Genomic DNA, 122,382 nt, shown 5'->3' on the forward strand with positions numbered 1-122,382 from the left:
CCACCTTAAATGGTGCTGCTGCAGCATCGGACATGAACTAGCGCCAGAATGTAGCTGCTGCTTTATTTAAGGTGGAAGGTAAAATTAAAATAAGAAACCATCTAATAAGGAGTCAACTTTAGCTTCGTACGCTAAGTAGTAGTTATTCATGACCAATGCTGGACCTGTACAGATTGAGTTGCTGACCAGGTTACACTACAAGATTGCACTCAGAAAATTGAACATTTGATATTCTCCGACTGGTCCGAAATGCGATTGGAGGCCAATAATTGGAGTCTCTCACACACTACTGGATTCCCTCTCCAACTGTGGACTCCAACTGACTGGAGCCAGCCAGCACAGACTCAGCCAGACTGAGAATCGGCCCTAAAAATCTGAGTAAAAACTGTGTGGTGTAACCTTAAAGGACTCATAGGACTTACAGGATCTGCTGCTAATGTCTTGGTGCCAGATTCCACGAGACATCTTCAGAGGTCTTGTGGAGTCCATGCCTCAATGGGTTAGGGCTGTTTTGATGTCACAAGGAGGACATCAAAATATTGCTAATTTTAATTTCATGGTTGATCAGGGTAGATCACACTGTATAAGTGCTACAAACCATTAGCTAATGCCCTACAAAGCTTAGGATTTAATAGGAGCAGTCAGCAGCATTTCAGAGACAGCCTTTGTCAGTGCCAGAAAGCACAATTTGCATAAGAATGAAAGCATTTACTGAAAATGTGCGACCATGAATCTTTGATTAAATCTCTAATCACGAAGCCATCCAGAATGCTACTGCCATTCATTTACTACTTTCTCTCCAACCACACTTCCTCAGTGCCAGAACCTTGGCATGTATTAGGCCTTTGCAGGCACTAGGAAAGATAATACTTTAGAGACCCCTAATATTTTTGAACTCCACAGGGCTGATTCTAGGACTATATAAATGTGTTGTAAATGGGTTTGTCAATAAACCAAAGAAATGATCCAAAAATATGGCCCAAAACTAATCCAGAGAAAAGACTAAACTCCATTCCAATTCCAATTTATTCCTTTTTTTATGTGAACACAAATGACAACATTGGGCAGCCATTCGGATTTTAAGGGGTAGATAGTGCCACCCTAGTCGCAATCTTAGTATTTGTTCACATAATCCAATGAAAACCTTTGTCTTTTAGGAATAAATGTAAACATCTTGGGAGATGGAGGTGATATAACTAAACATGTACAACTGAAGGAATGTCTTTACACATACGTTGTAAAATGTAATGAATAGAAATGCAGTTTTCTCATGAGGAAAAAGTTAGAACACCCCACATTTCTAAAGAATCAAGAGCAGCACATCATCTGCAGATGATAAGAACATGGTTAGAGAGGATTCTGGAGGAGCCTTATTGAAACCTCAGACATTTAACCAGGTTTGCTTTCAATGGTTGAAGTGAGTGGTAAAGATCACCATGGCCAGATCCAGGGAGCTCTCTGAGGCCTTCAGAAAGAAGGTTGTAGATGCAGATGAATCTGTCAACATGGCCAGCAAGTCCAGCCCAAAATCAGACTCAAGATATGTAAAGTCTCAGACAATCCTAATATTTCATCGGGGGACCTACAGGTAGCTTCTGCTTTGATCACAGTTCATCAAAGTGCAGCAGCCTTAGCATCTACCATTAGAAAGAGACTGCACAAGATGCCAAAACTGTTTTGACAGTCTTGACTCATTGTATTTACATCCTCAAAATGTACACTCACTCAGCCACTACAGAAAGGCTTTCGAGGATGTTTGTAAGTGTTTAGGTAACCTGACAAAGAGAAGTCTACTCACTAATCAGATTTCACACTAAATACTCAATGTTACCTGTAGACTTGCCCCAATTGTATTTTTAACATGAATTTGCATTACTGGCAAACATTTATTTGAATGTTTGTATGGCTCTATACTGCAGTTGTTTGTCACCATTTCATGCTTATGAAAATGCTCTGAAATGCGTTTTTGACTGTTTGCTCTTTTCCCAGAAAGCTTGTCTTTATCTGGTTCTGTTTCAGTGTGTCTGAACATAAGTAGAAAAATGAAAAAAAAAAAAAAAAAAAAACAGATTACAGCATCCATGCTGTGAAGAAGGATATTACTCAGCTAAAATGCACAATACCTTATCAGATTTTCTTAAATTGGAAAACAACTTTAACCCCAATTCATCTTAATTTGAGAATAATTATATTATTAGTGAGCATGTTGGTATGCTTGCAAGCCATGCATTACATGCTTACATTTTCTCCAATCCAAATTAAATTTCTCTGGTTGTAGATTAAGATTGAACTCATCTCATCTCAGCAGTCATACACACTACATCCACATTTATACCTTTACCGTATGCCAATAATAATTAGCATTACAACAAGAAACACTTGAGTCCTGTCAGAGTGTGAAACGGGCAGCTAATGTGTGGTCAAAAAGTTGCTAGAGTTTTCAATCACCATGTTTGAGTAAAAAAAAAAAAAAATCCCAAAAGGTGGTGAAGTGAGTGGGTGCTAGCTGAGTTCTAGGCTAAAAGCTAACTCTGCTAGACCTTGCTACAATCTCTTTAGCTAGCTAACCCCACAGCATGCTAAGAGGACATAGAGAGCACAGCAACACTATTTAGTAAGACACAGGATAATAAAAACAAAAAGAAAATTTTATATATCAATTTATATATCAATATCAAAGTTATTACAGGTCTAAAAAATGCTAGGGTAAACTAAGCTAGTGTATGGGGATGTGAGTTGTCACTGGCATAATCCAGCCAATACAAGCAGAGCTCATCACATATTTTTTTCACAATTCCACCATAAAAGCAAATACAGCATGCTTTCCAATCCACATTTCCATTATTTACTACGATGAGTGAAAGTAGCTAGTCTGTGTCTCAGAATGTAGCACCTGTGTTTAAAATCTCTACAATTACAGCAGGCTCAGCAAAACCCTAAATTGCCCCCCATGCTTAGAAAGCAAGCACTGCAACAATTCACAGAAATTATGTTGCCTTTGGAAACTTTTAAGAACCACTGTTAGGTTTTCCCTAGAAATCAAACCAAGAACCAAGAAACCTTTATTTTTAAGTGTTCACTGAGCAGCATACTGACCACAACGAAGCCATCCGAATGTGCCATTGACTCCTCCTGCTGAGCCAGAAAGCCTCACTTACTGGCGCCACTCGCCCTCCTGATGAGACTGAAAGCTTAAACTGGATGTCATGGAGACTCTAGTGAATAGTTTATCGTCACTTGCCCTTGGACTCCTGCTAGGGTCTAGGTTCGAGCTGGAAATAGCTAATCCCTGCACAGAATCTAAACTCTCCCTCCCACAGACACTTTTATACAGGCATTTAATGATTCAATTACATTCAGTGGGTGATGTTTAAGTGTGAACACTAGGGATGCAAGCAAATCTGAATACATGAGAATTAGAAACCCACTTTTACAGCCGATGCACAGCAGTACAGCAAAGAAGGTCTGATTTCGGCCTCCACACTGAGGTAGTGAGCACACACACACTAGCACTAGTGAATTAGATTGATCAGAAGTGCTGCTACCAGGAGACATTAGTACTAATTGAATGTGAAAAAAGCCAGCCTTAACTAGACCTACTCAGTTCTTCACCGTATACACCTCCCTCACATTAGGTTGAGTTCTTACCTGTTCATACACCTCTGATAGGCGTCTACTCATTTGTTTTCATTGGCTAATCTGAATACTCCTGTCTGCTGGCTCTAATTATTCAACCACAAGCCAACTTTCCAAGGGACGGGGATGTTTTGATCAGATAACACAGAGAAGATCTATACGTTCTATCCATGCAGACTTATTCACTCACTGTTTTTCCCTCACCGTTTTTCAAAGCTAGTTGAAGACCTAGCTCTTTCAATAACTCATTGTGCACTTATTGATTATTAAGGCTTTTAGTTGCTAAAATGGTAAAATATATTTGTCTACTTATTAGATATTAGTTGTGTCCCAATTTAGGGGCTGCGCTAAATGAAGGCATAGGCCGGACTGAAAAGTGTCCACCCTATGGCAGATTCCCTTACCATTGCATCACGAAATGCCGCCCCTGTCACCAAGAAACCTTGATGCTATAGTTGGCATACAATGAGCTTGAGATATGCTGGCTGGCAAAGGATCCACCCATTGTATCCTTCATTACCATGGAAAAAAGTCAGCTTTTGTGGCTCATACGAAGGTATTTGAATGCAGCTCCTGGGATCAGCACTGCCTTTTTCTGGCAATATCTAAGCTCAGGGGTGTCATGGATCTTTACATTTATATAATAGAATGTAAAGTTTATTCAAGTTTATTTTCTTTTTTTAGAACAGCTTATTACACAGCTGACTGTTGTGTGTCCAGCTGTGGTCAGTGCTGGGACACCTTTTCCTGCTGTGGTGTCCACTTTCAGCCACATATGACTGTGGAGTCAAGAACAATAGCTGGGGTCATGAATTGCTTTTGGCCATCCAGTTTCATGAGCAGTGTGTCACTTGGCTTTAGCGGATGTAAGGTTCTTCCAGCAGTCCCCCGGCTGCTGTTGACCACCTGCCTATGTTCTGCTGTGACATCTGCTTGTGTGACCTTTAGGAGTATTTCCCACCATTATTTGCCTTGCCAGACTGGCCTTACGTAGAATTCATACATATGTGACTAAAAGCCCATTTTAAGAATTTGCACAATGTGTACTAAATAGACTGGAGTTGTCTATCGTCGGGTTGAACAGGCTGGGGTATGGGGGTTTGGGAAACAGCACTACCAGTGGACGGGAGCTCCTTGTAAATCATGAGATATGTGCAAAATATCTTATATCATGCAACGTTTGCACATTTCTTGGCTGCATGTTATTCATGTATGTACAAATTTTACGAGATCTTATTCGGATATTTTATTGGGTTCAGGTCAGGTTCAGATTTAAAATGCGGTGATGGTCAGGTTGGTTTGGGATTGAACAGAAAGCTCTTGGGCCAAACCTTCAGCCTTGATTAAACAATTAACGCAGAAAAGGCTAATTATACACTAAGGGGTATTCTTCAGTAACTACAGGGACTTCTGTACAAACTGGTGGGGCTATTCTTTATAATAACACTTTTGGATCCAGCCATTGTATCCTTCATGGCCATGGAAAAAAGTGTGTTTTTTATGGCTCATATGAAGGTATTCAAACTGGGATTAGCACTGCATTTTTCTGGCAATAACTACAGGGACTTTTGTAACTGGTACAGGGGCTATTCTTTTGTTAAAACACTTTTGGCCCGCCATCAGGCCATAAGCTGATTGAGTGGTCAAAGCTTTAATTTCAGTGATCAGTTGTTATCTTTTAAGAGAGTAGCACTACTATTTGTTTAATCAATTTTCAAACCTTCATGTCTGCACCTATATCTTGCCTTTGAATAATAAACATTTTGCATTTTTTTTATGTCTACTGAACCTGAAGTTTTTATTCCTACCCTATGTGGGTCATCATTGCTCTTTACTACAGTACTGTTGGTGGTCAGCAGCTGGAGAATTCAAATAAATCTAGAATACCAGTTCAGAACAACTACCTATATTTCCTCCTTAAACTCACACACAGTGGGTAAGTTGCAATTTTCTTCCGTGCCCTGGCGGGCGATTCCGTTTGTGTTTTTGTTCACTCTGCTGTATTTGAGGGTAATCTTCTATGCGATTCTGGGCAACCATTCAGATAGATTGCCTCTCTTACCACTCTTGACTAGTCCTAAGTGGCCTTCACGAATCCTCTGTAAGATATTTTTCCTCATGCTTGTTGAAATGACCGCTGCTGTATGTGTGTCTGACAGCTCCCCACCCACCAGGTAAAAGCCTTATTGCCTCTAGGATATGCTCAGCATACACTCGTCCGCAGTTTGTGATACGGTGCAGCACTAACAGTAATTGAGGGTCAGCTTCTGTATTTAGCCTGGTTTCTTCTGTTCATTACTGAGTTGCTTGCATGTTCACACTGAGTTTCCTAGAAAGAGCTTCTGCTGCTGAGTGTATAAATGGTTTATACACTAAAAATGGTTCCTAATGTCCAATAAGAACACTGTTCTTGTGTTGGTCTTGTGCTGTTAATGAGGGGCACTAGGTGTCCTTGGAGATGTGACTTGTGATCATTAAGAATGCCACAGAACAGAGATATCCATATTATCAGAAGATGTTTTCATAATAATGTAATTTCAGACAAGCTGGAGTTAAGCTGATTTTAATGATCTAATCAGTTGGCCTCCGTCTTGATCAGGTAAACTTGTGCTTAGATAAAATGAAAACCTGAAGCCACATTGGCTGTTTATGGATAAGACTGGACATCCTTGGTCCTGGAAGGCTGGTGATCAGCAGTTTGATGATTTCCCTGTTCAACCTAGCAGCTAACCAAATAAGACCAGCAGAACTTAATAGTGAATAGGAGAATTAGGAGAATTACAAAACTGTACTGGAACAGTAGCCCTACAGAACAGGAACTAATGACCAACGTCCTATTATAGAAGAACAGGGACTGAGTGGTCCTGAAACTTGTCCTCAAGGACTCTCAGACCATCTACATTTTTGTTCCAGATTTTGTGACACAATCGTTTGAGAACACTAGCATGTTTAACTGTAAAAATATATTATTTAAAGAACCAAGCTCACAACTAGTAGCATCTGCTAAAAGCAAGGTGGGTCTCCTGGGATCATTGAAGAATTCTTCTGCGCCTCCAAACTCAGCAATTGTGACATTGGCATATCTGAATAAGGTGTGTTTGGTATATGGAAGACATCCAAATTCCAAATCCCCAAAACTGATTTGGAAGTCTTGAATTGTAATATTTCTTATAAAGAATGACCATGCTCTTATAGTGCTAATACAAAGCTATGCTATGCTAAGTGGCTCCTGTGAGCCACTGCAGTGCCTTATATCGGCCAATTAAAGCAGAGCTCATCATCTTGTTTCATTCTGAGGTAAAATAACAAGGTAACGTTTGAGCATATTTCACCCCAACCAAAGTCCCATATTTATACCACAAACACCATCTTAAAATATTCAATAAATGCATAATAAGGGACCTTATGGTTTGAAAAGCATGATATGATATGGCATGACACTCAGTTGACCTAGACTATCAATTACTGACAGTTGCTAGGGATGTTCTGCTTTTAGCATCTGCTAGGTGGGTCTCCTGGGATCATTGAAGATCAACAAGGGAGTCAAGATAAGTTGCTGTAGTTGATCCTCTTGTGTAAGGCCTCATAACAATTCTTCTGCGAATGTCATAAAATGGGTACTGAGGAAATGTATAACCCCCCAGGTCCGTATTCCTGTGACATTTGCTGGATCTGACCCTATGATCTGGCCCAACTATTTAGACAGTTCCACCACTTAGGATCCTCTGGTGCTACTACTAACAAGTAGTGTAGCAATGTTAGACTCATACTTCCAGCAATGTTCTCTGGCTATGTTTTGTTCTGATACACTGCTGACCTCATTTATGTGCTTAACTAGGCCCATCTCTGTGGCTGTTACACGGCTAAAGCAGGTCATTTACTTTCTTTCCTGGTCTGAAATAAAAGGACAGAGCATCCTGTTGTCCCTTGTACCTTATTTCAGCCTGAAACTTGCCTAAACTCTTTACTCACCCTCTTTCTGAAGCAGGCTTTGGCCTGATTCTGTCTTTGGTGATGCCACTTGTATGTCTATTTATTTGATACATGCTTGTATCAGTTTAAAAAGTTAATCTGTATTTAGCTTTACACACAGGACGTTTTTTTTTTAGAAATGGTAAATTCTTGAGTTAATGTTAAAAGTGCTGGAAAATAGAATACTGTATTTTCATTAGCTGTCATGCCTGTCTTAGTTTTCCTGTCTTGCCTGCTTTTGTTTTGCCTGACCATGTGCTTTGCTTCTGATCTGTCCTAGCTCCTCCTGCTCTTCAGTGTTCTCACCTGTGTATCCTCTGTGGCCACACTCCTTGTTAACTCAGCCTGCTCTGTTCTGGTCTTGCACATCGTGCTCGTGTACATGTTCCTGGTTATACGTGTTTGTGATGGTTTGCGGTTGGTTAGTTCGGCCTGTTTTTGCCTGTTCTGTCTGTGGTCTTGAGTTGGGCTTTTCAGTGCTTAGATCAACATCTATTTCATGTTTCTTTGTATCCTGTTGTGCCTTGTTTAATGTGTTTATCCTTAAATTACCTGCAAGTACGCCCGCTTTCGCCTCCAAACTCAGCAATCGTGACATTAGCATATCTGAGTAAGGTGCATTTGGTATATATTTTTTTTATAAGCAATTGGAAACGGATTCGTTTTTTGTTAGAAAGGCAGTCATATAAATATTAGCATGATTCTCAGTGGTTTTAGTGGTTTCCCACTGGAATCTAGCATGTCAGTAATGTTCATGAACTGCACACTTTTGCTTCAAGAAAGATTCCAGCAGCTTTCACCTGCTTTAAAATAAACGGTGGAAATAACTCCTGGCATGTCTTCTGGGACTGTCACTTTTCAGGTGCATTTTAGAGTGCTTACAATGAAAAAAATCCACTTAGCCTAAAGTAACCTGAACGCATACCAATACTGAGTGTTTACTGGGCCTTGATATTATGTTGTAGCTCTGATAGAGAGTTTATGTAGAGCTCAGATTTAGTGTTGGTCAGTTGGTGGCCCAGCTGTCATTTTTCCAGTCAGTTAGCCACAGTTCCACAATGTTCCAGTAGGGGGTTCTTTGCCATGCTTTTGGTCTTCTTTTTCTTCAGAATAGACGAATGTACTGGTATTCTCAAGCTGACATGTATGGTTCAGTCTCAAGTGGATGAAATTTAAAAATGTCAAATGAAAAAATGAAAATTAGTGTGATTTTTACTCCTGATTATAAATTCCTGTGCTAATTATAATGATAATGAAAGTTAAGTAAAACAAAATGAATTCATGAAATGTTTGGACATGCTTTTTGTATGTGAGCAGCTGTTTGTGTTGGCTATGTACTGTTTTGTTGTGATGGAGATCCATAAAATGAGTATCTCTAATTTATATCAATTTCTAATTTATTCTACACCTATCCCACGATGCTACCAGTGCTCAGAGAGAAGGCTAGCATGCTCTTCCTTTGAGACATATGAAGCGCCATTGCCAATGCAGTGTCACTGAATTTCAACACGCTTGGAGGAGAATGCCAACTGCTAGTTCTTTAGCATCGCACTGAATAACGGCTCATTAATGCTCAGTGATAAATAAGGATACAGATGCAGGTGAGACCTTCTGTCCGGTCTCTGTGTTCATTTCATCTGTATTTGTGCATGTTTTCTGAAAGCTTACAGATACTGACTGAGCGGAGCTGTACCACTGGAAATCGTGAGGGCAGCGTAGCAGATAGTTCAAGTGAGGCAAGACCTGGCAGAAAAGAAACTCACTGCAGAACTCATTTACACCATTTGCAGCCATTTATATTGTTGCCTTTTTTGTCTTTTTGTAGTAAGTACATTATCAGGACCTTGCTTAACATGCCTACATGCCTACGGTTGGTGTGGCGCAACAGATAACACCACTACCTGCCACTGAGCTACCACACCATGTGGGAGGCTGGGGTTCGATTCCCGGTCTTGGTGACTATGCTGCGCTACATCAATAAGAGTCCTTGGGCAAGACTCCTAACACTACACTGACACACCTCTGTAATATGAGTACTCTTGTAAGTCGCTCTGGATCATAGCGTCAGCTAAATGCAATAAATGTAAATGTACATAAAGGACACATATAAGTATGTGGGCAGTGACGGTTTTACAACATTTGTCTTCTACATAAAGGGAGCTTACATGAACCTTAAAGAGGAGAGAGGGAGGACCATCCTACTCAAGCCAGAGAGCTTACTAGAGAGAGAGTGAGAGAGACAGAGAAATTAACAGAAAAGATAAAAAAGAAAAAATACAAAGATAAAAGAAACCAAGAAAAATGAAAAGGAAGAGGCAGAGAGAGAGAGAGCATAGGGGTATGATATTTGCCTCTGCTGCATCAGGTCTCAAACACCAGGGGAAAGTAAAAAATAGATTAGTTTTACTTCTGCTTGTCGGGGGTCCAGAGGGGTCTGGCATTAGAGAGGCTCCTCCACACAGCAACCAGCCCAGAGACAACAACAGAAAAAGGCAGGTGTGAGAACAGCAGAACCACAGCCAGGCAGACATCTCAGAAAACTGCAGGAGATCCAGAGAGGCCAGAATACTGATGCAGTCAAATTCACCTCACTGTTAGGAAGGAGGGAGGGGATGACCCCGGCTTACTCTTTGGTCATGTAAACAGAGCGTCCTGTGAGCCAAAGCCATGAGCCTCTGGACACTTGAGCACCTGCTCCCCTACGTTATATTTATACCAAGAAGTTCACTTTTTGGGTTTAAGCTCTTAGACTCTGTATGTAAACCCACACTTCACTTGTACAAGTACAGTATTGTCGTAATGCAGTCTGGTCTTTAGAGCAGGATTCCTACAATGTGTTTTACCCCTAGTCTTTCTTTGAAGTTTTCTTCACTTACTTTTATGTCATTTTTTTCTTTATTTATTTTCTGTCTTTCTTCATTCTTTCTTTTCTTTGCTTCTTTCTTTCATTTTTGGCTTTTTCTTTCTTTTTTGTTTCTTTTATCTTTGTTTTTTTTTTCCTTTTTTTCTTTTTTCTTTTATTTCTCTCTCACATTTTTTTTAACTTTTCATTTTTTATTCTTTCTTTTCTTCTTTTTATCTTCTGTTCATTTTCTTTTTTTCTCTTATTTTCTTTCTTTCTTCCTATCTTTCCTCTGTCTCTCTCTCTCTCTCTCTCTCTCTCTCACTTGAGATGAAGGTGAGTAAACGTGAGTGTGTGGAGATTTTGTGGACAGGGTTAGATTATCTCCTGTGGAGTTCATTTAAACCCACTCTAATTTAACCCTGCGGGCGTTCGCATCACCCTGATTTTAGTGCCACAGACCCTACTTTTCCTAATGTAAGATAAAAACCTAGACAGAGGAAAACTGACCAAAGAACAAGCTTTGTCAGTTTTAGAGGACCACAGTGTGACTGAGATCTGGTCAGCTAATTCTGTAGCGTGCCAGTAACATGAAGCACAGTGCTATGACTTCTATCTGTACTTCTTCTGTTTTGCACAAACTTGGATGTCACTGCAGTTTCACCTTTTCACCTTGCCAGCTTTGATCTGAATTAGGCGTGAAGCAAAGAAAGCACAAATCTGTGCAGCGACTTGGCCAGTTCTGCCTTAGTTAATGAGATCAGAATCCATCCAAAGTAAACATAACCCATCCACACCAGACCTGACTGACATAAAGACTTGTGGTCTGTGACCGGTCATGATGATGATGACTAATTCCTGATAATCAATAAAAGGGTGCAGATATATTTAATAAAGTGAGCACTTTATTAGCAACACTTTTAAACCTAAACATTCGTGCAGTTATTTAATCAGCCAATCACGTGGCAGCAGTGTAGTGCATGAATGGCAATGCAGTGTAGATACAGGTCAGCAGCTTCAGATAATGTGATGTCTGGTTTTATTGTTGCTGCCAAAAGAGCTGGTTTGGGAGTTTTTAGGACTGCTGATTCGCTGGGATTTTCAGCACAACAGTTTCTAGAGTTTCTCAGAATGGTGCAATAAGGAAAACACATTCAGTGTGCAGCAGTCTCAGAGAAGCAGCTTGTTAAAGAAAGAGGTGTACAGAGAATGGTCAGACTGGTTGGAGCTGACAGAAAGGCTACAGTAACTTAGATTACCACTCTCTACAAGTTTGATGAAGCTGATTGTCACAGCACAGAAGGTCACTGATTCAGTGGTGAGGATTACAAACCAAATATAGTAGGCCACATTTTGCCTCGTTGGTCCACTGCAGGGCCAAATGCTTCTGAGCATGGAGGGTAACCGTTCTGGTGGCTTTTCCACATGAGCATGGTTTGGCACGGAGTTCTTACAAACCAGGCTGAGCCCGGTTTTCTCAGCACAGTTTCTCAGCAACTGTTCTTGGGTCCACGGAACAGGTGGTGGAAGGGCTTAATAGGGGTACGTATCCACTGATTGGCTCCATATTTGCATCAAACCCTAGGTCTTTATGTTTCCAGCACAGAAAAATGTACATTTACATTGGCATTTAGCTGACACTCTTATCCAGAGCGGCTTACAAGGTTACTCATATTACAGAGGTGGGCCAATTTAGTATTAGGAGTCATGCCCAAGGTCATCCATATACTGATAAACTGACACATACTGACTGTATACAGTATATAATACTGTATGTATTATTATATGTATGTGCAGTAATTATTAGTTATATATTTCTAATAACATTTATTTTGTCCCGGATCATGTATCTCAGAAACAATAACCTTCCAAACCTTCAATGTAAAAAGACTTTTCTACTGGTACATTCATCATGACATTTGGACACAATGAAAAAGAACAACTGACAGTTTCTTTTTTTGTCAAAAAGTGAAGGATGACAAAAATAGAGATGCAAGATGTTTGAGTGACAGGAACTATATGTGTTTCAGTGTAAATCAGTGACCAAATTGTAAGGCAAAAAGTGACCAATGTTAATTACATTATTACATAACTTATTTAACTTAAATAAAAACTGTTAAAATGAGGACAGACTCTATAGTTTCATTGTCAGGAGTGTGGCGCTGAGTGTGAACGTGCCTCCTCTCTGTATTTATTCCCTCAGCCTCTCTCTGCTGGGTGGGAGACAGAAGTGAGTTTCAGACTGGATGAAAACTGGCTTTTCTCACCCAGAACAGCCAGGAGGATCAGCAGTCACTCAGCATTTACAACACTGCTAATAATAACACACCACAGAAAGAGAGAGAGAGAGAAAGAGAGAGAGAGTACTGTCAAACCCTCGGAGAATTTAAATTCTTATGGTATATTAAACCAACGTAAATATAGTTGTTACATAATAGCAAGCAATTCTTGCCTGCAAGCGATTTGATTTCTGAAATCTGCCGGCGGTCCTTGTCTGTCTGTTTGGTCTTTCAACCACAATTCTGACTAGAATTTCCTCTAGACTAGGATTTTTGCCACTGCTGGTAGACCTGTGTGACCGTACACTTTGATACATCTGCAAATTCAGCTACTTGTTGATTGCTACAAATGCAATCGTTCCTTTTTGCCAATCATTAACATCTGCTTTGTGACGCAGACGTGACATTCACTGCACTGTACCACCTCTTCTCAGTCTATAAACCCCATCACACACCCCACAGGTATTAATAGCCCAGTCATCCTTGTGCAGCGCCATCAGCAGGAGCCTGAAGCTACTACCACCTTAAATACGCAATGCGTTTTTTTTGGAGTTGGTGACAAGACATTGCTATCTGACAAAAGTCCGTAGAATAGTGATGACAGACGACACTGATATTTTGTTGTTTTTAAATTGTGAGGATAGAAAAACCAACATCTTCCAAGCGTCACACTGACGTTAAATATCAACATGTATCAACGAGGTTTGAGGACCAAATTTTGACATTTGGTAAATTTCATGACGTTAATGTCCACACAGCATGAAATTCGAACAGGTTGATATGTTGTTGGTTTTAAATCATGAGCTTTAGAAACCAAAATCTAACATCTGTCTAATGTTGGAGCATGATGTCAACCTAATGTTGTTTTTTGACAACTTTAGACGTCTGGTATACTGGGAAGAGTGGAGGGTGGCGAGAAATAGATAGTAAAAGAAGAGGGTAAACAGAAAGAGAGTGAGAGGGAGAGAGAGCGAGGGACATTAGTACTTCCTCTGGTAACTAACGAGCGTGAGGTTTTGGGGGTTAATGCAGGATTTATTTCTCCACTGTTCACCTAAAACAAGACAGATTGATTGTGGTACTTTTCGGAGGCCTGAGGTGAAGTTAATAAGGCTGATGTTATGACGCACCAGCAAAGACACACTGACTCAATCAAAGACTGATGAATGTTTACATATATAATCATCCTGAAGAGCTGGGTTTCTAACTGCAGCGTCTGGCTCCATCTAGAGGCTGCAGAGCAGAGCTGTGTAGGGAGGCTTAAGGCCACATTACAGAACGGTAACTCCATGTGTTACTGTTACTCAGGATTGGGAGGGTTACTTTAACAATGTAGTCTGTTACAGATTATTGATTACCTGTTATAAACTCTGTATGAATAATTAATAAACTCTGATTATTTTCCAGTACTTTTGGATTATGTGTCTTTTTAAAGCCTCATATTCAAATTCTAATGAAAAGTCTAACATATAAAATCACAACAAACAGCCCTGCATCCACATCAACAATCTCACGTCTCATTAAAACCAGTCTTCTGTCTAATACACACTTGTGAGAGAGTGTGAAGAACATTTGAAAGATTTAGAGAAGGTAGTGTGAATGTCCTTCACCAACTTAAAGGTTCTTCACACTGTAAGCTTCTTTACAATTTCCCCCCAGTTTTATGCCTTCAGCTTATGATGATTTGGGAGATTTGAGGGAGATGATTTGAGGGAGAACTCAGGCCTTTGGGGCTGGAATTTTGGGTGGCTTCTCCTTTTATTGTGGTGGGAAGCCAGCCAGTGATATATGGAGCCAGGAATAATAGATGACAGGGTTAAAAGCGAGGAGATGTGGTGATGGAGGGTTGCAGAGACTTGCCGTAGACACATGAACAAGGTAGAGATGGTATTTACAGGATGTTAGATTAGGGAAGAGGGATTGGCATGGTCTTCCTCCCACAATTTAGTTATTTCTTAATTTCACTTTGTGAAAACAAAGATGTTTCTTCAGTGACATTGCTAAAAGAACCTTTTGAAAAAAACTATATTTTAAGAGTGCCATTTTACTCCCTGTAAACAACGGTTTCTTATTAAACCTGTCCTGCTCCGGAGACAGAACTGTAAACAGAACTACGGAGGTTCTACAATGAGATGATAACAATAGATGTTCTGAAACCAAGAGAATGAATAGAGAGTTTGTCCTCCTTTGGCAACTTTATATTAGATGTTAGAACGTTGTTGTAAAGTGGCCTTAAGTGTATTTAGCCTCACAATAGCATAAGTGAGGTCAGATACTGATGGTGGATGATTAGTTCTGGCACTCCAGTTCATCCCAAAGGTACTGGATGGAGCTCCATCACTGCAGAAAACGCAAGTCTACTGCTCCACTGGGGGGTTGATACCCCTCTAACCCATACTCAGCTCTGGGACTGGTATACACTGTCCATAACACTAAAAGTGAAATGTTTGGTTTGTTAGTATATGTGTGTGTGTGTGTGTGTGTGTGTGTGTGTGTGTGTGTGTGACCTTAATCCAAGTAAAGATCTTAGTGTAATCTAGTCATGCTGTTGGTTGACACACACATTAACACACACACACACATCTCTCACCACCACATTGCTGCTCCCTCTGTGTCGAGTCACTGTGTTTTGCAGGACACTGGAACACACACACAAAGGCACAGTCACTCCATTACTGAGATGATGATTCGGCAGAACCACAAGCAGGACACACTCCCATCAGCCGTGAGTACTCACTTCAAGTCAACACACCACACACAATGGTCACATTGCTAATGTACACACACTGCTGTTTGAGTGTTTTTGTTTTGTTTTCAGTCTAAATATCTGATCATATAATGATTCTTCAGGAAATCTGAAATTTCCTGGAATTACCTTAAATTCAGTTCTATCATTCTAAAATGTTCAACATTTACTTTAGCTGTTTTAAAACATCCAAACTTCTTCTCTAACATCTATAAATGTAATTCAAACATTCCAAACTATCCAATTTAGTTCATCTAAAATTTCTGAATTTAACATTTAACATTTAACACGGGAATTCTTAATTAGAAGTAAAAGTCTATTCTAACATTCCAAAAGCATCTACAGTTCTATTTTAACCTTCAACAGTGTCCAAAATAACATTGTGCAAATGTAATTATAGCATTCCACAATTATCAAAATGTAATTATAACATTCCACAATGTTCAAAATGTAATTACAACATTCTGCAGTGTCCTAAATGTAATTATAACATTTCACAATGTTCAAAATATAATTATAACATTTCACAATGTTCAAAATGTAATTATAAGATTCCACAGCGTCCTAAATGTAATTATAACATTCCATAGTGTCCAAAATGTAATTTTAACGTTTAGCAATATCCAGAATGTAATTATAACATTCCAGTGTCCAAAATGTTATTCTTACATTTATAAATCATCAATTGCATGTATCAGCTTTACATCGATGTATCATGATGTATTTATTATTTTTTAGATTTTCTAGATCAGCTGATCTTAAAATGCAGTTCACCTTTTATCTAAAAATATAAATGGAGGAACATTTGTTTGATATCTAGATTTAGTTTTTATGTTATTAGTGTGTTACTAACATATCCAGAAGTAAACTTTTTGGACCACAGGTCTCATGTCCAGCCCTTACTTTTACAATTCACCATTCTGTAGCACACATGTCAGTTATTATTCTTATATGGGGTACACACAATAATGTATTTGTTTATTTTGTTCATATATAGTCAAAGGTGGCACAATAAGTTAACAGTAACAGTAAACTACATGACTTTCAAGAGCTCTTCATAGACTTTTACTAATCTATAGTCTATGTGTTGTATGTGCTGTATGTCAATAATCATTTTGCACTGTACACTCTTAAAAAAACAAATGGTTTTTGAGTGATGCCACAGAAAATGATTCCATTAAGCAGGATGTTTGTTGTAGACATGTGTGAATGTGAGTATATATATATATATATATATATATATATATATATATATATATATATATATATATATATATATATATATATGCAATTTAATGATCACATCTCTAGTACAAAAATGCTTCTTTATGGAACCCAAACTGGTTCTTCTATGGTATTGCTTATAGCACGTTTTTTTTGTAGAGTGCATGTTGTTCATGAACACTATATCCAGACAATCTTTCTTATTAGGGAACCAGTAAGATGCTCCATTGCTGACACAGCTTGTATAATCTTCAAAGAAAGCCACTGACCAATAGAACAGGATGCTCTTGAGGTAACCATGCCAAAGGCAGAACATGGGCTGGAGTAGTAAAAAAGCCCCCCAGCACTGAACTGTGGAGCAGTGGAACCTTTTTTTCTGGAGTGATGGAGCTCCATCCAGTACCTTTGGGATTATTTGGAGTGCCAGAACTACTCATCCAACATCAGAACATGACCTCGCTGATACTCTCATGAGATTACTACAATCAAATCCTCCTCACAGCAATTGTCCATCATCTAGTATAAAGTCTTCCCAGAAGACTAGAGGTCGTTAAAGAAGGGCACACTTTCTATCAGTACATTTGATTTCAGAAGCAGAACATTACAGGAGCACCATCATTTGGACATATAGTGTATAAATGTGTGAGTGTGTCTGCGGGAGTGTGTTTATCCTGTTTGGCTCAGAGTGACGAGCGTGAGTGACGTGTCTCTCTTGTGCAGAGCATGATGGGTCCAGATGACCCGCTGTTGTTGACTTGCCGTGCCAAAGCCGCAATCATCCATCCAGGAAACGTTGGCGTCCGCCCGCTCTCCAGAAACAACAGGCTCTCGCACACACCTGGCTTCCATCTGTCAGCAGCACCTGGTGAAGATGCTTCAGCTCCGCTTAAGCCATCATCCTCATCCTCCTACTCTTCCTTATCCGCTCTACCTGATGGGGAGGAGTGCTCGGAGAGCCAGAGGGAGGCAGAGAATTTCCCACCCAGGTTCATACAGTGTTTAGGGTCAACACAGATCATTGAAAAGTACACCTTAGGTTGGATGTAGGGCTGCCAAACCATTAAAGTTCATCATATTTGCTTAAATGTGACCCCAAAGAAATGCTTAAAAGCAGTACCTTCTGCCTACGTAGCTTTATAATGTGACACAACAACCTTCATCTGATTGTATTTATTACTTTCAATAATTCAGTAATTATTTTCATGTTTTCTAATCAACCTGAACATGAAATGTTTTGATTTTGAAAGATTCCTTCATTACCAACATCCTGTTAAAGCAACAGTGTCCACATGTTCCCTGCAATGACTGTATAGATCATACACCAATGAGCCATAACATTAAAACCAACTGCCTAATATTGTGTAAGCTCCCTTTGCGTGACCCATCCACAAGACCTCTGAAGGTGTCATCCTTTAAGGAAGTCCTGTAAATTATGAGGTGGGGCCTCCACGGAGCAAACCAATGAGCCTTAGGTGCTCATGACCCTGTCGTTGGTTTATCAGGTGTCCTTCCTTGGTGAACTTTTGGTAGGCACTGATCACTGCATACCATGAACATCCCAGATGACCTGCCTGACCTTTTGGCTGTGTACTGTCCTAGTCATCTAGCCATCACAATTTGACCCATGTCATAGTGGCTCAGTTTATTGCGCTTGAATGGACTGTTCACTTGCTGCCTAATATATCTACTCCTTGTCAGATGAAGCCACTGTAGATGAAGATAATCAATGGTTTTCACTTCACCTGCCAGTGGTTTGAATTTTATGGCTGATAAGATGTATATATATATATATATATATATATATATATATACACGCTATGTTGTAGTGGAGGTGGTTAATTTATCCACTGGTCTTCCAGTGAGCCTTGTTTCCCCCATAATGTTTGGTAATGTTACCATGCACCAGTGGGTGGAGTAAAATAGCACCACCTCCATCTGTCATGGAAGGAAACGCTGCTTAGCAACACTTTAAGCAAGTAGTGTTTTACTCTATATAGTACTGGTAATAGTAATATAGTAAAATAGTAAGCCTTTTGGATGAGGAGGTTGAGGAACCTTTGTTTGGGTTATATATCAATATCTTTTTGTAAATGTTCTTTACAGAACCATATACAGACAGAACCATTCAAATGGTTCTTTGAGTTTGTAATGGTTCTGTATAGGATCATTGCTCTCAGTAAAGAACATTTTTTAAGGGTGTAGCTCAGAGCTCTATCCCTTAATAATGTGTTTCACACAGAAATAAATGATATTAATGAAGGAGAGTGAGTTCTGAGTTCTGAATTGAAGCCTAATTTAATGCTGTCATGCTCTGGGAAATGTTGAAATATATTTTCAGTCAATTATACTTATAATTATAATTTCTACTGACTTCAATGCAGAAATTAGATTTTGGTAGGTGAAATGCTGTATATCTCATATTTTCCACTATTGGAGTGTAATGTAACTCTAACATAATTTGGCTTATCTTTACACTATTAAAAATCAAGGTACTACCAAGGGTTCTATGCCATTGAATAACCACTTTTACTTTCAAAAAGATTATTCACACACACGTCTCTTTTATCAAAATGATTTAAATGATTTAGAGACTCTAGAAATAGGCTATAAAAACACCCAGAAATAGATCAAATAACCCTATAAACCCATACTGAACAACACTAGAGATTTCGACTAGATTAAACATATGTATTTGCTTTCCTCTCACAGACGGCCGCTGAAACTGGCACCTCTGGAGCTCCCCCTGGAGGTGAAGGAGGCTCAGTGGCAGAAGATGCACAGCGTCCAGCAGGAGGCCAAGGCCTCTGCCCGTAAACTGGAGGCGTTCGGGGGTGAGCCGTGCCCAAGGAAAGTAAAGGCCTGTGGCTCAGATCGAGTGGCCAAATCTCCGGCACGGCCTCCACTGACCACCATCGTGAATCCCTCCAAACTCCAACAGAGAGCCAACAGAGATCTTCTCCTCCCTGTCAATCAGTTCCAGCTGGGTGATGATGATAGGCTGGTTGAGAAAGAGGCAGGTCATAAGGAGAGAAATATGATTCCTGGGGCAAAATCTGCTCATCTCTGTTCTTCTGGCCAATCAGCACATGCTGAGCAGACCACAGGCCAATCGGCACGTGCCCAGAAGACCACAGGCCAATCAGTGCATGCTGAGGTGAGCTCAACTCAATGTTTTGCTGCTATTTTAAAATAATCACGAATGGGAGCATTACATAGTAAGAATAGTAATAAAAATATTTATCTGGAGGGAAATTTATTTGGCCGTACAACAAACATGCATACTGGCATACAATTTGTCATGTCTCCAGCAGTGTATCTCTTAAATGACCTTTCACAAAATCAGATATTCCTTCCAGAAGGAAGTGGTTAATGCAGATTGCCAAATGGTTACTTATAGAAAAGCTGACCTATGAGTTGCGTCAGAACTCATAATGCTTTACCAGAATTTGGTCCCCTGTAAAGTTGTACTTGAAAAAAGGCCAACTGAAATTCCTTATAGGTCTTCATTTTTACACATGGACAACCTGTTGTATTACATCCCCAGGAAAAGGTGTTCTTATACTCTATTGTTTATGTGTGCACAGCTAACAAAGTAACATCGGACTCGGACATCGGATATTTTTGTATTTTGTAAATAATAAATAAGATAATAAAAAGATGATTATATATATATATATATCACAAATGGGAGCATTACATAAAAAATACAAATATTTATCTGGAGGGAAATGCATTTGGCCGTACAACAGATAACTGGCATTCAATTTATGTCTCCAGCAGTGTATCTCTTAAATGTTGTAGACCTTTCACTGGATGACACCATATTAAGGTATGATACTAAGAAGTAGAAGACAGCTCATGAAACAGAACAGAAGACTCAATTAAAAGTTCAGAATTATTCTGGATTAATGCAAAAACAGAATATTAAATATAATTTACAGTACATTCTATTTATATTTTGGAGTATATACTGGCAATGCGTACCAATATATCAAAGCATATGGTACATTGTTTCTTAATAGCCTCAAAATGTTAGCCAAATAGCCAAAAAATGTACAAAATTACAAAAAGTATAAAAATCAGGTTAAAATATTAATTCTGAAATTGAACCCACAATTTTAAATATTTTAAAATTGTCTCAAAAATATAGTCTAATCTCATTTTCAAAATCATCCTAGTTCAAGCTCTATGCCAATCCGCCATAATATTAAAACCTCATATTAAAACTGCCTCATACTGTGTAGGTCCTCCTTGAGGCATGGACCTCACAAGACCTCTGAAGGTGTCCTGCCATATCCGGCACCAAGATGTTAGCAGCAGATCCTTTAAGACCTGTAAATTGCGAGTCTTAGGTGCCCGTTACCTTGTCGTCCGCTCACTGGTTGTCCTTTCATGGAGCTATTTTGGTAGGTACTGAGCACTGTATACCAGGAAAAACCCACAACATTTGGAGATGTTCTGACCCAGTCGTCTAGTCCTCACAATTTGGCGCTTGTCAAAGTGTTGCTTGACCTTGTTTTCACTGTTCACTTGCTGCCTAATATATCCGCCTCTAGACAGATACCACTGGAACCAGATAATCAATGTCAGTTACCTGTCAGTGGTTTTAAAGTTAGATCAGTGTATCGTGATGCATCAGTGACTCATGGTAGTCGTTAGAATATGATTAATGTTATCCTGCTGTACAGGATATCCAGGGTTTGTTTTTGAACTTAAGCCAGTCCTCCATGTCGTCTCAGATGCAGGACGGGGGCTGTAGAAGGCGTCCGAGGCTACGGAGGGCCCAGAGGCTAGAAGAGGATCAGAGCAAATCCGGCTCCTTTACAGGAGGATTATGTGCTGAGGAGGGAAAGCCTGGCCTTGCCTGCACTGGCCCGGGCCAAAGGAACACTGAGAAGGCCCTGAGAGAGGCAAGCAGAGTGCTGGAGAAGGCCTCCCGCAGGAATGCTCCGGGGGTAATGGGGTAGTGGTCGAGGAGCCGGTGGTGGAGAAGTTCAACGGGAGGATGGCTGTTTATGACGTCCAGGAGGCCGCACTGTGAAGTGCCCCTTCAGGGTCAATGGGAGTAGAGACTTGACTACACCATGTGTCCAACAGTTTGTAGGCACCAGCTCCTTAGGCGTTTCTTCTGAAATTAAGAGTATTAATAGGGGGTGTGACTCTGCTTTTCTGGGAAGCCTTTACACTAGATATTGGAACATTGCTGTGAGGAGGATTTGATTGCATTTAGCCTCTTGAGAGCATCAGTGAGGTCAGGTACTGATGTTGGGTGATCAGCTGTTCTGTCACTTCAACTAATCCCGAAGATATTGGATGTAACTTCATCCATCACTTCAGAGAACACAGTTCCACTGCTCCCCAGTTCAAAACTGGGGGCTTTATACCCCTCTAGCCCATGCTCTGCACTGGACATGGTGATCTTAGGTACGTGTAATCACGGCTGCTTCAGAGCACCCCGTTTTATTGGTCAGAGCTATTCTATGGCGATCATACAAGCACATCTGAACACCTGCATCAGTAATAGAGCAGCTTACAGTGGCTGAATTCCCTCATTAGAAGGGGCGTCTGGACATTTTTGGATACACAGTGTGGAGATGTTTACTTATGCTCTCTCTCTCTCTCTCTCTCTCTCTCTCGCTCTCTCTCTCTCTCTCTCACTCTCACTCTCACTCTCAGGATAAATTGTTTATTATTTGGACTCTGTTGGCAAAATAAAAAATAGCCTCAAAATAACCCCATTTATCATTAGTGTTAAAAATGTGTCCAAAATTCAATTAAAACAATCATGTTCAAAATTCAGTTCAATCATTTCAAAAGGTAAAAAAATGAGGTAAAAAAGGTAAAAGAAAAAAGGTAAAATATTGAGATTGATTTTTAAAAGTGTTTTCATTTTATCTATCTACATATATCCTCTCTCTCTCTCTGTCTCTCTTCTCTCTCACTCGCTTCCTTTCTTTCTCTCTCTCTCTCACACTCCTTTACTCTATTTTGTTGTCTGTCACTTATCTTATCTTTTATTATTTCATTACCTCTCTCTCTCTTTCTGCTCCTCTCTTCCTTTCTTCTCACCTCCTCTCCCTTTATTCTCCCCTTTATATCTGTCCTTATCTTATATCCTAATATCATTTATTTCTTTTTTTTATTATTATTGTCTTGTCTCTCTCTATATACATCTCTCGCACATTCCATCCTTCTTCTTCTCTCTTCATCTCTCTCTCTCTTTTCCTTTTTGTCTTCTTACTCTGTCTCTCTCTCTCTTTTTCCCAGTAGCACTCAGGCATCAATGAAGCAATCCAACAAGCAGCTCTATTATAACTTATATAGTTATAATGTATCTATTATATAATATCTATGCTATCTATTGTAATACACAGGTCTAGATGGTCCAGGATGGTTGCTAATGTAAATAAACAGTGTGGAACTTCACTCTATGGGCTGTTTGTCTGTTTTCTCTGAGAGTCTAAAACCAAGGCTCTGAATTCTGGACACAGCAGTTTTGCATCTGGGATCTGTTCCCATCATCACTGAACAGTATTTACAAAGAACCTCAGCTTCTCAGAGCTGATCCAGGTTAACTTTTTTGCTGCTAATGTGAACAGAGGAAGAGTCAGCTGGCCTGCTGTAAACAGCAAGCTCATGTCTGCTCTGTTAGAGAAGTTATATTAGCATCTCTCTGTACCTGGATATCTGTACCTGTAGACCTGTACCTGTAAATCTGTACATGTAGATCTGTACCTGTAGACCTGTACCTGTATATCTGTACCTGTAGATCTGTACCTGGATATCTGTACCTGTAGACCTGTACCTGTATATCTGTACCTGGATATCTGTACCTGTAGACCTGTACCTGTATATCTGTACATGTAGATCTGTACCTGTAGACCTGTACATGTATATCTGTACCTGTAGACCTGTACCTGTAGACCTGTACCTGTAGACCTGTACATGTAGATCTGTACCTGTAGACCTGTACATGTATATCTGTACCTGTAGACCTGTACCTGTATATCTGTACCTGTAGATCTGTACCTGGATATCTGTACCTGTAGACCTGTACCTGTATATCTGTACCTGGATATCTGTACCTGTAGATCTGTACCTGTAGACCTGTACCTGTATATCTGTACCTGTAGATCTGTACCTGGATATCTGTACCTGTAGACCTGTACCTGTATATCTGTACCTGTAGATCTGTACCTGGATATCTGTACCTGTAGACCTGTACCTGTATATCTGTACCTGGATATCTGTACCTGTAGACCTGTACCTGTATATCTGTACATGTAGATCTGTACCTGTAGACCTGTACATGTATATCTGTACCTGTAGACCTGTACCTGTAGACCTGTACCTGTAGACCTGTACATGTAGATCTGTACCTGTAGACCTGTACATGTATATCTGTACCTGTAGACCTGTACCTGTATATCTGTACCTGTAGATCTGTACCTGGATATCTGTACCTGTAGACCTGTACCTGTATATCTGTACCTGGATATCTGTACCTGTAGATCTGTACCTGTAGACCTGTACCTGTATATCTGTACCTGTAGACCTGTACCTGGATATCTGTACCTGTAGACCTGTACCTGTATATCTGTACCTGTAGATCTGTACCTGGATATCTGTACCTGTAGACCTGTACCTGTATATCTGTACCTGTAGATCTGTACCTGGAAATATATACATGTAGACCTGTACCTGTAGATCTGTACCTGTAGACCTGTACTTGTAGACTTGAACCTGTAGACCTGTACTTGTAGACCTGTACCTGTATATATGTACCTGTAGATCTGTACCTGTAGACCTGTACCTGTAGATCTGTACCTGTAGATCTGTACCTGTAGATCTATATAGTATAGTAGAGCTATAAAGTAGTAGTATAAGTTGATGTATGAGGTGGTATAGCTAATATATATATATATATATATATATATATATATATATAGTACATAGTATATATATATAGTTTACACACTACTGAGTAAAACACATGTCCAAATGTTTGTGGACACCCCTTCTAATGAATGCATTCAGCTACTTTATGTTGGACCCATTGTTGACACAGATGTAAATGCACAAACACAGCTTTTCTAGACCCTGTGGAGAAGTACTGCCAACAGAATAGGACTCTCTGGAGCTGATAAACATGAACCTATTGGCACTCTGCCTAGTGCCAGGCATGGTCTAGAGAGGTATAAGGCTCCCTAGCTCCTTCCCACTAATACAATCTGTTTTTGCTTATTTCTTTTTGGAGCTACGAGGCTAATGTAGCTAATCAAGATTTGCTTAAGTTAGATGATTTATTACTGTAGCAAATTTCACCATAGCTTTAAGGGGTTAATGAAGCATCTGCCATAAAGTGTCAACTGTCTGTGTTGGACTGCACACTGCCCTGGGCTAAAGTTAGCCTGACCCATTGACCCCTTGGTCCCCTCAATACAAAGGTAGGCAGTGGAAATAGATTTATAGAGATTCTGTTTCCACCAGTGTGTAAATGTGCTCATGTAGAAGCAGGAGGGGACATTTTCTCAGCTGAGCTGTGACTGGACCGGTCATCTGTGATGCACTTTTAGATGTTTGTCAGGAGTGTTTGTGTATGTGTGTGTTTAAGGTCTGTAAAATCACTTTGAGGTTCAGAAGAAGCATGTAGACTGGGGGCTGCAAGAGAGAGAGGGAGGGGGAAAGGACGAAGCGCTGTGTAAAGAGGAAGTCTGGCATGTTCAGAGACTTTAAGAACAAGCGATTCAACCCCCAGAGAACATGAACCAGAGCTGCTTCCTGAAGGACTGCATAGAAAATGCTACGTCCAGCCAACTGGACAATCTGTACAGCCTGGTCTACATGCACCTTAATCACACTGTGGAAAATAAATAAATAAATAAATAAACTTTGCAGGATCTTTCTGAAAGTACAACATTCACTTGTTTAACTGTCATCTGAAGAACATGACTCATTGTTCTCCAAAATCCCCAAAATCATTGTTTGGAAGTCTTGCAGAAATCTCACAAAAACCCTATGACAAGCCAACATCACTCCACATTCCTCTCTGGCCCACTTGACTGAAACATGTGGCATCTCCACAGCTGTGAGACAGAAAGAGAAAGTCGTAAGTGTCCTATCATTCCGGGTGACCCATGTGTCAAAGTCAGCAGTTCAGCCTGCAAGGGTGTTACTTTGTTAAAATGGCTAAAGTTGGGCTAAATGTCAAATTTAACCAAGTGATCAGTCAAGAGGTTTGATGTCTGAGGTTTGGCTTCTTTACTTTTTCATTTAACCAAGAGGTTGATCAATGAGGCTAATATAGGCCTTGTAGCCTACACCCCACCCATTAGCATGGTGCTAACTACATTCATAAATCCTCATCCTCTAATTAAACCAAGTGGAGGTGTTCAATAATCTGTAATACTGTGATGTTAAAAGGTGCCATGGTAACAAGCTTGCTAATTCATAAAGAAGCATTACTGGTGGTTTCACTAGAGGTTTAGCCTCAACCGTTAACCAACCCCCCTTCTTAGTGATACATAAACCACACCATCACACACACAAAAAAAAATCACATGGAAAAACCTGACAGTAAATGCTCTGGTAAGAAGCTGAAATGTATTTAATGGTCTGTTCAAGTCTCACAAGGCAGTCCTAAAACTTACACACACTCAAGATTATTCTGATCTGCATGATTTAAGTTTCCTGACAAACATCACAACTTCAGTTGAGATGAACTTAGCATTTCAGTACTTTCACAATAGTTTTAAATGTGATTTAGCCAGTAAAGCAAAAAGAATAGATATGTAAATATACTGAGGAAAGAGAAAAAAAAATAACATTTCTGAGCTGTTATAATTTAAATCTGTAGTTATTATGGATCCCGATCAAGGTTTCTTAGCCCCTGATTCCATCCAAGTGTCTTAATGGACCAGTTAACTCTAGGCTAAAGTTTTCCACTTCCCAAAACTTTCTTTTCCACCTTAAATAATGCAGCAGTTACATTCTGCTGGTAAAATATATATACACTGTAACTGAGGCACTTTTTAAGGTGGAATGGAGAGTTAAAATTAGAAGTCAACCTTAGCTTTTGTTTTGGCTGCTAACTGGTAACGCTGCCACACTCATCAGTTCAAATAAAGCTCTGTTTTGTTTTGCTCACTGAAGTAATTTAATGTTGAAATAATTTTGATGTTTTATTTTTCATTCAGTTAGATCTTTGCAAACTTTCACAGGGGATAGGAACTCTCTAGACCAACTAACAATTCACCAATTATCTGCTCAACATCGGCTCAAGACAGTGGGATTGCTAAGTTAACCAGGTTAAGGACACTTCAAAATGCAACATAGCCTGCCTCCTGTCACCGTTTGTCAGGTTTCTAAGGAACAAACATTTGTTTTTGTACATTCTGTGATTTTTTTTGGTAAATCAAGGCAAACTACACATCTGGAAGTGAACAAGCAGCATTGCCTGCAACATGGCAGTCTCTGTGTTTACTAGCAGTCTGGTCTATTTGGAGATGTTTAGCTCTAACGAACTATTTAAACTTTACACATTGATGCGTTGAATTTACTTAATTTAATAAACTATATTACACCTTTCACACACCTTTTCTGACTTCACTTACTTTGGGAATGTAATAAATCTTATTCATGTAGCAACAATGAACATGCTGAGATCACATATTTTGTGCATTGATATTTTGTTTGTAAATATATTCTTAAAAATATAAAGTTACCACAAAGCGACCTTCTGTGACCAGCTTCACAGAAGAACCTATTCAAAGGCATAAGGAACCTTCATGGGATAAGTGTAAAGCTTCTTTTAACATTACATTTACATTTAAGGGTTCCTCAAAGAGCTGTACACTATGTGGAGGTTCTTTAAAAACATCAAAAATGTTTTTCACACTTACAACCCCCAGGATTTTGTAAGCGGTTCTCTGAAGAACCCTCCAGTCACTGGTATTTAGAGATCCAAAAGGAACTATTTGGGATGCACGAGTTTAAGGAACTTTTTAAAAGTATAAAGAACCTTCATGTCATTTAAAGTGTCTATATGAATCGATGGGTTCTTCCTTTTATGTGGAGGTTCTTTAAGGCATAGGGAACCTTTATGTAATGTAATGCTTCCACACAAATTGAAATGTTCTTCAAAAAGCTTTACACTATGTGTCGGTTCTTTAAACATCACAAAGGTCCTTCAAACTCACAACCAGGATTTTGTAAGTGGTTCTTTTAAGAACCCTCCATGGAAAGGTACTAAGGGATCCGAAAATAACTATTTGAGATGTGTAAGTCTGAGGAACCTTTCAAAGACAAGGAAAGTTCATGTAATGTACAGTTTCTATACAAACGTAAGCGTTGTTCAAAGAGCAATGTGGAGGTTCTTTAAACATCACAAATGTTCTTCAAACTCACAACCAGGCTTTTGTAAGTGGGTCACTAAAAATAACCACCATTGAAGTTGGTATTTAGAGATCTAAAAGTGGTTCTTCTATGGTATTTTTTTTTGTTTGGCACTACTAAGCACCAGGCCTGGGGCAGGTCCTGGGTGGTGTACCCCGTGGTCGGGTAAGGCGGACTGGGGAAGCCGAAAAAGAAGGAGGGTAGTGTTTAATGCCAACACATGGAGGTAGAAAGAATGAGAGTGAGGGATGAGAAGCAAAGGAGCGACAGAAATATCCGAGAAGGTCGTCTATTATTGGCAAAGTCCGTCAGTCCCCTTTTTTTGATGTCTGTTGGGCAGGGCAGGCCAGCTCAACCACCTCGTCCCCACTGAAACCCAACACTCTAAACAGCAGTTCCACCCCCTCCCACCTTCCAGCAGAGTGAAGCTCACTCCCTCATACACACTCACACTCCACCACTGTTCTTACACACTGTCTCCCAGCTCTCTGGATTACTGTGTGTGTGAGACAGTGTGTGTGTGTACACCTGTAGCAGTTCTCCATCCTAAGATGCTGTATTGATGTTGACAGGAGTGAGAGTGTGTGGGCATACGTATGTGTTTGTGAGGGCTGGAGTTTCTTCACTAAGGACTGATTGGCTGCACAGGTAAGAATGGGTTGATGTTTTTTTTATTTACTACCATCAAACTTTCATTGTGTGGACAGTTTTAAGTCAGAGTGGTTAATGGTTGCCTTGGATTGTTAAGGTTTGGAGTTGCTAGGAGTCTGAAGACGTCCTAGATGTTCCTCAGATTCCCACAATCAGAGTTTCTATCCAGTCTCTTTTCCCTTCTGGCACACGGTTGAAAAAGAGAAGCTGTTTTCTTCATCTGAGGCACTGATAAAGCAGAAGGTCTGGTTTGTTCATCTGCCGTTTGCTCCCAGGCCTATCGTATTGAGGGCCTTTGGATTTTTGGCCCTTGATTTGGCCCCTAGCTGGGTCTCCAGAGTGTGAGCCGGCAGATCCGGTCTGGAAATGCACCTACAGTGTATTGTTTCTGATTTAACTTTTATATATATATTTTTTAATGACAGAAAGGAGCAGGCATTGTCAAGTACGTAGGCGTGAGTAGACTAGACACTGGAGCATAGGAGAGTTATGAGTATGTTCCTCATGGACACAATGGTGGTTTAAATCCTGGAGCAGAAGTATCCAGCTGCTGTGAGTTCCTGGAATCAAAGAGCTGCTGATGGATGATATTTTATTTGCTTATTTATCATCCTCTTCTTCCTTCTTGGACCTTGTACAACTCTGAGGCCACATAAGCATACAATTGTAATAATTGAGGGATTGGTCATAACAGCTGATAAAATGTCTGGTAGATCAATGCAACCACTATTAATTCGATCAAATTTTAATTGGCTTGAAGCAGACCAGCTTTTTAACCTAAACACATCAAAATATCTGTGTCCAAATATATATGATCACTGAAAAGAGGCTGCTGTTTCAACCACTGGCGCATTTATTTTACACCACAAAGTAGAAATACAAATATTAAGCCACATCAATGTTCTGTACGTCACTGTAGAATATGTTTCTGACCAATCTAGGCATAAAAATACCTGTAAAGGATACAGTTTCAGGGCAACCTTTATATTCATACTTAACATTTTGGGCTGTGCCACTTTACATGGGCTGTATTCATTGACTAGCCACTGTTTTTGACTGGTGAACCTTAGGGAAACAGGATTGGGTGTTGACCTACACAAACATTCAGTCTTCAGTGCTTCTTACTTGGTTGTACAAACAAAGATTTGTTTTCTTCCCTCTCCCTTACTAATTATAGATCATTCTCAGTAATAATTTGAAATGCTATGGCAAAAAAAGACAGAAAAATGATCCAAAATAGCCAGAGCAGAGTCACAGTAACAATACAGCCTTCATTTGTTTGTATGAAACTATGGATTGATGTGGGACCAACTGTGATATAAAGATTCAGGCCCATCACACACAAACAATACTGTAAAACTGTTATCTAATAACTAATATCACTGAAATATCATGAGAATGATCCACAAGCTGAAACTCGAGTGGGTGTTGTTGTTATTATTCAGGTTCACGTTCATTAGCACCAGTAATTCAACTGTGAAAATCAACTGTGCAAAACTCCCAAAAACAAAACAAACGTGTCTGATGAATGTGTCTCCCTTTTCATTTAAAATAATCACAGCATATTTCAGATTTACTGACCCAGTAAACAGTTGTTTGCTGCTTGTAGAAGCATACGTAGCATGCTTTGGTGATCTCTAAGAAAAGTGAGAAGGACCTGTTCTAAATGTAGCTTTCAGAGGTTAACCATGCTGGGAGGACTTTTGGACGCTCAGGACCAAAAGAGGAAACTTAGCCGTGTTTCTTAGATGTGTTTTACAGGTAGACACTCTCACTGACCACTGACTTTATGTTTATTTGGGTTTATGCTAATGTTATATAGAGTTAATTATAGGTAGACACTCTAACTGACCACTGACTTTATGTTTATTTGGGTTTATTCTAATGTTATAAAAAGTTTTACAGGTAGACACTCTCACTGACCACTGACTTTATGTTTATTTGGGTTTATTCTAATGTTATATAGAGTTAATTACAGGTAGACACTCTAACTGACCACTGACTTTATGTTTATTTGGGTTTATTCTAATGTTATAAAAAGTTTTACAGGTAGATACTCTCACTGACCACTGACTTTATGTTTATTTGGGTTTATTCTAATGTTATATAGAGTTTTACAGGTAGACACTCTCACTGACCACTGACTTTATGTTTATTTGGGTTTATTCTAATGTTATATAGAGTTTTACAGGTAGACACTCTCACTGACCACTGACTTTATGTTTATTTGGGTTTATTCTAATGTTATATAGAGTTAATTACAGGTAGACACTCTCACTGACCACTGACTTTATGTTTATTTGTGTTTATTCTAATGTTATATAGAGTTAATTACAGGTAGACACTCTCACTGACCACTGACTTTATGCTTATTTGGGTTTATTCTAATGTTATATAGAGTTTTACAGGTAGACACACTCACTGACCACTGATGTTATGTTTATTTGGGTTTATTCTAATGTTATATAGAGTTTTACATTTTACTTAATGCACACTGTTCAGCTGAATTACCAACTTTAGGCCAGCCCCGTGAACTCTGGCACACGTCCTCCTGGTGGCTGTTGGGTATTCAGAGTTGACAACAAGCGATTGCCACATCATCATAGCTCTGTGGTCCATAATTTAGTGTTTTTGGCTGGTGCCTGCTGAAGCTCTTTCTAACAGTGGTGTACCTGAGCTCTCCTCTCCTTCGCTAAATCAAAAAGCTACTTTCGGCAAAACATCCATTTCTGTCAGCCGGGGGAGAGAAGTGAGTCAGCAGTGCCTCGGCGTTAGCGTCAGTCATCTGAGGAATGAATCAGGCTTGTAAACACAGAACTTTGTTTTGTTTTCTGCTACTTTTTCGTACTCTGTGGTATTTATGCAATTTAATGGTGTCATTTTGATAAGGGAAACTCATAGCAGAAATGAGTTGACAGTTTAGCTATAGTTGACATGTACAGGGCTGTGAAAAAGTGTTTACCCCCATCTGAATTCCTGAATGTACATTTCAAATACTAAATAACATCGCATCTTAAACCTTGCATAATGCATTATAATACATTAAAGGGATACAGAATTTCAAAAAGTACCTACCAAAAGTGGACCAAGTAAGGACCACCAGTGAACTGATGGCAGGGTCATCAGCAACTAGGGCTCAGTGATGCGTTTCCTCAAGGCCCTATCTCACAATTTACATGACTTCAAGGTTTTGCTCCTAACGCCTTGGTGCTAGATACCACAGAACACCTTCAGAGGTCTTGTGGAGTCCATGCCTTAAATGGTCAGGTGACTACTCAATATTAGGCAGGTGGTGCTGATCGGTGTATTCCAATAGACATTATATGCCAAAATGATGTACCAACTATACCAGATGGCACTGTGTTAGGACCCTTTCTGAGCAGGAGTGATGTAGCATATCATGGCATACAACTGACTCATTGTAAGTCACAGTGATGTAATGTTGACATAGCTTGCAGATGTAAAATGAAGGAGTAGGTTTAAATAGTAAAAGAACAAGCCAACAGCGGCATGGGTCAGCCAGGTGAATGGTGAATGGACCAATAGAAATGCCTCAAAATGACAATAAAATACAATAAAATAAATTAAATATTTTTATTTATTAAATTCCATTGTATGTACGAAATGCTGCCTACTAAGAAATGACTCTGAGGCAGGAAGGCATCCAGCTATGTCTGAATCAAATGCTAATAGCTAATGGCATCGTCAAGCTATATTGTTGCCTTCATGATTCGGTTACAGAGACCTTTATCCCTACACTGCCGTCTAATCACTGACTTGTGCATGGCAGCATGGGCTACCAAGTCAGCTACCTTCAGTTTCAGCCAAAGTTTTTGTGTGACCACCATAAGATTTACAGCTTTACAAATGAAATACGGGTGGATATGGTTAAAACTCAGGTGACGCTCAACAAGGGAACAGCTTGTGACTGGTTGATGGGGAACATGTGGTTGTCATGTGGATGCCTTGGGAAATCTGGGATATAGAGTCCTGTAGAGTGATAGAAATGGGAAGCCTGACAAGGAGAGTGTTCTTTTGAACATTTGTAAAATATTTAAGAATTCTAATAAGTTTTATTACAGTTAAATTACACATTCTTTAGATGAATAGTTATTTTGTTGTTATATTTAATATTTGGATTTTTTTCAGCAGTGCCATAATCCTGTAATGACTAATGAGTCTTCTCTCTGACCCTATTAATTGAGGTTAGTCTTGCCATTTGCAATCCACTAACATTTGTATGCTGGTATTAAACATTAGTTATTGCTAATTATAACTAATAGCAACTATGACATTAGATTACGTGATCCATCAGTGGGGCAGATTCAAGGTTAGAAGAGTGGGTTTGAGACTGGAAGGTTACCAGTTCAATCCCCTGCTGAAAGGTGGGGGCTCCTGCCTCAACATTTACATCTGAGGTGTCCTTGAGCAAGGGCTGCCCAGTGATCTGTGAGTGCGTGTCCTATAATTGCTCACTAGTGATTATGTGAGTGTTAAATGCAGAGGCTGAATTCAGTTGTACTGATGTGCAAATGCTGTAAAGTAAGACAGTACCTTAACATTCTTTTACATTTTAATTCTTCCAGAGGACATGACATGCTTTTTTTATTCAGACATACTAACAAGTTGGAATAGGTTTATTGGAATTAAACTTAAAGCCCCTATCCACTATCTTAAATATTATAATACTAAAGATATGCTACAGAACAAGCACTAACCAATGTTATATATATACATATAATACATAATACATAATACATAATACATATATATACAGATCACTGAATGACTGGCAGTGGCAGTGGCAAAGTAACCAAGCTCTAAAATGTATGTGCTATGTATCTGTGCAGACAATATGAGATCTTGAATCTGGTGATATATGTTTTATATTATTATAGACATTTTTTGCATGTTATAATAAAGTCCACCTTATTACAGCGATGCAGTTACATTCTGCCTCCTGTAAGTTCTACATTATTTAAGGTGGAATGGAAACTCCCAGTAAGAAGCTGGAGAATAACTTGTTGCTGTGTTTTAAGGATGCACTGTGTGCAGGTTAGATCAACTAGTGGAATTATCTAGTGGAATCGAGGTAGGTCAAATCAACATATTGCAAACTATGATTGGTTCTTTAGCCAACCTGACACCAGATTGGCCAAATTTAAAGGTTGAAAACTATAGAAAAAATGGCTTTTATAAAATATAAAAATTGTAGACCATAATTTTTTTCTGCCAGTTCAGAGTAAATTAATCACAACAACTCCAGATAATAGTTAGAAGAAAATAGTGAAAATGAGCAGACAGGGACTGTTATCTGTGAACAGTAAAGTGTTACCAAAATGATTCATCTATAGCCATGCATCAAATCTCATATAAGACCTTCAACACAACGTTCAACAGACCCACAGTGAAGGAAATTCTGAATAAAATCAGAATGCTGAAGGATTGTGGAAGTTGTATTTATGTCCATGGTTTCTTTTCTGGTTATTGTTGTTTCAAACCCGATTCTTAGAGGGTGTACTAAGCCAGTTATATTTCATTGTATTTCCCAGTATGCAGTGGTTGGGCACGCCAAATTGCTTGCTTCACAGATGTTACCGGCCAGTATAACTCAATATAGATTCAGCTCCTTTCAGAGAGCGGCGAGGGTAATTCAGAGTAATCCCATTCATTTGATTTCTCCGCAGGCAGGAGGATTTGATGATCATCGCAGCCTAACGTGAACAGAAGAGGATTAGAGCAGAGGAGGAGATGGCGGGATTGGGCTTCAGGATCGCTCTGGTCCTGACCATTCTGGCCCTGACCTTGTACAGCGGTGGTGTTGAGGGTCAGAGGGCAGGTAAGGCCAACTGAGGTCAACTACTGACTTCAAATATTCAGTTTAATTATAGTGCCTGAAGTTTGGAATACTGAAATCCTGGACGTGAGTTTAACATTATATGATAAGCTATATTTATTAAAATATAGTTAAATATTTATATATTATTGCTTGATCAGTTAAAGCACTTCTGTAGAGAGAACAGAAACTAGATATGGATCCACCCTGGCCTGCTATGATCAGAGCCCTCTCATCAGAACTGCATGAATCCTGTAAATTACTGTACTGCCTCAGTCCACATGTGTCTTTCACTTCCCTATATTTCTATTTTTTACGGAAGTGATGTAAAAGTGAATAGGAGGGTAAACACTGATGTAGCATTGCTAGGCAGTCAACTTGCAGGGTCCCCAGCTCCACCACACCCAATGAGGGGAGAGAGCACCATCTACCCACCCAGAAAGAGCATGGCCAATTGTGCTCTCTCAGATTCTGGCCACTGATGGCAAAGCAGCATGCCTCAGGGTTTGAACATGCCCCCAGCCCATAGAGGTAGCACATTCAACTCTTTAATAACATGCAGATCGTGCCATGATTAGTCTGAAAGCTTGCCAGAGTTGTCTGAACTTAGTTGGCTGTTTGATACTTCTTGGGTTTAGTTCCCATCAAATGAAAAAACGGTGGTTGAGCTCTATTTGTTTCGTGAGCCCATTACATTTTTACCATGCTTGTAAAGATACATATGTTTACACTTTAAACCACTGCTCTCTTCCCAGGTTGTAAGAACGTCCACTATGATCTGGTGTTCATCCTGGACACTTCTTCCAGTGTAGGCAAGGACAACTTTGAAAAGATCCGGCAATGGGTGGCCAACATGGTGGAGTCGTTCAACATCGGTGAGGACAAGACGCGGGTGGCCGTGGTGCGCTACAGTGATCGTCCCACCACGGAATTCAATCTAGCCAGGTACAAAACCCTGGAGGAGGTCAAGAAGGCGGCCAGGAACATCCGCTACCTTGGTGGGAACACCAAAACAGGAGAAGCCATCCGCTACACCACCGACAACATCTTCTCCGCCCAGGCAGGGGCACGGCTCACGAACAGGGAAGTCAAGAAGGTGGCGATATTGATGACAGACGGTAGAAGTCAGGATTACGTTTTGGAGCCCTCCCTGGCAGCGGCCAAAGCCGGCATCAGGATGTTTGCTGTTGGGATCGGGGAGGCCCTAAAAGAGGAGCTGGATGAGATTGCAGCTGTACCCAAACACACCCATGTCTTCCACGTGGCCGATTTCGATGCCATTGAAAGTATCAGAGGCAGGCTGACGAGTAGACTTTGCGTGGGTGAGTATTATTGTTTACTTGTTTGTATAATAAGGTCAAAGGAATCTTTCAACATTTTAGATTAAACTCCAAAAGTACAGTCATGTAAAAAATGTCATGACAACTCATGAAAGCCTTAGTGTTTGTAACCATTTAAAAAATATGGAAAATCAGCAAGATAAGACGCATAATTCATCTGTCTAAAGCATATTTTTCCAGAACCAAGAGTACTTGACATTATACATTTGGTAAGAGCTACCTGTAGACCCAGAAGCGACACTTTAGGATTATCAGAGACCCTTTTATGCATCTTGTGGTCTGCCCTTGGACTGAACCTGCTAGGGTGGTCTGATCTGGCCACGTTGGCAGCTGTTTTAAACGTTCTCCACTTGTAAATGATAAAGGAAACAGTGGAACGGCTGATTTCAAATTTGCTCTTTGGAACTCGCCATAGTGACACCACTTACTTCTACACTTAAGAGCAAACCAAACTAAGGCTGCATCTGAAACACTGAAACAGTGTAGTGATGATGGGCTCTGTAACCAAATCCTGAGGGCAAAAATATGTCCTGACATTGCTAAGATATCGACAGTTCACTGTTAGATATGAGCGCTTATCTGTGTTGTTATTAGGCATTAGCATTTATGCCCAATAAAATAGCTTACCTTTGACTTAGCCATGACTGGATGCCTTGTCTGGGTAGGCAGTATTTCTTACAATCTCAGACACAGCTGAAATATCTGAGGTTTAAATAACACATGCTCCTCCAAAACCCTCTCTTACAATGTTACTATTAGGCATAAAAAGTGTCAGAATTGTAGAAGCTGAACTGATCATCCAGCAATGTTACAATATCTGGTGTAAAAGCTTCCCAGAAGAGTAGAGACTGTTACTGCAGTAACATGACAAACTCCCTATTAATACCCTCGATTTCAGAAGAAAGGATGGATGATCAGGCATCTACAAACAAGTCTGTTTTCTTTGGTGTGTAAACCTGGAGTATCTCAGAGCTGAGCTCTAAGAAAAGGTGGCTTGTCAAGATCTGGCTTGTAACCGAAGCTTCTCTGACAAAGACATTTTTGTGGCTTGATGTCTTGGTGGGGTTTTGGGGCCGAGGTAAAAGTAGAGATTAGAGAGTAAAAGTGGGATCCCAGAGCTACACATCACTTCTGCTCCAAACACAAGTTACACTTTAAATGATATGTGGGATCGCCTCAGATAGCCATTACAAACAGCAAGCTTGTATTAAGATACTATGAATACAGACTCTAAAACGAACAGCTCTGAGAAGAGCACTGAGGCATGTGGGCCTGGATTTGAGAGACAGTTATTTCAGTGGAAGTACTGTTTTTTGGGTGAGTGTGTGTGTGTGTGTGTATGTGTGTGTGTGTGTGTGTGTGTGTGTATGTGTGTGTATTTAAGTTACTTCACAACATTTTGTGTTGTTACAGTTATTGTATGCATAGATGATATACTCTCACTGACCACTTGATCAGAAACACCCACCTTGTGCTACCACTAACTGGCTACTTTATTAGAAACCCCTACCTGGTACTGCCACCTACTGGAAACTTTATTAGAAACCCCTAACTTCTATTTCCACTCACTGGCCACTTTATTAAAAACATTGACCTTTTACTTGTACTTACTTTTTTGAAATGCCACCAATGCAGCATTGCTGGGCAGCCAACACACTCAGAGAAAAACTGCTGGATAACAGACACCTGTGGCCGCCATCATCTACCTCCCCCTCTCGCCATAGTGGTAGCGCTACACTCCTGGGCCACGCAGAGCCCTGGGCGCTGGCCCACCCAACTATATACACAGTGAAAATGTTAATTAACACATTCAGCAAACATAAAACGGAAACATTAGAAATTTTGGGGGGAGCATTAGGAGAGAGACCCAGAGTGAAGGTACTGGGAGAGGAGAAAAGGGAAGTTCAGACTCAGCGAGATAGAGGAGATAGAGGATGATAGAGGTCTTCTGAAACGTGGCTGGTATGGCTGGAGGCTTTCGAGCTAGGGAACGGACAATGCTCAGTTCCCAAACTGATGCAGGTACTACACTCTCAGAAAAAGGGACAATTCAGGTTGGGAGCATAATGAGAATATCCTGTTATATTATGCTCTGCTATTTCTATTAAAAACTGTAGTGGCTCTACAATTCCATTCCCACTACTGAACTTTTCATTTCAAATTTTCATTTAAAGTAATGAAAATACATTTTCATAGTATTAATATGTACTGGTCCTCTGTACTGGGAAAGTGAAGGTGGTCTACCTTTCAAACACATAAGGTACAAAAGCTTAAGCACAAGGTTTTACCTTTGAGGCTATACAGCTCTGGATGTTTTTTTCTGCAATGCTAATAAAGAATGAATTATAGTAATCTAGATGAAATGCACTGAGCATGGATATTATTTCAGCATTTTACATGCTTAGCAGAGAGCACAGACTGATATTACAGATGTGAAAGAAAGCCAGTGCCTTAAAATGAGGTTCAAATGACAGGGTGGAATCAAAGGGGGCACCAAGGTTTCGAGCTACAGGAGAGGCTTTACAAGACACTCTATCAAGGTAAATCTCAAGGTGAATGTAAATCCTAAGCAATTATAATGACATATATAAAATATCACTGTATTTAGTCTCAAACTAGACTAGTTTTACTTTCACACTATTTGTCTGATGCTCTTATCCAGAGTGGCTTATGATTGAATCAAGTTGCACAGGGAGGTGAATGTAGAGTTAGGAATCTTGTTGGTATAGTATGGTAGGCTTGCATGGCCAAGGAACCAAACCCTGCTCTGTCATGTGGGTGTTGTTACTCATTACACTACAACGACCACAATTTAAGATCATTTCACTTGCCAAGGTATACATGTTTTTGCAGTGAACGAACAAACAATGTGGAGATAGTTATATAAAAATTGGGAAACCCTGTGAAAACCAAAATGTATTAAAATGTAGAGCCATTGGAAATAATATTAAGAGATGGAGGTAATATAACTAAACACTGAAGACATGTCTTTAAAAAAAAACATTTTTAAATGAAAACACCCCCACATTTATTACTATTTAAAATGTCTATCAGATGATTAAGACCTTTAGGAGATTTAAACCTTAGACATTTAGTTTGGTTTGCTCTGGGTCGTTCAGTGGGATCACCATGGCCTCCAAAGAGTTTTGAGGCTTTCAGAAATAAGGGTGCAAGAGAAACACCTAGGATATATATATATATATATATATATATATATATATATATATATATATAGCTCTGGAAAAAACAAGAGACCACCCTACATGATCAATCTCTCTTGTTTTATTATTTCTAAGCAGTGTGTTTAGGGAAAGGAACAATTGTGTTGTATTTCATAAACCATGGACAACATTTCCCACTAAATTCCAAATAAAAATATTACTATTTAGAGCATTTATTTGCAGAAATGACACCTGTTCGAAAACAACTGCTCAAATAATGCTAAAAAATGATTATAATAATTTTAATGCAAAGAAGTTATTATTCAAATTTAATCAACACAGTACTAATATTTGAACTTTGAGAGCCTTCAAAAATTACTATGGCAAAATAACCTTGACTGCCAATTACAGCTCTCATGTCTTGGCAGGCTCTCCATTAGTCTTTCACATGGCTGTTGGGACTTTATGCCATTCACAGTCTGCAAATTCAGCTAACTCAGCTTTGTTTGATGAAATGCCTGGAATAAAAGGGCTGCCGTACACATAGAGATGCAAATTTAAGAAAAGAAATTAAGTGGTCTCCATTCTTTCCAGAGCTGTATATGTGACTGTATACCCTCAAAGGTAAAACTTTGTACCTAAGGTTCTATTTTGTACTTTATGTTTGAAAGGTAAACCATATTCACTTTCCCAGAGGACCAGTACATATTGATACCTGTTTTTATGCTCATTACTTTAAATTAATAATTGAAATGAAAGGTTCAGGAGTGGGGATGGGGTTTGTTGAGCCACTGCAGTTTTTAATAGAAATAGCAGAACATAATATAACAGAATATTAACATTATGCTCCCAACCTGAATTGTCCCTTTTTCTGAGAGTACCTCCATCAGTTTGGGAACTGAGCATTGTCCGTTCCCTAGCTCAAAAGCCTCCAGCCATACCTCCTGTCCAGTTTTGCTGGGCACTTACGTCTAAGAATACCTGTGGATAGAGAACATGGCGTGTACTTGGAGTGAGTTATTTTTGCTCTGAAATTACAGTTCTAATGTTTCCAGAGCAGTTGGGCCTCAGTGTGGTGTGTTTGCACCTTTCAATCTGCAGCTTTCACTTTCACAAACTGCAAGCTGAAAGCAACCAACAGCAACTTTTCCATGGCGTCATTTGTAAAACTTTAAGGTATACATACTGTCAGTTTAACTAATGCACTGGAGCTTCTGTTTAGTCACATGCCCCTCCCTGCCTACCAACCCAACCACCCCATTGCAGTGCAGTGGTGGCTCAGCGGTTAAAGCTCCAGGCTATTGATGACAGGGTTGTGGGTCCGATACCCGGGCTCGGCAAGCTGCCATTGTTGGGCCCTTGAGCAAAGCCCTTCGCTTTCTTTGCTCTCTGGCAGCTGGAGTTGGCTGCCCACCACTCTGTGTGTGTGTGTGTGCTCACTGCCCCTAGTTCACTAGTGAAATGTGGAGGACACATTTTGCTGTAAAGTGACAGATACGTGTACCTTTACAATTCACCCAGCTATCCATCTATTCATCCATCCAACCACCCAAACACCCCATTCACCCAGCTATCCATCCATTGCTTTGTCTACACTATATGTCCAATTGTTTGTGGACAACCCTTCTAATGAATGCATTCAGCTACTTTAAGTTACACCCATTGCTGACACAGATGTGCAAATGCATGCACACACATACAATTTCTCTAGTCTAGTGGAACTGCCAATAGAATAGAAAAGAATAGCAGATGAACATGAACCATACCCAAAACCAGACATGGACTAGAAGGGTATAATGTCCCCCAGCACTTAGCTGGAGAGCAGTGGAACTATGTTCTCTGGAATGATTCTTCTCCTATATTTCAGGACTTGGGGATTTGAGGATGAGGTGGGGTGGTGATCATCCAACATCCTGATCTCACTAATGCTCTTGTTGCTAAATACAGTCAAATCCTTACAGCAATGCTTTAAAATCTAGTAGAAAGCCTTCGTCCCTGGACAGTAGAGAAAGTTACACCTACAAAAGCAGGATGAATTCTTCTACATTTTAACACCTTATTTTTTTTATAGTAGAAGGATACACAGAGTGTATTAAGATGAGTCATTGTCTAGTTTTCTTTCTTTTTTAATTCCAAAAGGACAGTCTAATCACACATGCCTGCCGGGCTTTGATTCAGAATGGTGGTCCACCCAAAACCACAAAGCAGCAAGTCTCTAATCACATCCAATACACTGCACAGGCTGTAAAAGGCCCAGGCATACTAATCCCCCCTGTTCCTTTTTTCCCTGGCAGCAGCTCTTATACCCCAAATCTGGTTCTGATTAGACAGCTGCTACTCTGTCATACACCAGGGGAAACTTTCGATTAGGCATTTCCTCCAAACCTTCCTCACTCTTATCCTGCTGTACTGCTTACACTCCTGAGGGAGCATCTACTGTTCTTATCAAAAGAGCGTACTTGGGAAGATATAAGGGTTGTCATTTGTTGGGATATTTGACTATTAATAATACTATAAATACAAAATGCCAGAGAGTTTCTGAAATTGAGATGATTGGACAGGTTTTGGACTGGAGATGATGGAACAATTTTCTTAAGATATCGAGAAAGATGAATGATGGAATCATAGGTAAAGTATGGGGTACTGTTATAATTGATTTTGGCTGATTAACAGTCTAATGCCAAAATCTAGCCATTAAGTCCAATGCTTGACCCAGTTTAGACATGCTTTCCTAGTTCATACACTTTAACCATGTGGGTTATTTGCAATCTTCGGTGCAAAATGGGGCCTAAATGAATTGTACGGTAAACTATGTGTAGCCCGAACTGAGGAGCTACACCCTACATGGCGTCCCGTTTAGACATTTTGGGTCGCTCTGTAAATTACAGTGCGCGGGCCACAGGGATGATGGGAAGTAACTCAGTTAGAGGTAGAGTTCACATGCAGCTCCATTTTAAAACAATGACGCACAGCCAGTTTTTCACTGCTTTGTCATCTGGCCAGCCCCAAGGGATACGTAGGTACCACCAGAATGACCAAACCACCTCTTTAAAGAGCTGTTGTGGTATAGAATTATGGGTCTGTTCAAGTCCTAACCTTTTTGCGATGTAAACTGGAAACCTGGAAGCTGGAGGCATTGGTTATGGCAGAGGATTTCAATCTTGTCCTCATGGATGGCCAATCTGTGGTTTGATATCTGTCCCAGTACCTAAGACAGCTGAGACAATCAATCTATGCATATCTATCTATCCCTCCATCCATCTATCTTCAGACTAATACTTGGTATAACCTCATTTGGCTGCAGTAAGAACTTTAGATGTGTTGGGCTGGGTTTATACCAGCTTTCTTACTGTTTGGGAGTGATGTTCACCCATTCTTAAGGCCTCCAGAACAAAGGTTGTAGAGGCATATGTGTCGGGACTGGATTTAAAAATCAATCGCTCAATCAATCTTTAGACTAGTACTTGAACCTCCTTTAGGTGCAGTAACAACTTTAGGCTGGGTTTCTACCAGCCCAACACACTGTTTCTCACTTTTTGGGAATGATGTTCACTCATTGGTCCTGCAGATCTGCTCCAGGTTCTTCAGGTGGGTTGGATGATGCTTGCAGACCACAATTCTCAGTGCACCAGATTCCCAACTGAACTGAGATCTGGACTTTGACATAGATATTGTTAATTATTGCTGTGTTGTGTTGTTTAGCTTTAGACCACTGTCATGATGAAAGGTGAAGGTTCTCACAAACTTTGTTTTCAGTATTTTCCAATGTCCACCCACCTGTCCTTCAGTTTTATCAAGATGCCCAATCCCTGCTGAGGGACAGCATCCCCACAACATCTTGCTGCTGGTCCCATGCTTTACTCTTAAGAAGTTGTTTGTTGATGAATGGCACACATAAATTAGAATTGTGGCCAAAAACTCAACAATTTTTTTGATGTCTCACATGACCATACAAGTTTTCCTGTAATTCAACTTCAATTGGAATGCAGTAGATTATGATATATAATATACGTCCACAATACAAATAACAAATGCTGTTTTCTGGAACATTTTTCTCGAGATATTGTGAAAGATGAATGATGGAATCAGGTAAAGGTAAAGTATGGTGTACAATGCTCTAATTGCCTTTAGCTGATTAATTGTCTGATGCCAAACAAATTTACCCAGTTTAGACATTTATGCTTTCTTAGTTCATGCACTTTAACCATGTGGGTTATTGTTCATGTGGGTTTGTTGTTTAATGGCACCCATCCATTTGAATTTTTGCCAAAAAGCTCCAATTTTGTTTTACATGATTATACGTCCACATGTGCTGTGCTTGATAATAGCTACTTTCTAATCACCTTCCTATACAGAACAATTGAGTGCAGAGCTCTTGATATCATTGACTGGTGCACCTTCAGTCCAGTCTCAGCTACTGAACTCTGTAGCTCTTTCAAATTAATTGTTGGCCTCTCTGTGGCTCCCTGCACAAGCCCCTTCTTACATCAAGGACTGGCAGTGCTCTGTGTGGTATAAACAGATAATACAGTAATGGGAAAAATTAGGACACCCCATGAAAACATTAAGGCACTCCCACATTTATTACTACTTAAAATATCTAAAACTACAATCAGGAGCAGAACATCAGCTGCAGATGGTTAGACCATGGTTAGAGAGGATTCTGGAGGAGCCTGTCTTATTTAATTCTCAGACATTAAGTCTGGTTTGCTCTTGATTGTTGAAGTGAGTGGGATCACCATGGCCAGATCCAAAGAGCTCTCTGACGCCTTCAGAAGGAAGGTTGTAGAGGCAGATAAGTCTTGAGGGGAGGAATTAGATATCAGCCGTTCCACTACTAAATCATTCACTGCCAACATGGCCAGGTTAGACCGTCCTAGCAAGAATGTCAGCCCAAGAGCAGACCACAAGACAGGCTGCATAAAAAAGTCTCCAATCATCCTAAAATATCATCATGGGACCTACAGGTGGAATATTACAAACGGAAACATGTTCAGCAGAAGGATTCCCAGCCTATAATCATTTACTAAGCTTATTTAAACAGAGCAAGTCAGGCATATAAAGGTTACCAGGAGTTCCCCAGCACACATACCTAAAACTGCTCCATTATAAGGAGAGAAAGCACATGCAAGTGCACTAGCTAGCTAAACTGGAGTTCATGGTGAAGCTAAGGCCTCTTAAAGTCGACAAAGTGCTTTTTATAGGCGCGATTAAAGAAAATTACAGGGTCTGATTGTACATGATTGTCAGGCACTCGATTGGGCCCTGCGGTTTGGGCGTCTGTCTAGTTCGTGCCAAGAGTGTGTGTGTGCGTGTATGTGTGTGTGTGTGTGTGTGTGTGCATCTGTGCGCGACAGAGAGAGTGAGCTTGAGGTAGAGAAGGAGAAAGCGAGAGAGAGAGAGAGAGAGAGAGAGAGAGAGAGAGAGAGAGAGATAGAGAGAGAGAGAGAGGAGGTGAGGTAACTGAGAGATTTGCATATTAAGGTGTTGGACAGAATGGACAGAATCTATTTCCAGAAAAGTTTTGGGGTGTGATTTTTATGATAGCGCTAAAGCGGACTCTGCACAAAGAAAACACACACACACACACACACACACACACACACACACACACATGCCTGCTTGGCTTTACTGTTTCATGACCTTGAGTGAACTAAAAATTGCAATTCACGTGCCACTGGCAGTCAAAGGTGACTTACTAAGTATTACAGTACTACAAATGGATCTCCTATAAATAGCCATTATGGCTCTATGTCATTTACTTTAATAACTGTTATCAGCCAAGTCTAAAAGTCTCTCAGCACTACAAAGCTGCCTACATTTCATACTCCAACATCAAAAGCTCCTTTCCCACCAGTCTGTTTTCTTTTATTCCAACTGCACCATGATATTATGGCCATATTTTTGTTCCAGGGCCTTTTTGGGGGCCCTCGTCTGCCTAGGTGCACACACTGTATATCTGCTTCATGAAGCAGACGACTAATATTAGGATAAATACAAATGAATCAATAGCAAGAAAACAAAAAGTAGTGGAAGACGTAGATGTGGTGTAGATCAGTGGTTCACTATAAGACAGCATAATTCGAAGAGGTGGATTGAAACTTCAAATATTGTTATTTTATATATATTTTAAATATTCCTATGTATTTTTATTGACTTTAATATTAATGTGTATATGCATATATAATAAACTTAGTCTTAGACTTAGTTCTGAAAGGAGAACAAACTTCCCCTTGGAGTCTTCAAAGCGGACTGAAGACCCATCTCTTCCGAGAGTACTTGGGCGACACGTAGTGTCAAGTATTATGGTCTACATATTGACTTGTGTTTAGGAGTGTCTAAGCTTAGAGGTATCTTTCTAGTCTATTCAATCTAGCTAAAGGTAAGCAGCGAAACACTTTTGCAAGTCACTCTGGATAAGAGCATTAGCTAAATGCCTTAAATTTAAAAGTAAATGACATAGAGTTGTAATGGCTATTCTTAGGAGATCAATTTTACCACAAATTCTATTAAAATATATCTATATCTACATCTTTTTATTAATACAAATGAGGAAATTAACTACTTGTCCTCCCCCTGCTTTTCATACAAACACATATGAACACGTAATACACAAAGCATACATAGCTAAAATAATCATACATAGCTAAAATGATAACGCAGTCATTCAACACAGTCAGTTTATGTGGACATTTGTTATGTGTATTATTAAGTGAATATAAGTGGAAATTTAGGAGGAGGAACATGCCTAAAACCAAGCATTCTATTTATTTCTATCTATACCTTCCATGTCCAATTTTCACACCCCCTACCACCCCAATCACCTTGCTTTAACACAGTCGTATCTGTACCAGGGGGTGTCTGGCATTCTACCACAAAGCAGAAGCACAAAGTTCTTTGCTCATATACTGATAATCACCACAAATGTAGTGGTAGAGTTCCTCTTTAACATTCCCAAGAAGACTTCTGCAGTATCTGGACAGAAGTCAAGATACAAGCTGTGGTATTATGGTGGTATCAAACTGCAATGAAATTTACAATATAGCACTTAAGTTTGTATATGAAGTTCTGGCAAGTGTTGTAATGGCGTCTAGATTGGTGGGTATATTGTGCCTTCTTTGGGACAGGTATATTGAGGTCAGGCCTTCATGGATTGCATCAATGAGCCTTAGGTGCCCATGTCTCTGTCGTCGGTTCACTGGATGTCCTTTTTTTTTGGAGCACTTTTAGTAGGAACTGACCACTGCCAGCCATAAAAAAAATCCACAAGACCCGTCTGATGTTTCGTGGGGATGTTCTGACCCAGTCGTCTAGCCATCACAATTTGGAGTGCCTCAGATTCTTATGCTTGCCCACTGTTCCTGCTTTTAAAACCTTCATCACCTTCAACAACTGACTGTTCACTTGCTAGCTAATTTCTCTACCCTTTGACAGATGTCACTGTAGATGAAGATAATCAGTTCTTCACTTCACCTGTCAGTGGTACTGATGTGCTAGTGTACAGTCTAGTAATAATAGTGCACTGAGATTAAAGGCCACCGACCCATACCACACCATTGATCTGAAGAATGAGAACTATTTTAGCTGAACGCATAACATCTTTTATTAGCATCCTTCCTTAGCGTTAGCAACATTTCTCGCACCAGAAATAGCAGATTCTTCCTACGTCTGCCAAAGTAAACCAAGTCTGCCGGTGTCGTTTTCATATGCTGTCGCCACAGCTATCACTTAGTGTCTTTAGGTCTTTGAAATCCCCCCTCTGTGGACGTCCAAAACTGTCACCGCTTGGGCGTTGGCATGCGGTCGGCCCTTCAGGCCTGGAGCACGCTGGAGCCGCTGGTAACACTCCCCGAGTCTGCAGTCAAAGCAACCTACAATCATAAATCACGCCATTCTGTCCTCATGGGGAGAAGGAATGAAGGATAGTTCTTCAGCTTATCATCACTGAGGAAAAGGGATGACTCTTATAACAGTAAGAGCAGCTGTGAAATGAGTCCCACTTCCTGTAAACCTCTTGTGAATGTGGATTTGTTGCGTCATAAATGCCAAGCCGCGTTGTAGAGCACATTTATGGAAAATAGAAAAGGCTAAAGGTGCTAGGCTACGAGCACTTTGTGTTTCATTATAGTAATGGGAAAGTGAAGGTGTAATAGAGAGGTTTATGATCATTAAAATAGTAGTTTGTCCCAAATGACAATGAATTAAAGGCCAACCGCTCAGAAAAAGAGCCCGGTGACTATGGTTCTACTGAGAGAAAGAGCATTTTAATTTTGTTCTAATGAATAAAATTATATCACTTGACTCTAGGTCAGCACCCTTTCTCTGAGATGACTGATAAAGTCAGGCTATTACATCTATGCAGATTGTTCTCTTTTTGAGCGGAAACTTTTTCTTTCACATGATGAACCCAGACAAAACATTTAAGAAGGGTAAAGGATAAAAATGGATAAAGAAGATATACAGCCCCAGACTGATGTGAGTCTTGATTTGGGAGTCCAAATCAAATCCCTGTTGTGAAAGTCCAAGTTGTGTCTTGAGTCTCTGAGTGAATATGAGTCATATCTCATATCACTGTGGTTCGACTCCACAATGAGTCTAGGACCTCTAGGGAATGTATCCAAGATGAGTCTTGAGTGTTTGTGTTGTTGGTTTGAGTCAAGTGTTGAGGCTCTGGGTATGAATTTGAGTCGAGGCTCAAGTCACATTGTCCACATTTCAGGCCACACTCTGGTTATTTCACAGCTTCTGACTTGATTGTTTGTTACAAATACTAATAATGTTTATTTTTGAACCTCTAATATTGTTTTTTGTTATGTATTTTTGAGGATAAAATTAGATGAGGTTCATTTCAGCATAAGTTCATGCTCAACAATAAAAGTCCCATGTTGGTTTTTAGACTGGATGTACGGTTCTAGGAGAAACCTTTAATTAACATTTTGTAGAAGTGTAATAAAAAATAATAAACAAATAAACAAAATAATCTCTGCTGGAAGCTACATTTGCAGTATTCGCAATGGTACACCAGGCTAGCTGTAATGGACACTTACTGACACTTACTGTTACTTCTATGTATGGGAACCTTAGATACAGACAGCTTGTAAGAGTAATTCAAGTTATTTTAGTTAGATTAGTCCACTAAATCTTTTAGCATAGCTTGGTCTGACTTCATGTCAGTTGTCTCTTCTAATAAGTAAACACAACCTATTTCAGTGCCAGAGACAGATTACTAGCCAAGCCTACTGGACACCCAGGGGTCTTGTCCTGGGCCCTCAACCAGCTGAGAGTTATAATAGGTTGGCTATTACACTGTGCTTGTAATGTGAACCTATAAAGACACCAGGCAGTTAGTACAACTCAAGCCAGTGGAAATGCAGTCAGGTGGTTGAATGTATTGCAGGTTGTTGAAAAATAGGCATCACTTTACTTTGATGGTCTACTTAATGCTGCCCTGAGCCTAACCCTAAACCCAACATTAACCTTACTCTTGAATCAACCCTAAATTCCAATCCTAATCTTAACCTAAACCTTAAATCTGACCTTAAAACTTAACCCTAATGATTACCCTTAAATCAACCCTAAATCCTAACCTTAACCCTAATCTTAACCTAAACCTTAAATCTGACCTTAAAACTTAACCCTAATGATTACCCTTAAATCAACCCTAAATCCTAACCCTAATCTTAACCTAAATCTTAAATCTAACCCTAAAACCTAACCCTAACCTTACCCTTGAATCGACCCTAAATTCCAATCCTAATCTTAACCTAAACCTTAAATCCAACCCTAAAACCTAACCCTAACCTTACCCTAGAATCAACCCTAAATCCTAAGACTAACCTAAACCTTAAATCTAACCATAAAACCTAACCATAACCTTACTCTAGAATCAACCCTAAATCCTAAGACTAACCTAAACCTTAAATTTAACCCTAGGACCTAACCCTAACCTTACTCTAGAATCAACCCTAAATCCTAAGACTAACCTAAACCTTAAATCTAACCCTAAAATCTAACCCTAACAATTACCCTAAAAACAACCCTAAATCTTAACCTTAAACCCTATTCGTAACGTAAATCTTAAATCTAACCCTTAAACCTAACCCTAATATTACCCTCGACTGAAACACACTTTTTACTTACTGGTCTGCAAGCCAGAACATTGCTGTGTATTGTCAAGAGAGAACAGTACATCATAAAGTGGGAGGTCATGAAAAAGAGACTTGCTTATACAAACACAGCACTGCAGACAAGAGTAATGAGCTCTAAGGTTCAAGCAAAAGCAATAAGCCTTGTGGAATAATGGCCCTTGTTCACCACAATATGCTAACAGTTTATGTCTACTCCTTCTGCAGATTTCGTGTGCCACAACATGACGGTGGAAGCTGACCGGTTCAAGTCGGATTCCACGGTTGCTGGACAGCAGAAAGTTCAAGGTGACTTTACTTAAATGCTTCATTCTCATGTTCCCCACTTCCTATGGTGTTCATATACTTTGTGGTGGTCACCTAGGGGCATTTCCTTTTTCTGGGTTTTGCCAGGTAAACTGACCCACACATGTATCAGTACAGTCAAGGGACTGTACACTAGAGAACTGGATATCTTTAAACTGGCTTTCCTGACAGTAGGGTAACATATCTCCCATTCTACTGTATATAAGTGTTTATTGATGTTGTTTATGGTCTATTATCCCCTATTCTAGTGTACAGGAGTGTCTATTGAGAAGTGTATGGACTAATATCTCCTATTCTAATGTACAGAAGTGTTTATTGAGGGTGTTTATGGGCTGATGTCTCCTATTCTATTGTATGGGGTGTTTATTAATGTTGTTAAAGGACTAATATCTCCTAATAAAGTGTATAGGAGTGTTTATTGAGGGTGTTTATGGACTGATGTCTCCTATTCTAGTGTATATGAGTGTTTATCAAGGTGTTTATAGACTAATATCTCATATTCTAGTGTACAGGAGTGTTTATTGATGTTGTTTATGGACTAATATCACCTATTCTAGTGTACTGGAGTGTTTGTTGAGCTTGTTTATGGATTCTTCTATTCTGTGAGATACAATAAATCTTTTGTCTACACAACCCTTGTTTCGATTAAGTCCACTAGTTGCCAAAGTCAAAGCCATAAATTAAGTCTATAAACATTCAGATTTGGAGATTCTTTTAAATGTGAGTTTCTGTTCTGTTGTTGTACTTCGGCTTTCAAGGACCTGAGCAGTGGAAGCGTCTGCTTGTTCCATTACATGAACAGTAAAAGAACTGAGCCGAGCGCGTCGCTTCAAAGTTTTCAGCTGAAGGCTAACTTCATTTTTTAACATGACTATATATTTAGGAAGGAAAGCGAAAGCTAATTTTTTTCCCTTTTCTGAGAATTGCTGAGTGTTCCAGCACTTATGCAGACAGGTAGGATGTTTGGTTTGAGTCTTTGGGGGTTTATGAGTTCCTGTGTGAGCCACCCACTCACCTTCAGCAGTTTAGAGCTAAAAAACAGACATGGAGAGAGACACAGGCAGATAGGGCGAGTGAGGGAGAGAGAGAATGAATGTACAATATGTGCAGTTACAGTCTCTATAGGGTTGGTACATATGGAACAAAATGGAGAGGACCAGAGATCACATCCATTAACATGTGGCAAAATATTTAGCCTGAATTAAAGCCGCATTAGAAATCGTGTTTATACACATGAACAGTAGGGTAAGTGTGTCCTTTGGTGTGACCTTTGGGTGTAAATACTTTAAGACAGCATTGGGAGGGTTTCCAATGCATGGAAGCAATATGGATGTTAAACAGTGCATGTAAATGTAAAACTGAATCACTGACACACCACTGCTCTCTTCTGAAGGTCTCTAATGCACCACTTTTCATGGAAACATCTGGGTTTGACATCTGCCAGATTTAGTGCAGGGCCTACTTCTTGGATTATAACACTAATGTTGGGAGGCTAAAATACAAAACCTTTTTATGAATAAAAGTAGGCTTCCACAGACACTGACACTTCAGTTGAGCTTATAAGCTAACAGAGTTTATCAGTACAGTGTTGGACGCTGATGAGGATGTGTCTATTTCTACATGAAGTCTTCTCCTCAGTGAAGGAAGCATCACCATGTTAATTTATTGGAGATATATTTCAGTGTCTGAAACGTAAGAAATGCTGCCTACTGAGACAGGATTCTGAGACAGGAAGGTGCCCACTCATGTTGAAATTGCAGGTTAGTAATCTAGCTTTCTGCTCTATTGGGTGAAAATGCTAATGGTTAATGACAACCATGGCAGAATGCCACCTACAGTAGATTTGCCCGCTCTGTAGTACGCTTGGTTCCAGGTTTCTCCTGGACATCCCCAGGCAGCACGTGGATGTGCTCAATTCCATCAGCAGCTCACCTGATTTACCATCATTAAGTACTGATTTACCAAACCAGATGAGAACTATAAATAATAAGTCCCATGAGAAGAACTTTGGAAATGTTGTAATGAATGCAGTGACAACTTTTTTGATGATTTTTAAAAATGATTATTTTGTATTTATTCTAATATTAGTTTTTAACTAAGTAAATAAACCCTTACTGCCCTGATAAAAAGCTTTAAATTCAAATTGTCAAAGAAGCCCAAAACATTTGCGCAGTACTGTTTTAAACCACCTGTTGAAAAACTTGTATTCAACCTAGTCTAATTTCCAGTGATACATAAACAAGCAATAAATATCCCAATAGAAGCAAGACGTTTTTACTTTTAAAAAAATAATTTAAATTGTTTAAAGTACTGACAGTCCAAATGATTCTGACCTCAAAAGCAAAAGTGGAGAAACGCTCAGAACTCATCAATTTGAGAATTAGTCATTTAGTTGAGTCATTTACAGTATATACAGTATTGATGGTATTTAAAGTTCCACAGCCAATACTTGGTCCAAATCAGTTCAAATACCATAGTCTAAATCAGTGGTTCCCAATCCCTTGCCCTGTATCTTTTAGTGTTTACTCGTAACACACTCAAACACACCTGATTCACCAGCCCATCCAGAGGTAAAGGTGGTGTGTTACAGCAAGGACCCACAATATCTGTGTTTTACATTACAAGACAGATCATTACAAGAGATCTTTTTGTGGACGTCAGATTGGAGTCATTTTTATTTGTGGTCCTAGATCGAATACATTCCGCTTGTGAGCATTCAACATGAATGTGATTGGTCAGATTGCATTAGATACATCTTTTGCAGTTTCAGGAGCAGATTCGCTCACAGATACAGGTCACTTACATTTATGAACATGAACCATCCAAATCGCCAAATCTGCTCTGAGCGAAAAACCTGAATTGATTGATGAGGCTTTAAATGGGAACGTGGTCTAAGTTGTGCAAAGGAACCAGGACCACTTAACTATTTTCAAAGTTTTCTGGTGTAGCTTTTGTGTCTGTGGAAAGCGTGAAGCTCTTTTGCTTGTGTAAATAAGCAGTGCTCTCAGTAAGAGAACATAACTCTTACCTTTAACTGCATATTTCATAGAACCGTCTGGCAGCTGGAGGTGACTCTGCTGAGTAGAAATGCATTTGAGGTTTTGATTATTGTGGATGCCACTGACTAGACCAGATATCAACTCCTCTAGTGATCCTAGGTGCTAATTATGTGGTCATTCTCTCACAGCAGAACTACACTTTCCCCAAACACATCTGGAGCTACATTTTGCCGGAAATCCCAGACTGTCTTGTGAGACTGTACTCTTCTGTTTTGTTTGTATTTCTGTCTTATCTATAATCTATTATCTACCTTCTGAAGAAAAGGTTAATTCACAGATGCCTCATATTGAAAACAGTGAACAGTGAAAACAGTATGGAGTACACAGAGCCGGCCCAAGGCATACTTGAATTACATTAGGGCCCCAGAGCCACCAGAGGGCCTGTAAGATATCATGATAAAAAATATATATTTAACAAATCATTGAATAATAAAATGAAATGGTATTACACAGGCAAAAGTGATTTTTATATTAATTTACTTTCATAGTTGGCACACCTATACTAATCAATTTCAGCTGTTGGCCGCTGCCACTGTTGGACAAATGCAGATACAGTATGTGCATCTTGGATGGTTGATAAAGTTCTGGGTGCTTCAGCATATTGCACAATATCTCTCTCCCTAGGAAACGATGAAGCATCTGGTGCTGATGTGGTGGTATAGGGTGCTCCAAATGAAAATCTGCTTAGTGCCCCATAAATGCTTGGGGTGACCCTGGGAGTACACTTGGCAATTGGCAATTGGCATTGGAATCAAGTCATCTCAAGTCTGTTGAAAAACTGCCTTGCTGGTGGTTGAGATACAGAAAGAAACAGTGTGTCTAGTGGGAGTTTGATTGCAGTGAAATGCACATTTGCACCCGTTTGTCCAGAAAATATCCATCTTACAGTATTAAAAATAAAGGGTTTGAGCAATGCCATAGAAGAGCCACTTTTGGTACCATAAACAACCATGTTTGTAATAGAGGTGGTGCAATACCACTTATATGACCACATGTCAGATACCAATACTGCAACCTTGAGTATCTGCCAAAACCAATATCAATCTGATACCTGATCTTTTTTTTCTCTCTTTTTACCATTGGACCCCTAGACCAATTTTGTGTGATTTTTTTATAGGTTGATATAAATTTACACAAATATGGACCCTTTTTACATTAACTTGCACTGAAAATATAAACACAACCTGCCAAATTATAACACACAAGTAAATTTTGCTAGACCAGTCCAAAATATAATTGTACACTTTTGTTGTGTGGTAATTATTTGTCATATTTAAAATGTAATTTAGTTAAAATTCAATATATTGTAAATAATTTTCCATTTAAAACAGAGCAGGGGAACTCAATAGGAGGACTCAGGTCTGAGTCCTGACCTACGTGAGTTTAAAGAAAAACTTATTATCTGTCTAAGTCTTGAGTGATCTACTTTCGTTTGCCCTGGTCCAATCACAGAGAGAGAAAATATAAAAATACTACCGTGACATCACTAAAACCTGCAGTTGCAATGTTCGTTCATCAAAAATGTTTTTCTAATGGCCTACAACAGTAGGCTAAAGGCTGGTTCAATCCTCACAACAATGCCCCAAAATGTGGTAGAAAGCCTTCTTTCCTGGACGTTAGAGATTTCAGAAGAAACAATAAATGAACAGGTGTCCCAATACTTTTGTCAATATAGCATATTGTTGCTGACTCTTTTATTGTACACAGAATGGCCTGTGCTTAATTGGAAAAAGTAAAAAAAAAAGAGAAGTAACATTGTTGTTGGGTGATGTAAAGACAGCGGTGTTGCCAAAAAATAATAAAAAATGTGAAAATTCTCTGTTTAGAAAATGTGCTTCAGCTTCATGCTGCATTTATTTCTGCTTTGGTCCATTATACCTGCCCTTAAGGAATTTGACATCAAACTATGTAAGATATTAGCGCCCCCTAGTGTTTTAAGAGAGATTTACACATCATGTTATTTAATATGTAAAAGGCTTAAATGAATCCATTTATTTGGTAATTTTGTGAAGTTTGCGAAGCTTCTGGTCCAATGCTTGCAAGTAAGAGCTTCTAGCCAATCCCAGTGGGGTTTGTTGGAATATTGTTAAGGAGGAAAAAATGCATGACCACAGCTCCGCCCACTCTGGGCTCACCCAGCCGTCCAGAATAGCTCTGCTCTACAGGAGTGATTATACACTTCAGCCTGCCTCTCTAATTACACAGCCGCTACAGGGCGAAGGCCGACATCACACACGGCTACAGGAGGACAAACACAGTCAGGAGAACAACAGCAATGCAGACTGAGAGAGAGAGAGAGAGAGAGAGAGAGAGAAAGAGAGAGACATGAAAGAACATTAGGACTTATTAGGAGTATTTTTGGGGATATTGTATTATACGCTATGTGTCCATATGTTTGTGGACATCCAACCTAATAAAAGCATTTAGCTAGTTTAAGTTGCACCTATTCTGAAACAGATGTACAAAAGTATAGGGACACCTGCTGGTTGATGTGTTTTTGTGTGTTTGTGACTAACTGTCTCTACTGTCCAGGAAAGAGGGCTTTCTACTAGAATTCGGAGGAGCACTGCTGTGAGGATTTGATTGCATTCAGTGGCAAGAGCATTAGTGAGGTCAGCAAGCTGGATGGTCACCACTCCACCTCATCCCAAACGCATGGGGTGGAGCACCATCCATTATTCCAGAGAACACAGTAGTTCCACTGCTCCACAGCTCAATGCTGGGGGGCTTTATACTCCTCTTGACCACGCCTAGCATTAGGCATGAAGCCAATAGGTTCATGTTTATCTGCTCCAGAGAGTCCTGTTCTATTGGCAAGACAATATGTGCGTCTGTATCAGCAGTGGATGCAACTTAAAGTAGTTGAATGCATTACTTAGAAGGGGTGTCCACAAACATTTGTCCTTTTCCAGTTTTTGACAAAACATGAATCTGGCAGTTGTTCTTTATATCGTATCAAAATATCATGATGACTAAACCAGTAGAAATGCTCCAAAATTACTCTGAATATTGTTTTTACATTGACTTCCATTGAAAGTTCAGAAGGTTTTTTCCTTCTCCTGTAAAGTTGTTTTTTGTGAGACAGTGACAATCTAATATATATATTTTGTGATGATTGAAAGTAATACAAAAGCACACACACACACACAGATACACATACACAGATACATATACACACTACGGTTTAGTACAGATGACAGTGCTTCTGGAAACAAAGCTTTACTGTGTGATCAGACATTATATAAACAGTCCGAGCTGCATGAGATGAAAGTGGCTGAATTGAGCACAGATATTATTGCAAAGTCACGACTTTCACTGTTGTATAAATCCGTGTAAAAGCAGGCCACCGATCCCCTCTGAAGGAATTTCAGTGTGGGAGTCGAGTGAGCCAGCAGAGAGAGACTCTGAGAAACCGGAGGAGCCGCCAGTGTCTGCTTTTAATGATATTTTATACTTCGTTGCTGATGGAGAACAGAGTCTGTCGTCTGTGTGCTCGGCCACCTGTTCCTGAGCTATTTCCATAGACTCTACATACTACTGCACACCCTGTTGTGCAGCTGCTTCTCCATTCAGAAGTCATTTTCAGTTTCGAGGCTTGCTAAATTACGTTTTTGAAGCAAATTACAAGAAGCTTGAGATTTAATTAAGTTCAGAGAGTCACTCCACTGACTCCACTGACTTACTTTCAGAGCTCTGAAGCCATATTCAATAACACACACTGTTCCAGACTTAAACCCATAATGTACTGATGTAGTTACCCACTAAATGTTACTTTTGGAGTCATTTATGGCTGAATATTAATGGCTATAATATTAACTCAGACATAATTACGTATTAAGGTTATGTAGAGGCTTTTACTAAAAATAAGTCAAGTTTTTCCCTATTATTCTCCACTCAGTAACCCATAAAGTACATTTTATTTTTTAAAGTTTTGCAAATTTATTAAAAAGGAAGCAAAAAAATATTCAGACTCGCTTCAGATACGCTATGACATCTGACATGAAATCATCACCTTTCTCTTGATCCTCTTTGAGATGTTCCTACACCTTGATTGGAGTCCACTTGTAGTAAATCCAGCTAATTGGACACACACCCGTCTATTAAAGTCTCACAGCTGATGTTGGCTGGCAGAGGTGTCTGTTGGCTGGTGTGGTGGAGCTGGGGACCCAAGCTTGAGGTCACCAACAGTTTGATTTCTAACCGATGGGGGAGCAGGACGAAATGGAAATACTGAAGCCGTGTCTCCAGTCTGTGGTCTTATGAGGCTTTGAGCATGACCATTAACTTCCTGCCAGATCACCCACTCAGCAGACAGTGCCAGGTAGTGCCCTGATGCCCAGCTGACATTACCATGGAAACAATCCTGTTTGTGCGTGGGAGTTGTCCTCTTTAGGGCAATATAATGTGGTGGGTGGCCGACCAAGCAGACCGTACTGTTGGGTCGCCAGTGGCATTTTTTTTAAACATCTGTCCAGCAAGTGCAGTTTAATGTGTTTTGGCGGCAGATGTAAAACACTGGCTGTAATTAGTGGGGCTGGTATCTAGAACCGGAGGAAGCCAAGTTTGTGTTCCCACTTTCTCTCAACAGTAATGAGACTTTAAGTTGCTCTCGTGAGGCTGTAAATACACCCTCTCCTGTGGCGGCAGGGTGCGGTCGGAGTGACCCACATCTCTCCAGCGCTCTCTCTTAATAGGACACTTTCCCCCCCTGTTGAGGCTATTTTTCCTTTTACATGGACATCTGTCTGCTGATGCATCACGTTTAGAGCATAGTCTTAGATCACTTTGGTGTGTGTTTTCCTGTGTTATTAACATTTTAAACCCATACTTTTACGCCTCGCCCTCAAGCAGCATAAATTGTATAGTAGTTTAATAGTAACTACAGAGTAATTCATAGTGGTTACTGAATAATAGTATGAATTATTCAGTGGCCACAGCGTCCAATCAGTGCCAAAAAATATGAATTCACAGTTGTTCCTCAAAAATTCACAGTAGTTACCAATTCATTAGTAGATATGTCATAGTATTCAGTAACCACTTTGAATTATTCAGCGGCCACAGTGCCCATTCCATGCCAAATGAGGGTTAATTCATAGTGGTCATTAAACAATTAGTGGTTGCCCAAACATTCATAGTATACCATTAATTCAGAGGGACCAAAACAGAATAAAACTGAATAATTCATAGTATACACTAAAATGTAATAGTAAATGTAAACAATCCATATATATATAATTCCTGGTAAATGTTGAATAATTCATAGGGGACACTAAATACTTTACTGTAAATACTACATATTTTTTAATAGATGCTGAATAATTCATAGTGGATACGAAATAATTCCTAGTAAATGCTGAATAATTCATAGTAGTTTACAAAATACGTAGATGGATACTGTCGATGGTGCATAAATAAATAGTAGATGCTGCACAATTCATAGTGGATACTAAATAATTCATAGTAGATGTTAAAAAAATCATGTTGAATAATGAACAAAATTAAATCTCAAAAATGAGTCTAGGTTGATGTGGGCTTATGTTACTAAAACTGGATAGTATGCAGTGCTCACTACTTATTACAGTAGCATGCTGACTTTGCTGACGTGTGTGCTTTTAAAAATGGTGGATTTTTACTAAGCTAAAGTACTAGAAATGTTTTTTTTTAAGAAATGAGTACACTAAAGGTGCTACAAAGAGTTCTTTGGGCGATGGCCCTGAAGAATCATTTATGTAAAAGAGATGTGTGAAAAAAGAAAAGTGGATAAAAAAAATTAAATAAAGTAGATATATTTTTTCCTATGTAAAGGTTCTGTTTTACAAAAGGGTTTTTTATAGAACCAAAATTGGTTCCTCTGTGACATTGTTCAAAGAACCCTTTGTGTCGACATCATTTTTAAGAGTCTATACCTAACTAAACCCTCTGCACTGCATTATAGAACTGTTTTGTACAGTTCTGTTTTTAACTCACACACCCCACCTACTGATCATTCAAGGAAATGCCTAGTAATCAAAAAAAGGTATCAGGTCTCTAAATCTCCTCTGTCCTTCTACTACTGTCACCACCATATTAACCTTTGTAATGTAATTTACTGCATTATTATATTACACTGTATTTTTAACCCTCGACTGTAGGTTTTGACCTGATGGAGTACTTCAAGGTGAAGGACGTTTTGGGAGAGAGGGCTGAGCCAGGCCAGAGCTCCTACGTGAGACTAGGAACCATGCCCATTGTTCAACATACAGCGTGAGTGCAGAACTACTAACCATCATCCCAATGACCCAAACACAGCCCAGTGTCCATCAGTATCAGTAACAGTCCACCATCCAATATCTCTCTGTCCATTCTGTGAGCAACCTCTATCATGTGCTTCTATATACGTATATGGATGTATGTTTATAGGCTGTGTATACACACCAACTGGCTACTTTCATAGGTTTATATAGGTATATATCGGTCAGGACTGCTCTTGTCCAGATGGACGATGTGTCCAGATGGATGTCCATGGAAGTGTTTGTGGTTGTGTGTGGTACTGCTGTGTATCAGACACAGTGATGTTGCTAGGTTTGTTGCACCCATTGCTGGCACAGATATGCAAATGCACACACACAGCCCGTCTAGTCACTGTAGAGATACATTGCCAATAGAATAGAACTACCTGGAGCAGATAAACATGAACCTGTTGGCACTATGCCTAATGCCAGATGTGGCCTAGAGGGCTATAAAGTCCCCCCAGCTGTGAAGCAGTGGAAATAATTATGGTGCTCCATCCAATAAATTTGTGTTGAATGCAATCAAGTCCTCACAGCAGTGCTCATCCAGAATCTTGTAGAGACAGACTGTCCTCTGGACAGTAGAGACAGTTACCCCAACAAAATCAGGATACAGTCCTGATAGGAAGAAACAATGAATGAGCAGGTGTCCCAATACTTTTGTCCAGATAGTGTGTCTACTTGACATTAAAACCCTGTTTCTTCCACTCTGTTATAGGGATGTGTTCTCTAACGGCCTGCCAAACGCGTATTCCTTTGTTTCCACGTTCAAGTTCAGGAAGACTTCTCGAAGGGAGGACTGGTACTTGTGGCAGATCTATGACAAATACGGCATCCCTCAGGTGAGCAGCCTGCCCTCTGAAATAATAGCGAGATCACCTTTACCTTTAGCAGTGTCAGAGGTCATGAGGATGAGGATGTTGGGAGCAGTGCACTGTCTGCTACTGATTTAGCTATCAAATGAGTCATCATTACAGACCATCGGATGACCTGTATCTGGTGGCCTGTAATGCACGCAGTGTTTTTTACGCAGTGTTCACGTAGAGCTGAGTTTAGGGGCATTTTTACAGTAGAGCTTTTTTCCAGACCAAAGTCTGCATTGGTCCGCAAGTTCAGTACATTTGGTCATAGTGTGAAAGCTGCTTTGAAGCCTGGCAGCAGCCCAGAAAACTGATCCCTGGTCCTGAAGTTGGTGATCTGGGGTTTGCTTCAAGCGGACTCTGGTATGGTCTGCTGCAAGCGTGAACACGAAACAGAAAGCGCCGTTCTTCACCATTTCAGTGTTTGTATCCAAGGACAACAATAAGAAGTAATAAAAAGTAATAAACTGATGAACTTAGGCTTTACCACTTTGCAAAAATCACACAGAAAAATTATGTTTCTATGGTGCATAAGGAATTCTTCTGTTTTTAAAGCAACCCAGCGATAATGAGCCCTACTCCCAAAGGAGCCCAGAAATGGCCCTGGGTGTGGACTCATGCACAGTGTAAAAAAGCCCTAAATGAACTGCTGTTTAGTCACTTTAGTGCATTATTAGCCCAACCTCCACATCATTTAGTCATATGTACACACCATATATATATATGTGACATATTCATGCAAGCGATTGGAATAAATAATTTGTACTTACTGTAACACTTTATATTACAGTATTCCACTTGCAGTTACAGTACACAGTAAATATCTTTGTACAGATGCTTATGCTTATATATTTACAACATGGCAATGGCAGTTAGACTATCTTGTTTGAATAAATGACACAAGACCTTGTCATTCTGGTGACACTGACATGTTCATCTTCATTAGACATAAATACTTACTTTACAGATTGTTTTGGGAAATGTACTTATTGTTGTGGAAATGTTCATAATGATTCAAGAAATGCATCAAAGCCACTGAGAGAAACTGTAAGATATAAGAAACTGATGAGAATAATAAAAAGGTGCTTAACTGAGTCAGATTTGTAGCAGTTAAACCTATTAGCTTTTAACCCTTCAGTCATCTATAGTTTTACTGTTATTTTACTGTCCTAATTAAATCTATGGACATAAGCATGCACTTATTTATATAGTTAGTTATGTACATTATCCCATTTACACTGGCATTTACACAGTCCTGTCAGAATATTATGACCATCACTGGTTTGGACTGAACTCGGCCCATTATATCCCCACTTTCCATATAGGAGCACTGTGTAGTTCTATAACTCCAGACTGTATCCATCTGTTTCTCTGCATACTCCGTTAGCCTCCTTTCACCCTGTTCTTCAATGGTCAGGTCCCCACAGAATTGGTTATTTTCAGCACTGCAGTTTCACTGACATGGAGGTGGCATGTTCATATGTGTTGCACTGGTACGAGTGGATCAGACACAGCAGAACAGGGCTGTGCGCACAATAATAGCATCAAAATTAAAATCAAATTGTAAAAACAAAAATCATATAGAAGTTTCTAAGCTGTACCTTCAAGTTTGGGTTGAGCTACGTGTGTACCATTATTAATATAATTAATTAAAGTGGTTATTATCAGTCATAACAATGGGAACTTATACGTTGAAATCTATTAATCGCACAAGGAAACTGTTGGTTTAGGGGTTCTTAGGTTCAGGTGTTGCTTCTCAGTGCCTGTGGTCTTCACTGTATAGAGTGGTGTTGCCAGTTTCTCAGTTGGATCTAATCTTTTCCATCAGGTCTCTATTCGACTGGACGGTGAGAATAAAGCTGTGGAATACAACGCAGTGGGACTGACTAAAGATGCTGTTCGAGCAGTCTTCCGCAACCCTGAGGTGGACAACCTGTTTGACCGGAACTGGCACAAGATTGGCCTGGCTGTGGACGCCACGTCTGTGTCTCTGTTTCTGGACTGTAAACACATCCAGACCCTTCCCATTGAAGACCGAGAGGACATTGACATCAAGGGCAAAACTGTTATTGGCAAAAGGCTGTACGATAGTGTCCCCATTGACGTGAGTTGCTTATATAACTTCACATAGACTTTATAGTGTCGGTCCTCAGTTCAAGTTCACTTTCTTTATCACCAGTATTAGACCATTACACCTTTAGAAAATACCAGCTCCCCCTTTGTTTCCATTTTATGTTTCTAATCAAGTGGCTAATGAGTGTAACTACAAGGTAGGTGTTTCTGATAAATTGGCCAGTGAGTGGAAGTACAAGGTAGGGGTTTCTGATAAATTGGCCAGTGAGTAGAAGTACAAGGTAGGGGCCTCTAATCAAGTGGCTAATGAGTGAAACTATAAGGTAGGTGTTTCTGATAAAGTGGCCAGTGAGTGGAAGTACAAGGTAGGTTTTTCTAATAAAGTGGCCAGTGAGTGGAAGTACAGGGTAGGTGTTTCTAATAAAGTGGCCAGTGAGTGGAAGTACAAGGTAGGGGTTTCTGATAAAGTGGCCAGTGAGCAGAAGTACAAGGTAGGTGTTTCTGATAAAGTGGCCAGTGAGTAGAAGTACAAGGTAGGTGTTTCTGATAAAGTGGCCAGTGAGTAGAAGTACAAGGTAGGTGTTTTTGATAAAGTGGCGTGAGTCAGTGAGTAAATGCAAAAGAAAAAGGTGTTTCTAATAAAGTGGCAATGAGGAAATGTTTCGGGTGCAGTTATTTTGAGTTTTGTGTTCCCTCGCAGGGTGAGAGACATTGGAGGAATGAAGAGGAAGTGTTGCTTCAGGTTTAGACAGTGCTGACACAATCTGCTTCTGTCTGCCTGTGTCTGTGTGTGTGTGTGTGTGTGTGTGTGTGTGTATGAAACGCCTTCCTTCACAGTTTGACCTTCATCGGATGGTGATCTACTGTGACTCTAAGCTGGCTGAGCAAGAGACATGCTGTGACCTGCCTGGAGGCCCTGTAAGTGTCCATCTGTCTCTCTCTCTCTCTCTCTCGCTCTCTCTCTCTCTCTCTCTCTCTCTCTCTCTCTCTCTCACTTGCACTTTGTTTTAGATTCTATGAGTACATCTGCTACTTTGGCTGCCTATCACTTAGATAAGGACAATCCTAGCATATCAGCAAACTAACGGCTTCCATAAACTCCTGCTGTTCACTTTATGTCCTAAAGTATCCGTATGCCTCTTCTGATCACTTAAAGTCAATTCAGCTACTTTAGGTACACCCAGTACGGACAGTGGTGCTCAGTTGAAACACAGCCTTTATTATCTCCTTAGAAAAGCACTGACCAATTAGAAAGTTATACAAGTTAAACAGTGGACCTATGTACTCTGTAGTGACGGAACTGTACTGATGTTCTCATGAGGCTGAATGCAATCAAATCCTTCTCACAGCAATTTTTCAACATGTAGAATGCTGCATGTTATTGCAGTGAAGGTGGAGTGAAACCTCTTCCATTGAAGGAGCAGGTATCCACAGATGTTTAGATATGTAGGGCATTCACATCTGGCTCTGAGAACCTCACAACTTACTGGGCAGAAAGGCCTGGTCTGCAGCTAACATCTCCTAAGTGATGTTGGCTGGCACAGGCGTCTGTTAGCTGGTGTGGTGGAGCAGGGGACCCAGCGCTTTCCTCCAAGTATGTCGGCTGCCCGGCGATGCTGCATTGGTTCGAAAAGAGGCTGTGTCTGGGTTTACATGTATTGGGGGAGACATGTGTTAAGTCATTACCCTCCTAGCATTGGAAGCATTGCTAGTGCTGGAAGAGTTACGAATGGGTGGGTCAGTTGGCAGCACCAAAAAGGGGAAATTTTTCTGTTGGATTCTCTCATTTCTCACAGTAATGACGTCTCTCTGTCTTCTCAGTGTCCTCAGCAGTTGGTGACTGAGCGCCCCCCTATTGAGCTTGTGACCCCGACCCCGACCAGTACGGAGCAGAAAGGTGCAGTTCACGCAGTCAACTGCTCCTGCCCACCAGGGGAACAGGTAAGATCCGAAAAGGTCAAAAAGTCATAACCTAGTGCATGGTATTAATTCATGTATTGATTTATTCATTTATTTATCTTGCTAAGAGCATGTTTACAAACTTGTAACAAACTTGTACCACAGTTACAATTTCATATTCATCAAACTGGGTTCTTTCCAGGCCACATCGCAGCAGGAAATGAGTGCTTTCCACCTGCGCTCAGCTCTCACAGGCCTCGCTAATTCTAGTAGCTGGTGAGCTGAATCAGGGGCACTAAATGAGGAGTGCAGTGTTTTAGCCAGATGTTACACTGAGCTCTAAGTCTTCCAGTCTCTAATTTCTTCTAGTTACTTAAATCGTCAGAATTCGATTTATAGACCAAATCAGAATGTTTGTAAATGTACAGGCCTGCAGTACATCCAGGTGGATACCTGATGTACCAGCAGGTGATCCGTTTGTTTATGTAGCACTAAATATGATCAACTATGAGGAAGTAGATCAAACTCTTTTATTTAACTCCCTGCCAATGGAGGACCAAGTAGGAGGGAAATTAAAGAACCTGGTTCATCGATATCAACAACAGTGATGTGAGAAGCATCTATTTTGTCAAACTGAATATTTAGAAGTACACACTGTCTCTGTGTTTTATTATTTACTCACTAAATCACTGAAAATGTTCAATTTTACAATATTACAGTGAAATCCACCGAAATGCACCACAGAGCACCACTGAAAGTCATTCCTACCCGTGGCCGGCAAACTCTATGACGCCTTCCTCAATATGTGACACTATGGTTCATCTGTGCAATACTCAAATTATACTGTTCATATGTGCAATAAAAATGTGCAATAACTGAAACTGCTTTATACAGTATATATATATATATATATATATATATATATATATATATATATATATATATATATATACATTATTTACTATTTACTATTACAGTTACTGACACTTGCCACTTTATTATACTCATATAATTTATAGACAGGTCCATATTTTAATTAAAAAGAGTGTTTATACTTACACAAACGGTTGCCTCCTGGGATCAATAAAGTGTTTTTGATTCTGATTCAGATTCTGAAATAACTCTCAGAATTGGTGCAAAATCCTATTGTATCAATGCAGTTCTAACAACCTTATCCAGGAGTAGGTTTATTGTTATATTGTGTTGCTATTAGTTACAATTACTAGAAACCCACATGTAAAAAAACATTTATTTTATTTTTACTCTTTCCAGAATGTCCAGGCACTGTTACTTTATAGACATGTATTCAAACTTTGGAAGTTTTATACATGTATTTTATTGTTCATTTTTTGTTTATTTTGGTAAATCTGAATTTTCATGTTAAACGCAAGCATTGAACTGATCCATGAAAGGGGTGACCTGTCAGACCTTGACTCTGACCTATATATGCAAAACACACGGCGAGCCTCAATCTGACTTAATGCAAAAACTGATTGAAGTAAAGCAAGCATACAGTTCTGATATTTTACACTCATCAAAGTTATGTGCATGAACAACAGCACTGTAATTACATGTGCTGCAACTCTGATGATGAAAATACTACAGATGTATGGTTGGATGTCAGTTTTTCACTGCCACTTTCTCTTTCACTGCAGTGTTTTTCTCCACTCAACTTTTCCTGTCCTCTGTTTCTTGGCCTTGTTGCCATTCATCTCTCTCTCTCTCTGTCGCCATCTTTCTCTCTTTCTATTATTGTCCACAGGGCGAGACAGGCTTGCCTGGCGTTCAAGGTCCTAAGGGTGAAAAGGTCATAAACTATACACCTCAATTCAGCCACTGATCATTTAAAGTTTCGACTTTTAAGAAATGTTCTGTGTGTCTCGTGACTGCTGAGTGTTTCCTCAACAATGTACTGTAAACTGTACGTCCACAGGGAGACCCCGGCCTTAAAGGCGATGCCGGACCGCAAGGACTGAAAGGACAGAAAGGAGAAACTGTACGAAAAAAATGGTTTCTTACTAATTCAGTACTTTTGCACCAGTAAATATGTAGAAGCAAGGTTACAGTCAGTAATACTGAAAGAGCGGGGGTCTCAAACTCCAAAACTGACTTCTCTTGTGTCTAAGCCGCCATCACACTAGACATATGCAGCTGGTGGAAAACTGATAATAGGGAAACAACAGGGATATTGTGGTAGATAGCTCTGCAAGCTCTCACCTATTGTATCTGTCACTTAAAAACCTAGTATCTCTAAAATGGCAACTTCACAGGAGATGGGGTAAAACCTTCTTAACTTTCAATGGAAGTCAGTGGAAAAGATTGTAGTCCAGGTCATTTTGGAGCATTTCCATTTTCCATTTAAAAAACAACTGCCAAAATGGATCATATGCATGATGGCAGCAATATGGACAGTAATATGTCAATAAGATCACTTATATGTGATTTTTGTGATTTTTTTCTGCTCCAACACTCGTCATTTAGAGATCAAAAAGGTTCTGATAGTGATTTGAGAAGGTGGTGCTGATTTGCAAAACACAAAATATGCAGTGTTTGGGATTGAGAAAGACATAACTACTGCATCCAGCCGGAGAATGAATCACTGCAGGGCTAGTCAGTTTTAGTCTTTTTTAATTAATTAATTTGAATTAATATTAAGAGATGAGGGTGTGAACAAATGCAGCAGAAGAGATCAAGTATTTAAAAAATATTTGGATGTAATTGTATGTAAAATTTAAATATATGTAATTAATTAGAAATGTCATTTTCTTGTGAGGAAAAATTAGAAGCCTGTCTCAGTTATTACTATGTAAAATATCTAACATTGTAATGTCTTATTGAAACCTCAGACGTTTAGGCTAGTTTGAGTGGCATCACCATGGCCAGATCAAAAGGACTACAGCATCCAGCATCCAGGCCTCAGGAGGTGGAGAGTGAACCGCTGCAGGCCTAGTCACAGTCTTTGAGTTCTCCAGAGAAAGCCAGGCCGTGTAACTTTAATATGACTTTGAATTGTGGCTGAGAGGGTTTCTCCTCATTCTGCCCTTTCGCCCATGCTTTCATCAGGCTCGGTAGTTAAGCCTTTAATGCTTCCGCTTTGTCATGGGCTGATCTAAATGCCATCTGATAGCTCGGATTCCCTTCACGGACAAGCCGGCGTTAATGAGCAGGCGCTTCAGACAGAGGGCCTCCGGATAGACACCCCAGACGGACTGAATATCCGAGCACTGGCAATCTCTCCCCTCGTCACAGACGTTCAGTTAATTGCATTTATGTTAATTGCAGGTGTGTTGAACAGAGCCGACCACATATGCATACATTTGCATATGCAGATCATTTCAGGCTTTTTGAATGTCAATGTTTTTGTTTTAGTAAATTAATAATTTATCCAGTGTTGGATCATTATTTTACGGATGCACTTTAGGAATTTATTCATCTATTGATGTTTCATTTTTTCTTTCATTTTTTTGTGACTTTGTGATCCCTGCTCTACAGTATCAAGATTATTCAGTAGTCACATTTAGGCTGTTGCAATCTCACTATATCTCACTATATATATATATATATATATATATATATATATATATATATAAAGTTATATATATGAAGTTGGTAGGGTAGCAAGTAAGCTTTCTTCTGAGCTCAGTTAGCTTGGTGGCTCCAAACTAAAGCAAACATTAGACACTAATCATGTCTTGGCTGTTCGACTCTATTTGAGGTAAATCAGATTTTTAACCAGTCACCTTCAGTTTCAACCAGTTTGAAAGCTCTGAGTTCACCAGAAATAACCCATGAAGTCCATCAGATGATTCCTATCTAAAGATACAGGACAGTTCTCTCAGAGCTGGAATTCTCCTTTTTCATCTGTGCTGCTTCTCTCTCTCTTCCTCTCTCTCGCCTCGAGAATAATCGGTCCGTGTTGATGGATTATTTGCAGGGCAGGGCGGTCTCTATCAAAGGAGATAGAGGTGAGAAGGTAAGATCATGGATTTACCAGCCAAACTCCTCAGCCTGGCCTAAACATGGCATGGGAATGCAGTGTCATGTGTAGTCTCTGTGTGTTTGTGTCTCTGTTGTTTTTGTGTGTTGGACTTGAAACTGTTAGAATGTATATTCGCATGTGGCAAAGCCAGTGGAGATCAGGGAAGGATTTTTAGATAGCATGTCTTTTACAGCCCCATGAAAACCTTTGTCTTTTTTTAATATATTTAATAAACTTCTGGACATCTGATGTTCCTTTGATCAATGTTAAGAGATAGGAGTAATATAACTAAATGTAAAACTGAAGAAATATTTCATATGTTATTAATTAGATTAGATATGTAATTCATGTAATTTTCTTATGAGTAATACACAAATTAGGACCCTGTCTGAGCTATTGCTATGTAAAATATCTACAGTTAGAATCAGGTGCAGCCCATTAGCTGCTGAAGAGCAGATAATTAGAATGTGGTTAGAGTGGATTATGGAGGAGCCTGTTTTATTTAAACCTCAGACATTTAGTTTGGTTTGCTCTCAATGGTTGAAGTGAGTGGTGAAGATCACCATGGCCAGATCCAAAGAGCTCTCTAAGCCCTTCAGAGGGAAGGTTGTAGACATAGATGAGTCTGGGATTTAAAAAGATCTCAGAACTTTTAGAAATCGGCCGTTCCACTGTCCACTAAATCATTTACAGGTGCAACAACTGCCAACACTGACAGGTCAGGCCGTCCTAGCAAGTTTAGTCCAAGAGCAAACCACAAGATGTGAAAAGACGTCTCCAGCAATTCTCAAAAAGCAGGTAGCTCTCATGACTGTTGGTGTCAAAGTACAGCATCATCAGCATCTACCATCAGGAAAAGACTGTAGAAGTTTGATTTTCATGAGAGGCGTAAAGGTAAAAAAAGAAAACACCTTGACAAAAACCAGGACCGGGTTTTTATTATAGGGTGAGGAATATAGAAGTCACTATATGTGGCAGTATAATCACAGTATAGTATCTTGTCCATAGCAGCCCGTAATATCATGTACCTAAAGATAAAGCGCCTGGTTAACAGACCATGAATAGCCCTGTTTTTGTTCCTAATGGAGATTTACAGTCAGTGGAGATGCAGTTTTATGTGCATGTCTATATAAGTGTGTGCAGTGGATTAGCTTTCACCATGCTTCACTGGTCACTCTGATAGTTTTGGCCTAGAGGGGAAACTGTAAAGTATGTAGTAAATCAGCTCCACACACTCTCTATGTTTTAGCATGCCGGGAGCGAGTGTGTTCCAGACCAGCTACTGTGTTACACTGGCGGAGGGAACGAAAAAAGACTTCATATTTTAGATGCCAGAATTATGGGTGTACTGACCACAATGGTGCTCGGGCTGAGAACCGAACTGCCACCCACGCCAAGGAACACACAAACACACAGCACTGCTGAGGAGAAATAGGAGCAGTTGGTTTAACATCTGTCTCAGATTAATCAGACCTAGCCTGTACCACTCATACAGACTGAGAAATGATTCAAGTTGAGTGGAGAATAAGTGTAACATTGCTATAGATCCCTACCAAGTCTCATATTCCCTATAATATTGCACCATATAAGGGTCTAGTGTAGTAAGTAGGGGGTAAGGGGTTATTCCTGTTGCTTATCATGATGATCTGCATAGTGTAGCAGTACAGGTAGTAGTAATTAGGGAACATTCATATTCCTAATAATAGTGCTCTTCATAGTGCCAGGGACTGTCTTTGCTCTTTATAATGGTGCTCTACATATTGATACATTGTTAGAAATATTTATTAGTGTGCAAAAGGGGCATTTCTGTAAGAAATAGATATTAGAGTGCAAAGAAGTAAAGTGGGCCTGTCTGTTCACTATAATGGTGTTCTACATAGTGAACAGTGTAGATAATATTGACAACAGACCAAAAAATAGTAATAAAGAGACAAGGGATAGTTTCTGTTCTTTATAATAGTGTTCATCAATGTAAGAAATAATTGTTAGTGGGCAGGGGGCATTTCTGTTAATATATATATATATATATATATATATATATATATATATATATATATATATATATATATATATATATATATATATATATATATATATATAACTATAATAGTGTTCTATACTGTTTAGGGAATAGTAATTAGGGACTGCTTATTATTCCTACAGCGGTGTGCTATATAGTGCTCTAGTGTAGAGAATAATGAGTAGGACCATTTCTGTCACCTATAATAATTTTGTATACAGTGCTCCACTGTAAGAAATAGGGTTTGGGGGCAAGGGCCTTTTCCCATTCACTATAGTATAGTATAGTGCTTTACAAAGTGCTTCAATATAAGGAACAGTGTTTAGGGACCATTTCTGTTGACTGTAATAGTGTTCTATATAGGGTTCCTGGTTTTCCACTGTGGAGAATAATAATTAGGGGCCATTTCCAACACAGACATGGAATATTGGGTCAGGTGTGGTGGACTAGACTTTGAGCTTGTTTGGAAGATGACTGCCAGTGACTGTTGTTTTAATATATGCAGTTCTGTGTCCCAGATTTCAACCCTAGTGAAATGAGTTTTTTATGTTTTAGTTATAACCTGGTGAGCATTTTGAGACTTCCGTGCTTTGTCCATTTTTGGACATGGGCAGATGCCCACAGCTGGAAAAAATGTCCAGTGTGCATGCAGAATCACTTAGTGGTATTTCCTGAGAGGGAAAGCTCAGCATCCTGTCCAGTCCAGGCTAGTTTTCTAACTGTGTCATTTCTGAGCCATGTAGTTCACATTGTATGGATGTCTTAGGTGTGTGCGTGTGTGTGTGTGTGTGAATGAATGTATCTCCAGTCTGTTTGTTGTGTCTGTTCTCATATGAATAAAAACAGGCCGATGGTTATTATTCTGAGGGGTTTGCTGGTCAAACTGCATGAAGCCACAAACGCATGTGTGTTTGAGGTGCTTTTCTATGTTCTTTTCTCTGTTTTTTAAAGAAATGCTTCACCACAAAAATGCTAGAGTGGCTAATAAGTAGTGAATGCTAATAGGGGACTGGCTTCTAGAACATTTAATCCATTACTAGCATTCTGGTGTGAAGTAGTTCTTGAATACTGTCTGTTTGCCTGTGCCTGTCCGTGTGTTTCATGTGTTGTCGTGTGTTTTACCAAATATTTTTGTACCAACCATTTATCACACTCCACATGTGAATTATGTTTGTTCTGTGTTTTTTGTCACAGGAAGACAATATGGTTTTGTGTGATTTGTATGATTTAATGTGAGAAAGTCAAACCAGATAATATCGGACTGGTTTCCCATATCCAGGCTTGCGCTAGTCAGCAATTCCAGCAAAAGTTCCTTCTTTGTCCACAGGGGGACAGTGGTGAGCAAGGTCAACCTGGGTCCACAGGTGACAAAGGGGCGAGAGTAAGAATCACCTGCAAACATTATTCAACCACACATGGGAATGTTTTTATAACCACTTAATGATCACTTGATGAGGAGAACTTCGTAGTTAGCTGGACGCAGTTACTGTTCAGTAACCTCCTCCTTTTAACATTTGTCTCAAACTTGCTTGATATTAGAAAACCTTATAAATAATAGCTCACGTTATAAAGTTATACACTAAGATATTTTTCAAGCTTATTTCATTTGTCAGATTATGATTGCCGTTACGTTTAGCCTGGACGATTATGATAAAACAATGATTTACATTTTTTAATTTGTATCCAGTTTTTGTATCAACATTTTGTACATTTAGAATAGGGAGTCCCACAGGGTTCTAATTTAGGGCCTCTGAAATTGATGTAAAGTCTGAGAGTATTACATTTACGGCATTTAGCTGACACTCTTATCCAGAGCGACTTACAAGGTTACTCATGTGACAGATGTGGGCCAATGTAGTGTTAGAAGTCTTGCCCAAGGACTCTTATTGGTGTAGCACAGCATAGTCACCCAGACCGGGAATCGAACCCCAGTCTCCCACATGGTGTGGTAGCTCACTGGCAGGTAGTGGTGTTATCTGTTGCGCCACACCAACCACACAGTAATACACAGTAATACAGTAATAAGAGTGAAGAAGTTAAATGTGGGAATACAGGGTTTAAGGAGTTAACATATACTAGTCTGGAAATTTAAACAACAGTAAAATCATAGGCAGGACTTGTGATGTGAGTGTGTAGTTCAGTGAGTGTGTGGTCCTGTTCTGTACATATTAGTTAATGTTCTAAACTGCAACTCTTTAGGGGTCTGATGGCTTGCCAGGGCTTGCAGGCAAACATGGAGACAAAGGCCAACAAGTGAGTAAACTCATACTTAGCATTAAATCATTTGTTTATGCATGTTCATATTCAAAGTACATGCATATTTCAAAACAATCATATGAATTATAATACATTTATAATACTAATATAATACTGTTTGTGTTATTTGTTACAGGGTGAACAGGGGCTTCCTGGAGCTGCTGGTGAACCTGGTTCAGTGGGACCACAGGTGAGACTGATTCAACACTAATACAAACTGTACCAAACAGGTGTAAAGCCCCCCCAGTGGAACTGTGTTCTCTGGAATGATGATGCCCCATCCAATGTGTTGGGGAGTTGGGATGAGGTGGGGTGGCCTAGTAGAAGAATCTAGTAGAAAGCCTTTCGGAAAGATTAGGTATAAATATTTCAGAAAAAACAATGAGTGAGCAGGTGTCCCAATATTTTTGTATTTGTTTTCATATATAAATATAGATGAATAGATTTGCAGGGTGCAGTATATTTACAGCCTGTTGTAATTATACAGAATAAATGTGTATTCAGATTGTGTATGTGTTTGAGAGCTCTTATTAATGCCTTTTCCCAATCAGTCTCTTGGACATCTTCTCTAGCCTCCATGCCTCTAGAGTATCAGCTGTACACTCTTTAACATGTGGTGTCAAAATCATGTGTGCAAAATTAGGCTTCACCTCGTTAGGTTTTGAAGTTTGAGGTATTTAGGATGTGATATTGGTTGTTTTAAAAATATATAATTGCAAATATTTAAAGCAAAAGTTTTTTGTCCATTTATGATAGGTCTGACACAGTTAATAGAAAGTTTATATAATTTATGTAAAGGTCCTCTGTACCATCCATAGTTTGATTTTGCTGTTTTTCTCTTGTAGGGTGTACAAGGTGACCAAGGACTCCCTGGTGTTCCTGGAGCTAAAGGTGTTTCTGTAAGTAAACACTGTGTCATGTTAATGACTAGTGTAACTCCAGCCACAGTTTACTGTTTCCCTCATTCTGACACGACTAATTGTACTTACAGTACCAGTCAAAAGTTTTGAAACACCCCAGTTTTTATTTTCAGTAGTCCACTGGCCCAGGCAAGTCTGCTATTCTTACTGAACCATCTTAGCACTGACTTTCTTAATGTCACTAAACCTGGCTCCTCCAAGTCTTCTCCTCACATCTGAAACTGAGGCCTGGTCCAGTGTTAAGCTCACCTACAGGGTGTCATGTGAGGCGTCTATCATACAATCTATTGGCTCTCAGGAACTTCTGGTGCTGTTGTGGATTTGAGTCTGACAGACCTCTTCCTGTACCAGACCTCTTCAGTAGTCTTCTTCAGTCTTTTTCTGAGAGCCCCTACACTGTCATTTTCAGAGCTTTATTTCTGTCCATTGCTACAAACTAGCTGTAAGCTGTTGACTTATAGCATGTTCCATAAAAAGGATCATTTTCCACAGTTTGCATTATTTTTCATGGGTTTTCCCCTCAAAAGCCCTGACAGTTTACTGCTTAGCCTTGTACCATTTGAGGTGTCTAGTTTCCGCATCATTCCAGGTTATTCACAGAACTGAAGTGCTGAAATGTCAGTAAAACGAGAACAAATGGGTGTGGTTTAAAACTTTTGACCAGTAGTGTACACATAGATTAGCAAACTACCTTTGGTTTTATTAAAGACTGGACAATACTGCATTCGATTCCTATCATGATTAATTAAGTTAATTAAGGAAGCATATGCCTCTCTAATCAATGATAATTTAATATATATACTCTGTGTGTGTGTCTGTGTGTTACCAGGGCGATTCTGGCAAAAAGGGAGAAAAAGGAACACCAGGAGCGAGGGTAAGAACTGATTCTCATCAGTTATTAGGAAACAAATCCAAACGGACAAATCAGAACAAGCAAGCCATCAAAACATCATCATGATTAAAATATGTGTGTGTGTGTGTGTGTGTGTGTGTGTGTGTGTGTGTGTGTGTGTGCGGGTGTGCATGTCTGAGTGAGCATGCATGTGTGTTCCTGTGTGTATATACTGAGGTAGACTGATGGCTCAAACAGATGTCTCAGTGTTGATGAAGTCTCCATATTTCCGTTTTCCTGTGAGGTAGACGTGGGGGCGTACTGTGCGTGAGCTGATCTCTGGTCAGCTGATGCTCAGCTCCCTTACAACTCCATTACCCTTTAGCTTCAGTCCTGGTCCGATAAAATATTTTTTCTGAGTCATCTCAAAGCTAATTCCAGTTCCAGAGACCCAAATCAACAGTGCAAAACTAGAACAAGAAAGAACGGAATTCCAGTCAACAGTTTTATAATCCTAGCTGACATTGTAAGACTCGTCTGCGACCCTGCTCAATCAGACTAAACTCTTCCAACATCAGTAAATTCTTAGTCAGCTGTGAAACCTATGACCGTATTTCAGTTGACAATAAAGGCATGTTCTAGGATCACTGTTGACACGTTTTCATTGTTCACAGGGATTCTAGAATAAGAGTAAAGGCCAGACAGCAGTTTTAGAATCCCTGTCAACAGTACTAGGGTTGCTACCTGCTATCAGCAGCCGGAGCCAGAGAGAGCACAATTGGCCTTGCTCTCTTTGGGGTGGGTAGCTGGTGCTATTCCCCCAACTTACTTCAGTGTGATGCTGTCCAGCATGGACATCTGATAGCCGATGCATCAGAACTGGATATCCAAGTCCCAAGTCCCAGTTAACCCCTTGACGCAAGTCCCAGTTAACCCCTTGACACAAAAAGGCTTGACACACACTAAGGTGTATTACTCAGTAACTACTATGACGTTAACTACAAGGGGTTAACAATAAGAGTCCTAGACAATAAGAGTCCTTGAATCCTAGAACACTTTTCTACTGTTGACAGGGACAAGACAAAGAACAAGACAAAGGCAGGACAAAAGTTTTGGAATCACTGTCAACAGACTTCTTTGAAATCCTTGTCAATAATACAAATATGTTCTAGAGATCCTCCCAATAATGAGAAAGGACAGTAAATTATGGTTGAAAATTGTGGAAATGTTCTATTCAAATGCTGAAACATTAGTGGATTGAGTTTCATTTCCATTGAATGCAGAGCAGGACTGGTGCAGAGCTGACAATTAAGCTTGATTAGAATGATAACAATGATCTGAGCTTAAACAAATGGAAATGATTGAGAACGAAAGAACAGATCAGTGGTGCTTGACATTTTAGCATGTGTCAAGTGCACTCCCCCTGAGGGACACTTATTGTTCGGACTGGAATGGCCTCATGTGCTCAGGATGTAATTTGCAAACAGGGAAGGCCAAAGTGGAGGCTCAGCTGTCACTTACTGCAGAATTATAAATGCTGCAATTAGTTAAAGGTTAAGGGAAACCTCTTATAGCTCTGTGAGTAAGTCTACATTTACACAGAGAGCCCTGATTAAACTCTTATTCTTGTTGGAATTGCTTTCTAATGGTGTTATTCACTTCTTCAAGGTAGTATACTGATGTGTGCCTGTGCTTGAATCTGCGACTTTCTGCCCGTCTGGTATTTCCCTCACACTCTTGACCTTGCCTATGCAAGCAGCACTGAAGCAGCAGGGTCCCCCATGCTGCAAAAGCAGATGGATGGCCATGTTTTTGTAAGGGTTTCAGAGATGGTCATGTTACAACCATCATGCTGGTCAACCTGTCTGCTTTAGGAAGGTAGAGAGGAACCTGGAGAAACAGTTAGTCTGGAGCTCTGATTAAGGGGCTAACACACACACACACACTAACACAGATGGAGAATTTGTGTACATGGCTAGGTTGTAGGCTTAGGTCTTAAATCACTGCCAGTGTTGGGTAAGGATAATACAATACAGAAGTGTTCTAGAATCACAGTTGCTATGACAGCAGTGTTCTGGAAACCCAGTCTACATTATAAATGTGTTCTAGAATGCCAGTCTGCATGATAAATGTGTTCTAGAATGCCAGTCTGCATGATAAATGTGTTCTAGAATGCCAGTCCTCATGATAAATGTATTCTAGAATGCCAGTCCTCATGATAAATGTGTTCTAGAATGCCAGTCCTCATGATAAATGTATTCTAGAATGCCAGTCCGCATGATAAATGTGTTCTAGAATGCCAGTCCTCATGATAAATGTATTCTAGAATGCCAGTCCTCATGATAAATGTGTTCTAGAATGCCAGTCCGCATGATAAATGTGTTCTAGAATGCCAGTCTGCATGAGAAATGTGTTCTAGAATGCCAGTCTGCATGAGAAATGTGTTCTAGAATGCCAGGCCAGTGTAAAAGCACCCTTGGTGTTTACTCTGCACCAGACCTAGCTAATCAGCTAATTAACAAGTGCTCCTATTAACAATAGAAGATGAAAAAGAACTGGAGTAGAAATGAGCGGCGTGAGCACATGAGGACAATTAAATCTGTCACGGATGCACACTGATGACTTAATTGTTGCACAGCGAGCACGTTCATTTAGCAAATAGAGTACTGTGAAGCCGGTATACCAGTAGCTGGTATGATATCAACCAAACCATTAAGTAATTAGCTGTCCAGCTTAGTTAAGTCAGAGATTTCATCAGTGCAGTTGAGTGTTTAGGTGGTGTTGCAAGCAATGCACAGATACTCTCTAGTTCTTAAATATAATAAAGTATGGTGAATTAACACATTCCTGTAGCATGTCCTTTACTGTCTTCTCTGAATTGCCTGAAAACTGTGTTTTAGGGGGAGCCAGGTTTGGATGGCGTTCCTGGACTTCCAGGGAAAGACGTGAGTGTTCAGTGCACCACTTAGTTTTTTAGCTACATTTTTATTTATTGTAAAACATTTGTTGATCTGATTTTGCGTTGTCTTGTGACCCTTCATGACAGGGTCTGAGAGGTCTTGCTGGTGTACCTGGTCCTAATGGAGTAAAAGGAGAAAGGGTATGAACAGCACAAGCTGTCTTGACAGTGTTTTTTTTGTTTTCCTGCAGCAGGTCTAACACACTAATATAATAGCTGTTACTACTCCAGAGAATCCTATTCTATTGGCATTACTTCTCGACAGGGACTGTTGACGCTGTGTGTGTGTGTGTGTGAATCTTAAAGTAGCTGAAACCATGCATTTGACAAGGTGCCCACAAACATTTGGACATGTAGTATCGCATCTACCTGGCAGCATGATGCCATAGCATGGCTGACCCTGTGCTTTCAAAGCTGGGGTATGTGAAGATATGCGAATGTCGTTACACTGTACTGTGGAAGTATAAGTGACAGTAGAGGCACAGATCCTTGTCCTTAAGCGCAGTTATGACATAACTTAATTTTGGGAGAAGGGTCATGCCCAAACTTCTCATCCTCATTTCCTGTGCCCTGTATATCCTCCGCTTTTTACTTTAACTTTGTGACAAACAACTTTGCACCCACCTCCGCCTCATCCCCTTCCTTTTCCTACAAGGCTCTGCAAGCTACTGGGGACTCCCACCCTGAAGTCTAGCCCAAATTTCTACTGAGTTCGCCTCCCTGTTTCAGCCTCCCTGTTTCAGCCTCCCTGTTTACACCTCCCTGTTTCAGCCTCCCTGTTTCAGCCTCCCTGTTTACGCCTCCCTGTTTCAGTCTCCCAGTTTACGCCTTCCTGTTTCAGTCTCCCTGTTTACGCCTCCCTGTTTCAGTCTCCCTGTTTACGCCTCCCTGTTTCAGTCTCCCTGTTTACGCCTTCCTGTTTCAGCCTCCCTGTTTACACCTCCCTGTTTCAGCCTCCCTGTTTACACCTCCCTGTTCCAGCCTCCCTGTTTCAGCCTCCCTGTTTACGCCTCCCTGTTTCAGTCTCCCTGTTTACACCTTCCTGTTTCAGCCTCCCTGTTTCAGCCTCCCTGTTTCAGTCTCCCTGTTTCAGCCTCCCTGTTTCAGTCTCCCTGTTTACGCCTTCCTGTTTCAGCCTCCCTGTTTCAGCCTCCCTGTTTCAGTCTCCCTGTTTACGCCTCCCTGTTTCAGCCTCCCTGTTTCAGCCTCCCTGTTTACACCTCCCTGTTTCAGCCTCCCTTTTTCAGCATCCCTGTTTACGCCTCCCTGTTTCAGCCTCCCTGTTTCAGCCTCCCTGTTTCAGCCTCCCTGTTTTCGCCTCCTTGTTTCCGCCTCCCAGTTTCCGCCTCCTTGTTTCAGCCTCCCTGTTTCAGCCTCCCTGTTTACACCTCCCTATTTACGCCTTCATACTAGCAAAAGTGCTGCGACTCTCATGTCTGTCTGCAAAGGTTCTTATATGTCTGGCTCTAATGCCATGAATACACAGATTGTGTTACCTATCTCACTCATTAGTACTCTTCCCATTTCACATATAATGCTCCAATACTGGGAGGGTGAGTACTGACACAGGTGTAACCAGCCACCTCCTCCTTTTTAACTACCTGGAGGAAAGCATCAGGTACCCAGCTCTGATGCGTCAGCTGGCAGATACCTGTGCTGGCCAATGTCAGCATGTGGGGAGAGAGAGAGAAAGAGAGAGATCTGCCGACCTGGAGAGATGGGCAAGGCCAATTGTGCTCTCTTGGCTTCTGACTGCTGATGGCAAAGCAGCATGGACCCAGGATTTGAACCAGCAATCCTTGGGTCAGAGAGGCAGCACCTTAGATTGTGTGCCCTTCACATAATTACTAGATCGATTCATGAGTGATGAGTGACCTGCTGGTTGTATCTGAGTGTACAGGGTGTGTGTGTGTGTGTGTTTTATACAGCTCAGAACAGAACCTGTATTAACCTTCCCCTCGCGTCGCATCTGTCTCTGAAGCCAGTATTATACACATTTAGAATGACCTGCTTTATTTTCATGTACGGAGGCATGGAGGTGCCTTATCTACAGTGTTCCCCAATGTTGACTCTGTAAGCTCTATTATGTGCATTGTGTGAATAATGAGACACATTGTCCTTTGCATTTGTCCGGCAGGGAGAGAGAGGTCCTGCTGGACTGCCTGGAGATGCGGTGAGTGACTTCTTAGCAGTTTCAGAACAGTATGGGAGTCTTTTATTCCCAGCCATAGTTGCCTTTTCCCACTCTGTGTGAAAGAGCCGACACCTGGCATCAGAAAGAGAATCACAGCAGAACCTGATTTGACTTTTCCAGGAGGTACAGGAGGTGCAATATGTCAATATAAATTCTAATAAGATACAGACCATCTTATTACAATATATATTGACACTTATAGCAAAGTTATTGAGATGTTGGTAAAAAGAACACAGGTACAAGGACACAGATTGGGTTGCTGAGCTTCTCTGTGAACTTCAGATACTGTATGGATTTGTTCCACAGCTCCACCAGCAGCTCACCTGATTGACTTTAATGAAGTACTGATTAGATAAACTAGAGTTGGATGGAAACTGGGAACACCGGCCTTCCTCCAGGAGAGCAATACACTGACATACACAAGTATCAAGGCTATATTTGAACAGGAGGTGCTACAGTCACGGGTTAAATCCTCTCTATACAGTGTGCTATATCTGTACAGAAATAAGAGTTTTCATGTTAAGCATTAACATTTTATAAATTGTGGCATTAAGTGGGGGAAAGGAACATTCCTGAAGCCCCTCCCCCCAATCTAACATCCTGTAAATTCCGTCACAGTCCATCACAACAAAGTCTGCTTAACTGTCCCCCAACCCATCACCTCCCTTTAACCATGTCACCTATCATTCCTGGATCCACATATCAGAGAGGGGCTGACTTTTTACCCAGCAAACCCAAACTCCAGCCCAAAACTCATGAATGAGTTCTTGCCTCTCTTTTATAGTCTTGGCATGGTCCAAACTAGCAAATAATAACTTATCATATTAGCTGTAGTTTTGAATTGTACTGCAGACATGCACACAGTTTATATATAGCACAGGTGCAGTTATCCATGTGACCACTGAGAAGACTCCTTGCTTTAGAAAATCGGGTCCAGTGAGGGATGCTCCATAGGTGCCAGGTTGTTGTCTTTAAGGTTCTCACTCTTAATAAGAAAATATGTTTCAACATTTGGCATCATATTTAATAATGTATTTATATTTATTTATTTATTAATCATATAGGCTTGTTCTGTACTGGAGAACTGTCCTGAGTGTGGAAACTATACAACGCCCTGATGGGTTTCATTCCTCGGGCTGGACCATGTAACCTCTCTTCACAAGTCATCTAGTGGTCATTTGGCCAGCGGATTGATTTTTATGTGTTTTTTATTTATTGGTTTAAAACTGGCACCGCAAGTGAATGCAGAAACAACAGTGAGGCGCTGTGTTCTTAATACAGAAAAGTGGATTGAACAGCAGAACCGGCAGCAACCCGCGGGTCCTCAGAAAGTGGTTAATCTTGTAACTGGGAAATGGTTGTAGTGAGGAAGTCCGGTCTGACAGCATGGCAGTGCTGTCACTGTAAGATCTAGTTCAGTTTCTATCAGATTCAATTTAAATGCTAAATTAAACGATTTGAACCTGCCCTTCCATCAGCTTTGTGACTTTAATCTAAACACTGTAAGGTCTCATGACGCCTCACTGCAGCTTTTCTCCTTACAGCAACACCAGCTTCCATGAATAACATTACTGTCACATGATTACCTGCCACTATTGCAGTCATATTACTGATTGGATGTCATGTATTTGTCCTTGTCTTCTGTTAGGTCCAGCTGGCAGGCCTGAAGGGAGAAGTTGTGAGTATTTCTACTGATCGAGTTTAATAGATCAGAAAAGATAATGTGAAGAAATGTTAGTTTAACTATTAACAGACCAATTTAGAATGTCCCATTCTGAAGAAAGTAGTTGAGATCTTGTAAGATTATATATATATATATATATATATATATATATATATATATATATATATATATATATATATATATATATATACAAACAATACTATATATAGTGTATATATATATATATGGCTAGTATATACAATGGGGAAAAAAGTATCTAGTTAGTCACCAATTGTGCAAGTTCTCCCACTTAAAAAGATGAGAGAGGCCTGTAATTGACATCATAGGTGGACCTCAACTATGAGAGACAAAATGAGAAAAACAAATCAGAAAATCACATTATCTGATTTTTAAAGAATTTATTTGCAAATAATGGTGGAAAATAAGTATTTGGTCAATAACAAAAGTTCATCTCAATACTTTGTTATATATCCTTTGTTGGCAATGACAGAGGTCAAACGTTTTCTGTAAGTCTTCACAAGGTTGGCACACACCGTTGCTGGTATGTTGGCCCATTCCTCCATGCAGATCTCCTCTAGAGCAGTGATGTTTTGGGGCTGTCGGTGGGCAACACAGACTTTCAACTCCCTCCAAAGGTTTTCTATGGGGTTGAGTTCTGGAGACTGGCTAGACCACTCCAGGACCATGAAATGCTTCTTACGAAGCCATTCCTTGTGCTTGATCATTGTCATGCTGAAAGACCCAGCCACGTTTCATCTTCAATGCCCTTGCTGATGGAAGGAGGTTTGCACTCAAAATCTCACAATACATGGCCCCATTAATTCTTTCATGTACACGGACCAGTCGTCCTAGTCCATTTGCAGAGAAACAGCCCCAAAGCATGATGTTGCCACCCCCATGCTTCACAGTTGGTACGGTGTTCTTTGGATGCAACTCAGCATTCACTCTCCCCAAACACAACGAGTTGTGTTTGTACCAAACAGTTCTACTTTGGTTTCATCTGATCATAAGACATTCTCCCAATACTCTTCCAGAACATCCAAATGCTCTCTAGCAAACTTCAGACGCACCCGGAAATGTACTGGCTTAAGCAGGGGAACACGTCTGGCACTGCAAGATCTGAGTCCCTTTTGCTCACCGTTCTTGTGATCATTTTGACCCCACGGGCTGAGATCTTGCGTGGAGCCCCTGATCGAGGGAGATTAGCGTTGGTCTTGTAGGTCTCCCATTTTCTGATTATTGATCCCACAGTAGATTTCTTTACACCAAGCTGCTTGCCTATTGTAGATTCAGTCTTCCCAGCCTGATGCAGGTCTACAATTTTGTTTTTGGTGTCCTTCGACAGCTCTTTGGTCTTCACTATAGTGGGGTTTGGAGTGTGACTGTTTGAGGTTGTGGGCAGGTGTCTTTTATACTGTTAACGAGTTCAAACAGGTGCCATTAATACAGGTAATGAGTGGAGGACAGAGAAGCCTCTTAAAGAAGAAGTTACAGGTCTGTGACAGAAATCTTGCTTGTTTGTAGGTGACCAAATACTTATTTTCCACCATTATTTGCAAATAAATTCTTTAAAAATCAGACAATGTGATTTTCAGACATTTTTTTCTCATTTTGTCTCTCATAGTTGAGGTCTACCTACGATGTCAATTACAGGCCTCTCTCATTTTTTTGAGGGGGAGAATTTGCAAAATTGGTGACTGACTAAATACTTTTTTTCCCCACTGTATATATATATATATAACAAGCCCTCCTATTAACAATAGAAGATGAAAAAGTACTGTATATTGTATATAGTCATGCTTAAACTATCTTAAACTGTCTCTTTTTTGCATTTCTTTTTCCAGGGTACCCCTGGTCTCCCCGGCCCTCCTGGAGCAGGTGGGCCTCCTGGGCCTCCTGTAAGTGCCTTGACCTGTTTTTTTCCATCAATCATACAGCTAATTACTTTTACTGGAGGGAAATATCACACTACATGCTTTGCTGGGATCTCACATAATCACAAAATATTGTGACTCTATTGTAATAAATAATGTTATGATACTTTTCATTTAATTTGACAATTATTCAGATACTGAATAATACTAAATATTGGCATTTTTACCAAAACAATTTGCGTTTGCTGAATCAGATGAATGCCTTGATTGGTAAAAAAGTTTGGAACTGGTCAGGATTCTTAGAGCACACAATAAACCATTTTATGATTGGTTAGATCTCTTTGCAGATTGTGGTCTTTCCTTATGTCAGTATTTAAGAGGATGATATTGCAACAAAGATAAATATTTTAGTGCTTTATTGCAAACGATATCCAATAATCTGTTTAAAATACTGAAATAGTGTCATCATACAGAATAAACTCTATGGATGTTTTAAGACACAGCAGTCTTCTCTTATGATTTTTACTAAAAATCATGTTACTGTCAGCCTGTGGCCAGCAGTTTACCACACAAATAGTAAAATAGTTTTTATTCTCTTTGTCAGGGTCCACCTGGTCAGCCTGGAGAACCTGGAGAGCCTGGAGAAATGGGCCAAAGGGTAAGATGTTTAAAGCATAAGAACACTCTAGGTCAGTGGTAAGTACGAGCGCAGGAGCTATATTGGATGCATATTGTCTCTGTCATGTTAGAACCTTGTATTTTCAAGACAGCAGCATCACAGGAGAAAGAAATACCTTCTTAACTTTCAATGAAAGTCAATGCAGAATGATTTTACTCCAGGTCATTCTGGAGCATTTCTATTGCTTTATTTATCTGCAATGATATACATGATTTTGTGTTTTTCCTTGTGCACTGGTGTCATAAATAACATTATGCATCTTGTATGTGCTTGAAACTGCTACACAAAATGTATGTTTGAGGTGCTCAGTAGGAACAGGAGGTTCGAGCATGAAGTATCAATACTTTTGACCCATAGTCAATAAGGTCATTTAAATACCAATATCAGTGTCTATAAGATTCAATGTGTATTTGATGCTGGAGATGTGTAGGATAGGAACATGCACAAGTATTATTCCACAAATTCCAATACTGAATAGTAAAAGTAAAATGTATTAGAACATCTGTAATTTCTGTTATTTAGAAGCACAAATTAATATTATCATATTATGAGCATTTGACCTATTACCTGTAATTAATTAATACATAACTATTACTTTATAAATAATAATGCATTAAAATCTTGTCCACAGTGAGTCATACAGTAAGTCAACATTTATAAAATAAAATATAAAACATATGAATTTATCCAATATGCCCATACATCATTTACAACTAAATTAAACGAAAGTCCTTTTAACAGTTTCATTAAACCTAAGGCACAAACAGTCCTGGCTATAATGAAGGAGACATGCCAAAACTAAAACATTCAGACAAACTGAAACATATGACCCACTTGGAGCAGTAAACAAGTGAGAGTCGCATTTGCTTAGTTTGTCCAACAGAGGGCAGCAGCGTAGTCTGAATCAGGCTTTTGGTTGGTTGATGTTAATTCTCTGTTTTCTGCTGTCTAGGGAAAGAAAGGTGAAGGCGGATTGCCTGGAGTTGATGGGCTTCCTGGACCACCGGTAAGAACAGCAGTTCCATATTCATGAAAAGAGCCTTTTTAACACCCCCCTCCTCACCCGTCACACAATATAATGTGTTCAACACACACAACACTGACTCCTATCTCCTAACTCCTATCATTACTAACACCCCACTTTGTTCTTAGATAAAATCTACATAGCATAACATAAAGCAATTATGTCCAAAAATATCCAGACACCTCTTTTAATTACTAGAATGGGATGCTCTAAAGCCTAAGGTCGCCGCCCAATGCCTAATATGGCAGACGGGTATAAAGCCCCCCAGCAGTTGGCCTCTCTGGAGTGCTGGAGCTCCATCTAATACCTTCAACATCCAACATTAGTACCTGACCTCACTGATCCTCCTCACAGCAATGTTCTAACATCTAGTGTAAAGCCTTCCCAGACAAGTAGAGTAAAGTTACTGCAGTAAAAAGATACAAACTGCCTATTAATACCCTTGACTTCTGGAAGAACATGTGTCTGTAAACCTCATTTAAGTCTCATTTAAGTATTAGTTTAGTATTTGTTATAGATTAGGCTTAATATTGTGTAGATTTAATGTTGTAGAGGCTTACTTAGCAGGATTAATTTAGGTTAAATATATATGATCTCCATTTCCCTCATTTTATTGTAACATTTAATTACCTTTAATCATAATTAAGGACATAAATAAGTAAATTTTAATAGGTATTGTTTAAGAATCATTCATAAATATTTTGAATTGTGTTATTAGGGTCCTGTGGGACCACCTGGACCTTCTGGCAACCCAGGGCTGACTGGACCACCTGTAAGTTTACATGACATTTCAGTATCAATGGGTATTTACCTGTTAAGACTCCAAGGCTTATTACACATTAAGTCAAATTACTCAGTAACTACAGGGACATCTGTACAAACTGGTATTCTACTTTTAGATGCTCAGCCTATGTGAAGAGTTTCAATGAAAACAGCTCATTTTAAAGATATAAGATGAAATATTAGCCAACACAAAAATGTATTGAGTTATTGGGCCATCTTTAATGTCAACATTTACAAAGTGGTTAAATATGTTACATAAACATTTGTTTAATATGTTGAATTCTAACTTGCAGTTGATTGTTTCCACAGGGATTACCTGGTGAAATTGGGTTCTCTGGAAAACCAGGAGAGTCAGGAAAACCTGTAAGGAAGTCCAACCTATATCTTTAATAAATCATAGGCTTTATTTGGCATTTAAGGAACCAGTGAAATGACACTCTGTATTCTTCAGGGTCTGCCAGGAAAGGATGGACTGGACGGTCTCCCTGGAAATGATGGAGAGAAGGTCAGTGCACCAAACCTCAGGATCTAAATATTGATAATTCACAATACCACTTCATTATTATTATTAGCCTTTTCAGATAATAAAAACAAACTTCACGGCACATGTATAGTTGTTAAACAACAGAGTGTCACACTTGTAAAGATTATCTTCACGTGGGGAGGTGGAGTAAAATAATTTTACCACAGGAAATCTGTAAAATCTGTGACTATTTCACATGGGATAAGAAATCTCACAATCTTAGACGTAGATGGGAGTGGCTACTCAATTTATGCACTGCTGTTACCTTCAAGAAAATGATGCTAACCATGCTAAAATATTGCAATGGTACACAATGAATTGCCTAAAGTTGCCAGCAGCTTCACGCCTCTGAGGAGTCATTTGGCTGGTCTTCTGGATTTGACTGAGGTTTGCCACAGACAGAACGACCCAAGCTATCTGTGCCATGCAGCACAAAACTAAATGCACCTTGAGCGTGCTTAAGATATGAGTAAAGTGGACCAGTCCATACAAATTACAGACAGAGTGCATTCGGATGGGACTAAAATCACTGAGAAACTATAATAATAGATAATAATTAGATTACCCCACCTCCCCATGTTAAACTAATCATGTCCGAACAGGCCTTTGCTTTTGAACAATTCTTACACGTTATTTAAGCAAATTTTATTTTTATATATAGTGTGCACCCAAGTCTTTCACTCACCACTACTTGACATGTGATATAACAATGAAAATCCTTAGCTTTTTCAAAAGATGCAAAACTTTCTTTCAAAAATGTTCATTCAAAATATTAAAATTTATTCAATTATTATTTGAAATCTACTTGAGATACTGTTCATTCTTTCTTTCAGGCTTTTAATTATTTGTATGGTTTAGTGTTCTTCCAGTGCCCCCTATTTAATGTATTTATTGGGGATTTATTTTAACAGGGCCCAAGAGGAGAACCTGGGCAAGATGGATTTCCTGGAAAACCTGGACCAAAGGTCTGTCACAACAGGAATGTTCACAAAGTAAAACTAGTAAAATGATGAAATTGACAAAATAAGGGGAAATCTGATGTAAACAATTCCTCCCTCAGCCAAGACATGAGGTTTTATGATATGAAGGCAACATCACAAAGAAGTAGCTAACATGTTGCTAAAGAACCTAAACATGACTACATTTTGGGGTAAACGTTTCCCTTAACAGATCTCTGATGAAACTGTGTGAGTATACAATGTATGTATAAGATCTATGTGAGTGTTACTGATAAGACTATTTAATCATGATTTAATTTGGTACCAAGGGTGATGAGGGGCCTCCAGGACCCAGAGGACCACCCGGAGAAAGAGTGAGTACTGTAATAACGGTTACAGTGAAATAATCACCATTAAATAAATGAACGTCTAATAATAACCCTAATAACTGACTGCTGAATGCCACAGTGATAAAATCTCTCTCAGTCTTTGTATGTTTCTCTCTCTCCTCTCTCTCCTCCTTCTCTCCTCCCTGTGTCTCTTTCTCCTTGATCCTCCACGCCCTCGTCTCTCAGGGTGAAGCTGGTCTTCTTGGTCAGCCAGGTGAAATGGGACTAAGGGGAGAAAGGGGAATGCCGGTAGGTTCCTGTTCAGTAAACATCCTAACTCCTCTCAGAACATGATATCCTGGCATGTGAAAAAGTCCTAAATAAGAGTATTTGGGGACTTATCCTGTTTCAAAATGCAAAGCATAGATTTTGGCAAGTACAAGTTTCTAATAAAGTGGCCAGTAAATATAAGTACTATGTAGGGGGTTCTAATATAGTGGCCATTAAAAGGAAGTACTTCTCATAAAGTGTTTCTAATAAAGTGGCCAATAAGTGGAAGTACAAGGTAGGTGTTTCTAATGAAGTGGCCAGTAAATAGAAGTACAAGGTTGAAGGTATATGTTTCTGATAAAGTGGCCAGTGAATGGACATACAAGATAGGTATTTCTAATAAAGTGGCCTGAAAATGGACGTACAAGGTAGGGGTTTCTAATAAAGTGGCCAGTGAGTGGAAGTACAAGGTAGGGGTTTCTAATAAAGTGGCCAGAAAATGGACGTACAAGGTAGGGGTTTCTAATAAAGTGGCCAGTGAGTGGAAGAACAAGGTAGGGGTTTCTAATAAAGTGGCCAGTGAGTGGAAGTACAAGGTATGGGTTTCTAATAAAGTGGCCAGTGAGTGGAAGAACAAGGTAGGTGTTTCTAATAAAGTGGCCAGTGAGTGGAAGTACAATGTAGGAGTTTCTTGTAAAGTGGCCAGTGAGTGGAAGAACAAGGTAGGGGTTTCTAATAAAGTGGCCAGTGAGTGGAAGTAGAAGGTAGGGGTTTCTAATAAAGTGGCCAGTGAGTGGAAGAACAAGGTAGGTGTTTCTAATAAAGTGGCCAGTGAGTGGAAGTACAAGGTATGGGTTTCTAATAAAGTGGCCAGTGAGTGGAAGAACAAGGTAGGTGTTTCTAATAAAGTGGCCAGTGAGTGGAAGAACAAGGTAGGGGTTTCTAATAAAGTGGCCAGTGAGTGGAAGAACAAGGTAGGTGTTTCTAATAAAGTGGCCAGTGAGTGGAAGTACAAGGTAGGGGTTCATTTCTTGATGAGTAAAGAGAGCATACTTCTCTACATTCTTTCTCTTGTTGTTTATTACAGGGTGAAAGAGGGAAGGATGGTGACATCGGCCCGAAAGGAGAGAAGGGAGACAAGGTGAGAGAGTATTTTACTTTTCGAAGTCTGGTGATAAGATACCCAGTATAGTGTGTACTTAGCCCATCATTCCCTACCTTAAACATAAATGCACTGTCAAAATCTCAACACTGAAAAGCTTCTAGAGCTCATCAGGATTGTTTACATTACTAAAAGCCTCATTCATGCAATAATTGCATCTGCCATAGATATATGTTATTCATCCCTCTGAGCATTTTGATTTGATCTATTATTCCATTCATTCTCTCTCTCTCTTAGGGTGAAGTGGGACCCAGAGGATTGCCAGGAGCTCCAGGAAATGCAAGTGCTATTAAATAAAGAAAGATCAATGAATTCAAATAGTCAGTCAGTTTTCAGTCTGTAAAGCCAGGGCTCTGCTGTCAGAAAGGCTGGTAGATTTTGATACTCAACTTTAACAGAAGTGCTTACTTTAACAGGAAAGGGCCATCGGACTGACATGCCTGACATTACCCTCAGACTAATGTTTTATTTTCTATCAAAAACAGTGGATCCCTTTTAGTGCTAAGTACAACTAAGTACAAGTTTTTAAATAGGCTTAAAGAACCATATACATTTTATATAAATAACAATTGAACCATTTAAACATACATGTATAGAAACATAAATGTGTTTTTTTTAATATATTTATTTATATATTTTATACATTTTTTATTTTCTAGAGATTAGTGTGACAGGCTACAACATAAAAAGACCCACATTAAAGTGATGTACTTGTCTGCAAACTTGCACTGGTATCTCATTTACTTGCTGTTACTGTTCCTAAGAAAACTCTTGAGAAAATCCTGACCTCCTAGTCCTGACCTTCTGAAGTCCTGACCGTTTCTAGACAGTAGCTGTACTAAGAATGCATTTTTGAAAACATTACTGGTCAATTGATCTTCATATACAGGAAAATCTTTTTTTTGAAGATCCATTCAGAAATGGTTTGATGTAGCACCAAAATCTGCTCCACTACTGTCAGTCAAAGAAGCCTTTTTTCAGTACTACACTCTTTGAGTGATGCTATAGAGGAGCCACTTTTGGACCATGTTTGTAATAGATTTGTGTGAGGAAAAAAGGTTTAAAGTGTATATAAATGTATTTGTGTGCAGATTAATCCTGTAATTGTGATCCACTGTTTAGCTGAAAGTGATTTATTGTATTTTATCATTTGTTTGAATTTCTTCCAGGTGGCAAATGTGATTCCTGAGCCTGGAGAACCAGTATGTAATCTGATCTTCCACTCTTTTCATTTCTTTTAGCTTTTCAGCAGAGTACTATAAGCGATGTTATTGTGCTTTTTTAAAATCTCATTTTTAGGGCAAGCCTGGAGAGAAAGGAGAAAAGGGAGACCAGGGGAAGCCAGGAGAGATAGTAAGTGTTCAAAACCCAAAACAATAAATTAAAATAAATACATCTGCTTTATCCCGGCACAACACAAGGTGGCAGCAGAGCAGTGTTTTTTTGTTTTTCTGTGACCAGAGATGGCGAGTACTTTTTATACTGCAATATTACATCATACAAAATATAACATAAGTATAACATTCTTCTTCCTCTTCTTCTTCTTATAATTATTAATATATAATATTTTTTAACACAGCATCTTTCATTATGAGTCCATAATATTAAAAGCACACCCCTTCTAATGAACACATTCAGCTACTTTAAGTTGCACCCATTGCTGACATAGATGTGCAAATGCACACACACAGACACAGCATGTCTAGTCCCTGTAGAGAAGTGCTGCCAATAGCATTGGAATCTCTGAAGCACATAGGCATGAGAAAAACATGTATCTCCATTTTTGTCCATTTTTAGTTTTCTCCATGCCTTGAACCCTGTAGCTGTTCTGCACACTGTGTAAATAATTCTGGAGGAACGGACCAATAGAAATGCTCTAAATTACTTGGAATAAATGCAAAGTTAAGAACAGTTTCACCTTCTCCTGTAAAGTCACCATTATGGAGATACTTGCTTTTTATTGGACAGCGACAATACACAACACTGTGCAGGTGAACATCAATACAGTAAAAATGAACAGGAATTTCTCATTCTGAAGAAAGTAGTTGAGATCCTCTGAGCTAGTCTGAGGAATAAAGCTTGGGTCCAGGTTTCTCCGGGATGCCCCCCAGTCCAGCCAGCACAGTATGGATGTGCTCAATTCCATCACCAGCTCACCTGATGTACCATCATTAAGCACTGATTTACCAAACCAGGTGTTGGGGAATAACTTTAAATAATGCTAGACTCCCATGACGAGATGTTTTAATGAACACAGTGATGAAAAACCACCATGACTTTCTGTAGGAATGTTATTAGTGTTTATTTTAATATCAGTGTTTTACTGAGGAAATAAAACTTACTTCCCAGATAATAATTTTTTTTTATTTCATTTTCACAGGAAACTTATTTATGCACTGGAAACTTTCACTGAAACTTATACACATTACTGTAAATAATAACCAAAAATATTAAAATATGAACCCAACTCTATACCTCAGGCACACACAGGCTTTTTTTTTACAGTGATGAGCAGTTTTTCAGTGATCAGCTCTCATCCAATAAATCCAGATTTATCTGTGTGAAATGAAATGCCTGTGTTGAGTTACGTCTCAGTAATGCAGCCAACAGCCATCATTTCTATCTGCCTAAACTCACTGCACTTCTTGGGGGGGGAAAGGAGCTGCATGCAGTAACACTGTTATACTACAAAGCAATGCAATGCAGGTAGTCGGCGGAGGTGGACAGATGTGTCCAGGGGCATCACTCTGGAAGTGATGATTCAAGTGCAGCACTATTGGAATGTTAGTTGATCAAAAATGATTACAGTACTAAATAAAAATAAATATATACTATATACCCAAATGTTTGCGAATCATCCAACATCCTGACCCTTACTATTGCTATTGTTGTTGAATGCAATCAAGTCCTCACACCAATGCTCCAGTATCTAGTAGAAATCCTTCCCTGGACAGTAGGGACAGTAACTCCAACAAAAGCAGGCTAAACTCTTTTTTAAGATCCTTTTAGAGAAAACATGAATTGAGCATGTGTCCCAATACTTGTGTCCATCTATACTTTTGGTTATACCCTAAGAACAGTGTAGTTCTAGGGGGTCGCTCCCCTCTTTCTATAATAGACTTATCACTAGATGCTTGGTAGATACTTTCAGTTTCAGTAAGATTGACTATTTGTGAGGTCAGAGAATTACAACCCTGTTATCCTCATTTCCGAAAATTGGATTATCTGTTATGAAAGCTTGAATTGTTTTTTTCATGATGTCTTGATTTGCTCACATACCAATTTGACTGACCACTCATCTTTTCAGGGTCAAAGGGGACTTCCTGGAGAACAAGGCTTCAGAGGACTACCTGGACCTCCGGTAATGACCACTATGCTTTCATCTCCAGACTGTTCCATCAGCAGCAGTGTTTCAGATTATCTTCTAATGTTCCACAGGATGCAAATTAAACAGGGAATCTGATTTACATCTCTTTATGCTGCTGGTGTGGGCAAAGTGCTGGCGTTAGGGACCAATTTTTTTTAGCCAGGTCTTAACAAATGAGTCGATGTTGAAGCAAAGGTTTGCCTTCAAGCTGTTTCATAACAAACCAGAAATGCTGGAAAAATGTGGAAGTGGGTCAACAATTAATGGGTTGATCAGATCGGACCACTCAAAGCACTTTCAGAGGTGGTCAAAGATGGATCTCAACCATATTCAACAAGTGTGAATAGAAAATGTGAATGTACGAGAGTTACTGTCACTAAAGAGCACTATATTCATAATGTAGAAGTACACTGGTAGTAATGGGTATGAAATTATGGCTGTGACCATAAAGGATCCCTGCTCCCTATATAGGGAGGGGCTATTTAGTTTATTGTCACATGCAGAGACACAGGAGTGTCTGAGTCTTGTTGTTTGACTGTTATGTTGCTGAGCAGCCTTAGCCTACTGTTATTGAACTACATGGGAAAATATGTGAACAGCGTTCAGTGGTTCATATAAGCCACCTATCACTGGCATATATGAGCACACATCGTAGGCTCCATTTTCTTACACTGTCTGTTGCTTAGGAACAAAGAGACATGCAATGCATTCTGGTCAACATTCAGCTCATGTAGTGAGGTACGGTGTTACTAGAATTACCAGTGCATTGTGGGAGATTGCAGTGCCCTCAAAATCACCAATTTTACTGTACAAATTGGAAACTCTGAGAAAAGTGAGACATAAATAGGGATCCATTTTGTTAACGGTAGGTTATTTAGAGGCTGCTGGTGTGTTTCAATGTGAGAAAGTAAACATCCAATCTTTTTGGATCACTTATTTTAGTGAATAGTGTAAATGGAATCTGGCCAAAATATCTAATTTCCATGTTACAGAACAGTTTTCAGCCAACTAAATGAGAGAAGTGACAGGTGGATAATTACAGGTAGTAATAAAGATTTGCTCTGATCTTTCTTTATATAAAGCTGTTTATAAACAAACCAAAAACACTAGAAGAGACTGAGTGCCTACAAATAGTGGTGAATCACATTAGACCACTGAAATCAGTTTAGAAGGTGGTCAGAGATGGATCTTAGCCACATTCAACAAGTGTAAACAGAAAATGTGAAGGTGAGAAAGTTATTTGACGATCCATTGCCTGTTTTGAGTTCCAGCTGCTTTGACATTTGGTATTAGTAATATATTGAACCCTTATCAAGCAATCAGCCATAACATTAATACTAATTAACACTAATGTTGAGAATGTACCCCTTGTACTGCTACAACAGATCTGACTATTTGAAGGTGTCCTGTGGTATCTTGCACTAATTCTAAGTTGTGAGCACTTAGATCCATTTTTGGTAGGTACTGACCACTGAAATCCTGGAAATAAATAAAAACTACAAGCCCTGTCTGGTATTTTGCAGATGCTCTGACCCAGTCCTCTAGCCATCACAATTTAGCCCTGATCAAAAGTGGCTTAGATCCTTATGCTTGACAGTTTTTCCTGTTTCCAACACATTGACTTCAAGAACTGACTGTTCACTTGCTGCCTAATATACTGTATCTACCCCTTGACTAGAGCCACTGTAGATAAAGATAATCAATGATTGTACTTCACCTGTGATTATGTTTTGGCTGATTGCTCTATATATTGAACCTTATCCAAGCATGGCCATTGCTTGACTCCATATTTACTTTATAACTATTTGGGAGTAGACTATAGTTGAATGCCTTGTATAGTGCACTATATAGGGGGTAGGGAGGTATCCAGACTTAAACCTCAAACAATTCATGGGAAGGGTATGTTTGTGATTCTGCCTGTTTACTGGGTGTAGAAACAGATAGAAGCACAGTCTCACTCTATGCTGCTGTTTTGAACAGGGAGTGAAAGGAGACACTGGAGATAAAGGAGACGCTGGCAGGAACGGAGACCCTGTGAGTTTCACTGCTGCGTTTCTTCTGTCTGATATCACCACAGGTGACATTTTCAGCACGATGCCACTTTGATGTTTTGCTCTCGTTTTGTTCCTCAGGGTCCTCCAGGGCTGACCGGCCCCCAGGGGTCTAGAGGGTTACCAGGCAATGTGGTGCGTTTGTATTTTTATGAATAATCTACAATACTCTGAACTGACTCAGGCTGCTAAAAGATGAATCTGCTTGAGTTCTAATAGTGCTAATAATGGACAGATTTATGTAAATAAGATTATTATTACTCATTTTGATTCGTTGTTGACCGTTTTTTCTAGGATTTATTCTACAGCTACTTTATTTACATCATTATGTATTTGTTGTAAAATTGCTGTCCATTGATAGACTAATATGCAAATGATAGTACATAGAATTATTATGCAAGTACTGCAGTGTTTAATGCCGTATAATAAATAAATAAATAAATAAATATATATCATATATAGCATATATCAATAAATATATAATAAAAATAATATAATACTATATAATGTATAATATAATTTATATAAGTGTTTATATTATTATATCTGTAAATGGTCTGGGACACCTTAAAGTCTCCTGTTCGTAAATATATGTACATATATATTGTATAACTGATTGGACGTCAATAAATAACTACTTGTGCTTTTGCTTCTCAGGGAATCCCAGGCAGCATTGGTCCACCTGGCATAGCAGGACAGAGAGGAGAAAAGGTCTGACTATTTCATTCTTTTACTCTTTCAGCATTTTTATTTCAAATGGCTCTATGGTGCTGCTCTGACTGGTATTTTGCAGACTAAACAAGCATCCAGTTGCTTGTACTTGAGCTCTTTAAAGCTCAGCAGAAAGATGGTAGCAATACAAATTAGTAATAGAGCACAGGATGTCCTTTGGCATGGTAACACAAAGGTCTTCATTACTGTTGTTGCTAGAGTAACTGGACTAGGCTGGACTGATTTTCTTGAATTTATAACATTTCAGCTGAACGTCCTCACTGGAGAAGTTAGAACTACTGAACTGCTCCTAAATATAACCAGTCATAAGTTTACTAACATGTTTGCTTTGTTTGTTAATGAGAATATTATCTAACAAGTGCCTCTGGTCTAGTCTAAACCAGGGTTTTGCAGAGTCTGTCTATAGACTTTTCTTTCAGTATGTTTGAAAGATTTGTGAATCGTTGGCTGAATGACTCATTATTGACTGAATGATTCAGCAGGAGTGGAACAATTGCTGCAATTGCTGCTTCAGTTAAAACTGTCAAATTTTGGCAGCTGGACAATTAATTGAGGGGAGATTTAAATTCACTGAAGTTCAAGTTCAAGTTCCCAGACAAAATATGCTATTGACAGTGGAATAATTAGGAATAGTAGCACAGTAGACATCAGTAGTGTTTTTTTCAGTCAGTTTTTAAAATTACATATAAACTCTTCCCAGGGGTTACATACTCCGATCGGCCATAGCAATAATGCCACATAATATTGTGTAATATTGAGTAGGTTTCCACCACAATAGATCTGACCATTCGAAGCATGGGCTCCTCAAGACCTCTGAATGTATTCTGTGGTATCTGGCACCACAATGTAATCAGCAGATCCTTTGTGAGGTGAGGTGGGACCTCCATGGAGCACATTCATGAGTCTTAGGTACCCAGGACCCTGTCGTCAGTTCACTGGTTGTCCTTTCTTGGACCACCTTTGGCAGTTACTGATCACTGCATCACTAGCCACCACAGTTTGGTCCTTGTCAAAGTGTCTCAGATCCTTATTCTTGCCCATTACCTTCAAGAACTGACTTTTCACTTGCTGCCAAATATATCCCACTCTAGACAGATGAAGCCACAGCAGATGAAGATAATCAATGTTTTACATTTCACCAAGGTCTTCTCTGGGGTTAATTTAACCTGACCAACCCAAAGCTGAGCCAGTAGCCCCCCCCCCAGATTCAGGTGTCCTGAGCCACATTCACATCAGTGCTGATAAGAATTCTCACACTGCTATCGGCATTGATTTAATAGAGAAATAACTACAACTTCTACAATATTGGATCAACATTAGAAAGCAGCATGAGTATGTCTCATAACACAAGCAGCTCCAGATAAGAAAGCTTGAATAACAAAGGTAATAGAGAAATGAGGGTAAAGCTAAGGGTAAACCAAATTAAAATGACCAAAAAAGCCATTAATATCTCACTTTGCTCTGCAGGGGGATGCAGGAAAAGATGGTCCTCCAGGTCCCCCAGGTCCAGTTGGACAGCCTGGTCTAAGAGGTGAAGTGGGTTTACCTGGGAAGGGCAAGGATGGAGTAAAGGTATGGAATCCGAGCTAACCTGCAGCAGTAAAGCTTTAGTTTAATCACGACGAAGCCTTTAATTATGCTCAGAAATGACTCTATTGTTTGATCATTCAGCTAACATAACTAATTTGTCTTCTTTGCTTGCTTTTCTTTTACCAACTATTCACCACCACATCACTCCCTACACTACCTCTAGAGTACCACAAGCTGTCAGAATGCATCCATTTAAATAGCATTACAGAAAGCTTTTGTTTTTTAGTAAACAGCGTGTCCATAAACTGACTTTCATGACTTCACTGACACCTTCTTTGACAGAATTACCACCCCAGCATTTCTGGCCTGTTGGCAAAAAGATTTATTATCTGCTCAGATTCAGCCAAGTGCTTTAGAACACATTGGACATTGATTTACAGCCCCTACAACAAGAAAGTCTATTCATAAATAATAGTTAAATAATAGTTACAAAGTTTGCACTTTGGGTTCATATATACACTCTATTGCCAAAAGTATTCGCTCGCCTGCTCTCACACGCATATGAACTTGAGTGACATCCCATTCTTAGTCCATAGGGTTTAATTTGTTGTCAGGCCACCTTTTGAAACTATAACAGCTTCAACTCCTCTGGGAAGGCTTTGGGTTTATACACCTGTGGAATTAATTGGAACACCTGAATTCAATGTTTTTTATGGGCGAGTGAATACTTTTGTGTAAATAGTGTATATTAACATATAAAAAGTATTGAAGCATCATGATATGTTTTGCAGGACTGATTCTCAGAAACATAGTAACACTTTTTAATGAATAGTTCACATGTAAAAATTAGTGGCAGACAGTGGTTCATTTTGTGTTGCGATCACTAGATTGCAGGGTTGTACTCTGCAATCAGATTCCACTGTTCTGATTGCATGCAAGGTCCTCTTTTCTTTTGCTCAGCTTTTATATATATATGATGTTGGTGTTTTTTTACTATGACATTTTTCCTAAAATTTCATCACAATATATTGTCTTGTCTTCTCATATAATTCATAATACATTATGAATACTGAGTATATATCAAGTGATTTCTACATAAGTAAAATATTTGGGAAAAGTGTCAATTTTCAGCTGATGAAATAGCTACATTTTACATGTTAAAAGTGTTTGATATTTTACTATTTCTTTTTTAATTTCACTCCGAACTTCTTGCTTCTTTGGAAACTGTATAATTTTGAAGTCGTAGTGAGTGGAGCTCCTGGCTGCATGCAGCACATCAAATAATGCCTGTGACATTTCTGCAATTGCAGCCAAAAGCCTCAGTATGTGCTGTTAGCAGTGGTTTGCAAAACAAAATAAATGCATTAATGCATTATTTAGGCAAAAGCCTGTCCTTAAGTAACTTTGATGAGTGTTATAAAAGATACACAAAGTACAGAGAGTACCGAGCTTGAACAACAGCAAGTCATGTCTGAGCAAATCTAGTAGGAGCTTCATTAATACAATCTCCTGCTGGTACCTGCTGGTAAATGGAGACACCTTTTAGCTTTACAATAAGGTTCTGTAATGGTGTAGAACATCTAATAAATCTGGCCCAAGAAGTTTGTCTTGTTTATGATCAGTGTTTATGGTTTCTTCTTCAATTTCCTCACTTCGTTTTGTTGTTATTGTCAGCTGGAAAGTCCTCATAGCTCATCGTAACACACTGCTTAGATGGACTAAAGTAATTACTGGACAAATTAATCTCAGCTGGAGTAATGCCAGACTGTGTTTGTGGGGCACCCCTGCTTTTGGCACCTTGGTCAGATTTAATGTCCTGTTGGTTGAGAATGAATCTCAAGTACTCTTCTACTACTCTGAAGTACTCTTCTGCACATTGTAAATAGACAGCTACTGTTCATTTGCCTTTTTAACATGTTGTTAAAGTTAAACCTCATTCATGACATATTGCATACACTGATCAGCCATAACATTAGTACCACCGCCTGATATTGAGTAGATGCCCCTTGTGCCAACAAAACTAATCTGAGCATTCGAGGCTTGGACTCCACATGACCTTAGCAGCAAGTCCTGTAAGTTGTGAGGTTGGGCGTCCATGGATCGCATCAATGAGCCTTAGGTGCCCATAACCCTGTCACCAGTTTACCAGTTGCTCTTTCTCAGACCCAGAAAGAGTGGCTGAGATTCTTATGCTTGGCCATTGTTCCTGCTTTTAACACCTTCATCACCTTCAAGATCGGACTGTTCACTTGCTTCCTTATATATCCATCCCTTGACAGATGTTATAGATAAAGATCAATGTTTTTCACTCCACCTGTCTTGTTATGGCTGATCTGTGTATTTTTGCCTCATGCATTTCTATTGGTTCATTCATCATAAACATTAGACACAATGAAACACAGGGACAATCACAAGGACAATCAGACAATCAGAGTGTGGGCCTTTTCGGTTGGGCTGTAGTTAAAGGCCAGGAGAGTAAGGGCAGAGTGAATGGGCTGCTTATTTCACGCAGAATAACAGTGCAGTTCATTTTAGTCCTTAATCTGTTTTAGTGTGTATTCATCTTTCCTGGTAATGCCACTGCATTCCAGTTCCAGGCTTGTGTGGGATTCTTCTCCACTCTAATGTGCTGACGGTGCTGAAAAGCCCAGCGGCACGCCAAACACTCTTTAATCACTCCCCATTTAACTAATGAGGAAGTGGGTTTGGGCTGCAGGTGTTGGGGGCTGTTTCATGGCATTGGCATTTTGTGAAGATATTGTATGCATACAGTATACAGTGTGCATGTGTGTGTATTTATGTGTGTGTGTGTTTGACAGAGAGTGAGATAGATAGTGAGGGAGTGAGAAAAACATAGAGAGAGAATGTTTTTGTGTGTGTGTGTGTGTCAGCCTATGTTGTAATGTATTTTCTCTAATTACAGGGGGATACTGGACCACCAGGAATGCCTGGACCTCAAGGTTTGAAGGTAACATCCCTTTAAAAGCTCATTTTCGCTACATTCTAATACCCAGAGGAGAACTGACAGCGGTGTATTCCCTCAGAACAAGCCTTGATATTACTGTGCACACAGTAAGACACATGAGACACTCCTCGTTATGCTGTGTATCTTTAATTTCTTCTTGCTGTTTGTGATTAGAAGCACCTGCTAACTAAGCTGAGTGTGATTGTTTTCTTACTTTGTTTTAAAATTGCTTGAATATATAAAGCAAGTACCTGTCACAGGTATGCACACATGCAGACCTGTCACCTTTATAGAGTTTAAGAGTTTGAACCATTCTCAAATTAAAGTGCAAGTGGCAATCAATGGGGTCCAAGGGGTCCATTCATAGTGCCAGTAGAGCACAACCGATGGGCAGACTGGCCTTATTTATAATAGATGTAATGCTTGAATATTTATTGGGCATGACTTGAATTTGTGTAGTTATTGTGTAGAAGCATGTAGGCTAGGTCATTTTACAGGATTTTACACTAATATGACTAATATGGGTTATGTTGCGCTATGTGCTAACACGATTCTGAAGCTGCTGTTTTAGGAGACAATTATTACATGATGCTCCTTCAATTTCATCTGATCTTAGAAGTACATAAAATACTCAAACTTGACAGTGTCATATTTCTGTGTCTGTGTGCTTCAGGGCCCACCAGGTAATCCAGGAATGCAGGGGATGCCAGGAGCCAGAGGTCCTCCAGGAGAAGGAACCACTGGACCATCTGTACGTAGACACAGCATTCATACATACATACGTACTGTATATATTGTCACCCAGAAACCCAGAATTTCCAAAATGCCAACTTGACAGGAGAATGAAAAAGCCCTCTTACCTTTCAGTGGAAATCAATGAAAGGGGACAGTATTCCAAATCATTCTAGAGCATTTCTGTTGGTCCATTCATTCATTTAATTTTTGGTGCAATGTAAAAAACTATCAGAGAAATGTAAAAATGTGTACATTTTAATTTTGCTTTCCACCTTAAACGATGCAGAAGCTACATTCTGCCGCTAGTACATGTCTGATATTGCGACTATTTGAGGTGGAATGGAGATTCGAATAAAAAGCCAACAACTGCCTCGTATGTAGGGTAGCCTCCAATATGTGCTGTGCTGCCTACCTCCAACTCCCTCTGCATTCTGGACAGACCTTACTCAGTCCCCCCACCCATGACCTCACTCTAAGGTGTTTTCAGAAAATTTCCTTTGTCAGCGCAAATTGTGGCAGTCATGTAGTGGATGATCCCTAGTCGTTTTGTGAGTCATGGCCATTTAGATGGGTGGTAAAAGAAGCTTTTGGACTAATTATGTGAACATCCGATACATCCTTGTTGAATCCTTGTTAAATCCAGGTAGTTCCAGGGAGGGGGAAAGGTCTTTGAATCTGATTAGTATTCTACATATTTTACAGGGACCCCAAGGCCCACCAGGCCCATTAGGAGCTGTGGTGAGTAACGTGTTACCTTTCTATCACGTTCTGAACTTGGTCTGCCAATGTTTTCTCCTCTAACCCCTTCTGCTTTTCCTGCTGCAGGGGCCGAGAGGAGCTCCAGGAGTGGCAGGCCCTCAGGGACCCGCCGGACACAATGTAAGCACCAAACACAAACAGCACTAATGCAGGCCATTAGGACACATAATAGCTAGCTGACTATAGTGGGTCAGAAATACTGTGAATGAGTAGGGTCTGCAGAAACCCTTTGGATGGTGAGGTTAGTGGCTCAGTGGTGGCTCAGTGGTTAAAGCACCAGGCTATAAGTGTCAGGGTTGTGGGTTTGATACCTGGACTCAGCAAACTACCACTGTTTACCACCGCACTAGTATATATGTGTGTGTTCATTGTATGGGTGGCTTAAAGGCAGAGGCCAAGAGAAATATGGAATTGGGTCAGGCTTAAAATAGCCAATACTTAATCCATCTAAATAGGTCTGTATGGACCCCATTCCCAACCTACTGGAGCCGATCAGCAGCATTAAGAGAAGTCTGAAAAGACCAGACAGTCAGAATCTCACCATATGAAGGGTTTCTGAATGCCGTCACTCCGAAATGTCACTTAGAGACCAAGGCTAAACCTGTCCACTGTGATTTCTTAGCTTAAACATGTTCTTCACTGTTTGTGTGTGTGTTCAGGGTTTGCCTGGAAGGCCTGGAGAGAAAGGTTCCCCAGGAGAGCCGGTGAGTGATGCTCTGTCAGCCTAAGCGTCACTATCAGCACCACTGACAGGTTTTATTGCTGAGTGCTGGTGCTGCTGTCAGTGATTGTAATGGGTTGGTATGGACGTGTTTGTGGGCAGAGGGATCTGACCCGCAGCTGAGACTGACTTCTGATCTCACTCATATTGTCTTTCAGGGTAAAGCTGCAGATGTGTCTCAAATTGACCTGAAGGTAAACATGCACTCGTTCCTCTATACAAACACTCAGCCATCAGTGTTTATTCAGAACCAACACATATAGAGGAAGACAGTATTTTACTCCTACAGCCATACCTACATTCATCCATCCATCCATGCTTACCTTTCATTCTTTCATTAGTTATTTCACCCGTTTCACCTGTCACCCGTCCATTAAAAGCACACACATACCTGTACACATATTCATTTATACAATCTAATCAGCAGTGCAGTGCAGATAGCAGCCAGCATCTTCAGGTAATGTTCACAGCCGCTCATCAGAATGGAGAAAATGTGATCGCAGTGATTTTGGTGTCAGAAGGGCTGGTCTGAGTATTTCTAGAATTGCTGATCTCCAGGATCCACAGCCTCTAGAGTTACTCAGTGTAAGAAAGAAAACGCATCCAGTGAACAACAGTTCTGCAGACAGTAACACCTCTTTGTAAAGGTGAACTGCGAATGACCAGACTGGTTGGAGCTGACAGAAAGGCCACAGTAACTCCAATAACCACTCTGTACAAATGTGGTGAGCAGAAAAGCATCTCAGAGTGCACAACACATCTAGTGTTGAGGTAAACAGGCTTCAACAGCAAAAGACCAAGTTCCACTTCCATCAGCTGAGAACAGAAAACTGAGGCCGCAGTGGGCCCAGACTCACCAGCACTGTACAGTTGAAGCATAGCCTGGTTTGGAAAAACATAGCCTGATCTGATGAATCTTGATTTTTGCTGAGGTTCAGAGATGGTCAAAGTCAGAATTTGGCACCAACAGCTCTAATTAATAGACTTAACCTATCTCTTCAGTGGTGTTTTCAGTTATCGGATCAGGGTTGCACCATGAAAGCTCTCCTGGAAAATCTACAGGAACTGTGTAGTGCACTCATGCCAACAATGGATAAGAATCTCCATCTCAAAGCTTCCAGCATGTTGTGGAATCGAAGCCATGAAGAATTGAGGCTGAATTAAGGCTCTACCCAATATATGTCTATCCAATAATCGGTCCATCCATACAGCAATCCATTTAATACTCATCCATGCATCCATACATCTTTTTAATCAGCCACTGATTTAGCCATTACAGTTCATATCCATCCGTCCATCCATCCAGCCATCTATCCATCCATTTCCTTCATTTATATCAACTTTTTAGTAGACGTTTTAATGTATACACAATCTCAAATACATCATTAAACTAACTTGTTTTTTATGATCTTAGGGCATATGCTCAGATTGTCCTCCCGGACCCATTGGACCACCAGGAATACCTGGACCTTCAGGAGACAAAGGCCCTGCTGGACCTCCAGGAAAGAATGGACAGGATGGATATCAGGTAATGCTGCCGAGCAATCCTGCTGTCAAAATAGCCACTAGTAGCATGAGATCAAGCTCAAAAAATGTCTTTTGATTCATTGGTGTGTTTAGTTTAGGGCTCCAGTTCAGTTTACGCTTACTGCTTTAACACAGCAGTAAGTGAGAAATTATATTTCTTGCTCCTGGGCTCCCCCTACAGTCGGTAAGTGTAATTTGTGCTTAAGAAAAAAGAGACTAAAAGACACATTCTGTGAATGCATGCATTTCTGGACAAGCTGAGAGATACAGAAAAATCACTGAAAGTAAAGGAAGAAAGTGAGCTAAGACAGTAGAGTAAAATTATACACCAACATGACCAGGATAAGCTGCGTTGCACAGTCCTACCCTGCGCTGTCCTCCCTGCTTCACCAAAGCTAGACAAGACAACTATATACACTATTTTTGACATTTTTGTGACACAGATGGAATTTGACTTCCACCATTAAACCCATCTGTGCAGCGAACACACACATACACACCAGTGAAACACTCACAGTGGACAGTGAGCACACATGCCCGGAGCGGTGGGGGAGCAGAGAGGGTGAAGGGCCTTGCTCAAGGGCCCAACAGTGGCAGCTTGCCAAGCCCGGGTATCAAACCCAACCTGGGTATCGAACCCAATGTAGTAAGCATTGTGATGAGTCTATCTGTCATCTCTTTGATAGAGACACTATTCTCCCCATTACAAGTCAGTGGAGCTGATTTTGATGCTGTTTAAAGTAAAACTTCTGCATTACAATGTTGTAAATGGTCTAAATCGAGTGAAGCTGAATACTTATTACTCTGTCATGATAATACCAAAGCCTTATTTTATTTATGCAGTACTTTTTTTATTTAATACTGTTATTATTATCTGTAATAAATCTGAATAGCATCTTTACATCCACAACAGAAGCTGTCTAGTCAGTGTTGTCTGTGATGAAGAGTAACAGTAACAGAGTTAGGATAGAAAGGGTCAAGCAGGCTGTTTTGGACAGCAAACAGCTGCAGAAAGAGGTGTGGAGAGCCTGGTGCTGTGTGTCACTCGGGATGTCAGGATGGATTACACAGGTCAGAGCTCATGCTGTCAAGGGAGACCAAGTGTGGCAGAGATGGAAGGCCTGACTTCAATGATTTAGTGTATGTGTGTGTTTGTGTGTTTGTGTGTGTGTGTGAGTGAGTGTGTGTGTGTGTGTGTGTGAGTGAGTGAGAGAGCGAAGATCCTTTTTGCAGAATTGTAACTGAAGCTGTTTGTTATTTGCAGGGTTTACCTGGGCCAACTGGGCCTCCGGGACCACCTGGAGCTGATGGAACCAAGGTGAGGACCAGAAACTAGCACACATTCACACATCAGTACAATCTGCTATCCTCTAAACCAATGCTCCACATTATATTAATGTGCTGGGATCAGTCAGATAAGTTAGTGGGCATAGTAAAGTTTATAGACTACTTTATTGCTCTACATAAAAGGAGACTTTCAAGGCATTTGAACCCACACTACTAAAAGTTTAAGATCCTTGAGGAACTTTTGGAGGTCCTTCAGTTTAAAACTGCAGAGGAACCTCAAATTGAAGAATTACCAACAGTTCCTCAAGGATCTTGCACAAGCCTCTGGTTGCTGGATGACCTCTCTTATCACTAGAGTAAAGATCACCACTGAGCTTTATTTAATTAAAGAATATTTCCCTTAATCTATTATTTGATTTAACATGAACGTGTGACTGTTTATAGTGGTCTGTCACATGTGTCTGCCAGGTTCTTTCAGATGTAGTTGTAGAAAATAGCATTTCTGATCCTACATTTCTTAATTTAAATCAAGTCAAAGTTTTTTGTCACATACAGAGTCGTGCATGATACAACTAGCAGTTTTAATGACTGTCTAGTAACAATAAGACAATACGAATAGAATATATAAAATATGTGTATTTTTAAAATATATTTATATATATATATATATATATATATTAAAATTATTATATTATAAAAGTAAAACCAATAAAAATAAATCAAAATGAAATAAATACATAGATACTAAGGCACAGTGAAAATACATATTATACAACTACCAAGTGCTTCTATCTGACATGTGGAATGGATAGTGAGTGTAGGAACAAGGAGGTGGTGTTAATGTTAATCATGTCTGGTCAGTGTGAATATACATAATATCAAAAATATAAATCTGGGAAAAGTAATAGGTTAAAGTTTTTACACCTATTTGTCTTTATCTGATAATGATATATATATATGTGTGTGTACCATATAAAATGTCTCCACTTTGACTGAACTAATGGCATGTTTCTTATACTCAACACTATGAACCTACTAGTGCAGTTGGGGCTTTTATTTTTAAATATTACCTTGAAATGTGTTCATTTTCATAGTTGAAGGATTATTAATAATTAATCAATAATTTCTAGAAAATTATGGCCAGATTTAGCAGCCGTGATAAATCTTTTACCTTTACTGCTACTGTAATCTGTGATTAACCTGTTTTAAACACAGGGTGTGAAGGGTGACAGAGGTCCAGCAGGAACACCTGGAGATAAAGGTGAAAAGGTACAGAAACCATTATTCATTTACTTTAGTTCCTGCAGCTGTTTATCTGGAATATAGCAGTAGTGATACTGTCTGTCTGTCTGTCAGTTCTGGACATGTCCTGTTTCTTATTGTATCATTTCATGCTCCCATTTTGTTTGTGTGTTTGTTTATTAGGGACCCCCTGGACCTCCTGGCTATCCAGGGGCAGCTGGATCAATGGGTCAACCTGTAAGTTCCCCTAGAAAGATTAGATTCTCTGTGGTTAAACAAATATATTGTCCATCACACAAAAACCTGGTACAGTGAAATGAAAAGCATTTGCCCCTTCTCGAGTTCTTCTGTTTTTGCAGATTTGTAAAAATTTTGGATCATCCAACTAATTTAAATGAAACATAAAGACAGGTTATGCTGAAGACAAGCAGCACCAGACCATCACACTACCACCACCATGTTTGACTGTTTTTATGATGTTCCTATGGAAGTTCCCAGATATAATTGGACACATATTTTCCAGATAGTTCCACGTTTGACTCATCATGTTTTTTAGCAAACGTGAGACGAGCCTTTGTTATTTTTTTCAGCACTGGTTTGAGCCTTGCAACTGTCCCATGGATGCCATTTTTTTGCCTAGTGTCTTTCTTCTTGTAGAATCATGTACACTGGTCTTAACTGAAGCAAGTGACGCCTGCAGTTCTTCAGATGTTTGTCTGGGTACTTTTGTGACCTCCGGGATATGTTGTTGATGCACTCGTGGTGAAATTTTGGAAGGCCGGCCACTCCTGGGAAGTTTTCCCCATTTGTGGATAAAGGCTTTCACTGTGCTTCACTGGAGTCTCAAAGCCTTAATGGCTTTGTAACCCTTTCCAGGTTGTCTGGAATATTTTGGATGATCTGATACAAATATCATGCAAATATTCATATATCCCCAGCTCTGACTGACCTCTATAGATTCTTATCTCATGTTCTGTCGTGTGCTTACAGGGTAATGATGGCAACCCTGGTCCTATAGGTCCTCCTGGACCACCAGGTGAAAAGGTAAATACAAGCTCAGCTATAAGCCTTCACTTACATCAACAACTACAATAAGAACAGAACCTGGCATTTGGTTTTCCTGTATTTTTCCTGAAAATGTTGTCTTGTGTAGTATGGATAATTTCTAAGTATTTCAACATCTGTATGTGTGTATTTTTAGGGTAAAGAAGGACTGGCAGGCATCCAGGGCCCTCCAGGTCTGCCTGGCTTAATGGTGAGGAATAAGCTGTTAATAAAATTGATTACTACATTACAGAGGACAGCCTGGCTCTCATGTTTTGTGGGGGACTACACTGTCCTAATGATTTATTGCCCCATGTTAAAACTATTGGGTAATTTACTGAAACACTACTTGGAGAAAAATGTAAAAGTTTATGAAAAGCAGTAATTCATAATGTCTGCGAAGTGAATATGTCCCATCAGATAATAACATGATTTAACATGAGTTAAATAGAAAGACAGTAAAATATAATAGAACAAGAACTTTTCAGAATGACAGGAACCTGGAAACTTGGAAAAGTATGAGAATAAGTCAATTTAACAGGTCAGCAAATTTGCACAAACACACAACCATTAACCTCACACCAAAACGTTTAACAGAAAGACCAAAAAGAAAAAGAAATGAGCAGGCTGAAACACAGTGGCTACGTTTACACAGCAGGTAAAAGAGGCCCAGATCTGATTTACTTTTGTTGGTTTTCTTCATATGTGACACCTGGAATGTGATTTGGTATTTGCATAGCAAAGGACAGTAGAAGAACACACTGAATGTGACATTTTAACTGCACCTTTTAACTGCACCTTACACTCACTGTACTGCTGCAGTCAGAACACTGTTTACATTGCTACTTGCACACTATTGTTTACATCTCTTACTTGCAACCTGCACTTTATAGCTGCTGCTCTTCAAGCACATGTAACTTTATTAGCACATGTAACTTTTATTTTCATTTTTTTTAATTGTAAAAAGGAAAGTTTACTTTAATTTTTTTACTTCAACTTATATTATTATACTTTATTTACTTTGTATATACATATTTTTTATTATTATTTGTTAATTTCTTTTTTGTTATCTTTATCTATTGGTGAATGGAGGGACAGCAAAGTAAGAATTTCATTGTACAGCGTAACTGTCTGTTTCTGCTGTGCATATGACAATAAAACTCTTGAACTTCTTGAACTTGAATTGTCAGTTCAGATTTGGACCACATTGATATGTGATACTGAAATCAGAGACATACCCGATACGGGTCAGTGTGATCTCAGTGTGAGCAGCCAGTTCAAATTCCTTCTATTCATTTTATATCTAGCCAATTCAGTCAACATCATGACTTGTCACGACCCCTTGCGGCAATGTCATCAAAATGTCTGTTACTGTGAGACATTCTGCATGTGATACATTTCACTTTGCGACAGAGCAGTTTCACCTTTATGTAAATTAGCCACTAGAATATGCAGTTACAGATTTATTGTTCAATGTTGCTTATTATGTAAAAAAAAAGTTAAAGTAAAGTTTAAAAAAGTAAATAAATCATACTTAGCAATGTATATAATGTTCCCCACTATATATATATATATATATATATATATATATATATATATATATATATATATATATATATATATGTGTGTGTGTGTGTGTGTGTGTGTGTGTGTGTGTGTGTGTGTGTGTGTCTCATTCAACTTGTTTTGGCCCGCTATTGAATCCGAGTCTCTTGATACTGAGTATAAGTTGATACCCATTCAGTCTAATCTCTGTGTTAATATCAATAATGAGGCCCCACAGATCAGATGAGCTGCTGATTAATACATTCAGTAAAATCCCTTTATTTTTAGTATCAGTGTCTATAATCAGACATTCTGCACTGATTGATTTAGTTTAGTCAGTGGTACACACGCTGTACTGATATCTGTTGTTGTTGGTCTAATGAAATGACTGGTTTATAGTGGGTGAATGTGCTGTGATTTGGGTTTCTATAGCATGTGTGTATTAACATTAGTGTTAGCCTCCACTCGGCTCTGAATAGGCTCTTCAGTTTGATAAAGGTTCAGATATCATGGTATGTTTTCATGTTACACTGTAAAATAGCTCCACACTGTAGACTCTCAACTCCTTTATTTAACATCTGAGAACGTCCACACTGCTGCCGACCGGGCTGCTATAATGTCCAGTAATGGGGTCTTGAGGACACCAGCTGGTGCTCTCAACACCATGGTTAAAACATGGAATTGGATCTGGATTGGGATTAAAATAGCTGATACCTGATCCATTAAAACCTAGGGCCAGGATCAGACCTATTTCTACATACTGTATATATTAATAGTAGACAAGTAAAATAATATAAATTCATTAAATTACCTCAAATAAACTATATAGTCTAGAAATTAGTTCAACAATATAATATAATAATAAACATTAGGGTAACATTGAACACCTGTAATAGGCTACATGACACCAAGGCTACATTAGCCTTTCATGACACTGACATAAACCTACACAAACATTTATAAAGGCTTAACAAACAGAGTCAGTTGTCACATGTTCAGTGATCTCCAAGCACATTCACACAGTGCTCAGAATCATCTGCTGTGATGGAATAACTATAATAATACTTCATATTTTGCTCCACTCACATTAAGTATTAGTTTCATGCCTGATTGTTTTTTTTCCTTTTACATAGGGAATGATGGGTAAGTCTGGGAAAGATGGACGACCAGGAGAATCAGGAGAGCCAGTAAGAGCCTTTTATTCTACACTCCAGACTGTATATAGGCAGTGTATTTTTAAAGGTGGATACAGTACAGTTCAGGCTCAGAAAGTAAAAAACTCCCCCAGGATTTAGCTGGATTTGAACTGCCTGACATGTCTAACAAGCTCAAACCAGCAGCAGAGGTCTCCAGACAGCTAGAACAAAATCCTGGGGTTTATTAGACCGGTGCTAATAGAGGGAGTGGATGATGAATTTCACAAGCATCATGCAGTTGTTGTGTTGAGACAGTGTTGCTGTTCATAATCATGCAAAACAGGACATGGATAGAGTGTTGAGTCATAGCCTTTTTAAAATATTAGCAGAATTGTGAATGAACTTAATGATTAAATAATAATCTTGGTCAAGCTGGTCAAACTGGTTACAGGTTGACCGTATTAGAGCTCTTTTTTTGTTTGAGTTTGATGGTTGGTCAACAAACATGGCCAACCTGACTAAGCTAGACAGCCAATATGACCAAGCTTGTCAACCAGCATGACCAAGCTGGTTGACCAGCATGACTCATCACTGGTCATCCAGCTTGGTCTGGTAGGTCACGATTGACCAGCTAGTGCATCAAACTCAAAGGAAAGCATAAGCTATGCTGGTCATACATTTAAGTTAACGAGCCTGGCTACTAGCCTGTTGTTTTTTTTTTTTATTTTACCTGAATGATCAGCTTTTCAACCACCATGACCATCAAGGACCAGCTTAGACTGAATCCAGTTACCAGCTAAAAGCTGATCTCAAGCTGGATATTTCAGCAGGGGATTATCTGTAATTATTATTTCAGAAACTGAATGATGGTGATACATTTTCCACTTTTTCAGGGTAAACAGGGAGAACCTGGACCACCGGGACGAGATGGGCTGAGAGGACTTCCGGTAAATGAGAGTGTGATTTATAATGGCTCTAGCAGTCTACGTTCTGTGCATTAGAACCTAAACAGATTCATTCTGTTCTTTCATCCAGGGCTTTAAAGGCCACAGAGGAGAGCCTGGACCACCGGGATCAAAGGTTAGTGTCTACGTTCAGCACTCTGACAGTATTTATTGATTTATTGATTTATTCAAATAATCAAATGAATATTTTGAGGGACACAAATCAGGGGCTTATAAACATCTTGTTTTTTCAGTGAAGCCTGAAATATATATATATATATATATATATATATATATATATATATATATATATATATATATGAATATATGAATATATATATACTGAAGTGCCATGAATAAAGACAGACTCTGTGATGCAGATTGACTCATTAAACACTTGTTGTTTACTTTTTGGTCTTATTAGTGATGAGTAAAACCTCACTTCTTTATGTATTAGTGATTATTAAACTCACTAATAAACTCAATTCACTCTTATTTACTCATAAAACTCACATTAAGCAACAAACATGGCTCTGTCTATAACCCTTACAATTCAAAGTGCTGCCAATTACACACTAATAAAATATACATTTAGGTACATAAGTCAATTCATTCAATAATCTGTCATTACAGGGTGGTAACAAAGGGTTTATTATTATTATTGCTAATAAAATGAATTATTACATAACACTTGAAAAGTACAAATCTATTAAAGGTATACTTGTTTGCATACCAGTTACCATTCATCATTGTTGATTAGTCAACAAAGATGTCAGAGCAGGCTGACCAGGATGGAGGCTCCTCATCCTTGGTCTAGTCTCAGTGGCACTGAAGTGTAAGCTAAGTGTTGAGCCAAAAGCCACAGAGTACCAAGAATGTCAACACGCAATTTGTCCATGACAGCACATACTGCACAAAACCTGTGTCACTGTCAATGTAAATGCCATCTGGAGGGGAGAGCTGAGAGGTTGTCGCAGGCCAGATTTGGCCCGCATCCACAGTTTGAGCAGCCATGAAAATGGAGTATTTAAATGTTCACTGATTCTTCTTCAAAATTACTTCACTGCAGGAGATTTCCTCTGCCCACCCAGACATGTATTCTAATTACATTTCTTTCTTTCAGGGTGAGGAGGGAAAACAGGGAGCCCCTGGGCGAGAGGGTCCACCTGGGAAAGATGTGAGTAAATATACAGCATGGAATGCACAATGTCAGCGAAATAGCACAGTATTAATTGTGTATTGTCACTGTCAGTAAAAAATCTCATAACAATTTATATTGGTAACACTTAATAATATGGGTCCTTAATTCTTCCTTTAGTGCTTCTTGACCAAGCACTATGCAATGAAGTGTTGCCATCAACATTCTTCATGAATTACTCCTCTATATAATAACTGTCTATGTTGATTCAAGGGTTTTACATTAGTAACCAGCTAATAAGCTAATAGTTAAGTGCTTACAAACTTACTGATATGTAATCCAGCTTTATTGTGTCAGTTATCCAGTAATTACTCCTCTATATAATGGACTGCAATCTTAACATAAGCATAATAAGTAAGTAATCAGTTGAGGACCATTGTACCAACCTCAAGTTTCCTTCAGTAATTATTAACTGCACAGGGATATCATTTAAGAATTCCCATGTTAAAATGTAAGAATATTTTACAATGTTTACAGTGCCCTTCATATTGTTTGGGACAACATAGCAATGATAGATACATTAAAGCAGTCAAGATTTGAAAAGAGTGATTAGTACAATGGTCCCCACTCACTATATTCATGTTAGGATTGCAGTTCATTATATGGAGGAGTAATTAGTGGATAACTGACATGTTAATGCTTGATTACATACTAGAAAGTTAGTAAGCACTTAAATAGTAGTTAAAGATGTGTAGTTACTTCAACAACTGAATACTGGTTGCTGATTAATTACCCACAAATCAACATAGAAGGTTATTATAGTGAGGATAAATAATAAAGAACTATGATGGTAATACTTCATTACTTAGTGCTTAGTTAAGAAACACTTAAGCATGAATTAAGAAACCGTATTATGTGTTACCGATTTATTATTTGTTTACACAATTTGAAAATGTTTTTTTTTATATTGTATGACTATTTTAGCATTAATAAACCGGTAGAAATATAAAATAAATGACATTGTTTGCTTGATTGGATCAACAGTAGTAGCGGAAATATCAGCAGTGATTCTTCCGTGGGCCTCTTATTAAAAGCAATGATTTATATAGAACCATGTCAAATCCAAGAATCAGGAAGCTTTTGTTTCATGGTTAAAGGGTTATTTACATTGGTGGAAAACCTTGGGTATATTTGGTATATTTGACATAGTGCCAAAAAGGTGTTCACTACTCTTTTTCAAGTTCAAGTTCAGAGTTTTATTTGTCACATACATAGTTATACATTTACTAAGCAGCAGTGCAATGCTTTGATATCTGTCTGCCCACATGAAACTACAGGATAGAATATAATGTGGAAATAGAAAATTAGAGTTTAATTAAAGAATTAAAGTAGAATTGTCAAATTAAATAATGTAAAATAAGTATAAAAACTATACAGTTTCTCCTACCAATAAAAACAGAGCATTTCAGTGACACATTTATTTAGTTTCAGATATTATGATCTGTTTTCATGTTCCACTGTAATATAGCTCTATACTGCAGAAAAAGCTCTGATCAACACAATTAAAACAAAGACTCAAATCCAGTTTGGAGTTGAAATAGCCAATGCCTAAACCATTAAAATATGTCTGGATCAGCCACTCCTGTTCCACTGGATTAGATTGGGGCATCCCTAAATAAAACATCTGAGACTCAGAACTGGATTGGGATTGAAATAGTCGATATCCGATCCATTAAAATATGTCTGAACTTGCCTTGATCCCAATTCACAAGATCAGATCTGCCATATATCCTTATTTTGAAGGTTTCTGTATCTTTCAGGGAAACGTTGGACCTCCTGGGCTTGAAGGCATGAGAGGACCAAGAGGAGAATCGGTGAGAAAACTCTTTTCACTTGGCAGCAGTGAAAGTGAGCTGGAAACTGGAGGATAAAAAACACAAGGAATTAAGAGTTGACTTGACTTTTGCATTGTCTTTGAAGGGTAAACCTGGCGAGCCTGGACCATCCGGAAAGCCAGGACCAGCAGGGAATCCAGTGAGTTTACTGACCACATCTTCCCATAGACGCTCCACTTGATCCACAGCCAAATGCACCCAGTTTAATTTAAAGTTGTACTGCCCTTGCATGCTGTTTTTCTTCTGACCCACAAAACTTTTGTATGTATGAATCGCATCTTCTTCTGGCATTTTCCCTCTGAAAGATTTGTATGAGATTTTGTCCAGCTCAGGATTAATCTCCCTGAATCCTTCTTAATGAGAGGCGCAGTGTGGACAGGCCTAAGCCAGGCGGATATTGGGATAAATTCAGTCTTTCTGTGTTACTCAGGGTCTTCCTGGAACCAAAGGCGAGACGGGAACTCCAGGATTACCCGGTTTTGCAGGTCCAAAAGGACCCTCGGTAAGCTGAGGCTTCCCTTAAGATTTCAAGCTGATGGTTTTGTGTTTGTCAGCGCTCGTTTATCCTTGTGGAACAATTCGAGCTGGCTGCAGTCTCTTAATTCCGCTATAAAGCTGTTCTGAGTTGGCCCGTTCCTTTGATTTGAAGCTCTTTGTGTTATGAAGGTTTTTGAAGCACTTGATAATAACACGTTTCCCCCTATCTAGGGCTCGCCTGGTCCCATCGGCCCTGAGGGCAAACAAGTAAGCACTCGTTCACAGCAACACTGAGAGTCATCCTTTTTTTTTTTACATTAGCTCTTTTTAAATAAGGCGACTGACTGTGACTGTTTTGCAGGGAATGCCAGGAAGACACGGAGAAAGAGGAAACAAGGGAGACAAGGTGATTATGAAGAGCTGGTGAACTCTTGCTTAAATCCGCACCCAGGGAATGTTTTAAGAAGGCTCTGGTTCAGATACACAGAGCAGAGTGCAGATTTTCACACACTCTGTATAGAGTCTGTATGCACTCTATATATGCTACACTTCACTTGCAAGTACAATTAAAGTTAATATCAGAATTTAAAAAAATGGGTTTTGAGAGTGTATGTTGTGAATTAGTTTAAGTAGTAATCTGCCCAACCAAAAAAATAGCCAACATGCTTAACCACCCTAACAGCAATGCAATGCATTGTTCTAGATTGTTCTGCAATCTATTATGGTACCTGTTACAACTGCATGTTTGAACACCAAAGCTTGCAAACAACCAGCACCAGTTTAACAACGTCCAGACCCTATCCTACATACTGAGCTCCTTAAACCTAGCCATAACCCTAACCCTAAACCAGAACTCTAACCTGCATATTGAGCTCATTACTCCTAGCCATAACCTAACCCCTACGCCAGAAGCCCAACCTACAGGCTTACCTCCTTCATTGTAAACATAACCTTAACCCTAAACCAGAACCCTAACCTGCATATTGAGCTCATTACTCCTAGCCATAACCTGAACCCTACGCCAGAAGCCCAACCTACAGGCTTATCTCCTTCATTGTAGACATAACCCTAACCCTAAACCAGAACTCTAACCTGCATATTGAGCTCATTACTCCTAGCCATAACCTGAACCCTACGCCAGAAGCCCAACCTACAGGCTTATCTCCTTCATTGTAGACATAACCCTAACCCTAACCCAGAACCCTAACCTATATACTGACCTCCCTAATCCTAGCCATAACCATAACCTTAAGATGTTCTCTTTCTGGAACGAAATAACACAGGTGATACGGTCACCATAAGTGTTTAGCCATTAAAGAGGTCTGGCAGCAGGAACTGCAATGCTATCTCTGTTCCGTTCTCTAGGGTGATCATGGAATAAAGGGAGACAAAGGCCAAACTGGAGATCCAGGAATGCCTGGGAACCCAGGACCTCCAGGCAGGAAGGGCCACACCGGGATGATGGGAATGTCTGGACCGCCAGGAGAGGTTGGTCCAGCTGGACCACCTGGAACACCGGGCCAGCCTGGACTTCCAGGACAAAGGGTGAGACCTCTTCAATTATGCATTGAATGCTCCAGTGCTCCCAAGAATGTACGCCTGCTCATTCATTGGTTCTTCAGCAAAATAAAGAGTTTATCCTGCTTTTGTTGGAGTATTAGTGAGGTCAATGTGTTGGATGATCACCATCCCACCCCATCCTCACCAACTCATCCCAAAAGTATTGGATGTAGCACCATCTTTCCAGAGGACACAGCTCCACTGCTCCACAGTTCAATGCTGGGGTCTTTATACCCCTCTAGCCCATGCCTGGCATTAGACATGGTACCAATAGGTTCATGGTCATCTGCTACAGAGAGTCCTATTCTAATGGTCAGACTTCTCTACAGGGACTAGACAAGTTGTGTGTGTGCATGCATGTACACAACTTAAAGTAGTTGTATGCATTCATTAGAAGGGTTGTCCACAAACATTTGGACATATAGTGTATGTAAATGAGCTGTTTTGTGACTTCAAGCTAATTACAAAAACAGCAGGAACCTCAGTTTCAGATATTATGGATCCTTTTAAAACACTGATGCAGATTTGATGTCTCTTTAGGGAGAAACACCATCACTGGAATCAATGCGGAGATTGATCCAAGAGGAGCTTGCCAAACAACTTGAAGGTAGGACTGGTCATATGAGTTCTGGTCATATAGCCTTATTTTGTCCTGTTGGGCTCAGCTGTGAACCCTCAGACATTTGTGGTTTAGATTAACATAATATGGTTAGTTTCCTTTGCTTTTGGATTATTTTAATTTATCAAATTAAACAAAGACAGTTTAAAACATAGTTCCACAATAAATCTTTAACCCCTTAACTCAGAAAGCCTTATTACACACTGGGGGGTAATAGTCAGTAACTACAGGGTCCTCTATACAAACTGGTGGGGCTATTGGAGGGGTTTGTAGTAACACTTTTGGCTCGCTGGTGGTCCAGATGCTTTTTAAGGGGTTAAACAGAGCAAACATTGCCATTGCATGTATTCCATCTGATCAAGTGGAGAACATTTAAAACAGCTGCAAACATGGCCAGATCAGACTGTCCAAGCAAGTTTAGCCCAAGTTCAGACCACAAAATGTATAAAGAAGTCTCCAGCAATCATAAAATCATCATGGGACCTACAGGTAGCTCCTACCAAGATGCTGTGGAATAATTTTCAGGAAACCCCTCACATACCACACACCTGAAAGAATTCTGCCTGGAGGAATTGTCTGAGAGACTGCTAGATGATTATAGGAAATGCCTAATTGAGATCAGTTTAGCCAAAAGGGAGAGATACCAGCTATTAGGACATAGGGTGTCCTAACTTTTTCCCATTTAAGAAAATGTTTATTTTCTATAAATTACATTTATTCAGTTGTATGAGTTTAGATATAGTATCTCAATCTCTCAATATTGTATAAACAAACAGCAAATGTCCGGATGTTTAAATATGTTATGTTATATCTTGTTTTAATCCCTGTATGATTTTCTTTATGCAATCCTAGCTAAAATGTCCTACCTCATGGCCCAGATTCAGCCCACACATGTTAAGAGCACGGCTGGACGTCCTGGCCCCCCTGGGCCACCAGGTAAAGACGGAGCACCTGGAAGAGCAGGATCGCCTGGAGAGCCTGGTATGCCTGGCCAAAATGGAGCAGAAGGCCCCAGAGGTCCAATGGGTCCTAAAGGTACTTTATGAAGGCAGAAGAGCTTTAATATTAATATCTTCATTATATCTGAACATATATATCAGCTAAGAGTCATTCTGGACCTTGACTCCTTTTGTTGCTGAATTGCAGGTGAAAGAGGTAGCAGGGGAGAGAAAGGAGAAGATGGTATTGGACAAAGAGGAGAGCCTGGCCCCACTGGTCCAGCAGGTAAGACTGTGAAGAATGCGCTGCAGTCATTTCAGGAACAATAGTTGCAGAAGGACACCTAGGACAGTAAACATCCTATTACCCATCACCTAGAGAGAACATCAGCAGACAAAAACCTGTGTACAGTTGTGTTACATTTACTTGCACATTTCAGTAATCTTTTTGGAGATAAAATGTTTAATTAAGAAAAACAACAAAAAAGAAATATAATATAATATAATATAACGAAATTAAATGATACATAAAATAAATAAATAAATGCATAAATAAGCAAAATTGTCTCAGGCCCTCGATAGCTGAATTGAATGAGGAAAGAGAGGCCTGCAGTTTTTTAGATTTTGTTCTTTGTCCCTTACAGAGTGACTTCTTTTACAGAATTTTCTAGAGAATATTAGGTTGTCTGCCTGTGACCTTAAGTTGAAGCACAGCTGGGTCATGCAGCATGACAATGATCCAAAACACACAAGATTTATGTTTTATAACTTTTAAATGGCTGTGTAAAAGTTATAAAATGCTGTTGCACAGTGATCTCCAACCCTCCTCCTGGAGAGCTACCTTCCTGCAGGTTTCAACTCTCACCCAAATCGAACACACCCCAATCAGCCAATTAAGGATTTTTGAACACAGGAATGAGCTGGATCAGATGTGTGTGGAGTGGAAGGGAGCTTTCCAGGAGCAGGGTTGGAAACCAGTGTTGTAGCAGGACCTCAATCTTGCAGTCTTATGTGACAGAGCTGAAGCACTGCTGCGAGATGAAGTGGAGAAAAATACCTCTATGGTGTACACGAATTAACAACTACAGAAAGTGTGTAGATTATTACTGCTGCTAAGGGGCTGTGGGGAGGGTGTAAACAGCTGTCACTTTTTCACACAGGGAGAATAGTTTTTGAATATCGTTTATAATTCACTTTATCCCTGTTTGACAAAATGTATCTTCAAATTGTCGACTTTACAGTAGAAAGAAAAAAGCTTCTTAACTGGAAGTCAAAGTAAAAAGATTTTAGTATTTGGAGCATTTCTATTTCTATTGGTCCATTCCATATGGAATTTTAACACAATGTAAAAAACAGCTGCCAGACTCATATGTTATAGAGATACAACTGTTCCTACAAGACTGACAGGATTCGAATAGTGTAGCAGATAATTACTGAGGAATCATCTGAAAGGTTCTCATCAGATGGACTAAAGATGACTTTGAGGTTTTTGTATTTCTTCAGTGTAAAAATGCAGTCTGAGCTGAGTTCTGTCTGTGCTGTAGGTCCAGCTGGAATGCCCGGATACAGTAAAGATGGTCTTCCAGGAGCAGCAGGAGCTCAGGGTGAACCTGGAAATCCAGGACCTCATGGCCAGCCTGGCCCACCGGGAGCTCCAGGGCAGTGCGACCCCTCTCAGTGTGCCTACTACGCCAGCCTGGCATCACGACCTCACACTAAAAACGTCAAGGGCACCTAAGCCATTCTCCACCATTCACCTGGACCTATTTATGAACTTAGAGATTCAGTGAAGCGACAGCTTTTCCTGTCTTCGGTTTGGGAAAGCTGAGGCGTATATATGAGAGTGTGTGTATGTGGATGTGTGAGAGTGTGTGTGGATGTCCTGCCATTCAGATCTAATAGAGAATTCCAGGTCGATAATTTGTTGGGTGGGCAGGAATGGGGGATCTGTACTATAAGTTGAGGAAGGCTAGGTGTTTAAATGTTGTTTAGCTCAGTTTCTTCCAGGGATCAGGGAGATTCACTCTCTGTCGACCAATGTGTGCTGTCCAGGCTTTCTGTGCAACTTGCAAAGGATTGCCTGTGCAAAGTTACCCTTACAAAGACCCATGTTCCCCTCATCTGAGGTGCCATAATGACGTCACCATTCCACCCCCTTAGTAAGCGATAAAATGATGGAGATAAATTAGGCTGAAGTCATCGCTCAGTGCCTGGAGGATTGATTTATCGTGACGGAGGGTGTAGGAGTCAGGATGGGGGCAGTTATCTAGTTAGGAGATTTATCTTCTGGAGTTTTATTGATGAGCAGGGGGGAGCAAGGCGAGAAGAACAAAAAGTGAAACATTGGGCTTTGAGATGTGATTGTTGTCGATCTGCTCAAAGATGGTGATACACTTGCCATCTTCAAAAATAAAGATGCTTCAAACGGTTCTTTGAGTGAACCATTATTGGTTCCATAGAGAAGATGTGTGAGTGTTAAGAACTTTTTAAAGGTCTAAGGAGTTGGCTCAGAGTGTCTCAATGGTCCAAAGGCTACCACTAAGGCCCTGGATCGCCAGTTCAAATCCTGAGCCGCAACGCTTTGCCATCAGCAGCAGAGTCTGAGAGAGCACAATTGGTAGTTCTCTCTCCAGCAATTTAGTTCTCTTAAGGCAATGTTGGCCGACACAAGCTGGTGTTAGTTGGTGCAGTGGCACTGGGGACCTGGAGCTTTCCTCTGAGCATGTCGGCTGCCCAGCAAGTTCGAAATAAGAGATCATGGCTGGCTTTGCTTGTATCAGAAGAGGCATGTGTTAATTTCTTACCCTCCTAGTGTTGGGAGCATTGTTAGTGCTAGGGGGAGCTACAAATGGGTGGATTTCCTTTGATGAAAATGTTCTTCACACTCACACTTCTGTATTACACACATGGTTCTAATGGTTCCAGAACCATTAGAAACACCTTTATTGTTGAGATTTTTTACATTTTAATTATTTCTGGGGCTTGTAGCCAGTTTGCAGACTTCTTTAAATAGACTAAGCTAAGTTATATCCAGCATGTATTGATCAACAACCTAAAATGGAATAATCAAATTCTGAAAGATTAATATCATCATTTTGTTTTTACTAAATAATTTTTTAACATTTTTGGGCAAGTGTGAACTGTAATTTCAGCACCTTCCATTTATGATCTATTCAACTGAAAGCAGAGTGAGAGCAAGGGTCAACTCCAAATGTAGGAACAACTGTCTGGCTAAACATGTAGAATAATGCAGTTCTGTGCTGTTTAGAACCAGACAAGCTTTATGGCCTAAGTACAGAAATTAAAATAAAATACTGCTAAATTGCAGAAAGAGGCTGTGGCTGTGGTAAATTATTTTTACTAAGTTTGAAGGCTGTACCTTCAGGCTGACTCTCACTGTAAGAGTTTACACTTATCCTGAAAAATTATCATTTAAAGCAACACTATAGAAAATAGCAGCTTGCACCATGTAAGGTGGAGATGCGAGCAGCAAAAAAACTTGTAAAAGCTGTGTAACACTGTGCAAAATAAGTCATATTTGAGTAACCCTGTCACCTCAGTTCACATGCGTTTGGCTTAAAGCGCAAATTACCCTTCCCGTCTGTAGAAGCAAGAAATGACAATTCTCCATACAGTTGCTTTAATGATGCCCGAATTTGGTCAAAATTTACAAAAAGTGACCAAAAGCATGTTCTGCTTGTAAGCTTGGTTTATTTGACCCCATGCTCTCCCCTAATGCAATGTCACACTTTGTTCCTCAGAGAAGCTTTAAAACTGGAACTAAGCAGAGAAGCAAGAACTGCATTACACATGAGGCTGTTATCCTTTCCTAGGCTAACACTTGTACCGTTAATCAGCGTAATTGACTCATAAAGTTGTGTTTCTGCATCTGCTTTCTCTTATTGCTCTTGCTAGCTTCTTCTTTCCATCCAGTATCACAAAGAAGGTTGTTAGAGTAACCGGCGCTGTCCTACAGAGGCTGTAAAAACAGGGTTGTTAACCCAGATGGAAAATCATTGTACACTTGATTTGGTTTGGTTTAATAATAAGATACTTCCTCACTGGAAGTCTCACCTCCTCCAGCACGGCCTCCTGTGAGCCAATTAAAGGCACCTGAGAAGACTGGGAGTCTGTTTGAGAAACCTGGAACCTGAATGAAATGACCACAGCCCTCAACGAGGGACTTAATTCAACTGTAACATTCACAGCCAGGTCAGGCATTGTTTGCTTGAGTAACAAATGGGTAGTTTGAATAGTCAGGGGATCAAACCTGGGCTAATTTTGCTGGACTTGCTTTGCTGGATGGTTGTATAGCAGAAAACAACCTGAATTAATAATGATATGAGTTAGAACTATGGCCTGGTGCTGATCTAAGAGTAATCTACTCTAAAGTAATCTAAAAGCATATAACCAAATGGAGCCCATCTATGTACTGTACCTAATGAAGAAATGATTGTTTCATATTAACTAAAAGAGTCTGTTTTCCACCTTCGCCCAGAGCAGAACTGCACAGAGCTATCTGTTTTGGGTGATGCAAGGAGAGTCTATAACCAAGATTTTTAATAGTATTTTTAGTTTGTTTGGTTTATTTTTGTTGTTGTTTTGCTTGTGTGTGCTCGCTCGCCTTGCATAAGCTTCACAAATGATAAAAGACAAGTGCTAATGATGGTAATGATGGGACATGTTTTGACAAGCTAGCTCATTACGCTCACATAGTCATGTAAATTAAGTGCTGTTGGTCTTTTCGCAAGTAAACCTAATTGTCAGCATTTTCCAACCGCCACCTGCTCATTGCTTCACAGCTGGTGTTAACATTGTCTCAGCTTTTTTTTTTTGTCAGGTTTTTAATGTCACATTTCATTTTCTTTAATCATAAGGCTGCATTAAATTATTTTAATGAACTATTGGTACAGGAATTGTAAAATAGCATAAAGTATGCATGAAGTCTACTTGTTTATACTGATTTCTTGGTGCTAAAATCATCTAAATTGGGAGAATGTGTATGTATTGGAAGGAAATATATGTTGTAATAAAGAGAGGATCAGGCCCATTTTCTAGAACATGCATTTTTATTCTGAATCTTGTTTGCCTTTAAGGACATTATTACACCTGCACTTTAAATCAGACCCTGGTTCGTTTTCACCCTTGCTGTGATTCGTTTGGGTAGGTGTGAATACAGTAATTACAAAGTGAATTGTGCTCTCTGGGGCTCCGGGGGGTTAATGGCAAAGTGACATGGCTCAGGATTCAAACTCAGGCCAAACAGGCAACACATTTGACCTCTGGAATTACTTTTTTGTTCCTGCCATAGACAGGTTTGACCAATAAGCAGTGAAAATGTTCATACGGGGTGTGTTGTGATGCATTTTTTGGCACTTTTTTTACCACACTAAGGGGCAAATTCTTCAAGTTTACAAATTCATTGACTGATTCATACCAGTTCCCACAAACTATAGGTGTGAATTCTGTTTGTAGGCTGAAGCAAAAAAAAAAAATTAATTAAATTGATTAATTTATATATATATATATGTATATATATATATATATATATATATATATATATATATATATATATATATATATGAATATATTTTTATATATTAATATATATATTCAAATGGTTCCTACAAAATGATAATTAAAATGAATACATATTTACATATTTACATTTCTTCAGATTATGTGTTTAGTTATATTACCTTCATCTACCAATATTGTTTTAGTAAAGATCAAATGTTTAAATATAAAAAACACAAGGTTTTCATAGGGTCAGTTTTACCATTTTGGTGATTTTTCTGAGTGACCGTGACTCTGCCTCTATTTACTGCCTCTATTTATTTTAGCCTGAGTGCTAATAAAGTAGTTCAGGTACAAAAAGAAATGAATGAAAAGCACTGTTAAAGGGATAGAAATTCAAAGACTCTCTCACCTCTGAAACACAGCTCAGTGTCACCCGGCTCTAAAACGCAGTTCAGTGAGCTGTGTTATTGTTTCACATTATATATTGTGTGTAGCAGGGGAAAATGCCCAAAACAGCAAGAACCATGTAACT

The 122,382-nt window shown here is 39.6% G+C and overlaps 1 protein-coding gene across 1 annotated transcript; it reads left to right on the top strand.

Moving 5' to 3' along the window:
* The first annotated feature begins 34,495 nt into the window (after positions 1–34,495).
* col22a1 (collagen, type XXII, alpha 1) lies at positions 34,496–118,673 on the top strand. The gene is made up of 64 exons (XM_072673535.1): positions 34,496–34,583; positions 35,336–35,902; positions 49,434–49,514; positions 58,723–58,834; positions 59,579–59,702; positions 61,549–61,824; positions 62,631–62,711; positions 63,615–63,734; positions 65,455–65,499; positions 65,626–65,688; positions 67,627–67,665; positions 71,019–71,072; positions 71,891–71,944; positions 72,084–72,137; positions 72,793–72,846; positions 73,697–73,741; positions 76,600–76,644; positions 76,746–76,799; positions 78,796–78,831; positions 80,501–80,530; positions 82,381–82,434; positions 83,015–83,068; positions 84,042–84,095; positions 84,832–84,885; positions 85,206–85,259; positions 85,348–85,401; positions 86,331–86,384; positions 86,687–86,731; positions 86,933–86,995; positions 88,044–88,097; positions 88,356–88,397; positions 89,288–89,320; positions 89,418–89,471; positions 91,426–91,479; positions 93,466–93,519; positions 93,618–93,671; positions 94,194–94,247; positions 95,736–95,840; positions 98,722–98,766; positions 99,437–99,514; positions 100,201–100,236; positions 100,324–100,377; positions 100,917–100,961; positions 101,137–101,172; positions 102,393–102,506; positions 103,770–103,823; positions 105,008–105,061; positions 105,218–105,271; positions 106,025–106,078; positions 106,236–106,289; positions 108,757–108,810; positions 109,653–109,706; positions 109,795–109,839; positions 110,827–110,880; positions 112,662–112,715; positions 112,822–112,875; positions 113,167–113,238; positions 113,445–113,480; positions 113,575–113,619; positions 114,579–114,758; positions 115,314–115,380; positions 116,245–116,427; positions 116,539–116,616; positions 117,875–118,673. The coding sequence occupies exons 1-64, from the start codon at positions 34,496–34,498 to the stop codon at positions 118,066–118,068; spliced, it is 4,860 nt and encodes a 1,619-aa protein (XP_072529636.1). The 3' UTR covers positions 118,069–118,673.
* The last annotated feature ends 3,709 nt before the right edge of the window (positions 118,674–122,382 follow it).

The sequence above is a fragment of the Salminus brasiliensis genome, chromosome 2 (genome assembly GCF_030463535.1).
Source record: "Salminus brasiliensis chromosome 2, fSalBra1.hap2, whole genome shotgun sequence".
Lineage (NCBI taxonomy): Eukaryota > Metazoa > Chordata > Actinopteri > Characiformes > Bryconidae > Salminus > Salminus brasiliensis.

Bases quoted from the DNA above. Each gene is read 5' to 3' on its own strand.
- col22a1 (XM_072673535.1), top strand. From the start codon at position 34,496: ATGGCGGGATTGGGCTTCAGGATCGCTCTGGTCCTGACCATTCTGGCC. The intron at 95,841-98,721 runs GTATGGAATCCG...CTCTAATTACAG, and splicing joins AGGGCAAGGATGGAGTAAAG to GGGGATACTGGACCACCAGG. The intron at 113,239-113,444 runs GTAAGCTGAGGC...CCCCCTATCTAG, and splicing joins CAGGTCCAAAAGGACCCTCG to GGCTCGCCTGGTCCCATCGG.